At 43.8% G+C, this 140,714-nt stretch overlaps 11 protein-coding genes and 2 long non-coding RNA genes across 20 annotated transcripts; 8 read left to right on the top strand and 5 right to left on the bottom strand.

Annotated features, from left to right (window-relative positions):
• Positions 1–8,356: 8,356 nt before the first annotated feature.
• Positions 8,357–14,041, top strand: chrng (cholinergic receptor, nicotinic, gamma). Its single transcript, XM_076097339.1, has 13 exons — positions 8,357–8,371; positions 9,355–9,436; positions 10,177–10,313; positions 10,395–10,439; positions 10,522–10,646; positions 10,772–10,927; positions 12,098–12,195; positions 12,305–12,505; positions 12,780–12,894; positions 12,998–13,112; positions 13,242–13,503; positions 13,592–13,725; positions 13,820–14,041. Exons 1-13 carry the CDS (start codon positions 8,357–8,359, stop codon positions 14,039–14,041), a joined length of 1,707 nt encoding a protein of 568 aa, XP_075953454.1.
• A 2,863-nt stretch (positions 14,042–16,904) lies between these two features.
• LOC142956041 (phospholipid scramblase family member 5) lies at positions 16,905–20,174 on the top strand. The gene is made up of 7 exons (XM_076097338.1): positions 16,905–17,253; positions 17,354–17,431; positions 17,560–17,752; positions 19,282–19,393; positions 19,489–19,588; positions 19,863–19,921; positions 20,148–20,174. The coding sequence occupies exons 1-7, from the start codon at positions 16,905–16,907 to the stop codon at positions 20,172–20,174; spliced, it is 918 nt and encodes a 305-aa protein (XP_075953453.1).
• Positions 20,175–20,345: 171 nt separating this feature from the next.
• eif4e2 (eukaryotic translation initiation factor 4E family member 2) lies at positions 20,346–24,344 on the bottom strand. 5 transcript variants are annotated; one of them, XM_076097971.1, is made up of 8 exons: positions 24,200–24,344; positions 23,360–23,462; positions 23,126–23,281; positions 22,702–22,806; positions 22,463–22,615; positions 22,225–22,365; positions 21,589–21,664; positions 20,346–21,488 (listed from the first exon to the last, which is right to left on the bottom strand). In XM_076097971.1, the coding sequence occupies exons 1-7, from the start codon at positions 24,217–24,219 to the stop codon at positions 21,629–21,631; spliced, it is 714 nt and encodes a 237-aa protein (XP_075954086.1). In that variant the 5' UTR covers positions 24,220–24,344; the 3' UTR covers positions 20,346–21,488; positions 21,589–21,628. The 5 variants fall into 5 exon arrangements, with proteins under 5 accessions (XP_075954086.1, XP_075954085.1, XP_075954088.1 ...); XM_076097970.1 differs by having other exon boundaries at positions 22,229–22,365; XM_076097973.1 differs by having other exon boundaries at positions 22,229–22,365; positions 23,126–23,260.
• Positions 24,345–24,480: 136 nt separating this feature from the next.
• capn10 (calpain 10) lies at positions 24,481–31,738 on the bottom strand. Its single transcript, XM_076098508.1, has 13 exons — positions 31,473–31,738; positions 30,666–30,920; positions 30,117–30,248; positions 29,764–29,960; positions 29,428–29,654; positions 29,203–29,344; positions 28,714–28,880; positions 28,362–28,618; positions 28,085–28,287; positions 26,606–26,861; positions 26,079–26,272; positions 25,932–25,977; positions 24,481–25,560 (listed from the first exon to the last, which is right to left on the bottom strand). Exons 2-13 carry the CDS (start codon positions 30,807–30,809, stop codon positions 25,531–25,533), a joined length of 1,995 nt encoding a protein of 664 aa, XP_075954623.1. The 5' UTR covers positions 30,810–30,920; positions 31,473–31,738; the 3' UTR covers positions 24,481–25,530.
• Positions 31,739–35,660: 3,922 nt separating this feature from the next.
• Positions 35,661–36,832, top strand: ccl20a.3 (chemokine (C-C motif) ligand 20a, duplicate 3). Its single transcript, XM_076098475.1, has 4 exons — positions 35,661–35,855; positions 36,004–36,112; positions 36,219–36,293; positions 36,409–36,832. Exons 1-4 carry the CDS (start codon positions 35,780–35,782, stop codon positions 36,455–36,457), a joined length of 309 nt encoding a protein of 102 aa, XP_075954590.1. The 5' UTR covers positions 35,661–35,779; the 3' UTR covers positions 36,458–36,832.
• Positions 36,833–55,866: 19,034 nt separating this feature from the next.
• Positions 55,867–57,727, bottom strand: LOC142956453 (uncharacterized). The gene is made up of 3 exons (XR_012956024.1): positions 57,279–57,727; positions 56,732–56,771; positions 55,867–56,168 (listed from the first exon to the last, which is right to left on the bottom strand). It is a non-coding gene; the product is annotated as an uncharacterized LOC142956453 (long non-coding RNA).
• Positions 57,728–57,987: 260 nt separating this feature from the next.
• ticam1 (TIR domain containing adaptor molecule 1) lies at positions 57,988–61,847 on the top strand. Of its 2 annotated transcripts, XM_076098386.1 has the most exons (3): positions 57,988–58,243; positions 58,375–60,183; positions 60,586–61,847. In XM_076098386.1, exons 2-3 carry the CDS (start codon positions 58,524–58,526, stop codon positions 60,612–60,614), a joined length of 1,689 nt encoding a protein of 562 aa, XP_075954501.1. In that variant the 5' UTR covers positions 57,988–58,243; positions 58,375–58,523; the 3' UTR covers positions 60,615–61,847. The 2 variants fall into 2 exon arrangements, with proteins under 2 accessions (XP_075954501.1, XP_075954500.1); XM_076098385.1 differs by lacking the exon at positions 60,586–61,847 and having other exon boundaries at positions 58,375–60,508.
• Positions 61,848–62,173: 326 nt separating this feature from the next.
• Positions 62,174–90,779, top strand: camsap2b (calmodulin regulated spectrin-associated protein family, member 2b). 2 transcript variants are annotated; one of them, XM_076098101.1, is made up of 22 exons: positions 62,174–62,823; positions 67,362–67,621; positions 73,015–73,194; positions 74,172–74,258; positions 77,972–78,113; positions 79,277–79,416; positions 81,037–81,127; positions 81,277–81,381; positions 81,846–81,915; positions 82,009–82,290; positions 82,879–83,602; positions 83,719–83,865; positions 83,942–84,173; positions 84,418–84,601; positions 84,688–85,411; positions 86,294–86,430; positions 86,563–86,777; positions 86,861–86,960; positions 87,610–87,669; positions 88,379–88,494; positions 88,583–88,701; positions 88,790–90,779. In XM_076098101.1, exons 1-22 carry the CDS (start codon positions 62,685–62,687, stop codon positions 89,087–89,089), a joined length of 4,554 nt encoding a protein of 1,517 aa, XP_075954216.1. In that variant the 5' UTR covers positions 62,174–62,684; the 3' UTR covers positions 89,090–90,779. The 2 variants fall into 2 exon arrangements, with proteins under 2 accessions (XP_075954216.1, XP_075954217.1); XM_076098102.1 differs by lacking the exon at positions 87,610–87,669.
• On the bottom strand, positions 63,735–65,792 carry LOC142956487 (uncharacterized). Its single transcript, XR_012956030.1, has 2 exons — positions 65,601–65,792; positions 63,735–64,302 (listed from the first exon to the last, which is right to left on the bottom strand). It is a non-coding gene; the product is annotated as an uncharacterized LOC142956487 (long non-coding RNA).
• Positions 90,780–92,241: 1,462 nt separating the features above from the next.
• On the top strand, positions 92,242–103,607 carry wdr47a (WD repeat domain 47a). Its single transcript, XM_076097878.1, has 17 exons — positions 92,242–92,396; positions 93,692–93,861; positions 94,299–94,382; positions 94,491–94,575; positions 95,712–95,843; positions 95,935–96,111; positions 96,191–96,702; positions 96,811–96,928; positions 98,082–98,266; positions 99,137–99,376; positions 99,469–99,532; positions 99,912–100,069; positions 100,407–100,576; positions 100,677–100,847; positions 100,957–101,088; positions 101,228–101,446; positions 102,007–103,607. Exons 2-17 carry the CDS (start codon positions 93,704–93,706, stop codon positions 102,147–102,149), a joined length of 2,748 nt encoding a protein of 915 aa, XP_075953993.1. The 5' UTR covers positions 92,242–92,396; positions 93,692–93,703; the 3' UTR covers positions 102,150–103,607.
• gpsm2 (G protein signaling modulator 2) lies at positions 103,248–112,629 on the bottom strand. Of its 2 annotated transcripts, XM_076097879.1 has the most exons (16): positions 112,405–112,629; positions 111,544–111,582; positions 109,789–110,155; positions 107,530–107,751; positions 107,310–107,445; positions 107,074–107,213; positions 106,840–106,963; positions 106,564–106,679; positions 106,054–106,209; positions 105,853–105,961; positions 105,579–105,708; positions 105,417–105,493; positions 105,132–105,311; positions 104,823–104,982; positions 104,510–104,700; positions 103,248–104,379 (listed from the first exon to the last, which is right to left on the bottom strand). In XM_076097879.1, exons 3-16 carry the CDS (start codon positions 109,851–109,853, stop codon positions 104,209–104,211), a joined length of 1,977 nt encoding a protein of 658 aa, XP_075953994.1. In that variant the 5' UTR covers positions 109,854–110,155; positions 111,544–111,582; positions 112,405–112,629; the 3' UTR covers positions 103,248–104,208. The 2 variants fall into 2 exon arrangements, with proteins under 2 accessions (XP_075953994.1, XP_075953996.1); XM_076097881.1 differs by lacking the exon at positions 109,789–110,155.
• A 316-nt stretch (positions 112,630–112,945) lies between these two features.
• Positions 112,946–123,241, top strand: aknad1 (AKNA domain containing 1). Its single transcript, XM_076098093.1, has 22 exons — positions 112,946–113,223; positions 114,011–114,232; positions 114,696–115,906; positions 116,052–116,126; positions 116,213–116,324; positions 116,870–117,018; positions 117,098–117,157; positions 117,309–117,442; positions 117,543–117,735; positions 118,581–118,762; positions 119,038–119,196; positions 119,523–119,682; positions 119,830–119,924; positions 120,055–120,260; positions 120,358–120,472; positions 121,011–121,193; positions 121,391–121,485; positions 121,637–121,774; positions 121,895–121,993; positions 122,351–122,462; positions 122,566–122,734; positions 122,879–123,241. The coding sequence occupies exons 2-22, from the start codon at positions 114,028–114,030 to the stop codon at positions 123,074–123,076; spliced, it is 4,050 nt and encodes a 1,349-aa protein (XP_075954208.1). The 5' UTR covers positions 112,946–113,223; positions 114,011–114,027; the 3' UTR covers positions 123,077–123,241.
• Positions 123,242–125,992: 2,751 nt separating this feature from the next.
• On the top strand, positions 125,993–133,059 carry fndc7a (fibronectin type III domain containing 7a). Its single transcript, XM_076097337.1, has 13 exons — positions 125,993–126,028; positions 126,544–126,562; positions 126,825–127,082; positions 127,878–128,138; positions 128,695–128,952; positions 129,027–129,278; positions 129,422–129,676; positions 130,435–130,692; positions 131,254–131,511; positions 131,932–132,186; positions 132,387–132,650; positions 132,760–132,789; positions 133,028–133,059. The coding sequence occupies exons 1-13, from the start codon at positions 125,993–125,995 to the stop codon at positions 133,057–133,059; spliced, it is 2,436 nt and encodes an 811-aa protein (XP_075953452.1).
• The last annotated feature ends 7,655 nt before the right edge of the window (positions 133,060–140,714 follow it).

Here is a 140,714-nt window from a genome sequence, read left to right as displayed (position 1 = left end):
CACAAACATAAAAATGTATGTGGGGAAATTGACAGGGTTTAAGTTACATTTAGCATTATTAAAACAGTGGGTGGTCATCATACTTTACACATTCACTGTGAAATTTTTTACATAGGTTGATGTATATCATGTAATATTATTGTTTGAGCTGTAAAAGGCTGACAAGCTACAGTAACTACACACTTTAATACTTTTTTAGATGTAATGATTTAGACAAATCAGCTCATGTGTTCTCTGGCATTTTCACTTTTCTATAGATACAATATAAATGTGTGTTATCTAATCAGAAGGACGTGACCATATCTTCCTGATTAAATAAACATTTTGCCTGAAAGTGTCAGTTTGACTTATGTTTCAGCAGGTCCAGTGACAAGACACGACCAAAACGTTGACAATAAATGCAAGACGTTAAAACAAAGGAATGCTAATTTGTTCAATGAATGATTTTTTTGGGGGGACTTTAAAAATACATCATGTTCTTGAGGCCTTTTTTTTTTTTTTACTCTATCTTTATGTAACAAAAGCAGAGTTCAGCAGAGAAAGACAAAAGTGATGTGAACTGACAATATTTTAATGGGGGGGATAAAAGACTGTAAGTGATCAATGGAGGCGGCGGCCAAGTGATGCCCGGGGGACGGCTTTGATGTGGGCATCCTCAGAGGGACGCCGAGGGACAATGCCCTCTTTGAGGGGCATGCAGAATGGCAGACACTTCCCTCTCTCTCTCACACTCTGTTACTCAACCTCCCTCCATCTCCCGCTCACTCCGCTCACGCTGCGACTCCTGGTTCAGACGCCCGTGGACGCCTCTCTCGCTCTATATTCCTCTACCGCAGCGTCACATCAGCCCATATCCTTATCTGCATAACTTTCTCCCTCTTCCTCTCACATTCATTAATTAGCATAACACCCCCTTTCCTGCCGCCCAGCCAATCACTGCGCCTTCCCCTTCCCCCCCCCCCTCCCTATCTGCAGCTCTCTTTCCCTCCCTCTGTCTCTTTTCATAGAATCAAACCTCTTTGTAATGTCCAGCCTTGGCAAGTTGCACCCGATTTGCTGTCACAGTCTTAATGAATTCATCTGTTTGTGTATTGGCCATGGGAGCATTTCTCCCTCCTCCCTCTCTCTCTCGTTCCCTATCCTCTCCCCCCTCCCTCTTACTGGTGTTCCCCTGGGGACTCTATATATACCAGAGACCACTCCAGGCACCTATTGTTCCTCTAAGTAAACTTACAGACAGATGCCCTGCACCACAGTGTGGGAGAGAGCCCAACGAGTCAGGAGGAGGGAGACAGTTCAGCATTGCAGAGAGCAACCAGGCAACAAGGACCTGGAAACGCTGCAGGCTAAAGCATCACCTCTGCATCCTCTTCAGCCGCTCCGCGTGTCTCCTGCCTGTTTGCTTGTTGTCACTGTGGCGTTGAGGTCTGATGCTCTGACACCATGCTGCTGCTGATATCACTGCTGCTTATGGGACTCGACTGCTTGCTGGGAGCCCCGACAGGTCGAGAGGTCTACAGGATGCCCCAGAGCGCACTTAAAGGTAATTGTACTAAACTTGTGCACTGTCTCTCAAGTATGGCACTAATATACAGTATGTTAAGAGTAGTGACAACAGCCGTGACTTTAGGTTAAAATGTGATTACTGCATTTAAAGCACGAGTGTTGCGGATATCCTCAGTGGTGGAGCCAACTAATTAGAAATGAATATATATACATGAATAAAGTACTTCACTATGTCTTAAAGACAATTCTTTATCTTTTTCATTCAATGCACCATAGTGAGTCCTCAAACACTGGAGATGCTGTGATGCTTCAAAAGCATTAATATCTCTCTAGGATATCTGGTGACCGTTAAGATAGCCCAATAGTAATAGCTTAAACATGAGTGTCATACACAATGTCGGGTGCAAGTTGATACTTTTTGGCAAAACAGCTGACACATGTACAAAGAAGAATGAAACAAATGTACAAATGTTGTTGTTTTTGCTATGGGCATACTTTGTTATTTGATTTGGAGGATTGCTAATATTGTTGGATACATGCAGTATGCTTTAGTGTGTTACTGATGTGTCTCGCCTTAAAAGAAGTAATACAACACATTTCATCAGACTGTGCATTTCTGCACTCGTCCTGTGTTTTTACATTCAGCCTACATTTGTGTCATTTTTGCACATTCTCGGGCAGGCTGGTCAGACACCCACTGCAGAGAAACTTAAATCCTGCAATAAAGCACCGTAGCAAGTAACCTCTGGCTGTCTCTGGTTAAAGTTCTGAATGCAGCACAACCTTCATACAAACGGCTGGTGATGGCAATGTGTGTTTGGAGTGTTTAGAACAAGGGACTCTGGGTCCCAGCCACCCCAGGGCTGCCTGCCCATGCCCCTTGGGCCTGTCCCTGCCCGCCCGCCCGCCTCTGCCAGCTCAGCCCTGGCCTTCTAATTAAGTCTTCAATCAGCATTGTTGTTGTTAGTGGCCTATCCTGTGATGTGGTGCGGCACAGAGGGGGGGCTGCAGGGTCGGCGGCCCGATTGATCTGTGTCTGCAGAAGCCTCACCAGTGTGCTGAGCGTGAGCTAGCTTCCCTAACGCGTTGCCAATGAGCTCAAAGAGCAGCATGAGAAAAAGGGGGCTACTCACACACATACCAGAAAGCTGCACCACTTTATACTAACGCTCACATACACACATAATGTTCCCACAGCAAACAACAGTCTTCCATCCTAACGACTTAGATGTCCTTCCTATTTTGTCAGAATTCAGTAAATGTACATGCATTCATCAAAAATCTAACACCCTAAAATATATGGTATCAGAACATTATGCCCGGGAGCCCGACCAGGCCGCTACTGTCCATTTTAATTTCATACAGATTTGAATAAGAATTCCTTAAGTTTGTTCATAAAGCAGTTGTTACCATACATATACTGACAAGGATAGTTATAATGGAGGCAATATCACAAACTTTGCCATTGTACTGCCAGTTCTTGTCACAAATTGGCCAACACATGCATGATGCAATATATCTGCCTGACCAAAATATTGCTGTGGCTCCTGTCTGTGTTTCCTTCTCACTCTCTCACCATACCGCCTCTTCTTCTTCTTCTTCCCTAGCTTGTCTCACATTTTTGTTCTCTCTTTTCTCTGTCATCCCGTCCTCTCCTGCAGCTCTGTCTGATCGTGGCACTGTGGTTCTGGAGGCGGCCATGGCTAGTGCCCTGTCCTCTCTCGAGCGCGCATCATCTGAGAGAAGTCGGGCTGAAGCAGGCTGCCGGGGTTGTGTTCCCTGTTTGTTTCAGGACTGTGGACAGCTGTCCGGGTCCTGTTGTAAGTACTACTCTTCTTGCCCTTTTTCATTCTTGAGCATCTCGAGTCATGTCCTGTATTACCAATGAATGCTTTCTTAGTACGTCCATAACTCCCCCTCTCTCCAAACAGCGTCTCCTGCCAATGCCTTATCAGAGCCCAGCTGTGATGTCATCAGTAAGGCCCAGAAGCTTCAAGATGAAGCTGAGCGGAGTTGGGCTCTGAGTCAGGCCTGTGCATACTATCAGCATCGCTGCCCGTCTGGAGAACTGGACAAAGAGAGCTGCATACGGATCATGGGTGAGAGTTGCAGCGCCCGTGTCCTCCAGTGCAGCCTGCTTAACACAATGCAGAACCTGGAACCTGCTACACAGACGCATGCACAGGGTGAGGGTGATACACGTGTTCACAAAAAAAGTATTCATGCATTCATACAGATTACGTCTGTCACTGAAGAGGAGTGAGGCTCATTTGCTAAACTCCAAGCATTCAATGTTGATTTTGCTGCAGTTTCTGACCCTCAGCGTGTCTCTGTCCCAGCAGCAGTGTGCGGTCAGAGGTCGTCCACGGTGCAAAACATCACGCAGCCTCGCTCGCGGATCGTGGGCGGCTCTCCTGCGCCTCTAGGTAGCTGGCCCTGGCTGGTCAACCTCCAGCTAGACGGTGGCCTGATGTGTGGAGGGGTCCTGGTGGACAGCTCCTGGGTGGTCACTGCTGCTCATTGTTTTGCTGGGTGAGTGTGCATCACTGCTTTTCTGCAACTATGATAAGATCTTTGATTTGTTGAGATTATTCGGTTTTTTTCCCACTCTCCCTCACTTTCTCTGATTGTTCTGACCTCTGTAGCAGCCGAAGTGAGAGCTACTGGACGGCCGTGGTGGGGGAGTTTGACATCACGAAGACTGACCCCGATGAGCAGGTTCTCAAAGTGAATCGCATCATCCCTCATCCTAAGGTAACAATCCAAAGTGCAGGATACAGTATATATATAGTAGGATTGTAATAGGCATAATATAATATTATCTCTCCCATCACACCTCATTGGTCAAACAATCAAACAACCAGCTCAGTCTGTCATTCTTCAACTCAATCTATCAAACTTTCTCCTTCTCCTACAGTTCAATCCAAAGACATTTAACAACGACATAGCCCTGGTGGAGCTGACATCCCCCGTGGTCTTGTCCAGCCGTGTCACTCCGGTGTGTCTCCCCTCTGGCATGGAGCCCCCTACTGGCAGTCCATGTCTGGTGGCAGGCTGGGGCTCCCTCTATGAGGGTGAGTGGGAGATAATTGGCATGGATTTTCACTTCAGAGCTATATATAGCTTAGTTTTCTGTGAGCAAAGCTTAAATGCTTTCTTTTTGAGAGGACATGTACCGTCGATGAAGACTGCAAGTCAGCAAATTTGTCTGAATATTCATGTAGTCAACATGGTGCATTTCTGTGTGTATTTTTCTCGACAGACGGCCCATCCGCCAACGTGGTGATGGAGGCCAAGGTGCCCCTGCTGCCACAGAGCACCTGTAAGAGTACCCTCGGCAAAGAACTTGTCACCAACACAATGCTGTGTGCCGGCTATCTCTCCGGAGGCATCGACTCCTGTCAGGTGGGCAGAACAACATTTTTCTGTTAATGCACATTTTTTTCAGATCTCTTGAGTCTGATTTGGTAATTCAGTTACTGAATTCTCTGTAAAGTTTTGAGCCATTTCTGTTTTGAAATGTTTAAGCAACAGCCAAACCATTTCCCGTTAACATAGCATAAATATGCTTTTTTTTAACTTTTGGGCGACTTTCTGTCATCTGTAGGGAGATTCTGGAGGCCCCTTGATCTACCAGGACCGAATTTCAGGTCGGTTCCAGCTCCACGGCATTACCTCGTGGGGAGACGGCTGCGGGGAGAAGGGCAAGCCTGGAGTCTACACACGGGTGTCTGCTTTCTCTGACTGGATTCAAGCTGAGATACAGAGTGAGTTTCAAGCAACAATAAAACACCACGGAAACTCAAATATTCTGACTCACTACATACCTCAAAATATTGAAATACTCCCTACAATACTACAATCTATGCTTGTATCTTTTTAGAGTCGTTTGGAAGCAGGGAGCCAACGTGTTCGGAGCTTCTGAAGACAACAGAAATGACAGCGGAGGAACAGAGGTCGGAGTTCAGCTCGCTCTGTCGCTTCTACACCCTGACCTGCCCCCCTGGTCAGTCTGCCAGCACTTGCAACCGAATGGCCGAAGACAAGTGCCTCACCCGCTTTAAGAAATGTCGTGAGTACTCTTGTTACAAAGCTCAGCCTGATGGATGTAGGACGAAAAACATGAATATACTCATTATCATTTATGTATTCATGTTGCTTTGAGGCTATAGGTGTCTGATCAGCTTCTCCCTCTCCGCCATTCAGAGTTGCGTTCGTTCCTACAAACACTGCTGGACTTGCTCCAGAGGGCCGAGGACTACATACGGGACAAAGTGGACTTGACCTTCTTCACCCAGACTCTGCCTCAGCTGGTGGAGCACATCTACAGCACAGCTTTCACTCACACCAGAGAGAGGAGGGACCTGGGCCTGAGCCATGGTCTCACACAGATTAAAGGTACGGGATTGACAACTTGTTATTCCATCTTGTCTTACAGATAACAGATAACGCAATTATTACATTTTCTCTGTCTTTCTCTGGTGCAGTGGTAAATTGTGTTGCCGGTCACTATTCTAACACACGTTTGTTACTTGCAGAACAGCTAGGTGGAGCTGTGGTACCAACAGAGCAGGGTCCTTCTCCAGTTCCCCCAGCCTTATTCAGAGAGGTGGGACCCTCAGTGGATGACTGGGAGAAGTACTTGAGAGGCATGGCTGAGGACCTGGACAAACAACACACTGACATGTCCACAGACACGTCCACCACACCAACAACACAGGAGAGCAAGCTTTTCCTACAGGTAGATTTCTAAAATATCCAAAGGTGCAGGACTTCTGGCTTTGAAAGGCAATCTTTGAATTGTAGAATGCCAGTGATTGAATATGTAGACATCGCAATTAAACATAACAATAATTTAATTGTGGATTTATTTTGATGTTACTTAGAAACTTAATAGCCAAATGTATTTTTTACATGTCATCTCCAGACACAGGACTCCTCAATACATCAGCTGGAGGGAGAATTTCAATCTGTTATCTCAGCTCTGCGCTCCAAATTGGACTCCAGATCTGCTCCTCCCAGCCTGCACTTGGACACGGCTTACCTCCAGGAGGATTCTTCCAACACTCACCCTTTAACTACTTCTTCCACTGGAGCACCTGTCCACACCGGCCCCTCCTCCTCCCAGGAATTGCAGGAGCCTTGGTCACTTCTAACTGCCCTGATGCATGAATTTCAGAAATCAAGCACACAGGATGAGATTGTGACAGAAGATGCGTCACAAAGTGAAACCTCGTCCGATAGAAACGCTTCTCCTGATGAAAAATGGAGCACAACGTCGGAGGATTTTACTTTTGTTGAGAATGAAGAAAGAACAGAATTAAAATCCTCAACATCTGTCGTTCAGCCGGTCACTGAGGGTCCTCACGCAGAGACGACCGCTGACCCCAGACAAGCTGGAAAGACTTTAAGTCCACACAGAAAATACAGGAGCCTTCTTCGCAAGAGGCAGATACCTGGGGCCAGTGGGAAAAGTAGGTACAACACGTAGTTCAGACAAAACTTTCATTAAAACACCATCACAATGTATTCCATGTAATGTTTTTTATGGCTAGATGTTTCTCAAATGAAATGCTTTTGTTTGTTCCTGTAGTTTGTCCTGGAGTGAGAGAGTCCTCGCAGCAAGTTAGCCAAGTCAGAGACTCCTACAGCTGGGTCTTAAGCATCCCAAGCAAGAACCTACACATGAACTTCCAAGAGGTAAATTATGAATTTAGATGGAGAAGTTAAGAGCAGTTCATATTTCTTTTCTTTGTCTCTCTTTGCTTCATTTGGGTTTCTTTCTTTGTTCAGGTGTTAGTTGATCTGAGCTCCAAAAATGATCGAGGACTTTATCAGGCACGAGTCAGAGCAGTAGTGGGAGGACGACCTTTAACCTTCTACAGTCTTGTGGGCCTAGAGAATGAGTCGTTCTACCGCAGCGCGCCAAGGATCATCGCTTTGGGACTGGAGGCACTCAAGACTTAACTTTATCTCAACAAAAACAAGCAAGACGACATGAAACACAAAAGACAGACTCAAATGAGAGATGACGGCACAAAGACTTTCAAAAAGACGTGTTTGCACCAGAAAAGCCTCGTCGTGGGACAGAGAGAGACGCACGTGCAACGCACAGTCACTCAAACTTTACTTTTTCATCTCCTGAGAAAAGCATTTTTTTGTTTCCCCTGTCGGACCACCTGACTTTGGCTCTAAATGAAAACACAACCATGAATGTATCAATCAAACTATCGCCACCCATCATGCCACAGGATTTTTTTATGGGGTTGGAGACGCAGCCTTGTCTAACTTATGAATCTGTATAAAATGATAAGTTATTCGTTTTGTCTTTTGCAAAGGTTGAGCCTCTTGTGAAGCACACAGACTGTATATATTATTCTTATTCTTACCATATTTATTTGTATAGAGAAAAGCATTTGTATTTTTGTAAAAAAAACAAAAACTATATATAAATAAAATTGTTATTAATACTATGGCTTTTTGTGTTGAGTGTTGGGGTGATCTGTAGTTATGTAATTCCAAATTCAACTTCAGATATGAGATATTAAAATTAACGGACAGTAATGCTGCTAATCCGAGAGTATTTTGCTGCTGGTAAAGCAGTTCTGCTGACACCCAAACATATTCTCTCGAGACAGGTGTCAATGCCGATCGGTTTACTTTTGTGACCCCATATTGACCTCAGTCCTCCGACCCTTTGAGGGTAAGCTTTCCCATCAACACAACAGCTGCTGTGCTGTGGTGACCAGTACTTCCCACATCCTCCCCGTCTTCACGCCTTATTTCCAGGATGGAAAATTGTAACAGGACACATATCTATGCTGAGCTTTAGAGTCTCGTGTTGTCTGTAATGAGTCCGAGCATTGTGAGTGAAGACAACTGTTGCTCGAGGAAGTGACACTCTCGGCTTGTAGACAAGCCTCGTCATTGCTGTGTGTTGACTTTTGTCCTCCTCGCTGTGGTTGCCAAGTCTTGGCCACTGTTTGAGCATGGTGATGATATGACCCCCCCCCCCCCCCCCCCCAGAACAAACAAAGCAACTTCACAACTAATCTGTGCTAGTTTTCTGCCCAGTCCAAATGCTAAAAGAGGGATATACAGGGATATGAGTGGAACAGCTGAGTAAACATTCACACATACTTCTGCTGCAACACTCTTGCCTCTGGCTGGTGTGTTTATGTGTATGTGGGCAGTGTGCCAAATCATGGCAGGAACGAGTATTTTTGTGACGCACACACACACACACACACAGCGGGTGTGCTGTAAATGGACAAGACTTATCACCTGTTCTCTGGTCCACTGTGCAGCTTCTTTTCTTTTTTACTTTCTGGCTTGCAGACAGGCACAGTGTTGCTGCTGTCTCCCTCTCTCTTTATTGTCTAATCTTTTGGTCTGTGATCTTTTTATTGTAGAGAACACATTTAACCATGGCTGCTGGTGGAAAAAAATAGTTTTTTATAGATCGCTAAATTTGCCCTCACAGAATCCACAAGTTATTTTACTTTGTTCATGAGGACAACAGCCGGGTGCACCGAACAGAGCCAAGATACAGAGTGCGATTTGATGGTGCATGTCATGTTATCAGTGTGTGTGGGTGTTGTGACAGCTGGCTATGCAGTACTAGAAATAAACTCTTGGATTCAATCCTAACAATCATCAACTCCCCACCAAATCCCAACCATTCCTCTAAACCTCAACCCATCCCATCTGCCTAAGCCCAGACTTTTGCTGGGAAACACGTACACACACACACACACACACACACACACACACAGTCTAAGTGCCAGCAACTCCATCAAGTAGCGTCCATGTGTATCAGATTAGTGATCATAGCTTTGTCTCGGACAGCGCAGCACAGACACACTAATGGATTCTGGACCTCCGCTCGCTCCGTCACTCCTCCTGAGGGTGTTCATGATTTCTGCCACAGGTAGGCTATTCAACCCGCCGCCACATATGTGAGAAATGATACAGTATCTTGTTAGTCTCTAGGGATTAGAATTGTCATTACAAAGCTTGCCGTTCACCAAACGGTGACAGGTTCAGTAGGGAATGGCTGATGAAACAACAAGGATCTACTTTTGTGATAAAAATGCTTTGTTACTGAATCGTAGTGCATTATTTGACAGGGCATGTATAAAAAGTTGCAAAAATCGGACTTAATGTGTAGTGCTGCACCATACCAACACTGTGTTAATTGTTAATCTATAAAATAGAGTAATAAAGTAGGCTTCCTTCCAATTACACAAAGACATTTGTTTTAATGTTATTTTACTAAATTGAATTACACAGAAAGAATGAATGGAAGAAAGAAATGTTTCTTTATTTCTGTCATGATGCGTTTGTATTCTAACTAAGTTTCTACTGGAAAGTAAGATGGGACCATTATATAAAAAGGGTCATCTACTCATGAAGATTGAAGATGAGAGAAAATATAATTTTAACATGGTACTCCAGTAATTTCGTGCTGCACTTACAGGCAGATCAAAAAGAATTGGTCAGAAGTGAAGTAGCAGAAGCTGAGATATCCTGACTTTAAGTCTAATCATGGGCTGAAAAATATTGAACTTAATATGTAAAATTGATGGAAGTGCTCCTTTAAATTAGTCCCTTATCACTTGTTTTAGTCTCTCATATTTTCTCGCCCTGCCCTGTGTGGTTCGTCTGCAGCATCAGCAATCAACCTTGAAGGGGAACTTTTCAAGGATTTGATGAAAGGCTACAACAAGAACGTCCGGCCCATGGACAACAGTGGTGACGTCACTCGGGTCGACATCAAGATGACGCTCACCAACCTCATCTCTCTGGTGAGTTCAGTGTTTTTGAACACTGCCAGTGGCTGCTCGGGCCTGATGGTTCACGTCACTTACCAAACTGTCTCTCCTTAGAATGAAAAGGAGGAGGCTCTGACCACAAGCGTCTGGATAGAAATGGTAACCGTACACACATCTCCACTGCTGGATGTTTTCTTGCTGCTTTGCATTGATGTGAAACCCTCAGTATTTCTGTATGTAGCAATGGTGCGACTACAGGCTCAGATGGGACCAACCGCCCAGGTCGGCTCTGTATGGGAACATCACCTCTCAGCTGCGGGTCCCCTCCAAGAGCATCTGGCTGCCCGACGTCATACTGGAGAACAAGTGCGTGCAACAACTGTCACATTTTCACATAGTAAATGTTGGTATTATGTTCTGTATACTTACAATAAATACAGTATATACAATGTAGAAGAAATGTGTCTGTGTGTATTTCCCTCTGTTAACAGCGTGGATGGACAATTTGAGGTGGCACTTTACTGCAATGCACTGGTGTCTCCTAACGGTTGTGTGTACTGGCTGCCTCCTGCCATCTACCGCAGTGCTTGTGCCATCACTGTCAACTACTTTCCCTTTGACTGGCAGAACTGCACCATGGTCTTCCGGTGAGTAGAGACGAGATCTGTAGGGATTTGATGACTGGCCAGTGAGCAATACACGTAAATTTATGTACAAATAAAAAGCTAGATCCCTCTATAAGAAGTTAAAACGCCTCAGATTCACCATGCATCTCTCAAACGGGTTGTCTTGTCACTCACAGATCAATCAATCAATCAATGTGCAGTCACTTAGACAGATTTCAGATGAGATGTTGTTGATCCTTTAAGGGGAATTCACGTGTTACAGCAGCACATACAGGCTGATAGGTAGGGTTAAGGAAAAAGATAAAGAACTCTGAATTAGATTGTAAAATGAGAATTATATAATACATTTATAATTAATTATATTGCATTATACAGCAATAATACAATACTATGACATATATATATAATAGAAATCAAAGAGAATATATAATATAATAACATTAGAGAGCAATATTAACTATATAATGGTAATTGTATTGTTATATAGTGATATTTAATATGTCGAAAATAGTGTTAAAGATATGTTACTACTCCAATAGTAATATATAAAACTGGTAACATACAGTATAATGGAGGACAAGGTGCAGGTGTATTATAGTAAAATGCTTGTTACAGATATAATTTCTAAAGAATTTATTTTCCTTATTTTAGAAATAAATATCCTCACATGTTCACAGAGCACTGAGAACACAGAGGGCCTGTCCCCAATGGTTTCTAGGAATTTGGGGATTTTAACAACTTGTGGAGGACATTTTACCCGCATAAACTAATTACACATAGTTGAGTTTAAAAGTTAATTCAAGCCATTTAAAAAAAAAAAAAAAACATTTTAAAATTTGACAGTTTAGGTAAAACATTAAATTTGATTTGGTAGAAGGATCTAGTATAGAGATGGCTTTGAAATTAAATTCAGACCATTGTGTGAGGTCAAATTTAGAGAAAATGTAATTTAAGACAAATAAGTAAATTAGTTAAATTAAATAGATTAATCAAATCAGGGGAAACAAAAGTAAAATTTCTAATTGGGTAGGGTGGCACTGTGGAAATATGGGACTCTCCCGTTCACTTGTGTCTAAACCAGGAACAATGATTCCTTCATTCGTGGTCCCTTTTCACCGTGCTGTCTTGTAAAATGGATCGATGGCTGTGTTTGTTGTGGTAACAGACCGTATGTCTCCTCCCTGTGTTCAGCTCTCAGACTTACAGTGCCAACGAGATCAAACTGGTTCTCAAAGAGGAGGAGAACCACACATTGGAATGGGTGGATATTGACCCGCAGGCTTTTACAGGTATAGCCACATTTGAATGATAGATTTTGAACATCTATTGAAAATAAAACTAAGCACTACCATTATCTAATGTGTAGCAAAATGTCCTTCTGCAATCTAATTTTGTTAGAAAATGGAGAGTGGGCCATCAAACACAGGCCGGCTAAGAAGGTGATCAACACTCGGTACACTAAGGACGAGCTGGAACACCAGGAGGTGGTCTTCTTCCTCATCATCCAGAGAAAGCCCCTCTTCTACGTCATCAACATCATCGCTCCCTGTGTGCTCTTTTCCTCCCTCGGCCTTCTTGTCTACTTCTTACCTGCCAAAGGTCTTTTTCCTCTCCATGTGTATCTAAACCTAACCTTAGGTAGTCCGACCTCTGTCACGTTAACCTCCTTACTCCACAGTGAACCACTCTTGGTCTTGGCTTAATTTGACATGCAGCAGAGTTTTCTATGAGTGAAGCACACCTTTTAACGCCCGTGGCCCAATTTGGCATCTTGGCTGGTGTGATCCCTTCGCAAGATGGTCTGTAGTTAATATCAGTTTTCATCAACACAAAACCTCACCACTCTTTCTGAATATTGGTTTGAGTTTTACAGCGGGTGGTCAGAAGTGCACCATGTCTATTGCCACTCTTCTGGGCCAGACTGTGTTCCTCTTCCTTATCGCCAAGAAGGTTCCAGAGACTTCGAGGGCGGTGCCTCTTATTGGAAAGTAAGTTTGTGTGATCGCTTTCAGATTTCGGTTCAGAGTTTCGGTCGAACTACAGCTGATCTGAAGAGAGAAAAAGATGTGATTTGTGAACCTTTGACTGCAGGTATTTGATGTTTGTGATGTCAGTGACCACCATGGTGGTGATGAACTGTGTGATAGTCCTCAACGTTTCCCTGAGAACCCCAAACACTCACATAATGACAGATAAAGTCCGAAAGGTGAGACTGCGGCCAGACCAAACCCTTTTATTTCCATTAAGAAGCTACTGAATGAACATACCGTGTGCCGTGAAGTAAACACGGGTTTATTTGCCACTGGATTACCCTCTGACCCTGCGACCTCCTCAGATCCTCCTAAACATCCTGCCTCGGCTGCTGAGGATGCAGATGCGACCCTGGACACCAAACGGGGACACCACAGACAATAGAAATGGAGAAACTCTGGCTCCAGACAGGAACGGTGTGTTCCTGGTCCCCTGCCGACGCCGCAGCTCCATGACCCTCATTACCAAGGCAGAGGAATATGCAACGAAAACAGCCCGGTCTGAACTCATGTTTGCCAGACTCAAAGAAAGAAACGGACTAATTAAATCAGTATTAGAGAAGCTAAGTAGGTATTTCAACGAGTTTCCATGTTAAAGTATACATGAAAGTTTGTGTTCCCCTCGTCATGACTTACTGGTGTGTTTTGTACACAGATGATGGGCTGGAGGGGGGTACAGCTGAGCAGCTCAGTGCCAGCCTGGTGAAGGCCTCTCCACAGCTAAAGCAGTGCGTGTCCTCTTGCAAACACATAGCTGAGACTGCAAGGCAACAGAACAACTTCCAGAATGTAAGATCTACATGTTTATATCTGCTTATCTTCTCAGGTTTCAACATCAAATCAACATCAGTTATAATCTCCAATTTTTTCTTCCAACCCCAAGGAAAATGAAGAGTGGTTCCTGGTCGCCAGAGTGATCGACAGGGTCTGCTTTATTGTCATGGTGTCTGTGTTTTTTATCGGCACGATTGGGATCTTCCTGATGGGCCATTTCAACCAGCCTCCATCCTCACCTTTCCTTGGGGACCCCAAGACGTATCTCCCTCCAATAAACAATCTCACTGATCTAATTGAGAATGGGATCGAATCAAACGTCTTTGGGTGAATCAGGAGAAAGTCTCCAGATTTGATGCCTTTAATCGAAGTGGAAATCTGACGGTGTCCATCAGTGGTCTCCTCAATGAAGAAGATGTGGGATATGATGACTATCACAAAGGTTAAGACAAACAATCTTGTTCATGGTGATAAATATAAATTTAAAAAGAGCATGTTTTTTTTGCTCTTCCTGTTATCAGCTCAGTGTTTGATGGAAGTTTACTTTTGCCAAATAAATGCTTTTATCAATAAAAGTACAACTGTAATGTTGTGATTGCTCAATCTCAGACATTTCATAATCAAGTGACACCTTCTTTGAGGCACATAGAGAGCACTGACACCCCCAGGCTTCCCCCGAAACACAGTCACCCCCCCCCCACCTCTGGAAGCAGGATTTCAATTACATGGCTGAGTGGTGCCTTTCTAACCCAACAAAAGACAGATCCGGCTGGTTGGGATGGAAACATGGTCAGGGGGTGAGACAGAGCCAGCGGACAGGAGACACACACACATACACACGCTCACAAAGCCAAACATTAATACGTGAATATTCACACAAACACACAGAGGTGGTAAGGAGGTTTGTGCTTCACCCCTCCTGATCATGACGACTCATGGACGTTTGCCTGGTCTCTACCCTGTCACTCTTAGATTGTCAGAGTCAGTCGGTACCAGGAGGTTGACTACAGATGGTAAGTAAGAGACTTCTTATGCTCAATTGTGCTATTTCACGTCATTGCATTCCTTAACCTTGAGATAATAAGGCTGTAGAAGATGTTGGGCACCTGTTGTACTCTTCACTGCCTATATGCAGGACACGAGGTGGGGCTTCATTATGGTACTTTGTTGTGGAGGATAATGCGCAGTGTTGCATGCAGCTGCGGAAACAAACTGTGCGTGATGTGAATAAAAAGGAGGCTCAGGCTGGCTGCTGTGATGAAATCACTTTAAGGCGAGAAAGTTGATATTGGTGCCAGACAACTTTCTAAACCTGCTGTCCTGCTCTAAGGAACATTGTGTCCTTGCAAAGAGTTAATTACATTTTTTTTTTAACTGTAAGCCTTCATTTAAAAAGAAACATAAGAGTCCACGAGATGAATGTAAGGGGTCTTGAGATATTTCTGGATTTTCTTCTTCAAAACAATATTCTGCTACACAAAATTATACTATTTTTCCCTCTAAACTTTGCTGAATTTCTATACTTTAAGTGAACCTTGCACAAAAAATGTTGTTTCACTGTTTGCAACTGCGACAGGGAGTGGACATCGCTTTGTATCTAACACACAAAACAGGTTGGGAACTATTGATCATACCAGTAGCTCTCAAATTATAGTTGTAACTTAGCTTAAAACTTAAGATAATTGTTATATTTTAACATTACTTTCACCCATCGCCACAATATTTAGCAAAACACCTCCTAAAACTTGTTAACTCCTCCCTCACACTATACTGTACATGTTAATTCCACAGCTGATGTGTGGGGGCTGATTAAATCCAAAAATGTAAAATTTAGGAAATACACATTACTGGACTGGAAGTTCTTAAACCAGAGCGCCCCGGGGACAGCTGCACACATCGCATTGAACACCAGATGAGGACATGTTAAACATAATAAAAAATATTCATCCTTCATACCTACATGTAGGTATGAAGGATGAATATTTTGAGCTATTTAAAGAGATATTATGAGCTTTTAGCCAAGTTTCTTCCCGTTATGCATAACGGGAAGAAACTTGGCTAAAAGCTCATCATAATCATTTTTACCGAAACAAAATACAATTGCAACACCTAGCATCTAAATCAATAAACAGCAAAAACATGCTAATGGTGCATGCACGCATAGTGGTGCTAGCGATTTGGCTGCTTCATGTCTTAACTTTGCTGTTTTGTGTTTAAGAGTAGTGTTCGAGGGCACATCATCACTGCTAATGGCTACTCCAATTTCCGGTTGGCGGTATTCATTTACAAGTCATGAAGAAGCGACAACATTCTTCCTTCTAGCATCATACAGACTATCCGCAGCCTGCCTTGTGAAAACACGATCTATATCTCCATCTGGTGGATGAATAGTGGTACTGCGCTCATCATTAAGGCACTGGCTTTCAATGCAGGCCAAATAGACCAACCGGCTATAGTTATCTTAGAATGGGAATATACACTTTTTTATTTTGTTGTGTTGTGGTGCGTGTACAGGTTTGTCAGGCTGAAATTAAATACTTCATTGATGCTGTGTTCCATCATCATTTACTTATACCCAGTTACATATATACATACCAATCTCGGAATCCATCGGATATCAATCCTCTGGGGGCAAGGGCCAAGACAGTGCACTGCTCATTGTTTACAGTCTGATAAGCAACTTGAGACACAAGACTGGAGTTGGAGTTCAATTTCGACTGGCTTATTTCACAAATAGCCAACCAAGATTCTATTTCGGCCACTGCCTTCTGCTTCGTTTGCTCTCCACACAGACTATTTACCTGCTTTCAACCAAAGCCTGCTCGAACATTATTGGTCCATGGTACTCTGACTACAAACGGAAACCAAAGCGCTTCCGATGTTTCTTTCCGATTCAAATAGATCTTGTAGTTGCAGAGATACACTTAATTCATTTTGGGCATATAATTAATTAGAGTTAGTTAGTTATAAATGAGAACAAATACTGTCAATTTACAATACATTTTCCTGTAACTGAAAACATCCTGGTGAATTGTGTCGCACCATTCTGGAACCTAAATAATTACATCCAAACATAAACGAGTGACATCTGACCTTGGTCTCATACACACCTGTGGCACAAGATGACTGTTTGTCTGACTGTTTGTCATAATTATGTCATTGCTGAGTTCCACATATATTTTCAGTTTTACACCATGTCAGTAGTGACCAATCAGCCTCTTCCCTTTGGACAACTGGAGCGAGAGAAGCACATCCAGATGATCTTCAGAGCTTTCCACAACAGCTGTGGGCCTTCATGCGAGTGCCACACTCAGTCACTTGGACCAAAAAAACAGCAAAATCCTCATGATTGGGAATCTGATGAGCAACTGCCGGGTCTGGCTCCTGAGAGGAAGATGGAGAACGGCTACACACAGCCACCAGGTGAAGTGAGCAGTCCAGGAGCGGAGGAGCAGTGCCATAGAGGTGCAGCAGGATCCCCCTTTATGTCTGCGCTGGAAACAGTCAGTCAAATACATATCACTGCCAGACCAGAGCTGCAAGGCGAGTATGAGGGATTACGTTTGTGTATTTGTGCGTAAAAGGGAACTCTTGCAGTGCAGAGATTTGTTTGTTTTAAAAGACTGATGCTTCGTCATTGTAGGTCCACAGTGTGTTCCTCAGAGGATCTACAGCATCACCACAGGAAGCAGCAGGTCACAGTTACTTGTGGCTGTGGAAGGTACTGGTCGCTGTTCAGCTACGTGTCCTATCTGAGAACATTCACATCCATCTTTCATAAAGAGAGAGTGAGTTATAGTGTTTTTTCAATGTATTCTCAGTCTCTCCTTGATCTCTTCCTCTTGTCAGAGAGTTCCTGTGTTTGCCTCCAGTGTTGCGGTCCTGCTCGGGCCTGTTCCTTGCAGGGCTTTGACTGTCAGGGTCAGCAGGTTTTTTATTTTGAAAGGCCCCTCAGGGTGGACGCCTGCTGCCTCGGCTGCTGCCTGATGGAGATGAGAGCCTACACGCCTCAAAAACATCTAATTGGCACTGTATGTCAGAGGTAGGATGGTCTCATCTCCGTTTTTATTGCCCTTGTAGCTTGAACAGTGGTGAAAAGTAAACAAGTACTGCTGATCAAGTACACTACTTAAATACATGTATAGTAGGCCTATTTTATTCAATGCAACTTTAGACGTCCACATTCTACGTAAACTTATTTTACAATCAACAAAAAACACTTTCAAAGCAGACAACGTGGTATAGGCACACGTGTGCTCTACTGTCACATCAGGGATCCACGGTCTCAAACAGCAGGAAGTCCTCAAACACCTCACTGAAGTGTCATCAGTGAATGCAGAAGTCAGGAAGCACATGTTAGCATTTAGCATGTTAGCCTGACCCAGCGTGCCCCCACTGTAGGCAGCCTGTAGCGCTCTGGCCAGGTGGTGCATCAAGAAAGATGCAACCATGCCGAGGTAAACTGCTGATTGCAGCCACGCCCCATATGTGATCTTAATTGGATTATGCTTGAATGCCATCACTGTTGACTCCTGAACGCAGAGCTCTGCCCTCTTGTGGCTGCAGAAACACCTGCAGCTTCTTCTCTGCTGCTGCTGCTGCTGATTCGTCTCCTTTCTTCTGCTCATTCTCACGCAGTTTATCAGGACTTTTTATGTGACTTGTGTTTTTACTTTTTAAAGGATGTGACTTGAAATATAGTGCAACACTTGTGATAAATAGTATGCTACTCATGTAAAAGTATAATTACTCAAAGAAAAGTACTCAAATTACTCTGTTAAAAAATAGTGTTGCCGTTACATTTTTTATGTAATCTCAGTTTTTTTTGTCATTTAGGTGAATTAACCCTTTGACCCCACCATCAGAATACAAGCAATCTTGATACTTCACATTCTCAGACTGAACAGCTTGTCATGTGAGCCTTTTTCCATGTCACTCCCAGCCTCTGGCCACCCTGAACCACTGTAGATGCCCTGGCCCGTCTGTAAATAGCCGTGAGAGCTTTTACTGTTCCACTCAAGCCGGGGTGTAGTCTAAACCTGGGAGACTTAATGCACAAATCAGCTGCTTGCACAGAGACACATCTACAGAGCTGCCCTGTGCTGGGAAGGAATGCGGCATCCTCCCTCATGGGAGTGTTGGCTGATGGGAGAAATGGAAACAAGTCTCTTGTAGTCAAACCAAAATACTTCCGTCTTCATTTGGCCTAAATCTGACTCTGGGGTTAGCTGTGCCTTTGTGTGTCAAAATTAGAGTTTTCAAGAAGCAGCACTCGATGAACTTGCCCCCAATTAAGACTAATCTGGTAGAGGTTTCGGTGACCAGATACCTACTTTATAAATATTCTCTCAGCTGTGCTTGAATAAAGCATGCCCCAGTTTGAAACCTTGTGGAACCAAGCAAACAATGGTTTTTGGTGCTTCAGAATCATGACAGCTGAAAATGTGATCAACCAAGCATCAAGGCTGGGCTGTGCCAGTGTGTGAAGTACTGGCCAGTGCATCTCCCAGGTTGCCTATTGCATGATTACGTAAGGAGATGTTTTTGTGTGATGGCCGACTGTGTTTGCAGGTGGAGCATGTTCACCCCTCTCCTGGAGGTGCGTGGGTCAGAAGGAGAATCGGCCATCAGAATCCAGGGCTCCTGCTGTCCATGCCGCTGCTTCTCCAACCAGCAATTCCAGGTAGAAACATTTAAGCAACGCAAAATAATGCAATAATAATGTGTTTCTACAAGTGTGTTTCAATCAGTATTTCTGCCTTTTTGTTCATACACTAGATTGTCTCCAACATTGGTGAGAAAATGGGCACAATATGGAAGAAATGGCCCGGCTTCAATGTGGAACACAACATGGACCATGAACATTTTGGGTTGGAGGGTGAGAATGATTTTATAATTCCTCATGAAGTGGTCCCAAAACTACTCCCGACATGTCCAAAGATCAAAACAAAACAGAGTTGAATTGGATGTAATTAACAATGATGAGAACATGACATTTGACTTTTGACTTAGCTTTCTCATTCATTTCTTTGAAATGAAAAGTAGCATGTGAACATTGAGGGTTTCTCAAATCCTCTGTAATCATGACACCGCATGGTTTGGAACCACCGTCGTAACGCATTGTAAATATAATTTTAATGTCACTTTTTTAGTGCCACTCAATATGGAATCACATACTAAACTGCTGCTGCTGGCGGCCACGTTCTTGTTGGTAAGTATGTGAATTATTATCACTCTCGCTCCTGTGTTTTGTTGTGTTAAAATAGGCCAAAAGAGACAGCAGAGGTATAAATAGTGAAACTAAAGATGGCTAATCCCATTTAGCTGCTTCAGTTTCAGGGTTGTGGTGTTGTGTGTGTGTGCTTCTGTCATCGTTTACTGGATTACTTAATGTCTGCTGTGAAAAAGGGGCTACATAATTCATGTTTTCTCTACAGAATTATATGTTCTTTGAAATGAGCTGATCAATCGAGGGTAAACCGGACATCGGTGAAAGTGGTCTACAAAAATGAGGCGCACCCGCCGAGTCAGTGAATGGTACAAGAAACTGCATCGTTGAATTGTATTTGTAAGACAACCATTGAAATGTTCGGTCACAACTTCCAATTTATGAAATAAAATGACATGAAACCAGCTTTAGCAGCAGATGCATATTTGACATTTATTGCTATAATCCATCAGGTGTAGATCCAACAGTGTCTCTTCACTGCCGACACACACCTGCACCCATCATCGCACCACCAAACACGGGCAGCATTACAGTTTTTCAACAAACTATAGGCGCTGTCTTGACATGATTCCAAAAAAATGCTCTCAAGGAATTGATAGAAACTGTAACAGACCCTGACCGTGGGCCCAGTCTCGTTTCTTTTTTTAATACAAAATGGCAAAAGGAGTGACGGTCAGTGTTTCAGGACTCCTACACACATTTGCTGAGGACATTAAAGCAGAGCCCATCCCCTGGATTCTTTCAAGGCGGGATGAAGACAAAACAGACAGAAGGGGAAACTGGTTCAGGGTCAGGCTCGAGGCCAGGCACAGTGATTTAGGCAGCTTGGCAGTCCATTCTTAAGATGCCAGTTATACAAACTTCTGCCCAACACAGGATGGGCCTCATCCTCTGGGATTCGACTTCCAGGTCAAAGATGGAGAATCATTGCGGATCCAGTAAAGTGATCTTTGAAGTGGACTGTATTTACAAACATATCGTACACAATAACAGTTAGCATTCTAGTTCGAAATGACCAGAGAAATTGTAGTTAAAATACAGCACTGTAATAAAATAACATCTACCTGCCACCATGTTTGAGTCCTAATGAAACAGATTAACAGAGATTAATTTGAAACAGCAGGAGGTGTGATGTTATGTTAAGCAATAAAATCAGATATAGTACTGTAACAGATTGGTTTTGTTGTATTTTGTCAAGTACACTTTGTCAACAGCTAGTAACCAGATCAGCAAACACCAGTCACATGGCCTCCCTCTGGTGGCAAGTTGACAGATGTTACATCTTGCATTAAAAAAAATAAAATGAAATTGGAGGCTTTGTTCTTCTCTGGTTGATTAAAAATAACGCTCATTTCTCTCTTCGGCTTGGTTCGGTGTCCCGTGACAGGCTTCTCTGTTCATTTCCAATTTGACGCAAAGAAGGAATGGTGGTGTTCTCGCCTCTGTTCCTGACTTTTGCTCCGTCTTCATGTTACACAGCGCCAATTTCACGTAGAAATATCCTTCCCCGGACTCGTCATCCTCCAGCACATCACATATACATACACACCTACGCACCACGAACAGAGACAAACAACATTAGCAAGAGACAAAGTACATAAGAGACTATTTATTTCCCTCCGAACCACCAATGTGGTAACAGCTCTTACTCTTGCAGAGGTGGTCTGTGTGAGAGGCTAAAGTCCACCACTAGGATTCACCAGTCCATGGAAGTCTTCCCATGCTCTGCCAACAAAGGATGCAGCACATCATCATTCAAAATAAACAAACCGTTTGGATATTTAGGTCTTTTCAAAAAGAGAATCACAACTATAATCCCGACACTAATGAATTTAGATCAAAAGCACGTGAAACATGTTGACGTTACAGACAAGGTTGTATTTTACTTGATAGTCTTTTCATAACATACAACAACAAATAATAGAAAAACTGATTTATTGGTTATATTGTTGACATTTTAACTTAAATGTACAATTTACAAAATGTCAGAAAACTGTAAACAAAATCATCAGTTTCCAGAGCCCAACCAATAGTTTTCAACCAATAGCCTGAAACCAAAAAAATATTTAAATTAGAAGCAGCGAATCTTCACATTTAAAACAGCTGGAACAAACAAAAACAAGAAATCACCACAATCTTCTGTCTTTGTGAGAAACATTAGCTCTGTTTTATATCATTGAAGCAACACTAATGCATTATAGCAAGTCAGTAAGAGTGTAATCTGTGAGTATGTATACATCTATGTGAGAGAGAGAGAGAGAAAATAATTGAACGATGAGACATACATACTTGATGCTGTCATTGTGAGTCTTGTACTCCATGATGGTGTTGGGGGGCAGGTTGAGGACTCTGCGCAGGGTGTCTCTGATACGGGCGGTGGTCGCCTGGTCGCCAGCGGTCTTGTTCCAAATGGAGATGATGTCCTCCTGGAGAAAAGAAGCAGAGAAGGCATGTCTGAGGAAACCGAAGTAGGCAGCGTGCGTGACTCGGTACAAACAGGCGCGTGTCCGATTGTGGGTTTACCTGGAAGCGTACCGACACCACGGCCCCGCAGATCTCCTCTCCGACCATGAACTGCTCCCCGAGCATGGCCAGGATCAGGTTCTCCCAGCAACGAGATGCCAGGCCTTTCCTCAGACGGATAATCCACTTCCCACCCATCTTATTGGCATCATCCTAAAAGCAAGAGGCAGGGTTTCAAAGAGGGCTTTGCATGTATAAAACCAAATAGATACGATTCATTACAAGATCGCAGTACTCACCTCCCACATAGGTTTAATACCCTCCTTGAAGAGGTGGAAGTCACTGTGGCCTGTCAGATCACCGGGCCGGATCATGTGACTATAGAAACGCCAGAACTGCTCCACCTTGGGAAGGACGAAACAATGTTTGTGTCAGAATGAGTCAGTCAGGATAAACTACATTTTCATTGCAGACTAAATGCAACAGCACCACCCATGTAAGAAGGCCTTACCAGAAACAACTGGGTATTCAATATAAGTGGAAACATTTCTGTATTCACAATGAAAATACATTTTAGGGACAATTGCAAGTGACAAATAATTGTTTTTAAAGATATTTTCAGAGCCAAACTTTTGCTATTGAGGTTTTTTTATTCAGAGGGTCTCCCGTGTAGTTCGCACACCGGTATGCCCCATCTAAAAGAAGTCACGTGGAGGGACTTACCGAGGCGAAGATGCCAATCTGTTTAATGTTCTGCTCGTAGCTCTGAGTACTGGCTGGTCTCCCTGGGGTGCGTCTGGAGTACCAGAAGGTGTAGTTGTATTGAAGAGGGTGCTCTCCTGCCCCTGGCACCACCATCTGCAGAACGTCAGAAAGTGACTGAGACACACAATTAACCTTAAAGCTCCAAAAACACACACACACACACCAGTCATTCTCTAATAGCTTTAATAATACCTTTTTCTTGATGTTCTGGTCCTCGTCTTCAGTTTTTTCCTTCTCACCGTCTTTCGGTGAGCCTTGGTCCTGGTCGTGGTCTCCACTGTCGTCATCTTTCAGACTGGAATTGATGAGCAGCAAAAACAAAAATGTTTGTGTCATGCACCGACTTCTTTTAAGAATGACTTACAACTCTGTTGGCAAGTAATTAGGTACAACGTTACCTGGCTTAATACAATGCTGTCTAAAGCAACAGAAAGACAGGTCAGTTTCTGGTGTTAACAAGTTTGTGGTGCTGTTTGTGTGTTGTGTTTTAGTCAAAGGTATTTATGATATTCAGTGTGCCCTCATTAGTATAACAATGGGAAACACTTTTACCGTTTGTGATGCACACGTACACACCTGTACTTAATCTACTCTGCTCGTGAATATCCTACGACACACGGTTAGCTGTCAGCCCGTACTTTAGGGCCATGGGAGTCGAGTTTGAACCGAGACTGCGCGCACGTCTCACCGCCTCTCGACAACTGCCACACCGAGGATTCAGGGCCTGTCCGCCTTCCGCAATGCTAAGCTACAGCTAACAACAGAGCACATCCCCATTTATACAATACTATGTACTCTTTGTTGTTACTTCCCTTCGTTTTAAACGCACTTGTGTGTGTGTGGACCTCGCTCTCGTGGGGGTTTATAAGCCTAACGTAGCACAGAGCATGCAGGACCACGCAATTAAAGCTGACACACCTCTCTTTTAACACGCAGCAGCTTTCATTAAGCGTTATTCTCCCACGTAAATGTATAGTCGCGACGGGGGCCCACTCTCTGGCAGATATCCCACGGAAACTTTTGATTACTCACGCGTCAAATTTGTTGTTCATTATTTTCTAGGTAGGAAGCCTTTCGGAGTCCGACCACAGTCTCCTGAATTCCGCAGGAACAGCAGCGAGCAGAGCAGACTCACGTGCACGCGCACGCAGTGTATTAGTCGTTGTGATAAACGTGGGGGTGACACATAGCTTTTCCTCAGTTTTTTGACCTAATTAATTCATTTATACGCACTGGAAATCCAAATATACACAAATATAAAGCCAAAATCACATCAGATAATATGGGAAATATAAGCACCAACTTATCTTTTAACATTTTATTCATCATGTCTAACTCCCAACCATAATAAATACACATCACTGTACCACTCTAATCAGTTAATTATAGCTTAGTAAAAGTCTCTGTTAACACTGGGTCTAATGAATCATCAGAAAACCCTGTGACTTCGACACAGACATGGCTACGGGCAGGCAGACACACCAACACACATACGCAGCCTCGACACAACAAGGGCCGGCGGCCTCTTTTCATGAAGCGGCCTCCTCTGATGTGCCGCATCCCTCGTTTCATCACTTCCATCCATCCGCTTGTCATCTGTTCTTGCGGCAACTTCAAACCATGGCTCTGTTCAGGTCCAGGCAGAGCTGTGGACCGAGTCTGGGGGGACAAAAAGGGAGCTGGAGGGGGGGAGGGTGAGGATGGAGTCAGGAACAAAGTGGACTTCTTTGGGTCCAGCCTGGTGAGCATGTTTGGGAATGAGGACTGAAAAAGAAACTGTCTGTGTCTTGAGACAAACCATAGAGGCTAGGTAAGAAGTAGAGCGTTTGGGGGTGAGGGACGGGAGGATGGCTCTGGCATGGTATGGCACGTTATGGTGTGGTGTGGTTTGGTTGGCTCTGCTGTCAGAGACCAACCCCTCGCCCCTTGCCCCCTGTGCCTCTGTGAGGACCTTCATGAGAGGACCCTTTGTTCCAGGCCGGCAGGCGTACCAGTGAGTGAATGAGCAAGAGCAGCGGCGGCCCTCTTCAATTGCGGCTGTTTGTTTACACCACCAAGTCCCGTCATACTTCATTAGCAGCCCAGCCCACCGACAACCTCTGATGTCCTAATCGCCGATGAGTGTGTGGCTGCCCATCAGCCCTGAGCCTCAGCGGTTCAGAATAAAGAGGTTTCCAGGATTCCCACTAAATCAGCCTGCCTGCCTTCTCAGCCACTAGTGGTACAAATAAATACACATACATGCACACACACACACACAGCCTCCGTGGTGAGGGTGGATGGGAGAACTGGTTCTTTCATCGTGGGCCAAGAGGCACCGGGAGGTGAGCCGACGTCAGTGGAGCAGCAACAGTCCCAGAGAACTAGCTTTGCATCACAGAGATGTGAGAGATCTGCCGCCCAGAAAGAGACAAAAGCAAGACAGAGCGATTATTCAGTGCTGCCATCCTCTGAGCACAATCACAGACTTTAAAATGTGGCTTTAAAAAGGTAGCATTCAGCTATAGATTGATTGAATGTTTTTGATTAATGGTTTGAATTTGGTGTCTATTAAATGTGCAGCATCCTTTACTATCTATGTGTCTATCTGTCATTGGGTGACTGATGAAGATTCTGCTTTATTGTAGAGTATATAGGTTGTGTTTTTACAGAGCCTGTAAATCACAATAATGAAGCATTTGGTGAAATAAAGAAGACCCATCAGCTAGTGTTGTCTTTCCCACATTTAGTGCTGCACAATAATAAGTTACTTCAATGAACTGACCTCCTGAATGGCTCTTCCCAGTCTCTCCTGGCTCTTCACCACCTTCCTGAAAGAGACCATTATTATTTCTGACAACAACAACAACAATATTATAAGCTACTGCTATTAGCTGTGTAATCCCGTTCTAATGACAAGAAGAGAGCCCACCTGTGTATTCTGCGAGCCAGGCTGAGGGTGAAGTTTGCCGAGCAGTCGGGCTGATAGGTGGACGGCACGATGGTGTAGTCTCCGGGAGAAAGACAGCAGGCCAGACTCACATCCTGGGTGTAGCAGTGAGGGACACAACTGGCTGCCGGATCCTCGTCCCTTGGTAACGTCTGCTCAGACTCCCCTTCTGGAAACTGGATGCACAGTGATGATCAAATGCTGTATAATTACATCCATTCGCTATTTTATTTTAACATATAGTGTATTAAGAATATTTTTTATATTTCATATGTTTTTCTTTACAGCAGATAATAATTATAATAATACAGATATCTTAAAAGTCTGTTTATAATCTATTTATAATTGTGTCAGAACTACAAGTGCACATGATTTGCTGATCTAACCCTGGCACTTTCACATTGATGTTTATTTAAACGTTGATGAACGGCTGAGGTTGAATGTTCACAGAGGTGAATGGCCCCGTACTTCTAAATGACGCTGGTACTCTCCCTGAATGTTTCACTGACCTTGTATATGTGAAAGCCAATAGGGTGGAGATCCGTGTCAGGGCGGCTCTGGTGCAGGTTAATCCTGATATTAACTCCTGACGTCACTGCTGACTCGTCGCACACTGTAAAAGGGAAGCAGGGGTTCTGCCAGTGAGACAGGAAATTCCTGCTTCCTCCGGCTGTCCTTCCCTCTGCCCACGAGCCCCGGAAGTAACTGCTCTCCCACTCTCCATCTGTTGTCAATGGCAGTGTAGGTGCTGGGCTTTTCAGGGCACTGAGGAGGACACCAACATTGTCATGTCAGGAAAACTTCCATTGAATCACAGCACTTCACGTGGCAAAACACGGAAGTAGGAAATAAAAATTAACCAGCAGATGTCACTGTTTACTTGCTGTCATTCATTTGTAAGGGACATCATGACCACAGAAAGTCTGTCTGTGTCATTTGATTTTATCAACAACTGTTCGTCCGATGGAGTTCATACTCGGCGGGTGTTTTGCCGAGGACCCAAGAAAGTACAAGTGTCAAGTGTGAGCTCTTGAGATCTACGGGACAAATGCAGTAGAAGTGCATTATGTACACACTGCGTGGTGTAACGAGAGGGGACCCCCGAAAAGCATTCTGGGTATAACTCATTCAAGAATCGCTGAAGTAAGACAGACCTTAGAGACTAGAGATCTACCTACAGTGTGGGATGTTTGTATGAGCGGTTACAGGAGGCCTGTATTCTGAACAGTCACGTGTTGAACAGGCAGTGCACTAGTGAAGCATAAATCATGATCTCAAATTAATAAATCGTGCACACAAATATGAAGAACACATTTAACAATGGTGTTGATAACATGCGTAAGGGCGCTACATGATATTCAAAGCATCAGTAAAGCATCAAACAACTATTTGCAATTTAAAGATATAGTAATGATGCAATAATAATGATGTTAATAATAATAATAATAATAATGTAATCCGAGCTTCTCTGTGTTTTGTTTACATGGCTGAGCGTGCCTTTTAACCCATGTAAGTGCACGAGAGCGTGAGCCATTGGCTCGCTCCTGTCCAATAGATGTGCTCTGAATTCTGTATCGAGTACATTTAAGGGATGTTAAAGATAACACAACACCACGAATGGAAGCAGATATTGTGTTATTTTTTACAGCCATTAAAAATGCGTGAATTGTAACCTATTGTTTCACAATTTCTGTTCAGTTCCGTTCATTTGTGCATCCAATTTGACTGATTTGAGATATTGAATTAATAATTTTTGCAAACCAATTAGTCCCCCCCCCTCTATGACACCCTTTGGGCTCCAAAGAAACAACGTTACACATATCTCTAAAAGTACCGTAACTTTTTAAAGATGTAAATACAGTAAATCTCTATGATCTGTAAGTTCAAACGTTATTATGAAAAACAAACAACCTGGATGCGCTGCATGTTTCCCCATAATGTTTCCATAGATAAGACGAGCTTGTTGCCTTTCTCCAACTGGTCCTTACCTGAGGGACGTGGAAGAGGAGGAAAAGGCCCTGATGAGGAAGCGGGCCTCAGCTCCTGGCTGGTAGGTGCTGGGGATCAGCAGGTAGTGTCCAGGCTCCAGCTGCTCACGGAGGACCACCTCTCTCTCGTAGGCATGGCAGCGAGTAGAAGCACAGGGAGGTTTGTTCAACATCCGGCTGAGATTAAAACGCCTCTTCTCCACCTATTGACAGAAACATGTGAGTGACACGATGTAAAGACACAAACATTTACTTTTCTAGAAGTGATAGCACAGACCTTCCACATGTGTAGAGCAATAGCCTGGTAGTACTGGTGTGTTGTGTTGTTGCTATCCTCGAGTGCCGTTTGTGCGCATTGCTCTGTGTGTCTCTGTTTTCTATGCTGTAGCAGGGACACCAGCACCTCGCCTCTCTCACACACTTTGAGCCAGAACTTTGGGTTGCTGCCGTAGCTGCTGCTGTTTCGGCTGCCCCCGGCCGAGTGCCCTTTCTTCCACCGGCCCGCCAGCTGATGGTTGTGTGTCAGCAGATTTCCTGTCGGAGAGAGGAGCGTTGCGAGGTTTTAAAAAAGGGCAGACGAGGAGGTCAAAGTCAGTTTAAAACAGTCTTGAGCGGATTAAGGGAATCACCAGTATAGATGCTCTTTAGGTGCCCCTCGTCACTGATGGGGTAGCCCACTGTGACATCATCAAACTGGGACAGAAATTCGGTCCCATCCAACCAGAACTCGCCCTCCGCAACCCTGGCTTGTAGGTCCAACGCAGAAACGGGGTCGACAGAACTCCAACCCAAACCACTGCAGACAAAGAGGAAGACCGAGTGACTGCAGACTGGGGCTGAATCTAAATGGCAGACTTGTGGATTTTAAAAGGTGCGTACATGTGAGTAACTAAATCATGTCCGCAAGGTGCTTTAGTGCATCTTCTCTGGACTTTCTACAGACTTTCAGAGTGCTGAGCCTGAGTGCAGACTTCAGACTTGATCAGATAAACCATTCATATATCATCATTCAATAACACTGAGATATAATTACATTGTCAACACATAGGTCATACACAAGGCAATGACTATGGTGTGAAGGCTCAGCTCTTAATCTTAACTATGACACACATGCCTACCTCCCTATCCAGGCCCCTCCCCAGCAGCATCTTCCCCAGGGGTTTCTGATCCTGAGCAGCAGTACTTTGCTCCCTGACACCATCTGGACATCCAACCACTCCATCACAGTCATCGCGTGGTACTGACCGAGCTCACTGGCACCTGCAACAGTCATCGAGGTCATCAGGCGATGTGACACAGGATCAACATCGCTTCTATCTGCAAGAAAACAACTTCTTTCTGACCTCCTGGGCTGCTGTGAGTGGAGCAGCTAACCGCACACTCGTCTTTCACTGGAAACAGAAGGTTCAGGTCCAGGATTCTCCCCGTGACCTGGTCGCTGTCTTGTTCTGGTCTCTGCTGCTCCTCCTCTGCCTCTCCCAAGCTCCAGCGTTCAGCCAGGCCCCCGGTACAATCCACCAGGGCCTCGGACACCTGCCCTGCCCACAGTCGCTCATATGAGCCATGAAGCCTGAAGAGGAAGGAAGGGAAAACTTCACTAAACACGTAGTTGGTTCATAGTGTTGTTCAAAGTAGGTTTAAACTGAGAGATAAGATGGGAAATTCCACGCATTACTTACTTGGCGTAGGCTTTCTCCAACAGGGCAACCCAAAAGGCAGTGGGGGAGTGGCAGCGTGAGAAGCAGAGAGTGGAATTGATACAGGGCAGGCGGTCGTCGATGGTCACTTCTGTCCAGTGTCCCTGCTGCCAAAAACAAAAGTGGAAGGAGCCCCTGTACCTGCTGTCGTCCCACTGGGGCTGCTCTGGAGGCAACACCTGCAGAGTCACAGATCAACACAGCAGTATAGGACACACAGCAGACAACATGCTCATGACCTACACAGTCAATGCAACCGAGTCTAATCACTGGGCCAGAGCCGTAGATCATTAACATCTATTGAAGTCTAAATGACAATACAGTTGTTGCTCTACCTTGTTCAGTAGCTGTTTATTCTTGAGCAGGAAGGTGCAGGCACAGAGAAACCAGCAGTCTCCTAATAAGCCTTGTTTTGCATGACCCAGGCTGATGTTGTCAGGGAAGAGAGCTGGCGACTGGCAGATCTCCTGGAGGTGTAAAAGAAGACAGAAATTGAGAAAAACACACTTAAAGAAGACTTGCAATAACTCTGGCATTTGGGGAGTTGAAAAAAAAAAACGAGGTGCAGAAATGAGTTAACAGAAGATGTCAACATGAAGGTCAGGGCCTCATAAATATTGGTTGTCACCCAATCAGTTTCTTCGGGTTGCAAGATGATAAACAATTAAATAAAAAACACACTATGTCTTTTACTACATACATTTGCTTTTTGTAACCTGTAAGCACTCTTTCATAACCCAATCAACCACCTGATGAGGGGAATCCTTCTGTTGTTGAACAGATCAACCTGTGACAGGGTGATGCAACATTCAATCTCTGACAAAAGAAAACGCACGAGGAATACACGACGGCATTTCCCACTTCCTCTTAGCACTGGGTCTGACCTGCGGGCGTCTCCAGGTGATCTCACCCTGCAGCCGGGCGATGGGCGTGGAGCTGTCAGAGAACAGGGAGGCGTCGTCTGAGGGGAAGTCCTGGTCCTCAAACAGAGCCTCGCCTCCACACTCTGCTCCACCTGCTTCTTTCATGGCTCCGGCTTCTTTTTCAACCTGGATGGAACCTGCTGGATCCGTGGGTGAACCTCAGCCAGCTGTGACCATCCTCACGGCCTCTTTGTACACTTCACACATGCATTACACCTAAAAACAAAGTTACATTAAATATGAATGAGATGTTGTTTATTTGTGGTTTGGTGCAAAGATCACCAGCAGAAAGATGCAACCTGCTGTAGATGTAGGTAGTTTAACTCTATTTATCTGTGACCATAAAGTGACTGTTTTGTGTGTGTGTGTGTGTGTGTGTGTGTGTGTGTGTGTGTGTGTGTGTGTCTTTATTTTCTTCTTTTTGTTTGGGAATACTTCAACAAGTGTGTTATGTTTATTTTATTTACGACAGAAACAAATCAAACAATATCAGTTCACCTTCCCTCATAATCCATTAATATGTGTATAATAAAATGTTACAGTGAATATATATTGTAACAACATTGTATGCATGTAGTTTTAGGGGGAAACATACTTTGGTTATTCGCCTAGCTTAAGTGATAAAAGACAAATATTAACTGTTATCCAGAACCGTAATAACAGTGATATAAAAAAAAAAGCTGTATGAATATGTCTCCAAACCAAACTGTAATATTGCAGGTAATTGCAGGTAATTGTGTGGAGCACCTCTGTGTTTCTGTTTCTCACCTTTCTCCTCTTCGAAGCATTCGTTCTTCATCACAACACAGCAGCTAACCGTTAGCTCCAGCTAGCTTAACCTGCACACATGTAGTAGCGTCGTATCTCCGTATCGCTCCATCTTATCGTGGTTTCACAGCCACAACCACGATTACATCGAGTTATATTTCTCCCAAAAGCATGAGAGATGTCATTATGATCAACAGTTATACATACAAACCAGGCGCGTGATTCTTGCTGAGTATAAATACACGTAAAAGTCTCTTCCGCCTGGACCTCCAGCAGTTCATTCATAAAGTGAATCCTTCCCGTGCAGCTGAACACGCCCGCCACCTACTGTCGGTATCGGGAATTACACACGGTCGACTGCCGTTTGTACGGATGAAAATATATTATTATTATCAGGTACATCTGGCTAAAACTAATGCAGCCTAATTATATTTTGTATATATAGATATATATATCATATTATAATATAACAACCCTGCAATAAATCCTACCTTAATAATGATTATATTGTAAAAATTCCATGGTGATGTTGGAGGATGTAGTTTGTGATGCTGTTGTGAATTGCATTGCGTTATACTAAGGGACGCTTCCAATATGTTGTCCTCCTGTTGTTTTTATTATCAGTGAGTGTAGACTAAATATGTGAAATACAGTAAATGCAGCAATTAAACACAGTTTTAAGAAGCGAACCTCCATGAAGTTGGGGTTTATTGCAGGGTTGTTGTCGTAGACTGCAATATAGTTAAGTGGCAACTGAGGATATGTAAACTCAAGCACTGTCCTTAGTATTACTGCCAATTTTACTTCCCTGTTTTCTCCCCATCTTTCTTTCTTTCTTTCATGTCTTTCTTGTGTTTTCCCTTTTTCTATCAGTGTATTCACTCCTTCCATTATTTCTTCTTCTCTTTTGTCATTCTTTCCTGCCTTTCCTCCTTCAGCCGATCAAAAAGGGCTTTTACTTTGGATCCTTGAGTACTCCTAATGCTTCTTCATTTCAGCAAAGAAATAAAATTGTTCTCTGGCCATACAGATGGTTTTTCATCATCTCTATTTAAAACATCAGATTCAGGTACTTGGATAGATGAACACAGAAAAAGAGAATGCACAAATATAGTTTTTATTGGCTTTAAAGTAGTACGAAAACATATTAACTGACTTTGAAACAATACATTTAATTCTTCTTGCATATCTTTGTGTCTTTTAGCTGATTTGCTCAGGTGATCCCCACGAGTTAAAATGCTGTTCAATGTTTTCTAGTTGGAGAGACAAAAAGGAAAACATCACATTGAGTCACATTCACAGATTGTTGCATCTTGACTCAAGAAATTTGTTGAACACCGAGATGAACTTACTCTGGTACAGACTTCATGGCCTCTTTCACCCATTCTCTTTCAGGATCAGCGCAGAGAAGTCTGTTTTTCAAAGTCTTGAAACTGTATTAAGACAACAGAAGAAGTTAAGGCATTACAATGGCAGAGCCAACATCTCTGTTTGTTATAGTAGTGTGTGTTTCTTCTGAAGCACTGGTTCATCTTTCTTACATTATTGCCTTGATGTTGCAGTGATCTGTGACCTTCTGGATTTTGTAGCATTTCAGAAATTTCACAGGGATTGAATTTTCTTGGTACTGTCTGCAGCAAATGGGACCTTTAAAGAAAGATATTGCAAACATTTCAGCATAAAATAGGCAAAGTTACAGATTAAAAGAGACACTTTAATGTGAAAACAGTGCATAATCTATAGAAATACAGGCAACAACTGGTAATTTCCTAAATAAACAAGTGAAATGTATCATGTGCAGTGAATAGTTGCTGAAGTCACTTACTGCTGTCACTCAGCACCACCAGCAGCACCAGTATAAGAGAGACGCACACAGTAAGCTTCGCCATCCTCACGCAGCTCTTCTTCAGCAGGATGTCGGTTTTCTGATCTGGATTCTCAGACAGAATGAGCTGATAGCGTTAGTCTCAGTAAAGTTTAAATACTCAAATGCCAAAGGTAATGTCCCACCACAGAGCAAGAAAGTACTGCTGGAAATACCGATGCTGCAATGTATCTGGGTCAAGTGGGAAGAGTGGGCATTGTGTACTTTTCACCACAATAGTGGTAAAAAAAAAAACTTTTCTCTGGGTCACTAGAGAACAATTAAGAGATGAAGTATACTGTACATGTAAAACACTTTCTGTTTTTTAAAGATACCTGCATGTTGTTATGTTGACGATTAATATTACAAAAAAGGTTGTACAGAACAATAAATGGTGTTCATTCCTTTGAATGTAAACACTATTAAATCAGTTCCTTTCAAATTGCATTATTTTACAACTTTATTTAAGAAGCACACGTGGAATGTAACTATGTACTCATTCACTCAAGTACTGTACTCAAATATCCCTACAAATTTGAGGTATTTGTACTTGTTTACCCTCAATCTTATGCTACTTTAATCTTCTCCGCTATTTTGCAGATTCAAATGTCACACAATACAGGTGATCATTTTATACGATATGACATATTTTCACAGTTAAAACTGACGCGGTTCATTTTGACTATAACAATAACATGACTCTGTCAGGAGCGGTTCTGCGTACTTTTGCTCTTGATGTTTTTACTGTATATGCTGATGATACTTTTAGAATAGTTTTACTTCATTAAACAGTTTGAACAGAGTATTAGAATAAAGTATTTTTATGTTGGTATTGCCAAGTGCAATATCTATATACTTCTTACAGAACTGTTAACATGGTAGGCTCATTGAGATCGGTATCTATTGCTCAAGAGAGAACTGAGAACCAGAATTATGCAACGTACAATAGCAAAGTTTGACAGGAACCTCAAACCCCTACCTCACTGCACGACATCCTGTTGACCTTTTTTTCCGCACACAAACAACATGATGAGGCAGCATATAGAAAATACATCGTTTGCAATTATGACCGTAATTTTCATTGTATTTATTGTCCTCACATCAAATGACCATTTATAGCGATTTTTATAAGGTGTCAGTTAATATAATATACTCCTGGTTAATATAACACGTCGCCATCGCTCATACTAATTTGTAAACGTTGAGATGATGCAGATATGATTACCAAGTGAATGTAGTGACAAGCAAGTCAGAGTCAAATCAAACACACGTATGACAAAAGGTCCAAACATACGAGAAAATATCTTCTCTTTCATCAAAACACTGTTGTTTATTTTTCAGTGCAAAACATTCATTTAAGGACACGATTACATACAGTCTATGAGAAAGAAAAAGACATCTTGACACATCTGTACATGTGTACATATGTACATGTGAGTAATACGTGTAAGCTCTGTCTCACTGCTAAAGTACATCAGAGACAATACTACAGTTGAGTTTTAATGCTGTAGGAAATTAGTGCATTTCAATCATGGTGTGGTTTTGCTGGAAAGTTTGTGATGCACAATTATACAGCTATTAAGTTAAGTGTTGCATGACCTATTTCACTTTTTCCATTTGATGCATGCTTCTTGAGTACGAAGTGTTCCTCTGACCTAGAAAAGAACCTCGGTACAACCTCAAAGCAACCTACTTATGGAGGTCTACATCTAGGCGGTGCACAACGAGGTCTCCAGTGGAACTTCATCTCTTCATCCTCTCTACATTTTAGATCTCCGATTGTTTTCTTTGATCAAATAATATTCTACCTTAAATAGTACGTGCACTAAGAGAGGAGCCACACCTGCGTAACTTCCCATGTTGAACTGGCTCTGTATAGAACTCTTTGTTATATCAAGGTGTGGTGATTACACCTAACGCATGTATAATCAGATGTTCGATTATTTATATATTCACATTTGGTCGGCTCAACATGCGAGTGATATTAATTCATTCATATTGACGGTAAAATCCCGAAAACACTGAATGTTCATATTAGTTGTTTTTTATTTCTTCCGCTGCAACTTTACCTTTAAACACCGTAAAATGTTCAACAACATAACATTCTACTACTTGGGAATTTTTCCAAATTGATGTGATCTGTTTGATAATATCCACACAAATAATCATCACATCACTATCTTATTCACAATGTGTGTGTGTGCGTGTGATGTATTCCTCCCCACATCTTCCCCTATTTTCTTTCATTAGGGAAAGTGAGGGGGGGTTTTCTATGATGGTGTAATACTTGATGTGTGTAGAGCTCAACTGATCTCAGCGGAAGTTCCCTGCTCCTCTGAATAATATAAAAGGAGGCAGTAATCAATAGCTCAGTCACCACCAGCTCTCTAACAACTAGACAACAGCTCAGCTCAGAGTCACTGCTGCCAACACAGAGAAAGACATGGCGTCAATCAAAGCTACAGTGGCGGTGCTCACACTCCTCTCCGCTTGTCTGCTGATAACAAATGCATCTGCAGGTATGTTCTGTGTTTCCACCGTCTCTTTTTTTTTCATTGTTTTTACTCATTGGTTTATTATCTGATTCCATACTCAGATATCTGGCCATAGACAGAAAAAGTTCTCTTTCTTTTCCCGTATCTAATCATCTTTTTCCTTGTTTCACAGGGCATTACGGATGTTGTCGAAGTTACATGACAGCCAAAATACCATTTTTTAAGGTCAAGGGGTACTCGGTCCAGACCATCAAGGAAACATGTCAAATCAATGCCATCATGTGAGTATCTCCTACTTCTCAACCAGAACATAAATAACACAAGACATAGCACCAATGTTCATTAAAAGTGTACTCATGTTCATTTTGTTTTTTACCTTTTATATAGTTTCCACACAAAGAGGGGTAAAGCGTGCGTGAATCCTGCTCTCAACTGGGTGATGCAGTACATCAACCGTTTGGGGTAAGATCTTTAGCAAAGAAATTGTGCAATAGAGCAAAGACAGCTTAATTCTGCTGTGAAATGTATTTACACAAGAGAATGGCTGAAATTATAACTTGTTCAATTGTCATTGCAGAAATGAAGCCAAAATGGTTCACATCAAGACGGCAAAAGCGCAGAACTAGAGTTGTTCTGCTTTTTGAAGATGGATGGTGGAGCCAAAGCTGTTTACCTGCCTGTTATCCAGTAACCAATGATGTTCCACAGTTTATCATTCAGTGAACTCCGGGTTGAAGCTAACAAAACTGCTGATAATAATAAAAAAAAGTATTTTAATACAGGCATCAGCTCAGTTGTAAGAGCATTGTATAATATTATTTTAACATTTTCATATTGTTTGCTATTGTAAAATGTTGTATTTGCACATGTTTTTTTTTATATAAAATCATTAAAGTTGAAAAAAAAAAAAAAAAAAGTTGTGACAGGTCTCTTAATGGAAACACTACCCTGTGTATGTATTCTTGAAACTTTACACCGAACTGAAATGAACACAGGTGCACTCTTGCCTCATTTCTTTTGTCTTAACTTCCTTGTTTATTTTGTCGCTGTGAAAAATTCCAGCTCTGGAGATTTTGTGTCCTGTAATGGCAAATAGTTGAACACGCAGTGGAAAACATGTGACATCAGCATGAGGAAGTAGTGAGAGCTGTTTATTTGAAGCACGAAGCAGAACAGGTATTAATTAAACGCTGACATCAGCTGTAAGGAAGTGAAATGCTCCTGGTGTTTCATTATAGGTCTGTTGTGATTTTCTGCAGGGACTACTGTTGTAAACATAGTAGTGCATATATATAAATGTATATACATATACATACACACATATATATATATACCTACATACATATATATACACATTCACATACACAGTATATGTATAAATTGTTTTTTTAAATCAAAGAAGTAGAAAAGACATCGTAAATCCAGTTAAAATCATAAAACAGAATAGGTTATACTGTGAAAATGAATGACCTGTAAACTTTTTCATGTAACTTCCAAAGTACAGAGTCAAAGATCAGCGTGTGCATGAAGTTATGTAATAAACTCTTTGAACACTAGGTGGCGGTAGTATCACTTCAAAGAAGAAGTCGTGTAAAATGATAAAAAATGAAATTTCTCAGCAACACTTTTATCAAGTTTAGCTGTTTCAGTGCTATTTGTCAGTAAACACAGTTCATCCCACAGCACGACGATGTTCAGTGCTGCATCAATCAATGATGTCGACTTTTAGCCGCATCCCCGCTCTCTTTCTTTCCTCTCTTTCAACATCTTAACACTTGCACATTTTGGGAGGGTTTCAAGTCTTTGAAATGTGACTTTTTGTGTATTTAAACTGCTAAAAGATATATATAATTCTGTCATGGATGTGCTTCGTGTCCGATCATTGGCCATCAGCTGTTGGCGTAGGAGTTGGCAACACCAACAAAGCCGAACAAATGAGAGTTTTCTCCTGTCGCATGAATCCATCCCAAATGACAGTCTGGAGCCACGCTCGCAGCCACCATTACATCACCTCCACTGTTCTGCACCAGCGTGCAGAGTGCTTTTCTATGAATAATACAGAGAGACTGGGGAGAGAGGGAGAGGGACATGGACATGGGTTACTAAATGACAGCGGGAGTACATCCTGTCAGATGGAAAGATGGGAGTCAGAAGCACATTCTGGAGGGAAACGCCACCGAATATGAGTTATACGTGGAATCCCCACCGTAAATAATCACATCAGACACTAACGCATGGATTCTGATTCAGCTTTATTGAATTAATCAGTCACACTTTCCCAAACACATTCCTACACGACTGTGTGTTTACATAACGTGAATTACTGATAAAGGACACAGTGTGGCAGAGTTGTTACAGATGGGTACAGTGGGAAATGGCAGCAGCATGGCCGCTCCCCGACATCTGGAGGAGGACAAGGTTATAGACCTGTGTTTTCCCATGAGGGAGCAGGCTGCTTTGGTATAGAAAGAAAATAACATATTGCACTCTGAGATCAGCAGACAGGTCTTCTATCATGGCATATGTGCACACACACACACACACACACACACACACACACACACAGGCAGGAAACCAGACAGTCTCTCATGAAGCTCAAACAAAGATAATGAGACATCCTCAGTCAGAGCGGTGAAAACAATCTTGCTTTTCAAATTGCTTGTATACCGGCACATTTGCAGCAACAACAGGGAGAATATTGGAATAAATATACTAAAAACGAGATAATAATTTTACTGGTGCTGTAATTTTTCCACCTTTTTTGCTTCCCCTTTGTCCTCCCTCTCTCTTTGTCACTCGCTCATTCTTGCCGGCACAGTTAACAGAGTTAACCGAGCTCTGTATATAATTAGACAAACAAAAAAGAGAGGGATGAAACATCTGAAGGAGAAGAGACTCCAAATGATTACACATTCACTCCGCTTCCTTCCCCCTTGCTGCACACATAACCACCAATTAGAGGAGAGGAGGATGAGGACATGCAAGCCGCCAGGAGTCTATTTGTGTCTCTATCTATCTCTATCGCGCGCGCTCTCTCTCTCTTTCACCCCCCGAAGACCATCCAGCGCTGGGGAGGGAGAAGGAGAGGAGAAAATAGAAGCGAAAAACAAGAAGTATATAAATAAATAAAAATCTGTGTTTCACATCCGGTCGGCTGATTGGCTGAGATGCGAGTCAGGCAGATCTGGGCCACAGTTGCACTCATTGTTCAGCGAGCTTTTCTACACAGTCCAACCCAGCGACAGCAATGAATGTTGATTGTGACCTTTGGTCTTTGGGTACAGCGGAAACAGAGTGTCACTTTTGTGTGTGTGTCTTCTTCTCTAGATTCTGCATGCGCCCACATGCCCTTTTGTTCATTTCTTTTTGCTCATTCCCGACGTCGTCAGAGGCAAGCCTCGGGGCACAGTCAACGGTCGATGGTTTTTATGTGATCCATACCAAAACTCACCGACAGCGTTGAATGTTCACCGAGGCAAGCAGGACTGTGACCGTGAGCCGAGCTGACAAGACGAGGCAGGGCGTAGCGGGGGGGAGAACAGACAAGTCAGACAGGCAGGGGACAGGGACAGAGCCGAGGACGTGATTCAAACCCCAGAGGCCAGGTCGCACAGCAGAGGGATGTAATGCAACAGGACAACGACAGAATGAGTCCACTGTCCACAGGGCAAACGTGGTTCTGGTTATGTTATACATGATCATGCGTGTTTAAGCTGGAACATAAACTGAGAGGATGTGCTGTACTGCATCACCACCACCTCATTAATCGCAGGTCCTTCTTTCATCTTCACTTCAAAATTGTCCGGAACAGCATCTGAAACACAGATGAAGAGGAAGATGCTAGCACTGATGTTGCACGGCATTTTTTTTTTGTCTCTAAAAAAATTGCAGATACAGCAGCTACATAAAAGTTTTGGTTTTCTTTTGCTCAGGTTTTCAGATATCCGTCTCTGCGATTTCTGCTGTTACCCCATAAAAGAGGTGAAGGTAACAGCATTGAGAAAACATTTCTTAGGATTCAAACAGAAACAAAGTCCCAGCCACTCTAAATAATCAACAGTTTTCATAGGGCCTTATAAAAGTAATGTTTCAATGCAATAAACTACACAGATGAAATTCAAATCACCTTCATTGTTTTGGGGTGATCAAGAAAAATGAAACCAAAAATATTTGCGTTCATATATAACACCAGGCTTAAGTTTTTGAAATTCGAGTGACCCGACGCTTTCATCAGATACAGTTCACAAAGAAATAAATATAAATGTTTTTAATAAACAGAATAAATAGACGCTGCACTCCCCCCCCCCCCCCCCCTCTCTCTATGGTTTGACATTGCTCAGAACAACATGAGAGAAATATCTTTGAGCCGGCCACGGTTCTTATAGACATCTAGTCCGGAGAACAATGCTGCAATGTCCCACTGTGCAGCCAAGCTTTTCAGACCCCAGCCATCGCCCGACCACAGGCTGAGAGCTCCCATTGTCAGACGCTGGGCAGAGCCGGGGAACAGCTCCCCGACAGTGTCACCGCGCTCCTGCGCAGACCGGGGGGCTGACGTCAGGAGGGTAAACGCTGATCTACGGTCATTCATCGCACTGTTTCATCGGCTTAGTGCGCTGATGTCATTGAGCAGGCTAGACCTGCATCCATTACTCTGCTGAGCGAGGCAGACGTCAGGCTAGCATGATCACACGCACTGGTTACAATGAATGAGTAATGCATCGCGGTGTGGCAGCTATAATTCAGAAGGTCATGAAACAGACAGTTCGCTTTTTGTCTGCGTCTTTGAATTATCGCCTCCGCATTCTTTCACCGCGTGCTTTCCTTCATGAATACGTTAAAATCTACACATTTATTTGGATGAGCATAAAAAAAAAAAAATGTAGCCAAATAATAAATAGTGTGCCACTTAGTAAATTACATGAAACACAAGGTTTTCTGGAGCCTTTTCTGTTTTTTTCTAGTGTCTGAACTGCAGCCTGTGAACTAGAAGTCTCTGTTCTCTCACGGTGAAGCAGCTCAGATAAGAGACTAAATTCATAAGCCATATTACATCTCCCCTTCTCTATCACAGTCTCTCACACACACACACACACACACACACACGCGCACACGCCTCACCCCACAATGAGACCTAAAACGATAAATAGGCGGAGGGTCGAGGGAGAGAAGGGGGGGGCTTTGCCATGGCAACCCCAGTGTCAGCCAGCCATTTCTTCTTAATCCCCCCCCAATTCAATGTCGCGCCCTCTGACAGACCCCCTCTCTCTACAGCTGAATATTTCTTTTGTGTGAAGAGACTCAGTGTACGTGTGTGTATGTGTGTGCGGGAGGGTGGGATCACGGAGGGGGGGGGGGGGATTGGGGTTAGAGGAGGGGGGGGGGGGAGAGATCATAGCTAACCCAGCTTAAATATGGGGCCAAGCTGCAGGCCACAGAGTCTCAACATTACACCGGGGGTACTAACCAGAGATCAAATCACACAGACACTCACACACACACACACACACACATTTAAACACTATATTGATGGAGCGAGATCATCTTTTGAAATGGCGGATAATTACATCATATGGCAAACAGCCGGGCCTTTCGTCTCTCTGAGCCCATCATCAACAAACTCTGCACTTTATCTTTTTTCCTGCGATGAAACTCTCGCCGTCTCCTGCTCTTGCGTGAGCAGGCCGCTCGACATTACCGAGAAAATCGTTTTTTTTTTTTTTTGGAAGAGTGGGAGGGGAGAGGCGTCAGCTGCTTGACAAAATTAAAAGGCCTCCGTTTGTTCCCGACAATAAACGTCCCCATCTTTGGAGCTCCTCCACAGCTGCAGCCAGATAGGCTTTCATTTCTAAGTGCGGACTAATAGAGAGCGATGTCTCCTTCCTCGACGGTAAGCCGATTTAGTGTGCAGGATATAAAATTCAGGGAGCTTTATAGTCATCTTTCTGTGATGCCTCTCCTCCAAGAAAGAGGACAAAAGAATGTGACACATGGTGGATATTCAGTAATGGAGAAACTTAAGGATTTCATGAAGCCGTTTTAATGATGATGTGCCGTATATATATATATATATATATATATACCTGATGGAAATGATCTTCATGGAGTCACAAGCAGGAGGCACAATGTGAAAACCTGGAGGCAGAAGACAAAAGCAGACAAAGACAAAACGGTTAGGAGGCCATGTCTGATTTTTTACAGTGTACGGAAACAACGGAAGAAAGCTTTTCTGGGTATCTTGACGATCTATTATATAAATTCACAATTAATCTGATTTCAAGTAGTAAGTTTCCTAATCAACAGATAATTAATGTCCGGAAATCCCAAAACAAGCTTCCCCTCAAGGCTGAGCGATGGCAGCGGGTGAAGGAAGTGCCAGTGGTGCGTCTCTGGGGTGCGTCTCTGGGGTGGTCCCACATGGCCGTGGGCGAGACTTTAATGTAGCTGCATGTCCACTCCGGTGTATACTGTACATTCACCCGTAATGACTAACAGACCTGCAGTCTGCCTCTTTGGGGCCTCACACGCCACTCCATGCCTACACATGCATATGCTCCACTTTAATGGCAGCCATCAGACTTTATTTGAAGTGAGCTGTGGTGTTCAGAAAAAAAGAAGAAAAAAACTAAAACTGAACCAGGATTTTTCAAAAGGGAGTGCAAACACGACCCTGAGGACCTACAGTGCCCTCGGCCCCAATATTTGACCCTGATGAGTTCATTATATAAAGTGGCCATTTAAATCTATTCAAACTGTGGATAATTGCAGTTTGACTGCTTTGTGGTGGTTCTCTTTTTTCAAGCATTTACAGAGCTGGGCTTGCCCAACATCTGGCTGGGATATTACATACATACATGAGCTACAGACATAATTCTAAAAAAGTATATTGTGTAACTTGGCCAAAGAATCAAAAACTTGATTTGAAGGTCTGTGCCGCTTCTAGCAAATTGATTGTCTTCTCCTGTGTAGCAGAACTCGCACATTGTACATTTAAACTATCTCTACCTGAGCCAACGGGGACTTAACAAACATTATGAAAGCGTGAAAGTGCCCTGTGTCAACCTAGTCTATCAGAGAGTAAAGGGCACATTGTAACACAAGGTGCAGAGTCTGTTCTACAAGTGCCAGGACATGAACCAAAAACAAAAAGGCACAAAGTTAATGCCTTGGGACGGATTGGCAGGGTGGGATTGTTTGGTGACCCTTGACCTTTTTAACCCTGAGGAATGTTGTCGTGCTGGTGCGTGTATTGTTCCAGCCTCCCTAAGGAGCCCCAGCAGTGTATCGGATGAATGTGGGCGCTGAGGGCTTCTTGTTTCCACACACCCCCCCCCCCCAAAAAAACCCTCCTTTTTCGTCCCCTGATCCGTTCTCTTCTGCTCTTTATCCTCAGTCTTCAACAAACAAAAAGGTATCAACAGGTCTAAGAGTTAGCTGTTGTTGTCGGTCTAAAGTGCACATATATGCAGAGAGGCCACTAACACGGGTGCCAGGCTGACTCTCCTCGCTCACCTAAATGATGCAGTAACAACTTCTTTGCCCCTTCGCTCACCACTTTTTATTGGTCCACCGTCCAGGTCTAAGAGTATCTGAGTATCTTCAGACAGTCAGAGAGTCTGGCTCTAGAGGAAGTCACCGGTAGTAGATGGCGACTGACAGATGAGAGGGCCAGACAGACAATTACTGGCCAGGTATGTCCTTTATATCCACCTAGGGCTGGTCAGAGGAAATGGAGGAATTTATGATGTCATAAATAAGAGCCAGAAGAGAAGTGGCTGAGAACAGGTTGTCTCTAGAGCCATAAAAGACTCCTGCGGCTTCTTCTCCCTCCCCCTGACTACCTCCCGAGATGATAACACTAGACCGAGCGCCAGCGGGTTTGAGCAGCCAGAGATGTTTTTGTATAATTCAACTGATCCGTAACAATGTGGCAAAATATTGTTATCGACCGCGAGACAAAATGTGACATGGAATAATAAATCCTTGATAAAACTAGAGATGGAAAGTAACAACATAGTTTCACTCAAGTACCGTGCATGAATACATTTTTGCGGTACTAGCACTTTCATTTTAATATTTTCATTCTGTGGTACTTTATACATGACCGTGACAACATAAACTATCCACTAGTGAATGAATAAAGCAATAAATGCTAAATTGTGATATTGCCACTATTGCATAAGTAAACCATTTGAATACCATTATAATCAATAATTTAAATTCAAAAATGTCATTTAAATCATTAAAAGCTTTCTTTTGTGCTACTTTCCTTAATGTGTAACTCTTTAAACCACAACCAGAACAAACCGTAATACCGGAAACATCTTCAACAAGAGAGGCACCATCTGTCGCCCCAAACTAAGCAGGTGGAAGTAAGAGAAAGCCTAAAAAAAAACGGTTTATGCAGACATAAAGGATTCCTGTTCCTCTTTGCGCACACATCTATATGTTCAGACACAGCACTCTTCTTACTGCAAAAAAAGATAGACACACTCTCAGTGCCTGTTAAAAAAAAGGAAGAGAGAAGGTGGTTATTTGCTCTACAACCTCGCTAAGGAGGTTTCCCATTGTAAAAAGGAGTGGCTGCACAGCCCCGTTTCCTTTCATCCCTCTCCTTGAGGTGCGCAGCCTTTGTCTCACAGAGGACAGAACAACCAGCCTCCCGACCATGCTACACCGGACAAATACCTGGGAACTACCACTGGCCTGGTGGGAAAACAACAAGAGGAGGAGAGACAGAGGGGGGGGGGGGGGTGTACGGCAAATATGACCAACTAAAAAAAAAAAGGTCCTGTTAAATAAAACCTGTTATTAAATCTCAAAAGGAACGAGGACGAAGTTGAACTATGAACACCTGGTACCAAACTACACTTTAAAAATGATTTTAGACTTGTTGAAACTGAAGAAAAAAACATTTTAGAAGCTTATGACCACCTGTTTTTACTTTTCTTCCTCTTTCACCCTAAAAAGGTAGCAACTGTGTGTATGCAATTAAGGGCCGAGGTTGAAGGAAGGCAGGTCTGTTTTTTTTCTCCTTCCAATCTGCACTTTTATGCCGGCTCAGCAGAATGAAAGCAGTTCCTGTATACGAGGAACTGTATAGGGGTGAAGAGAGTTTAAGTCCTCCCCAAAACCCCGACCGCAGCCGGCTGACTGTAAAGCCTTAAGTTCCAGTCCACACGGACCGCCTCAGCAACCAGACCTCACTGTCACACCTCATAAAGCAGAGCTCAAGCAGCGGGGTTGTGTTTAAAGCCAGGGGGAAAGATAAGGCAAAATAAGGAGGAAAATAAGAATGCACCCATTCAAGAAACTGTAGAGAAAAGAGTGAAAAGCCCGTGACAAAAGCGCTTTAGCTGAAACTCTGATGGCATGTCTCCAGTGCGCCAAATAAGAAAATATACTTAGTGGACAAATTGCAGCAGGAAACATAAGAAAGTAAAAAAGCCATTGAGGGATTTTTAAGACCATAATCCTCTCTTCTTATTTCTACTTTTTGCTTCGCTGTCGAGAGGGAAGCGAGCACCCACAAGTTTATTTTCAAATAGTTCACAAAGAATGCCTGTCATTTCCTGGCGTTCCCCACTTCCATATGAAAGCCCCCCCGTTCCTTCAGGAACAATGGGAAAGATTCCAAAATTTCCATGGGGAGTTTCTTGCGCGGCGATAAAATAGAGAGCATGTTGTGACAGACTTGAGGCAGGCTGTTTCTCTCCAGCCGTGACAAGATCGGGACTAATGCAATGTTTTTGTCTTACATGTCGCGTATGATTAAAGCAAGCCACGCAACAGCTGTGACTTCGGATAAATGAGCTGACAGTGAAGTCTAATGGCGGACCTGAATCGGTCCTTGACAACTCACCAGGATATCTGTTATTTATCGTATGAAACATTTAGGTCTGCGCCTCTAGGTAAAAGGAGCTCATGAAGCATCAAACTGTTTGGACAAGTGTCGGACATTATTAAGCATAGAGGAGTGTTTAAAATCTAACATGTTTCCCTTACCTATTATTGTGTTTTCTTATCCAAAACCTTCCCTCTAACATCAATACACACACACACACACACACACACACACACACACGCCATAAGAGTTTCTTAATTAACCAAAAAAAAAAAAAGCTAAAATATCACATGCTCATGAACGTGCCAATATGCTCTTGAAAGCCACCTTGACCCGAGCCTTTGGCTAGACAAGAGGTCAGAGGTCATCCACTCAACTAGATGAGCAGAATGTTGAGATGCCCGAGGCTACATGACGGAGTGCGGAGGTCTCCACCACCTAACCTTTCCATTTACCCAACAATGCACCCGCACACCCAAGAGAAGCACAAACACACACATGTGGACACACAAGTTCATGCTGTTATGAACTCATTCACCACCCCTTGACTTCATTAACCTGTAATGCATAAACACAAAGTGTATGTGGTAAACAGCTGCTCTCAGATCTTCTGCTTTGGATCCACAGATGTACAATCAAGTCTGAGCTGGAACAAGTTAAAAAAATTTTTTTTTTTTTAAAAACAAACAACAATTCTGCACTTTTTATGTCTTCCAGATGCCTCAGAAATAAGAAATTAAAAAGTTTGCAGATTGTATTTTAATGATTGAAAGAAAGGGGGTGGGGGTGGGGGGGAGCATTTGTGTGTTGAATGTTTTATGGCAGCGGGGGAAGAAAACTGGGTGTCTGCTGGGAGTCATGTGATGGTTGAAGAAGCGAGATGGGACTCCCTGTTGTTAACGACACAACGTCTTCGCCGACTGACAAAAAACAACAGGAACATTATTTTACTCATTTGAATTGCTCGATGAATGCTGTCCAGAAGGAGCCGGGGAGTAATGGAGGAACAGGGGTCTGTGGTCGAGAGTCGCTCCACTCTGCAGGTTGATTCTCGACATAATTGCAGGATGCAGCTGATGAAGCTGATCACACGTGACGATGCTCCATTCACACAACGCGCACCGACAACTCTCTGAGAGCAACTCCAAACTGAATTAAAGCCCCACATGACAGATACGCACTCGGACACTCGCTGCTCTTTGCTGGGAGGGAGCAAAGGGACAAAGTGAATTATGTGTAACTCAGCCCTGAGAGGGACGGAAGTGAGGCTATCACAGCACATCAGCACCTATAGTACTGTTCAGCCATTGTGCATTTCTCCATTGACACGACAGATTCCCCCCTTGTACAAGAAATTTAAGTACAAGCAGTTAAATGTCAGTATTCGGTAAATATTGTTTTTTCAATAAAAAGCCATGCATTTTTCATTAAAGCACGCTGTGTACAATACATAGCCAGTAAAATGTAGTGCTGCACTAAGCGTCGAGACCTACTGTATCCAAACGGCAGAAGAATTTATGGAGACTGCCTCATTAACCTTAAGGCATATTAGTGCTTGGCACAGCATGCTGAGAGACTGAGCACGGCAGCTTCTAAAGCCTCCTTAAAGAAAGATGGTCTCAGCTGCTTTAAATTACCTGCAGAGTCAAACAGCCCAGTGGCCAATTAGACCCAAAAGTGTGGAACGCTCGTGATGAGGTGTGTTTATCTGGTCAGTGCATCCACTCAACTGTGCCCATCCTGAAAATGGCAGTCTGGCTGTTTTTTTTGCCATGTGCTGGAGGCCCAAATTCCGGGAGGGAAGTCAGATGCGCACACAATGTTTCCGAGAATTCAGGATGCGCAAAGCCACGCTTGCGGTCTACTTGCACTATTCCAACGTCTCTCCGCGTTTGGCACACAAAACAGTCGTGCACGCATTATGTTGCACCGCGCCTTTTGCACGAAAACATGACACATTTTCAGTGCGTATTTCTTTTTTCTGGCTACGTTACGCACCGATCACATCATGAGTCACGGGCTGAGGCGAGAGACGGGGTGGCGGCTGGGAATGAGCGGTGTCTGCTTTCTGCTCTTCAGGTGTCTCGCTCGGATTGTTTTGGGGGCCAGGAGGGCTGCCGTAACGTCGACACAATGACAGATGGTCCACACAAAAGCCGGCGCGCATTGTTCAGCTGAAAAATAATAGCCACCATCTATCAGTGTTCGCCGACTTTCAGGCCCAATAGGAACAGCAGATCTGTCTGGTGAGTGAAATGAATCAAAGTTATATTGTTTGGGAGGCTCCCACCGGGATTCCTTTGGGCTGCACCGGCTGTTTAAACATATCGGTCAAACTTTCCAAGCAGCGGAAACAGCGTTTGGGATCTGTACATCGTGTACCATCGATGCGTCTTGAGGAGCGTTACAAAAGTTCAAGTGTGCAGGAAAAAAAAAGGGGGGGCTGCACAGACCAATCGGTAATCACGGGGGTTTTTTTCTCTCGAGTCACACGGATGCGTTATGAAAATGAGCGATGAAAGACACGTTTTTCTGTCCGCTGGCATGTTTCACTTGCGCTCGTTTTTGGAGACGTGAAGCCGCTTCATTAGTAGCCCACGGAGCGCCAAACCCCAGACCCGTCACATGTTATCACGCTTTCACATTCCTTCAGCAGACTACACATCATTTCTTCTGACAATAATTTTTTCTTTTTTTAGGACGCATAATTTCTCACAACTACGGCATATATATATATATATATATATATATATATATATATATATATATATATATATATATATATATATGTCCGCTACACACTCCGCTGGATTTAACAAAAACAACGCGTCTCTATGTTTAGGTTATAGTTTATGCATTTTACATGACGGCATACTCACAACATTTCCCTTCACCCGCTGCTTGTAAAACAACAGGATGCACGGTCCCGTCGAGCTGGACTGATGAGGATTTCTTCAAGTGTGCCACAGTGGATATTTTCACTCTCATCACTTCCGTCCGAGACCAACTCGCCACCGACTGAGCGCCTGCTCCTCTGATCCACATATTACGTCTGTTTGAGAGGCAGGAGGGAGGGCATCCGGTTTACAGGGATCACCGGGAGGACCGGGATTGGCTCAGAGGAGATAGCTTGATAAAATGCGCGCCTGCCATTGGACGGAGGGGCACGCGTGGGGTGGGGGTAGGGGGGGCGCTGTCGTGTATTATTCGGCATATGCAGACAATGCCCTGTCTGAGAAATGTCAGATTTCATTGGTGGATTTATCCACCACCGTTTATGGCTTCTAATAATCTCCTCGTGGACTAACAGGCAAACTGGAGCACTTATTTTAACCCAAGAGTGTTTGTGGTAGCTATATTCATGTTTTTAATGACCTCAGATTTCTTAATATCGGCTCTGGGATCACTGTTACGAACCCATAATGGCAATTTCACATAGCGGAAAAAATGATATATTACATAATAAGATTTACACCATTACAGCAGTGTACTTCTCTTTTTAGCTGTTCTTTCTATGTTTGTCCTGTTTTAAGATTAGAATTAAATATGCTGGACTAACCAGACGGAAGGGAACAACTATAAATAAATCAAACAATAATTTTTTTGCAGCATCAAACCTCAAGAAAAAGGCTGGCTGTGTGTGCATGTGACTTTCTCAATGTGTGTGTGTGTGTGAGTGTGTTTCTGCTGTATGTAGGCTAGGAGACAGCTGGAACTGCAGAATTTTCCACACAGGAGTAGGGGAGGAAATGGTGCATGGATAATTCTCTCTTCAGATCCTCTGGTACTCGCTCCGAGAGTACTCAGCTGAATCAATACTGCTCAAAGCTTTCTCGTGTTCCCTCTCTCACATCAGTGCTACTGGAGGGAGGCAGAGGGCCAGTCCATGTTAGGCGTTTTCTAGAGATGATTATTTGAATTTTTAAAAATGCCACCACTCCGTCTGGAGAAGGGATATTTACTGTACGATGCTAAATCACCCTTGACCCACAGGCCTCATGCGCACACACACACACACACACACAGATTCACATCCATAATACAGACGGCGGGTTATTAACCTGCATACTGAGCCAGTTTGTGAGCAGACAGAGAAATCCTAATAACCACAGCGGGGGCTCTTCTCTGACCGGTAGCCATGGTGATTGAACACATTTCTCCACACAGCAAGAAAGGCGGTGAGTCTGTGCTGCACCACGCAGGCCTTTATTAGGCCCAGACCCTTGGACTGGAAGGAAGGAAGCACCAAGTGGAGGATCATACCCATTTCATTGTGACTCTACAATTTTTTTACGACGGTCAAGAGGCTGTCCGCCACAAATTAGCTCTTTTTTGGAAGACGCTTCGCTCTTGTCTCCGTTAAACCGATAAAATAGCACGCTCAAATCTCAACAAAGCAGCACGTCATCTGATTATTGTGCTGATCTGAAGGCTAATTTGCATAACTGGTGGGAATGATGCTCTCAGAAGTAAAGCACCTAGATTTATTCAGTATTCAGTCTAATTTCAAACATCCCAACGAGAATAACAGCTGTGGTTTAATTTCCTTTAAGTTTCTAATCTCTCTTTCCTCTTAATTTAGCTTCAGCTTCAATCACAGCTGTTTCACAAATCTAACTGGAGTTTATGCTTGTGACCGCCATTATGTGAAACCCTTATAATTCCACATTCTGCTAAATTCATACTTGATTTTTAGCTGAAGGGTCATATGGTTCTCCACGGGTTTTAAGATTTTGGCACCACTTTCTGATAGGGAGCCTTACAACAGATCTATAAATTGTAGTTTTATTTCAGTTATAAGCAAAGTAAAGTAACCACAATCATTTGTTAATTACTAACATTTGTAACTGCATTATTACCAAGAAGAAAGGACAAACACTAGTCAAAGGGAATTTTCACAACCTGTCAATACAAAAGTTGTTTATATTGCAGCTTATATCTGGTCTATAAAGGATTATTAAAAAATGCTATCAACCAAAACAATACTGTTGAAAGAGTAATAACATAAAAATGAAACATCGCATTCATTCCTCACCCTTCCCAAATGTTATTTATTGTCAACAAACTTTATGTCGTGTTGTGATATTACGGAGCCAGGCTGCTGACTTCATGACTCCTCTCTACTTGTGCTAGAAACACTATGTTTAGGCATGTTGCAGATCAAGATTTCAAGAGTTTTACCTCAAAATTCATGCATGAAGTAAATTAAGTGTACCACACCATGTTGGAGTTTTCCCACTTTTGTTCCCATTTCGCTTGCTTTCAGTCATTTCGATATCTTTCGAGCAACAAAGTCCCTTTCACACACTCACACACACTGCAAGCCTGAACTTAACTAGACGGATGTTGGACCGGACATTAAACGGACTGCCAGCTCCTTACTACAAAGTCTATGTAATGTCCGATCGAGCCCATGTGTGAACTCATTGTCTGGAGAACTCACAGCGAGTGAGTGGGCGTGTTAAAGGCGTTTGCATGCGACTGGCGCAAAACCAGAAGAACATCCAAGGGTGAAGAAGAGGGGTCATTTACACAAAGACAGCAATGAAAGTGTCTAAGAGACTACGAGATTCAGGGACTTCTGTTTGTTAGGGCCGGCATTTAGTCGTCAAATCCAAGAAACGGCCATAGGTCGGTTGAACAAATAACGAACCGGCTATGTGACCTCTGTGTTTCTTGCGTAATGTCCGGCCTCCTGCACGCTCTAACCAGGCGCCGCAAAACGTAGTATTTCCAGTAGCTGGGGACGCGTTGGTCGTAGGTCAAGAGTTGGCTACCATCATGTAATTGCCACTTGTGGCCAAATCTTCTCTAAATAAATCTAATAAACTGCTTAGTCTAGGTCTGCTTAGCATAAGGTCCATGTGCAGCTATGCCTTTGTATGATGTGCATATTTACTCTTCTGTCATGTGTGTGTGTGTGATCCAGAGACAAGTCGACGCTGGACTCAACACTAATGGAAAGTGTCCGATATGCTACTGCTGGTCACTATGACCACATATTAAGCTGGGGCTTAAAACCATGGCTGTTCCACACTGTGCGTAGTAAGAGGGACATCTCCAACTGCTTCAGTAATGAGCTGTCTAACATGCTGTCATCCTCTACAGATGGAGCACATACTGTACAGTAGGCCACATTGACACGACTCCAGAGATGTTATGGTAAATATGAAGCTAAAACCAGTTAGCTTAGCTGGTGCTAAGTTTTTTGCTACATTAGGACAGAGCTGTTTCCCTGTTTCCAGCTTTTATGCTACGCTAAGCTAACCGGCTGCTGGCTGTAACTTCACATTATCAATATTCACAAACACATTTTCAAAAATGTCAAACCAATCCCTCAAAGTTTCAGCAGTTAAACCGTACACATGAGTTACATTTATCGACAAGCTAAGCGCACATGCCCACCATACAGGGCTATATAGTGCTATGGGTAATTTGGGAATCCAAATATCAACTGTTTTACAAAAGATAACAGGGGATATAAGGAATAGCAATCAACACCAATCGCTTTTTTTGCCTCCAAACGCAAGTAGCTATAAAAACTGGATCATCATTAGACACACACAGGTTTTGTTTACTTGATGGGTCAGAACATTTTCATATAGCCGTTGTCTGGTAACTGTTCTCATGCAGCTAATTGCGAAACCACGGCGTGAGCACCTTATCTCACATCATCAACAGTGTGGCACAGTCCCCGGCAACCCCCGGACCACCTCCACCAACCCCGCGTGCAACTCTGCCATCATGGATGCCTCCTGTTGGGTCTCATTCTTGCTCGCCGCCAGGAGCAAATTCTCTGTCTCAATTAATCACTGAGTTTCTAATGGAATGCTTCCCTTCAGGATGAGGCCCATCACAGAGGGGGCTGCAGTCAGTGCTGTCGGTGAAGCTGCTCTGATTGCCTGAATACATTCCCAGCTTTGGAGTCACTGCAGATGTCTGCTAATTGTGGTGATTATGGGGAACGGAGGGGGGTAGGAATATGTAATGAATTTCCCATTGCTTTCATGCCTCACATCCTTTGGTTATGTGCATCTGCTATACAAGCGGAGCATCCGCAGGGTTTGGAGATGGACAAAAGTGACATGGGGGATTGGGCACAGGCTTTTGGACGGGCAGCTATTCTAACGGCAAGTGCTGCCAGATTGGGTCCATTTATTCTTTTAGTTCTGTTCATTTCTGATACAATGCTGGTTTTAATTCCTCTCCTCTTCTGCACCACGCTCTTCCGAATTCTGTCACTTCTTTTCTCCTCTGCTTTGCAAATCTATGAACGGGTGGACGACTTAAAAAACCTCATCAACCTTTCTCACTGGTCAAAACGATATACAATTTACAAAGTCAAATCAAGACAATTTAATCTGTATAGCCCAGATTCACAGAAATACGAAACAAGAAAGCAAACAAATGTGGGTTGATGAGTGAAAAAAGGTTTAAAATAAAATACTGCACACGGTACACACCAAAATTATGAAAGATCTGTCTCCTTGCCTTAATAAGCACACCATTTTTCCCACCGATGTTCTCCTATCTCCTATGAGTAGGTCATCTCTTCTTGAAGATGTAGAAGCCAACATTTTGTAATGGCCTTTTTACTTAATGCCGGCAAGATCTTTAAGAGGTAGGTGTCATCTTTACTTACGTAATATTTTGTGTAAAAATGTCAATTTGGGTTTTTCGGCAGGTTCGGTCTGCTACTATGGAGCCAGGCTAGCTGTTTTCCCCTGTTTCCAGTCTTTATGCTAAGCTATGCTAACCAGCTGCAAGCTGTAGTCTTATATTTAACATGCAGATAGTGGTAACCATCTTATCAGCAAGAAAACGAATAAGCGTATTTCCAAACAATGTCAAATTATTAATTTCAAGGAAATTAGATTACAAATATACATTATGTAAATATTAAACATAATACCTTGGAGAATATCAGGCCGAATGTAAACTGGAGTGAAGACTATGGACCAGGAAAAATGTTGAGGCACTTCCAGGTGCCACTAAGCATTTATTCTAACTGTATCCTTGACAAAGCACTGCAGCCTCAGACTCCAAAGGCAGAAATAAACAATACGTTGAATTCGTTACAGTCAGAAGCTGTTATTGTGTTATTTTTACATTTTCTACAGGAGAAATAAAACTGGTGGTTGTGGGTATTTAAAAGCCAAATGTAAATTGCTTGTGCAGCTTAACAACCTATTAGACTCAGAGGATTATACACGCAACCTGGATTTCTGCACATTCTTCTCTTTAGGGTTATCATGCCACTCTTGGACATGCTACTCTGGACGTTGAGCTGGAACAAATCATATTCATACATTTAGCATATTAATGAGGCTAAATATCAGACATTCTCTGTTGCAAATGCAAACATGCCAGATTTATTGTGGATGTTCTTTTGCGAGGCAAGAGTTGGCTAATTCCTCTGGGGCGAGTGCCCTTCCTGTCACACTGATCAAAGACTTTCTCTTGATATGAGCATAAACTGCTCCATGCCCCATCACCGTCAATGTCTGTGCATGCGTGTGCGCTTCTGTGTGTGTGTGTGTTTGTAGGGGTGCATGTCTGTGTCTGTGTGTGTGTGTGTGTGAGGTGGGGGTGTCGTGTGTGTGCATATCCATCCCCCATCACCAGAGGCTGTATTATGCATTGTTGTTGGCATGGCCTACATGCTCACCCAAGCATGGTCCAGTGTGGTACAGTACACACGTCTTCCCATCCCCACCGCATTCCCCTGTCGTGTCCGCAGGCCCGCTTCATTTACCTTTGCTCCTGAATTAATGCTAGTTAACTGTCACATAAACTCAGATCTGTTGGCCCGCTTTGTCAACAACATAAACTAGCCTCAGTGTGTGATCGCAGGCATTATTTTTGGCTTTAATACACAGCACACGCATGGGCTGAGTTTGCCTCAATGTATGTGGGCCATACCTAAAGCTGCAACCATCCGTAACGTAATCTGAACAAAGCGCGCTGTTGCGTGAGACTTTAAAGCTATATGCTGCTTTGTATTTTCTCAGCAAAACTGCAGAGAATGCGGGGAAAATGCGAAACTTCTCTGCCGAGTGCAGTCGTGGCTGTAGTGCAGGTGTTTCATTCAGTGGTTCAGTAGAGGCCAGACCGCGAGTGCACGTGGACGCTCGATTGAATGAGTGCATGGCCTTGTATCTGTGTGTCTTCACATGTACATGTGTGTGGAGCGTATATTTGCCTGCCAGAAGCGAGTGTGTTAAATTCTCTAAGCATGTGTGACGAATCAAGTGGCTGGGAAAAGAGCAGCGCCCTTCATGGCCTCTCTCGGCCTCTCACAAACTGAATTCTAAAGAGGCTATCGATCTGTCAAGGTCTCAATTCAAATTTTGCTCTGCGCCTATCTCCCTATCATATCTATATGGCTTTGTATCATCCTCTTTGCATCTTCCGCCGTGTCTGTCTTTGTATCTGCTTCTTTATTTAATAGTTATCACGCAGAATGTGGGAGACAGATAAAAAAAAAGGAGAGAGCATCCCCCACTGATATACGTCTTTCATCCTAATCCGTAGGTCTCTGTCCAAGAAAGGGCCTCCTTTTCACTTGTGTGCCCTAAAGCCTCTTATACGTGACCCCTCTGTCTCTCCCTCAGGGCTCTCTCCCACGGCCAGAAACCACACACACAAACGCACAGACACCCACATCTGTGCATTCTAGTTCATGGTAATAAGCCACGTGAAGCTGCACGTGTTTGAGTTGAAAAAACGTAATGTTTCAACTTCTAAAACAAGCTGAGGTCAGAATGCATTTGCGCCAAACACCATTACGGAAGCTGTCCAAAGTCACGATTTGCCGAACCGACAGAGAACTCTTACTATATGTTTTGCTTCGAGGTGAAGGCAAATTTACCGCCAGGCTGACTAACACAGCTGCTGGGAGAGCGTGTTCCTTGTTAGAAGAACTGACCTCAATAAAGACGGACGTTTGGCAGTCCGTTATGTAACTAACTGAGGATGATCCTGAGGCTGTGTGAATGTGTGTGTTGTTGTTGTTTTTTTCGCGAGTGCTTTCATGTTAGGGACCGTACGAAAGTTACTGGAGTGGGGAAGAATCTGTATCTTATGCTCCACTTTTTTGAAAAATAAGTATTATTTTGCACCCTTTCTTTAACTTCAAAAACTGCCACACCCTTCTGCCCAATAACTAAAAAAAAACAATACAGAACCGCATTGAGTCAGTACAACTTCTTTAATTGTGTACCCCAATTAAAACTTCCAATTTATTTATACATCAAGCTATAATGCTTTTAACCCCACACCAGATTTCAGATATAAAGAATAAATGTCAGTTAGATCAGATGATGTTGTAATTTATGTATAACTTAAGTTGTATGTCTGATTGTCCGTCGTACATAGGGATGGGTTCTGGCTCCAGGTTGGTAAAATCCGTGGTTAACGAATCCCTTATCAAATCTTTCCTCCACAATCTCTCTTAGACGGTCTCTTTTGTCTCTTTCTGACACCACAGGCATCTGCAAAAACACATGCACATGTTAACTCAACAAAGGGTTGTTAACAACACTGACTGCCTGAATATGGCACACCGCTCTAACTTAAACGTGTGGACACACTTCGCCAAAGTCAACAAAACAACTGTTAAATGCAATATTTTCTGGAGGGCACGCACAACAACAGGGGGGCCGACTAAAATATTGTGCTGAAATATTCATCTACAGTCCTCCAAGTAAGAGCGTGTTGCATTTTTGATAACCTGAGAATGACAAGTGGCAGTGTTACACCATATTCTGTCACCCATCTGATCCGGGGCAACGACTATTTCACGTTAACGTTAAGTGCATCGTGCATGCAGAAAGATCTGCGATATATCTCGTCAATATTTGGTGAATGGTAAAGTAGAATTAATATTATTTCAACTGCGTTCTTTTTGTATTCGCTTCTATGTCTTCTGCAGATGTAGCACAGCCCCCCAGCGAGGAACAACCGCTGTTTTCCCTTGCAGCAAAAGGAAACATGAGTCAGGAGGGTTTGTGAATGTCACATAGCAGTGACAAAATAAGTGGGGAAAGCTGCTCACCCTTTCAGTGCGGGAGAATCTCTGTGGTTTAGGTATGATACTGAGGGAAATAAAAAAACGCAGATGTATTCATATCCCACCAAACAAACAGTCCCAAACCCCAATAACTATACACCCCTTGTTATAGTTATATAAAAATGCCATTACTACCGTCCTTTCAGTCAAACCCTTTTCAGACCTCCCCCACCCACTTGTCCTCTAATGATTTCCACACAGTCCCTTAGTTGGGGTTATGTTTAAAAAAAGAAAGCTACGGTCTTGGTGGTATATAGCTCAACTGAATGGTGATGTTTTATCCTGTATATGCACTACATACATACCAATGTCATAATACACATAGAAACCACACTTCCTATAGAGTTACTGTAATCCCTCAGAAGTGGTCACACAGTAAACATTTCACACTGCACTCAGCGGTAAGAACAGAGAGGCTCTCTGTCTGCACTGTAGTGAGGGATTTGATGCTGGCTTGCACTCTGCATGGCGTGACCCCACCCCTGGTAAATACAGGGTTGGAGGTTTCCTCTGTGGATAAAAATACACTTGCCTCTCTGCAGAGAGGGGGGAAGAAAAGCCAGAATTCCTCTCTCTTCTGCGCCCATTGTGCACGAGGAGCCAGAGTAACTTCCGCATTCATCACAAGTGTTGAATGGCGATGTTGAAAGCAATCCGATTACACAGAGGTGAGTGAGTGTCACGAAGTGCATGTTATAGAAGTGAGCAGCAATTCTGGTGAATGCTTACATTGTGTAAAGCGTCTGTTAAGGATGATGCAACTTATTTGGTAATTTGGAGAACTATCTGTGCGGTCCAATTCCCATACTACCAAACAATCTGGTATGCCAGAAGAAGATTTAGTATGCCCCAATACATAGGATGTCACATTCAGTATGCCAAAAATACCGGGATGTCGTACTGCATCCGGTCACAATCTGCAGGACACATGCCAGCATGCTTTTGTGGCTATTCTGACCCACAATCCTCTGCAGAGCGGATATACGAGCAAGGGGGTCAAAGTTCAAGGTATCAAGTTGCGACAAAGTTGCGAATACTACAAAGTAGTAGTACAAAGTATTATTCTCAACTGAATACATACTGCATGCAACAGTACGTACTTTGTAAGGGCATCTGAAGTACGTAGTCAAAGTAAAAGAAAAGGGGATTTGGAAGGCAGAGTATGATTTTCCTTCTTCCTGCTTTTGTCTTTTGTCCTTCACGGGCTCCCTTACTTCACAACCTGTGACATCATCAGCCTGTTGTGAAAAAGTTTCAAGCTAGCAGAGGTCTTCGACAGCCACTGATAAACTTGATCCCAAAAGTTTGACAAGACTCACCAGAGGTGTTCTGTGGTCAACCTCCAATATGCACTGCGAGCTTCCTGTTCAGAGAGAAGAGATTTCTACTTGTCGAACCTGAACTGGAAAAGATACTTTGAGTGACTTCCTTGTTTGAGCTGGCAAACACACAAACTCAACTCATTGTTATGGCTCCTTGGACTCAGGTGACACGCAGGTGAGTTATGTCATCCGGTTTATGATAGTTGTTTTAGTGTCAGTTTGATCTTGGTGGATCAAGTTTGTAATTTGGGCTACTTATACAAACAAATGTACTACCTTTATTAATTTATTTGGATCTCTTTACAGAAAGAAGAAAGCCCATAAAAGTTCTGCACCTCTCTGCTCAACAACTCAAGTTTTTTGAAGAAATAAGGAAGAAAATGGCGGAAAATCAGGTGTGATCCCGTCCGCTTCTCTTACAGGCTGAGGGTTGAGTAGCAGGTTAAACTGAAAAAATGAGTCACGGGGGACAAGAAGATCAGGGGACGGGACTGAAAGACGTCTTCGACATACTAGTCAAAGCACCTCCGCTGCAGCTGCTGAGCTTGACATTCCAGCTGGGCGAGTCTCCTGAGGAGAATATCGTACACGCCTTATGTCTGATTATTCTCCAGAAAGAGGCGCGTGCCCTGGACAAACTCCAGAGGCTGAAGAACAACCACCTCGCTACCCAGCTAGTTGAAAAGTGGCAGATGAGTGAAGGCAAATTAGAGGATTTTGCTGTTCGTTGTGGACATTTTCAAGAGCTTGCAGGAGAATCTCTGGTCCTGTTGGCTCGTATTTTCAAGGTTTTGTCAGAACGGAGGCTGTGTGATCCATATCTGAGAAATCTGGCGTACAAGAGAGCCCTTTCCAGTGACGATCAAAAAACAAGCAGTTGTGAGAAACTGGAGCACGGTCACCTGACAGAGGAAGCTAAAGTCGTCTGTGGGCCTCAGTTCGCAGAGTGGGTGTGCTCCTCGAACGATCTCAAGTCAGGGCCTTACCGTGATCCTCTCAGCAGCCTGGACGAAGGTAACGCAACGTTAAGAGCTACCCTGCCTCAGGATCAGTCAGAGAGAGCTCACAGTCTGCCCAGCCCACTGCAGGTGACCTCTTCGATGCCGTCGTACCCTACTCATCTAGAGATAAGTATAGCTCCGACAGCCTCGTTTCAAGATGACAGAGTAGCTCCAGAAACATCCGATGAATCCAAACTAAAAACCGAACCCGCCCTCGTTGTCAGCGAATGTGAAGCAAAAAATGCACTTAGCCAATCCCTCGCATCTCAGCCTCGGCCCAGTCAACCTCCTCTGTCTGGTGCAAAGCAACACTCAAAGATGGATGAAGCATTAGCTGCAGAGGGCAGTAAGTCGGACAGTCTTATCGCTCAGAATAAGACTCTAAACCAAACCACCAGACCGACCTTTGCACTACCTACTGCGACAAACATTGTTCTATCCAAGATGCCCGCTCCATATGAAATGCAAGACAGTAAAGATGTCGAAGAGGAGGAAGAGGCGATATTTTATTCATTTGTTATCTTGCATGCACCGGAGGATGACGATGTGGCCGAGAGCATGAGGGAAAGAGTGAAAGAGGTCATTGGTAGTGATGGTGCAACTTTTTCTGGGGACTTTGCCATCCCCGGAAAGAGCACCCTGAGGTGTGTAGAGGATGCTATCGACAACTCGGCCTTCACTCTCCTGCTGTTCACCCGCAACTTCAACACTCGCATGCTGGAGGTGGAGACGGACTCGGCCCTCATCAACTCCATAAACAAGAGACACAAGTACAACACAGTTATCCCTCTTCTGCCACGGGAGAACTGCATGCACAGAGATAGCCTCCCTTTGGTTTTGCAAACAATAAATCCACTCGAGGAGAACAGGAGCTTCGATAGGAAAATAAAAAAGTTATTCTGTCGAGCGACGATTGAAAAGCAGAGGAAAATCTGGAACGCAGAGCAGTTGGTGAAGAGGGAGATAGAGCGACAGCAGAGACTGAAGAATTTAAACCAGTCCCAACAGCAGCTCATCAAAGAGTGTGCAACAGCACATTTGCTAGAAGAAGAGATGATTTCATTGGCTAGAAAACTTCATCTCGGCCCCTTTGTGCCACCTGAACAAGACAACGGTGAGGGCAGGGTTCACCGGCAACAACAACAGAATATTCACATTGAAAATGCTAATTACATAATAATTGGTAATGAGTCTCACATGACTGTGGGTGGAGGTGCAGACAAAGATGATTCAGTGGAGGAGCAATAACCTTAAAGATGGGGGGGAAAATACTGTGGAGTCAAATTATTTGTAGACAAATGAGAGGAATAGTCATGTTTATTGTCTGAACACTAAAATGTCAGAGCTGTAACTACCGCGGAGTATTGACACGCGCAGATTGTTTCATTGTATTTAAACCTGTTGGTGAAAGGAAATTCAATAAAATGTTCAAAAGATCAGTTCAGTGGCGTTTTAATGAAAGAGGACGCCGTAAAGAGAGTCTATTGAGCAGAACAATGCTTCTGATTTTCAACAGACGACTGCCATCTACTGACCAATATGTGATGTGTACTTCCTGATCTCTTCTGCTGTATGAGCCCACTGTGGACACTAGGGAGCGATGTTGTTACACACGCCTCACTGCGCCTCATCGGCCTTCACAGGACCTACAAAGCCAGCGTCGCCCAACAACACTGCTGGTCTGGTATCTGAGAGCTAAAAGAGATCAAATGAAATCTTGATTTTGCACATCATTATTTCAAGTGTTCGTGTGTGTGTGTGTGTGTGACTCAAATCATTGTGTTGAGGTGTAAAATTAATTTAAAGATTTTACTGATTGGCTAATGTTCAGGTGAAAGAGGGCCTAACCAGAACCCGCATCCTGAGATTCTCAGGCTTTAAATAGTTCCGACTGAAAACGATTAACACTTAATTTGACTTTTTTGTTCATCTTTTCTTCTTGTACCTCCAAGTATTTTGTTCGTTTTTGCAAATATTTGTGCTGAGGTAGTTTGTTCCCCGTGTTGTGTTTTCTGATGCACTTTGTAACCTTGTTGTTGAAGGTGCGTTATAACTACATTTGTATTCTAATTCTGACTGCACTTTCTACACTGTACTAAAATAAAATGTACTTGGTTAAAAAAAAAAAAAAGACGAGTAACCAGCTAACATCATTTTAGGGATTAAGTGTATTTCAATGTTCTTAATCGTTTAGGTGAAGCCAGGATTGACTGTCACAAAAAACAAGGTGACACCCACAGGAGCATCCTATCGCTCAGACTTCAGACGGGCTAGTATCCTAGTGTGTGTGTGTGTGTGTGAGACTCAATTCAGCCTAAACTCAGTCATATAGGTGCAGGACTATTTCAGCATGTGCACATTCCCCTGTGCTGCCATGCCTTTATCATTTTGTCTCCAGCCCAAAAGAGTCTCACACCACTGATGACTTCTTTAAATAAGAACATGATCTGATCTGCTGCATGTGTAACCCATACCAAGACTCTAAATATTGTAAAAATGTAAAGAGCACTGTAATGAAGAAAACACTAATTTGTGTAGTTCATGAAACTTTGACAGTTTGGAGACACAAGAGTTAAAAGTAGTGAAGTGTGTGGATGGTGAAAATGTCTAAAGTCTTACAAATACTCAGGCTACCAGAATAGTGCTGTGTGCTTAAAATCAACATTTCTTTCCCTTTCTTGACATCTTTTAACTGAATTATTGTACAATAATAAGTAATAATGATCACCTTAGGGTCACACTTCTTATCAGAATATCATAAATAGAAAACCATTTTCAATGATTTCAATAAAATACGTTTCTTCACGACTCTCCTTCATAAATATACAGCTATTATGATTGTCTGTACATCTGCCAATATAGTTCCAGGTTTATAGACCTACACATATCATTTCTGTCTTTCCTCATTTCTCCTTTGAAAGATAATTAGGGATTCAGTCCGAATCCATTGAGCCAGTGAACTTGGTCCGTGCTACTTTATGATGACTCCTGTCAGGACTGAATAGACTGGGGTGGGTGGATCGCGCGTGCGCAGTGCGCTCTATCCTCCTATCGGTGCCGCAGGAAAAGCGCAGAGAAGACGCCGCGGAGGAGATAGCCGGAGAGAGGAAAACAGTTAGAAAAGAGACGAACAACATGTACACAAACGGACTATTCGGTTAATGCGTGATACGGGCCCCCGGGTGGCGTCGGACGACAGCTCTCCTCCTCTGCCGCACAGCTGCGCCGTTATGTCGGACAACCCGAGGAGAATAATGTCAGGGAAGGGAGGAGATCTTCAGAAATCCTGCCGCTGAACTGCGCTGTGCTGTCAGGGTCTAAGGATACCACTGGAACATTAAAAAAAGAACGGATGAAGGTGCTCGTGTAAGCGAGGAGCGCCCTGTGTTATCCAACATCGTCGTGCTCTCCAACAACCAGGCCACGCGCAAAGTTTTTTTTTTTTTTTTTCCCCACATTTATTTGTCAGGAGAAGGGGAAATTTCTCTGCATTGAATTCCTTTGGACGGGATGTCATCCGCAGCCAGGAGGAGTTCCTCTGGCTGACTGATCGTCCGGCTGCTGTGTAGTAACGAGAGAGAGAGAGAGAGAGAGAGAGAGAGAGAGAGAGAGAAGATGGGAGATGCGGCAGACGACAGCGGGATGAGACGGACCTTCATCGTCCCTGCCATCAAGAGCTTCGATCACTACGACTTCACCAGGGCCAAGATCTCGTGCAGCCTGACGTGGCTGGTGGCCAAGGCTTTCGGCTCGGGTAGGTGACGCCTCTCAGTCGTTTATCATCAAACATTGTTAAGATAATCCTCCAACACGTGTGTAGGGACCGTAGACAGATGTCGTGTTGGACCAAAGGGGACTATTTTGTCAACAGCAGCCTTTAATGAGACTGAAATGTTTCCTCTCTTTCTAGTCTATAAAATAGCAGCAATTGAATACGAATTGGTCTCCAAAACCAGCATAATAGTCCTATTTATCCTTTAAGTGAGTGACATCAAAATAAATAGTATTCAAGGTTAATGCATTTCTGTATTTATTTTTGTAACAGTCTCTACCTGGAGTTCATGAGTCAATGAGCTGCATCACTGCTCATCATGTCACAGTGTCATTGATCCAACCTGTTGCTTGCCTGATGGTAATTCTTCCCCACTGCAGAAGTGAGGCTCAGCCTGTTATGCAACACTCTGGCTACAGATCTGTACCGCCAGCCTTCACTGTTGATCAACAGATGCGTGGACTCCACGTCTGTGTTGTAACTTGAGCGATGTCAGAAAAACTCAATGCATTTGGATTCAATCCATGCGTTCGCAAACACAACACGATGCGCGTGAACATTCACTCACACCCACAAAAACAATCTGAAAAAGTGCAAATGCATTTGTGATTCTATCCAGACAGTAAACACGTCGGTCTCTTGTACTCTGGTTGTTTATAAGTCTAATTATAAAACCAAACTCCCTTCTACTGGTTTACATGCAACCAAACCAAATGTTCTAAAATATCTGACCAAAATGTTAGTTAATGCTCATCCCACTTTGCCCAACGGAATGTCTTGAAATTGCTTGTTTTGTCCAACCAACAGTCCAAAACCTAAAGATATTCAGTTTACTATCACATTAGTCGGGGGGAAAGCAGCAAAGTAGCCGTAAACAGGGAGTGTTTGACACATTTGGTTGAAAAATGACTGAAACATTTATCTTTTGCTCTATAAAATGTCAGAATACAGAGAATAATGCCCGTCACACTTTCCCAAAGAGACGTCTTGAAATGTCTTGTTTTGTCCGACCAGAGGTCCAAAAACCAACAGATATTCAGTTATCATATAAAACCAAGAAAAAATGCAAAATCTTCTCAATGGCGAAGCTGGACTGGAGAAGTTGCCAGTTAAGTTTCTGTCGATGAGGTAATTGAATAATTGACTAATTCATTATTTTCTAAGCACAGTATCATAGCTTCACATAACAGCTTACAGTGCACTGCTGTGTTGTGCTCGTCTTCACAGTAATGCCGGTGATGTTTTCACGCGTGTCAGTAATTACTCCTCATACGTGACTACATGTATCCGAGCTCTGGCCCGTCTGCTGTTCCTCACTGTGGTCTGGCGGCCTCCCCTTTAAAAACACAGAGTACTTCCAGCCTGCTCTCAGCCCCGAGGTTTACTCCAGCTCCTAACGAATGCCTCCATGTACAGCACTCGGCGCCTCAGAGTGGTCCGCCGCCGCACAGACAGACAAACCTAGAAAGAGACGGATCAAAAGAGAGACCTCTGAATCACACCTCATTGATCCAACAGTGGGCTCCAAATAGCTGCATGTGAGTCACTCTCAGAGAGCATGGCATGTTGGGGAGAGACACACAAGGTGACATCAGCAGGTCTTGGTTCAACACGACCTGCCGCCCTGCACCTGCCACAGTTTGTCGGCAAACTGTGGCCCACTTCACAAGCAGGCCTCAGAGCCTCGCGTGGCCTAGTTTGGACGGATGGTTTGAATCTGGTGGCGCTCGGATGTAAAAACAAACTTTCTCATCAGCTTAAAGTTTGGACTGAAGGTTCAGAGAGGTGGATTTGTGTAAGCACGGTTGTGCTGACCATGCAGTAGGAAGCAAGGGAGTCAAATATGCATATGGCACTTTTTAAAACAAAGTGATTGACAGTAAGAAGAAGAAGGGAAGCGACAGAGAGGACCATTTATAAAAACAAGCACAATGCAGTGTACGAACCCCAAAGTTAAAACTCAAAAGAAAGACAAAGACAACAAATGGCTTTTAAGATGCTTTGTACAGATGTGCACTGATAGTACTGAGACACAACACATGTGTGCATGTGGAGGTTTGTGTGTATTAACTGTCAGAGGACAGTTTTACTGTCTCCACACTGATGTGTCTCCATGTTGGCCTCAACAAGGGTTTTAACAGCAGGGCCTAAGAGCTAGTCTTCAAGGGTTGTTAAAGAACCCCACCAGACATGTTTTAAGACCCATAAAACTATCTGCCTTTAATCTTTACTCGTCTCTTTAACCACAACAAGATCAATTAACTTGCTCAACATTGTTAGAATCACATCTACTCCCTCTCTCTTATTATACAATCCACAATCTCTGAACACGCAGGTCGAAAGTTTAACTGTGGGACACAAGATGCCTCCTTCTTCACTGAATAGCCTGCTCTCAGCGTGTGTGTGCTGGCTTTGTGCTTCAGCAGATCTAGGTTTAAACTCTGCACATGCATCAGTCTTCACAGGGAAGCTCAAACATCCAAGTTAAGTAACACTAAGCACAACACACGTTTGAGTAAATCAACGTTACTGGTCAATATCTGGCATTTGTTTACCTCGACACTGGTCCAATGTAACTGCACTCAACAGCGACATGAGGTTGTAATTTGAATATTTATCCAAATCTGAAGGTGAGTGTTCACCAAAGGGTAATATATCACATTATCAGCTGCAGCACAGACACCACAGTGATTCTGACTGGACTCAGCTGTATCACTCAGATCTCAGCAGTGATGTAACCAGCGGTCACCAACACTGACCTTTTATTCAGCTCATTCAGAAGAGCCCGCTGGCTGGAAATGCAATTCTTCAACTCCATCAGTACCTCTTACAATAAAGAACAACAAGCACGTAGAAGAGCCAGGAGAATATTCTGTCCAGCTGCGGGGGAATGAACACCTCTAAAGCTGTGCGGGACTGATCGATGAGATCAGATGGTGACGTGAATGAAAACATGCATACTTTAAGGAACTTTAAGGCTTTGATCAGCAAACAGCTGTGCAGTGATTCTCATGACTTTTGCTGTGTTACATATGTTGCGCTGCTTCTAGTAATAATAGTCTAATCCCTGTAAAAAAAAGAAATGAATCAGAAATCATTACCTGTTGGCGATCCCTAGCTGAATATGTTTTTAGTTTCAGTTAGCCAGCAGAGATAAACACTGCTGACCGTGACGTTGTTGCGTGCTGAGCTGTGATCTCGGGGGTCTCCAGGGGGGCAGTCTTCTCCGTGCCTGGACTTCCTGTGGCAGCTACTTCCTGTCTGTTTCCTCTTTGATGGCCAACACAAAGGAGAGGGTTTCTACTTGACGAGGCAGATTTTTATGAACTCTAGAAAAGCCTGCTCTCCGTGCTGTTGTAGCTTTATGAACATTCTGACAAAAGTAGCATCAATGCAATAGTTGTGACTAGCTTGTTATAAAGTAGCTGTTGATGTGGGTGAACATCGGCCTGTTGCTTTAAATATCTCGGCCTGGGAGAGCTGCACTAACCACAGCCACTGGAAGACTGCAGATGTTTGATCACAAGTTTAATGGGTTTTGAGCTTTAAATGTTACATTTTTATCATGTCGTTATGTTGAGCTCTTTTGTCTCGGCATTTTTGTTACCTCGAAGTGATCGACGAGCAGAAAGCTGTACCTTTGCGATAGATTCCTTTTACGTCTTTTGTTTCCTTCGGTGTGATTCAGAGGCAGACAGAGAGGAAATGACCCCACACACCAGGAACACACACTCACACTGGAACATGCAGACACACACACACACACACACACACACACACACACACACACACACACACACATTCCTTTACTTGCCTGACACACATGGGATATAGGTGCATAGATAGAGTATGTTATGCAATGACAAACTGATGGCTAGTATTGTATAACTCTGAGTCACAACATGTGGTTTACATCAACACAGTTTGGTGAAGAAGGAAGGAAAGAGTGAGTTAGCCCTGGAAGTGTAGCTGTGTGTGTTCAGCTATTTTCCCTGAAATCAGATTTACTGTATGAGGTAACTCGATTAGAAGGTGCTCCATGCTTTGTAACATACACGTCCACCTACACACGCACATACTCACGACCCACACACCCACACACACTGTTGCTTTGTGCTCACAAGATGTCCCGTGTGGATCTTCAGTCAGATAAGCACCAACGAATATACACCCTTAAAATGGCCTCATTCCAGGCTTTTGTTTTTGTGAAAATATACTTTTCACTCATGATGTTCTTGAGGTTTTGTGGTGTACACCATCCTTTCTGTGTGTGTGTGTGTGTGTGTGTGTGTGTGTGTGTGTGATTATACTGTTGCAGCTTTGAGCTGGTTATGGCTCTGAGTTACAATGTATGTAGCCATAGTAACAAAAAAGACAGTAAAATATAGAAAACAATAGCGGCAAAGCTTTTATTATCGTCTCTGTCGACGGTGGTGTCTCAGGAGGACGGGAGAAGCATCATATTGATCAAAATGATATCTCACCCATGTGTCCTCTCTCTTTCTCTGTGTCTTTTCCAGACGCAGTACCAGAGGAGCTGGTGGAGCCTTTATACCGGGACCAGTACAACCAGGAGCACCTGAAGCCTCCGGTGGCCTGCCTGCTCCAGTCCGCGGAGCTCTACTGCCGGGCGGGAAGCCTGATCCTCCGCAGCGATGCTGTCAAACCGTTACTGGGACACAACGCTGTCATCCAGGCCCTGGCGCAGAAAGGCCTGTACGTCACGGACCAGGACCGACTGGTCACTGAGAGAGACCTGACCGGCACGCCTATACACATGGTGAGTGGAGATGCACCAGGACATCACTGAACACATCCTGGTATTTATGCTGCTTTCACAGTTGAGTCTGTAACTCGTGGTTCTTTCTGTATACATCCTTTTGATCACTGGCTTTAGAGCTCCGTCTGTTCACTTGCAAATTCACACGTATGCTCACAGACACACACACACACACACACACACACACACACACAAACACGTGAGTGTATACGCATATAAACCAGGGCTACAACTAATAATCTCAATTTCATTAATCGTCTATAAAATGTCAGAAACTAGCTAAAGATGGCCATCAGGATGATCAGATGTAACTGTGTGCTTTGCTGTGTCTTCCCCCTCATGGGGAGTAAGTCAGTTATACGATAGTGTGTGTTTGAGTGCACGGCTCCATGTGTCCAACTGTTAGACCGTCCTCCAAGGTCTGTCCTGTTGAGAGCAAAACAACCGTTAATGACGGGTTTCCTATAGCAACCCATTACTCATTAGAGGCTCCGGGCCATCATGCCTTATGTATTCTAGTAGTATGCTGTCGATACTGTGTGGAGAACATAATAAGGCTGCAACGTACAATTATCTTCATCATTGACTGATCTTAATATGAAAATGCTTGATTAATGGAGATTAGACAGATTTGTCTATAGAATATGAGAAAATAGAGACAAAACCCAAAGATATTCAGTTTACGCTTACATTAAACAGAGACGAGCAGAAAGTCCTCTCACCAGAGAGGCTGGAACAAACTCATTTGGGGAATCGTTGCCTGAGAAAATGATCATCGAGCCGTCGATAATTCCTTGTTGATGGACTAATGAATTGATGAGCTCATTGTTGAAGCTCTAGAACACAATTCTGCTGATTCGATTGTGTCGTTGATTGGTGGTGTTTTAGACTGTAGCAGCAGATCCAGACACACTGCTAGCACACGCATGGCTGGAGACCGGCACTTCTGCTGACGCCAAAAGGTGTCTGCATTGCAGTGTACCCTCTCTCTTCTCTCCTCCCTCCCTCTCCTGCTCTCCCACTCTCTCTCTGTCTGTCTGTCCTACTGTTTCTTTCCTCAACTCTTTGATTTCCTCTGTAGTAGAGGAACTGCCTGTGTGCGCACCTTTTCTCCATCTCTTGTCACGCTCTTTTCTTTTTTAATCCTTTCCTTCCCGCTACCTCCGTCTCATCCTAACTCTTATCTGTGTGGATTAAAATGAGACCGGGACTTTGTTATCTCCTGAATATTTAATCGAAGCTTAATCATAGTTCACCGAGTGCCCACAAATGTTTCTCGGTCTCGGGCTGTAGCCGGTGTTTTATTCGCCCTCTGCTTGTGCTTTCCCTTTTTACGGCTCCAGAGAATAATTCAAAGTCACAAGTCGAGGGCATTTCTATGTTTACGGCCGCTTGTGCTCCATCGCTCATTGATCGAGGATGTTGTGAAGGTGGGAATGATGGGCGGCGATTACATGCAGCGCGTAATGATCCCGTGATCTTTCTCCACTATAAAAGGGCATTTATACATCGCTCTCTTTGTCTGGGTGATTCAGTGTGCATGCAGGTGATTTAGCGTGCAGTTTAAGTGACAGTGTTAAGTAGAAAAATAAAGCCTATTGACTCCCTGTGATTACTGCCCTTCGCTTGTGTAACAGGCATTAATCTGTCCATCCTTATTGTTGCTCTGTGCCCTTCGTACTTCGTTAGACTGCCTCTGCAAAGTACAGGAACTGCCTGTGTGTGTGTATTTGCGGACTCAGCAGGATAATTTCAGTCAGGCTGAAGTCGAGGCTTTTCATTTTGGGTTATGGTATATCTGCGGAGAAAATGATGACCTCATGGTTTTCCAAATACTGTGCAACAGAAGAATAACTCATGTCAGGGAGGAGGAGGAGGAGCGTGGCAGTCTGTCAGAGGGCGAATGGATATAGAGAGAGAAGGAGGGAACAGGAGGAAGATGGAATTTAGGGGGCTACCATTTGGCTGCGATCCAGGAGGAAGCAGGAAAGCAGAGCAAGAGAAGAGAGGAAAGGTGGCTGTGGAAGTCTGCAAGAGGACGAATGGGAAGGGGGGAGAAAGGGGGAAGAGCTGTGGAGAGGAGGGAAGGAAAGATGGAGGAGGGAAGAGTAAGGTATTGCCTTTTTGGCGCGTGGGAGGACATGTGTGTGCCAGAGAACGAATGGAAAAGGCCCACTGTTAATATGGCCATCTGGAAAGAGGAGAGAGGAGGGGACAAAGAGGAGGTGACGGGAGAGGAGAAGAACAGAGTACATGGAGAGCAGGGAGGGTTGAGGAGAGGAAAGGAGGAAGACGTGATGTGCACCACTGCAGCACTGTGGAGGGTGGGGTCTCACAGTGAGTCAAAGCATGTCTGGTGCACAAATGAGAGCCCCCACACACACACACACACACAATACACACACACCTCCAAACAGACCTCCAGCAGTGTGCACAAGACCTGTGTGTCCTTGTCTCGCTTTACTTCCATGTTTCTCTGCGACTCCTCTCCTGCCTCGCCCACGCCGCCCTCTAAGTGTTAAAGCATTAAGATGAGAAAGTGACGGAGCTGTAGGGGTAATTACATTTTCCTGCAGAGGGGCGTGTACCCTCGACTAAAAGCCTCCTTCCGAATAGTGCTGAGGGATTTGGAGGATTTTATGGACGTGTGTGTGTGTGTGAGGGAGATGGCGACAGCGGTCATTATTTTTAGTGGCAGTTTGGACAAACGGTACACACTAACATCTCAACAGAGCCAGACATGGAGCTGTAAAGTTGTACAATAAAACCACTTTCTCAGAACGTACCTGCGTTGAACGGACCCTTGTGATGTTTGTGGAGAAAGAGGTTACTTTGATTATCTGTTTGCTCAGCTGTATTGTGCTTTCCTATAGACGCCTTTGATCAAGGGCACACACACACACACACTAACGCAGCCATACAACAGTAGTGATGAATACTGATGCTCCTGTTCGAGGGTGTGCATGTGTGAGCATTGCAGCTCTTTACAGCTCTTTATGACCAGCATCTGCCATTTCCACAGCCTTATAAGGTGCGTCTGTCACCCTGAGTGGTTTAGACTTGCTTCTGTGCACACACGCACACGCACACACAGACGCACACCCCAAAGGTCTTTGTGAAGGGATAATGGACAGCACATGGCTTTTAAATCCATGAGGTAGTGTCAACAGTATAGTGTTTTTTGTCTTTGGATAGTCTGTAGATATGTAAGCAGTGGCTCCATGTACTGCCTGTCTGTCTGTCTGTCCTCTTCTCTGTCTCTCGTGCAAACACCCATATGTACATACACACACTCGCATACATACACACACACATGCATGTTAGATCTGAATACAATGTTCTATTAAAGACAGTGACACAGTCAAACCTACACAACACGGTCTTACACACACACGTAGATGCAGCATCAACGTTTCAGTCCTCCGACCATTTAGATAATAATCATATAAGTAATAATAATGGGAGCAATAACACATTTTATATTGTATGAAAATGATTGGGACTGAATGTCATGTTTCACTTTTAAAAAGTGTTATTAAAGGACTGGTCTCACATTTTGGGAGTTGGTTTAGAAGGTTGATGCCTCATGTCTGTGTTTTAATTACTGAGCTAGCTTAGCTTAGCTTATCAGACAAATGTAAACAACAAGTCTGACTCTATCCAAAGTTTAAAAATCTGGCTCCTTAAAAAGCTACTAGTTGTGGTTCTACACGCTGTAACTATTATACAGTACTTCTATTATACTACTCTAAAAGACCCTCACCTGCTCTCCCAAACATGTAGTCATACAGTCCCTTATAAAATGTACAAAACACACTGTAAAATGATGGTGAAACTTCTACATCCCACTATAAAAGGCATACAAAATTGTGATCCATATTTTGTGCTTTAATGCAAATGATAATTTACAGAAATCCCAATGAAACATGAATTAACAAAATGACTTGTCAGTACCATTTAAATTCATGTGGCTTCTTCGCCCAATGCTCTGAACGCACACATGTGCACGCACCTTCACAAGCTGCTTAACAACATTTAAGATTATGGGGGGGGGGGGCTTATGCAAATTAGTTCAGAAAAGCTTCAATCACAGAAAAAACTTTTCATGAAAATCATGTTTTTTTGGATCTTCAGCTGCAGCCTAAGCTGCTTGGGCTGTCTCTCCCTCTGCCTGTCTCTCCCTCTGCCTGTCTCCCTGCCTGTCTCTCCCTCTGTCTGTCTCCCTGCCTGTCTCTCCCTCTGTCTGTCTCCCTGCCTGTCTCCCTGTCAGTCCAGCTGTCAGTCAGACCGGCTCTTGTACCTCTGGATGAGAATGTGCGCAATGTTAAACATCTGGCCATATCCTGAAGATGCAGGAATTCAAAACAGTGTCTGCAGACTGTTTCATAGTTCAATATCAGGCTGCAATCCAAACAATCCTTTTTACCCATTTAATACACTACAGCTGTAGCGTTCGGTATTACATTCTGCATGTCCAGCAGCATTACATGTCTCCAAACAACTGTCCAGCGTACAATAAGATTGCACCCTCTCTATTTCAGACACACAGGTCTCTCAGCAGTTATTTCCATGAGGAGTTTGTTTTTAACAGCCATATTACTTCGGCACACGCTGTCTGTTTAGACTGTCAGTCGCTGGGCACCAGCGCCGAGTCGTAGCGCTGGATCAGTTGTTGGTTTCTTGGGGAAACACTCGGTCACACTGGCTGTTACAAGAGGCTCCGTGGTTATGAATAGAGAGGCCTGTGCTTGACGGTACAGGCTGCGGTGGGACGAGGTCGCACTGCTTATTTCAAGTCACCTGGATTACGGAGCGCCTGACTTTAGGTTGTTTGTTCAGTTAGGTTGCACACGTGTACACACAGAGTACGCGTAAGTGCTTTTGAGCTGACCTGGTGGGGTGACAGGAAAGGGAAGGGGAGGTCTGCTGGTCTGACCGGCCTGGAATGGGATTAGAAAGGCCAGCAGAAGGTCAAGCTCTGTGCGCTGTAGGTGTTGATGGCTGGTAAAAAAAACACATTATGCAACGTGTGCACTTAAAAAGTAGTGCTACATGTACAGACTTTTAGGAGTGTGTTTCAGAGGGGTTGGACAGAAGCTTCTATTCTCTCAAGATACACTTCATAGGATCCCATTTAGACGACATCTCAGCTGGTGTCCACAATACTGCTTCAGTAGACATCACATGATAACTGTTGAGTGTTGAAGCATGATAGATTTACTGTGGGTTCATTGTCGGTTTGTTGAATTAGAAAACGTCTGCAGTCAATATGATCCACAAAGAAGCACAACATGGACATATAAAGTCAGGCCTTTTAATTGTCAGTTTGATGTTTTTGGAAAAGAAGTGGTAGAGTGAAATGTAATCCTTACGTCGCTCTTATGTTTCTACAGAGTTCCCATCTGGCGCTCATTGACACCCTGATGATGGCGTATACTGTGGAGATGGTGAGCGTGGAGAGAGTGATGACCTGCATCAACAGGTGCTCCTCCGCTGAACCCTCACACGGTGACGGACACATCCAGGAGCTGCCTTATGACACCGAGGATGCAATCGCCACTTGGATCAACAAGGTACGCACACAAAACCACAAAGACTCCTCATTTCGGAGGATACCAACTGTACACATCTTCGTTTCACTCCGGATATAGCAGACACAAGAGGTGCTGGAAACTGTGTCAGCGCTCAATCCCTCCATCGCTGGTTCAAAATCTCACTGCAAGAGAGCCTGATGGAGAACTGGCACCAATCACATATAATCATGCCAGAGAAACTATCAAGAGATAACCGACTCAGTCTGACCTCCTCTGGTCTGCTCGAGCAGGATTGGGAGAGTAAAGCTTTCAGAGGGCAGTAGTTAAGTCTCTGATTTAATGTTCTTCATCCTACGGTCACTTCAAGTTGCTTTCTCTGATCTTGCAGGAGACTTTAAGGCAATTTTGACACAGTTGTCTTGAAATATGATGTTGACCTATTTAAAATTAAAATAATGAAACAAGCCCCAGCAAGGCATGATTTAGTCAATTAAATGTACAATGGTCGCTGACATTCTTTGCTGAAGAAGCTCATGTGCTTGATTCTCCCTTTTGCAGTCCAGCGACGGGAAGGTACACATGCAGGATTCATTTGCAGACACGCACATTAAAAACCACATGGTTGTGATTGGCTGATGCGACCCGGTGCATCCTCAAGCCAAAATGTTACATCACTGTTTGTACAGAACCTTTGAAGACGGAAAAGCAGTAATCATTATTTCTGACTCTTTTAAGAAAAAAAAAATATTATTAGAGTCATCTTTAAAGTTCTCTCTCAGTGTGTTTGAGTTGGGAGTCAGCTGTGTGCTGTATATCAGGTTACAGTGATATTTAGCATCAGGGGCTAATGGGCTGAGGTGGTGGTGAAACATGTTTCTTTGATGTGTGAATCCTCTTGTGCTCATGTTCAAGTTCATCCTCTTCCCATCACAGACTCACCATTCAGTCAGCAAAATACTTGTCTGATATTTGTCCTCTACCTGTCTGTCTGTCTGCCTGCCTGTCTCTCTCTCCAGGTGAATGAACACCTGAGGGACATCCTTGTTGAAGAGCAAAAGCTGAGAGAGGACTCCCTCCAGGAGTCAAACTCAACAACACACAAAGTAAGAACAAACACTAAAGCCGGACTAGCAGTGTCCCCCTATTTCCAGTCTTTGGGCTAAACTAAACTAATCCGGTGGCTCCGGCTTTGCACTTCACGCTCAGAGAAGATCAATATTCCCATTTAACTCTTCACGAATATTTCCTAAAATATTCCTTTTAAGAACAGCAAGAAAAGCAGAAACAGGACTTTTTTGATTAGCTTTTGTTTTGAGATGCATTTTCTGCTTCTCCACATAAGGCCCACGCAGACACACATGATATGTACGCACACATACAGCACAGAGCTCTGTACATCAGAGGAACAGATGAGCTCAGTCTCCGACCAGCTGCAGAGACATGTTGGCAAGGGTCGCAAAACACTGCTGTTAGAGAGAAAGAAATGTGAAACACACACAGAGAGAGAGAGAGAGAGAGAGAGAGAGAGAGAGAGACGTGAGGAGGGAAAATCAGAGAGAGGGGAAGGGGAGGGAGAAATGACACCAGGGTGGGAGACATGGAGAGAGACACTCGGGGACGTTGTCAGCTGTAGCTAAAGAGTCAGCGACAGACAGAGACAGTGTTGTCATCCTGCAGGACTCGTAGTTATGTAAGGTCCATGTGACACAACGAGTCGGTCTGCTGGGACAAACACACTGCCGTCAGCTCCCGTCCTCTTCCACTCACTTCACTCAGGTCATGACCCTCGCCTAGGGTCGGTACTTTAAATCAGAGACAAGAGGGTGAACAACGGTTCAAAAATGGAAAAATAAGTATTATGTGTACATGCACACAGGCAAAAAATAGAACTAGAGCAAATAGGAAACGAGAAAGTAAACTTCCTGCAATTCAGTACCAAATCAAAGAGGTAAACACTGATTGAAACTCTGATTCGGCTGAATGTGTCGACCTGGGTGGTTTCAGAGATAGCTTCAGCTAACTGGCGTGCTAACCGTCCACAGCCATGCTAGCTGCTCTGTGACGCAGGGGTGCTTTGAGCTAAATGCTAATGCTAGCACGGCCACATGTTCACAGTGACATGCTGATGTTATATGTTAGTATGCTAACATTTTCTAAATGAGCACTAAACACAAAGTATAGCTGAGGCTGAATGTCATCTATTTGGTCCTAAACTACAGTTGACCTGATGATGGCGCTGGGTGAAAAATCAGGCAAAAAGATTTACATAAACATCTGTACCTCATGGCAGGCCCTCAACTGGTTGTCGAGACATTTCCCTCAAAACCATGAACGTTAAGTCAATCACCAAAGTCAGTAGGATTCATCCTCTGGGCACCATGAATGTCGGTACAAAATGTCATGGCAATCCATCCGATAGTTGAAAATATAGTTGTAGTAGTAGATATTATAGTCTGGACTGACCGACATTACCGTCCATAAAGCCACACTGCAAGGCATGGCTGACATACACACCCGTTACCATAGATTGAACTGTTTGCATACAACAAGTTGTAAAATGGTCACATGGTGAGTGTGTCTCTGTTCCGTCAAATGGAGAAAAATGATTTTCTTATCAAAGAGCTGCAGGATGTCACGAGCAGCTAAATCTCTTATCTGCTGTGGAACTTTCTTGGCACATCCCCCCCCCCCCACCGTCTTGTTTTGGTGCCGTATTGTGAGAGTGATCACTGCCTTAGTGCGATTGCTCTGTAAGCTGATAATACACATGGTCTATGTGACCCATCCCACACCGACTCACATAGACACACTCGGGCAACAAGGAACAAAGGAAAGGAAAGAAGGAGGTCTCTTTAAGAGTGCGAGGACTACGCTGTACACTCGGTGACAGTCAGCTGCTTTCCTACTGCTCGCTCCATCACACAGCTCCCTCTCTGCATTATCAGCTTCAACAGAAGAAGACTATTCACTGAGTGGGACGTACTTAGAGGAGATCATATATGCCTTTACAAACACACACACACTAATGGATGAGCACAAGACACTTCTCAGTCTGGTCTGGTCTATTCTGGGATAGTGTGAAGAATCTTTAACTGTGGTCTTATGACTAAGTGCTCAGTGTGTGTGTGTGTGTGTGTGTGTGTGTGGATACAGTGTGAATGTAAGCTTGTAGCTTTGACAACTGATCTGAGTTGAATCTTAGCTTCGTATTAACCTGTTAGCTTTTAGCTCAAAGCTCCGCTGGGCCTCTCTCATGATGGAATATTTGTGACCCTTGGGGAAAATTGTCCTATTTTATAATTAGATATGGTCCATTAAGTGTCTGTCTCTTAAAAAATAACGAGTATTATCAGGAGAACAATTTAACCAAAAGTCAAATATTTCCATGTGTGCAGTTATAATACCATTAGCCTTAGAAATAGTTCAGCTAATGGACTCCCTGAAGACAAAAAGGCTGTTTGTTAGGTGAGACTGAATTCCACTGAGCACCTTTTTATGGCAGATTGTAGAGGCTGGGAGGGGAGAAGAAATGTTATATGTAAGAAGTTATTGACAAGATGATTACATTTAGAGGACTGTGCAGAGGTGTCGCATGCACATCGGAGTTCATACTCTCATGCAGTCTCAGCTGTAAGTAGCCAAACGTGTTCTGCTGTCGGCCTAACGCCTCTCCCACTCTCTTCTGTTGTTGTCCAATCATCATCCACCATCAAGTCTCCTAGCAAATGGTACTGGAGATTAGTACCTGTAAGTCCATCCGTTCTGAAGAACTCCTGTTCATCAACCGCCACCATCTACCTCCTCTCTGTCTAACCCAAAACCAGGACACACCCCTTCATTCACATTGTAATTGCATGTGGCCCTGAGCCCCATCATGCATTGGTCACATACCTCCCAACTCAACCCTCGTCTCCACATTCATAGGAATCTCATCGAATGATATAGTAACTATTTTAAACTTGCATCACCCAGGTCAGAAACTATATTTAGCATGAACACCAGGAATAAGACAATGTATCTTTTGTATACAAACTAATGCTGATGCCCCGGTATTGTTAGCTACACATTTTCTTGTTTCTGATCTGGCATGTCTGTTGCCGGTGTTGTGCATTGAAAACAGTGTTATTTTCTTCGGTTGTATGTCTTTAAATCGGCTTAAATCAGTTTTTACAAACCAAATGTAAAGAAGGACAACATTTAGTTCCTCTGAGCTCAATGCACAAACGGAGAGGCTGTCAGACCGTGAGAGCTGCTGGGATTAAAACTTCCATCATATCTCTTGTAAAATGCCACTGTTGTGTGTTTATGGGCAAACTGGGAGTACCGATGCCCTGTAGACACATGCAGTGGTATCGTCTCTGTGGTTTTTACAGGCCTAGAGAGACAGAAACAGAAAAGGATGGATGCGCTACTAACACAAATTATTATTAACCTTTAAATCACACGCCCCCGTGAGACGTGTCGTGCTGAAAGCAATTCATCTGTTACATGCATTCTGCTCCTTTTCTCCTTCTAGAGAACTAACTGCTCCTCACACGCAATCACAGGGAGCACATTAGTGCTGACGTGTTTTACATTTAAGACGATGTAATTCTATTGTATCTGCATGAGGAATTTAATATGCATTATTTGAGCCTGAAGCCCACCCTATGCTTTAACTTAACACCTACGTTATTGAGTCGTGTGTGTGTGCACTGGTGCATGCAGTTAAAAGTGTTCATGCAGATATTGCACCAACAATAAGAAAGCCAACTGTTCATATCCACACCCCCGATGACACGTATGTGGTGTCTTTGTGCTGTTGCCATGGTTTCAGGCTCGCTACAGGAGGGACCCTGTCCAGCAGAGGAGCGCTCCGTCGCTCCCCCTGGTGGAGAACCTGCTGAAGGACAACACGGACGGCTGCGCTCTGACCACCCTGCTGCATTTTTACTGCCCACAGGCCGTCAGACTGGAAGGTGGGACCAACCCCTCGATCTGTAACCGCACCCACTTGATCTCACCAGCCACACCCTCTCTTACTGTGATTACACTAAAAGACTGAAGTCAGCTCACTTATACATTAGAAATAGCATTGAATGAGCTGACCACAATGACTCTGAGGCTCAACTTGACAGCACAAAGGAGGCTTTTCTCTGCTCTCGCTGCTCTAACTACAGACAAACATTTGAATGAAGGGCTTCAAACAAAGAGCATAATTATTATCAACTTTCCCTTGTTTTGTGAGGGCTTTTTGCCTTTTGAATAAATAAGAAATGAAGTCAGTTCAATAAAAACAAATAATAGCGTAGTAGCCTTTTACAGGAAATGTTTTCAGTGGGCTAAACTAATCTTTATCTCGAAGAACAACATAATCAAGAGATTAAGGACCCTGTTTGGACTTTCTGTGGTCACATTTAATGATATAAATGCAGGATATTGTTCAGGATGTTGACCTAGAAAGACACTGTGAGGCAGAGAGGTTTCAGGACAGACATGGAGAACAAAGACGTGTTTCCTCTCAACTTCGCTGCGCCCTCATTTCTAAAAATGCCCCGAGTTGGGCTGTGATTGGTCACGAGGGTTATGTGACGGGGATCCGTTAGAGGAGTAGCTGGCTGCTATTTCAAAGATAAACAACTCTCGTGTCGGTTCTCTGAGACTCTCGGGATTGAATATAGCTCACGGGGCGCTCGTACACATGTGGACCAGATGTGGAAGCCAGGGTAATTTAGGTCTTCTTGCTGGCAGATTGATTTACTGTAAGAATAATAAAGAAGTATAGTAAAGTGCAGAATGACATAATTCCAGAGAAACCAGCTGCTGTAATGTTTGGTTGTCCTTCCCGGGTCTTTTCCCTCTTGTCAGATATTATACACATGCATGGGCCATCCTTACAGTAACGTCAGGGGATCAACATCCTGATGATTCATCCAGTACGAGTTTGAAGAAGTGTGTCACGAACTGTTTCAAGGATTTTGAGTTATTCAAATCAGCTTCTGCATATGGTGCAAATACTAGTGGGAAAAGTAGGTTCATTCTGTCCTCATCCAAAAAAGAAACTATGCCTTATCTTTTGCTTGTCTTCCTGCCTGGCTATCACCCCTCCCTTGTGTGTCTGACCCCTCCCCTGGCGGAGCAGATATTTGCCTCAAGGAGACCATGTCTTTGGCCGACAGTCTGTACAACCTTCAGCTGGTGCAGGAGTTCTGCAGGAACAACCTCAACCACTGCTGCCACTTCAGCCTGGAGGACATGCTCTATGCACACGCATCTATAAAGGTAAGGAGTATATTCAAATATTGAAAAACAAAGAAATGTATGTGGATGCTGTGGAAAGTGTTATTTTTACCCTGTGGATTCAGTTAAAGAAAGAAAAGTGTTTCGGGGAATAGGGAGATTTAGGGCGGCATTAAAATAGGCAAAAATGAGTCAGGCAAGGAAAAGTTGAATAATGAATGTGTGTGAGCAGGCTTGGTTCTCTAAGGGGCTGTCAGTGTGTGTGTGTGTGTGTGTGCGCGTGTGTGTGTGTGTGTGCACGTGTGTTAGCAGGGACATAAAGATCATTTTGCAACAGTGAGTATTGCTTTGCTGCCATATTAAATGAATATGACAGCCTGTGTGCTCCAGAGTGTCGTTGCTTTTCTAGTACAAGCGCTGGAAGCCAAATACACCCCAGCCCCCTCTGTCAGAGAGAGGACAGATTCTGCTCAGAGGAGATTCACAGTCCTGACCCGTCTCTGCCTGCCTCCCTTGTCTCCCCCCCCCACCTCCACATCCTCTGTTTCTATCTTTCAGTAAAATCTGTGAACTTCAAAGATAACAACAACAACAGCTGATTCACTCTGTCCTCAGGCTACAATCTCCCCATTTTACACACATTTGTTTCTAAATAATAAAATACTTACTGTACAACTTTAAAAGCCTCTCTTAGAAGCCGTGTGGGTAAATAGTATGCAGGGAGCGTGGGGTGGAAACATTCAGATTCAAGTCACGGTCCAAGCTGACTGGGACTTTCCATTCTTCAAAACAACACAGCAGACGGTTTTTACACTTGTGCACTTTTTGCTCTCTAATTCTCCCTTCCTTTCTCAGTCACTATATTGTTTATGGTGACTGTGCATTGAGTGTATTGTGCTAGAATTGTACAAGTAGGCAAAGGAGGGGAGGAGAGGGAGAGAATGGTCATGAAGCCCAGTCAAAGAGACGGGCACGCTGCCCATTCCCCATAGCCTGCCCACTAAATCCTGTGTGTGTGTGTGTGTGCATGTCCATTCATTTCATATATTATACAAACAGACATGTTGCGTTTGCCATTAAGCAGTATTATCTGGCGTATCTAAAATGGAAATCAAGTTTTTAGGAATTTACATCTTTTTACGTCTATTCTTGCTCGAAAGTAAATGAACTGATCTGTGCGCGTTAACTAAGAGGTTTCCTACAGACGAAATCATCCATATAAGCCCCCAGAGCCTCTCTCTTTATAACATGAATGCATTCATCATTGATTTAAGTTACTCACTCGCTGCTTTGTGCATCCGTCGGTGCACATGTGACATATTTAAACTGAACTCCAGATGGTGTTTTTGGCAGTTTTCAAGAGGCGTAGGGCTTTGACAATAAAGCACCCAGACGATGAAACATGTAATAGTATTCAACCACACACACCTGAGCCCATCACCTAGCAACAGTTTGCAGGCTGTGACCTCACTGATCTGTCAAAATGCTGTACGATATTGCGATTGTAGCTCAACCAACATCTTTACAGAGACACAGGGAGAAGAAGCTGTGACTGCAAAGAGACACATGTCATGTTAATGATATAAATAAATGATTTCATATGTGACTGCAATATTTACCACAAAGGTGTGTGTGTGTGTGTATGTGTGTGTGGTTTTGCAGAGTAACTACCTGGTGTTTATGGCTGAGCTTTTCTGGTGGTTTGAAGTGGTTAAACCCTCATTTGTACAGCCCAGAGTCTTTGATCCAAACGGTACAGTACAAGTTCACAATAACATCCGCATGCTATTGCTAACTGCGATGATGATGATGATGATGATATGCATGCTAAAGGGTTACATTATTAATTATCCTGAGGTTGCAGTTGAATGTTGAGTATCTGTCATATGTTTCCCTCTGCAGCCTGTGAGCCTGTATCGTCCTGTAGAAATATGGCTCCTGTTTCCAGTCCAATCACACAGAGCTATGCAGACACACCTGACAGCCCTGAGAATGCCCCGTCACAGGGTAAACTATTTGTTATCAGCTGGGGATGTGAATAAATCTCTCTTTAGTGATCATGCGTCCAGATTTGTCACAATGCGAGTGAGTATTGTTTCATGTTCCTCGTTTGTAAATACAACAGGAGCATCGGTATTCTTATTAACAAAGCTTTAACAGTATTTCCTCTACTTTCTTGAATTTGCCCATACATAGTTATGTGGTGCTTTTAAAAAATATGACATAATCAGTACTATTAGCAGTTACCTGGGCCATGAATACAGAACAGTGGAAGAATGTGAGGATGTGAAACCAGAGGCCCTCTAGTGGCTGATTTACATACATGCAGTCAGTCGCTCCAGTATCACGTATGCTATATTTGAGCCCTGTACAAATTTGAAACTAAAGCAGATCACCGCAGCATGTGTCGTTAACTGTTGAAATAAGTGATTTAATACATGCAGTAAGAAGCTACTCTGTGTCTGTGACAGGTATAATGAAGAGGTCTACCTCCATGTCCTACGTGGAGGGCTGTGTTGGGACATGGCCCAAAGAAAAACGGTCGGTACCTGAACTCCACAGTGGCCCTACTAGAGCAGACGTGAAGTGGTCTGATGTTTCCTTATTGAACTAACACTACATGTCCTCCCTCAGCTCCTCCTGTCGGGGCATCTCCTTTGAGATTCCTCTGGACGGAGACCCGACAGTGCCGCCCTGTGAAGCTCCCTCCCTCGGTGGTATGGCCCGCTCTGTCAGCAGTGACGGTCTTGGATTCAAAGTTCACTATGCATCTCGAGGGGTCATGAAGCGCCACCTCTCCCTCATGCCCGTCAGTGTAAACGGCCAGAGCAGACACATATCTGAGGAGGACGATGAGTTCACCTCCCACAAACCCCTCGGGAGGACCAACACCTTCTCAGTCAAGAACCAAAGCAGGTACAGCAGAGGGGTGGTTTTTAAATACTAAACCTCTATCCTCTACATCGCCACATTATCATTTAAAGAGACAGTTTTGTTGTTTTTTGGGTGGACATTCCGCAATTTTTCATACACGAGATAAATGAATGGATGGATTTTATGACACTGTTTCAGAGAGTAAGAGTAGTCTAAGAAAATGTATGTGATGTGCCCAGTGGGAAAATAAAGACTTTGAATTTGCATATGTGGGTGGAGGTTTAGTGTATTATTTAGCCTTTACTTATAGTTATAGCCACGTTAGTGCCTGCAGCAGCAAGTGCAGTGCCTGTTTACAGTCATTTGCTTTTTCAACGGTTCAACGTGCATATAATCTTTATAGATAAACACAAGATTATTCGCTTTGAGACCCCACAAATGATCTAAGTTGTTCTTAAATCCATGTGTTACCTCAGGGCTCTGCTACTAACGTTAGAGGTAAAAATATGTTCAAACTACAAAGAGATGTAAAGATGAGAAGGACATCCAGCAGATGAGATCGTAAATATCCCCTAAAGCTAACCCTTACTTTAAGCAATCATCGGTTAATTTACCCAAATCTGTCTCTAGGTACTCCAATGGGCTCCCAGAGAGCCACCACAGCCCCAACAATCACCATGGCAACCGCAGTAGCCACATCAGCCCATCAAGTCCTCCAAGCATCGAGGAGGCCCTGAAGATTATCCACGACACTGAACAGCCCCACGCTAGCCTGGGCGTGGGGGACGGAGACAATGGCTTCTTTCTCCACGGTGCGGACCCTTCAGACCCTTCAGACCCTTCAGGGGCCCACGGTCTAGGAGACGACCTGGGTTCAGCTAAGGCTCAGCTGAACGACCACGACCCCAACTCTGTGTCCACAGATGAAGTTGACACAGGCATCCATGTGGGGACAGAGGACATCCAGAGCTTGGATGAGGACTCCTCCTCCCTGAAAGACTATTCAGACATAGACCCAGACTGTGAGGCCATGACCCGGTCGTGTCCTCTGCCTGACCAGCCGGAGGAGAAGAGCAGAGAAGGAGGACGGAAAGGAGTCAGTGATGCTAACCACGAGGGTGAGAGGGGAGACGGGGGCGACAGGGGCAGCCCCTGTCCCAGTTCAGCGCCCACAATCCCCAGATCCCACACAGTCAGCCCCGCCTCGTCCTCTGGAGGAGGCATGGTCCGGATGACGAGCTTTGCAGAGCAGAAGTTCAGGAAGCTGGAGGGAAGGAGTAGTGGAGGAACCACACCGGAGAGTTCAGATCTCAATGTGCCATATACACACCTGCCAAAAAGCATTTCTTCTCAGGTTTGTGTCCTATTGTGTGTCACTCATTCCCTCTCTCGCAGAGGCAGAAATACAGTTTGGAGTGAAGTTAGTCGGTATAGAATTAATGTCAATGATCTTTGCATTTTTTTTTCTAGATGTCTACACCTCCTTTGCCAATCACATCTCCCTCTCCAGTAACGCCCTCCCCCAGAGACCCCTCCCACCTGATAGCCACAGAGATGATTCAGCTGAGGATGAAGCTGGAGGAGAAACGGAGAGCCATTGAAGCCCAAAAGAAGAAGGTAAAAAGATCAGGACAAAGACAGACAGCCAAGTAGTATAGCTAGAAATGTTCACACTGTGTCGCTCTCGTCACAGGTGGAAGCAGCTTTCACCCGCCATCGTCAGAGGATGGGCAGAACAGCCTTTCTAAATGTGGTGAGAAGAAAAGGAATCACTGCCCCCCTCAGCCCCAGCTCGGGCGCATCAGAAGCACCTTCTCCAGAGTCCCTCACGGCCTCGAAGGAAACCAACCAGGGCAGCATGGAGCGGGCGGAGAGATGCAAGCCAGACGGAGCAGCTCCTAAATCCCCCTGTGAGGATGCTGGAGGTGAGTGTTGCTTACAGATTGCTTATAAGAACTCGATAGTTCACGTCCAGAAGAAGTAGAAATGTATGCTAAAAATCACATTTCGTATCATAAAGTCCTGTGGTGGGTCAGTTTGCTTTCAGACCACAAACGAACTGCAACAGAGTCAGCTTGGGAGAACTTCCTTATCAGGCAGTCTCGATCTGGTTGTTCAGTCAAATTGGTAAATGACTGACCTGTGCATGCAATGTGGTGGGTGATACAGGCGCATCTCCGGGAGAAATCGACCTCACAGAATACACTCGCTCCATTGAGAGGCTGAACACGTCGTTGGGCTTCCTGCAGACAGAGATGCAGCGTTTGGCCCAGCAGCAGGAGACGATCATGTCCATGAGAGAGCAACAGCAACAATCCTGGGTCATTCCTCCTCCTGCTCCATCTCCGCACAGGTATCACTTAATGTCAAAGAAAAAGATAGAAAAAGATATTTTGTTTGTGAACACATACAGGACCGTGTGCGTTCTCTTCCACACAGGCAGCTCCGTGAGTTGCGTAGCAGCAGTGTAACGGGCCGGGGATCAGGACGAGGCTCGGTTGGGTCTTTGTCTCCCATCCTTTCTTCTTCCGGCTCTCCCCGCACTCCCAACCGTTCCCCTGCTGGCATCAAGCGCCGTCCGGCCTCCTTCCATGCCAGGACACCCAGGACTCCACGACCAAATGATCTGAAGGTCACACCTTTCAGTCGAATGCTCAACACCCAGACCTCAGTGGACAGCATACCCAGACTAAGACGTTTCACCCCCAGCCAAAACCAGGATAGCCCGTTTGCGTACCTGGGCCACGACGAGGGGCCTCTGGAAAGCAGGAACGAAGAGACCAAGGACAACAAAGAAAACACTAAGGACAAAGAAGACGTAGTGGTAAAGAAGAGTGCTGGCACTCCTCAGCTGTCTACTGAAGAAGCAGCCAAAGAGAAGGAAGACGAGCGACAGGAGGAAAGAAAGGGCGAAGTCAAGCAAACACAGTCGTCAGAGGTGTTGTGTCAACCGGTGTCTGAGATCCAAGGGCCCACAGGCAGCCGGGTCAAGGGAGACCCCCAGGACAGAAGACACCTGGTGGAGGTGACTCTGTCTGGGCTGAAACCTCCAGAAGGACGACCCCACAGCAAGGAGACGACGGGAGACGGTGAAGGAGATGGAGAGGCAGGAGGAGACACGTATGGAAAAGACCAAAAGATGTGCTGTGGATTCTTCTTCAAGGTGAGTTGGAGCTACAGAATTGTTTTTATCTTAGTAATGTCTTAAGAAAATCCATGAAATAGCTTTTGTGTGAAATAGAGTAAACATGTTTAAAGGCTTTGAATACAAGACTCCATTGCAACTCAAGACCAAGACAGGCTTTTCAATATTTTTGGACTGATGTTCCCATGATGATCACCAGTTTATCTTTTCTTCCAGTCAAAAGACGTGCTAAAAGACGTGCTAACGTTAGCAAAATACGTGCTAATGTTAGCTAATGACGTGCTAACGTTAGCAAAATACGTGCTAAAAGACGTGCTAACGTTAGCAAAAGACGTGCTAAAAGACGTGCTAACATTAGCAAAAGACGTGCTAACACGTCTTTTGCTAACGTTAGCACGTCTTTTAGCAGACATTTTTGACAAGTCAAAATGTCTGCTGTGAAAAAGTGCTATTCAACTGAAGTTTAACTCCTCGGTTTATCCCCCTGGTGGGCCCTTTCATCCAGTTTTGGAACCACTGCAGTAAAACTATTATATTGACTGATATACACTGTATTATTAACTTCTCGTTAATAATACAGTGTATACAGCCTTATCGTACAATGCCCATGAGCCTGTTGAGCTGTTTAAAGAATATAGAGAGGCAACTTTAAGCCAACTGTCAGAGCTTTGTTGACTGAAGGTAATTAACACTTATAGCACATTAAATACCAAAAATACCAACATGATTCTAATGATTACACACTAAGGGGTTATTTGTCATAATAACTCAATACACTGTGTAATAATTAATCTGCTGAGTTAACAGGACTGCCAGCTTTTCATGAAGGTATTAAAGATGCAGTGGAAATATCTCTACGTACAATCTATTTTGTGTGTTCCCCACCCGTTTAAACACCAGGATGATGTGAAAGGGGAGGAGGACATGGCAGCAAAGAAAGCAGCTCTGCTGGAGAAGAGGCTTCGGAGGGAGAAGGAGACTCAGGTGAAGAAGCAACAGCAGGAGCTGGACCAGGAGCAGAAGAAGGAGTCTGCACGGTCTGTTTTACTTTGACTCTTTTTGCCAACGCTAACACTGTCCCCGTGTCTGTAGCATCAACACATCAGTGTGTCTTTTGAACTTGAGTGTGCAGTCACACAATAAATCTGTACCTCTGTCTCCTGCTCCAGGTTGAAAGCCGAGGAGGAGCTGCAGAAGAAGGATAATGAGAAGGCGAGGAGGGAATACATCAAGCACGAGTTTTTGAGGAGGAACCAGCTCAAGCTGGAGGAGAACATGGACGAGGTCATCAAGCCCCGATCTGGAAGCCTGAAGAAGAAGCCGCGGCCCAAGTCCATCCACAGGGACGTCATGGAGTCGCCTACGCCCCCTGTGAGAGCCACAGGTGAGCAACATACAAACCGTATGCACAAACACACACTTCTGGCTGCATTTCTGAGCCGTGCTTGAGCGTTCCTTGTGTTGCAGGGGTGCGCCCTCGAGGATTCTCAGTGTCGAGTGTTTCTTTGGCGTCTCTCAATCTGGCTGACCACGACAGAGACCACCCAAATAACAGGAAGAACAACAGGTAAGAACCCACTCTGTGCCTGTAGCGTGGATTTTAGACTCTCTTACCTTGCTCTTGATTTACAAAACACAGATGTAAGAAGCACAAATACTCTGTCTGCACCATGCATTTGTCAATAAAACCCAAAGAACTACGCCTCTGTTTTAGGGGGAAACATAATATAAAGAAATGTTACAATTGTAACGTAATAATTTACTAACAACCAAGATGACACAGTTGAAGCTGTCCGGCCATTTTCATCAATCTTGTCTTTAAGCTCCTTTCAACAGCATTTTATTCTTGTATAGTAGAAGAAGAAGTATCGATCTCATAGTATCACACGAGTCATGTATGTTTATAATATCTGTTTAACTACAACAAGTAGTTCAGAATTACTTATTTTATTTTTACCTTTTGTAATATTGCAGTCGGTTTGTGCAGTTCACCGTCCCTCAGTTTATTACCACCACAATTAAAACTTCACGACCCCATATTTCATTTGTGACACCCAGATATCATATACTCTGCCGTGGCTTTAATGTCACGGGTGTTTTGTGATGTTTAAGTTATCTTTTCTTAATTGTTAAGTCTTGACTTTTATGAGGCTTACACTCTTGATTCTCTTGTATCCCTCTCTCATTTCTCCCTCTATTTTGCATGCGTCCCTCAGAGGCAATAAACTAGCCCATATCCCGTTCTTTCTAAGCTCTCCCAAAGAAAGAAAGGGAAGGTTAGTAATGCTCCGAAAAAAGTGATTCAACAGACAAAGTGTACCGGATGTGGCTCCATGTAGAATTAGCTCCATGTGACTCAAGCCTGCTTTTCATCGGACGTTCTTTCAACACAGACTCACATAAAAAGTAGACGAATGTGTCAACAGTGAAATCATTTGACAAATTACATTACTGCCGTTGTTTTGCTTCTGCATCGACGTACATATGGGACCTGTGTGGCTGAGATGTTTTCGCCTCGGTTCTCCTGCTCTGTATCCTCTTCCGCTCTTTCGCAGTATTGTTCTCCGGCTGCTGTTTGCTCTCTTCTCTTCTGTTGGCTGCTCTGCCTTTCACCGCTGTGTTTACTGTTTCCTCCACAAGTACCTGATCTCATGCCTCACAGAAACCATAAAGACAGCACTGAGACTTTACTTTGCTTGGATGAACAGGCCTCTCTGTGTCTCGCTGCACAGCTGGGTCGGTTCAGTGTGATGTAATGCAGGGTTTGAGAATTGTGTCACAACGTCTGACCTTGTTTTACCACATCTCTCTCTGTGTGTGTGTGTGTTGTGTGTGTGTTTAATAACTGTGTGTGTGCATGGCTGTTTGTGCAATCTGTCGGCGTACGCTTCCATACATGCTTATGTGCATCAACCTTTTCGTGTTTGTTGTGGGTTTTTGTCATGTCCGCGTGTCATTTGTCGGTCTGTATGTGATCGTCTCCAGGCCGGACTCTGCAGAAGGTTTTTCTTCTTGTCCTTCGACTGATGGTCGCAACGGAGAGAAGGATTGGGAAAACGACTCCACCACCTCATCCACTCCCTCCAACAATGAGTACACAGGTAGAAGACATACCTGCAATTATTACATAGTTTGTCGAGATTTACACAGAGATTTTTGCAATCTCATGCGCGGGCTTTCTTCCCACAGGACCTAAACTATACAAGGAGCCGAGTGCCAAGTCCAACAAGTACATCATCCAGAATGCCCTGGCTCACTGCTGCCTGGCTGGCAAGGTCAACGAAGGCCAGAAGAACAAGATACTTGATGTATGTGTGTTGCAAATACGTGTGTCTGTGCTTTTCTGCATGAAATATGCTGCACTAAACGATGACTTTTCTCTTTGGTTTTGTGCAGGAAATCGAGAAATCCGAAGCCAATAACTTCCTTCTGCTGTTCCGTGACGCCGGATGCCAGTTCAGGTCCGTGTACGCCTACTGCCCGGAGACAGAGGAGATCACCAAACTGGCCGGCATCGGGCCGAAGAGCATCACGATCAAGATGATCGAGGGCCTGTATAAGTACAACTCGGACAGAAAGCAGTTCAGCCTGATCCCGGCCAAAACCATGTCCGCCAGTGTGGACGCCATCACCATCGCCAGCCATCTGTGGCAAACCAAGAAGCAGGCCACGCCCAAAAAACTGCACACTAAGTAGCACCAGACGGCCGGGCAAGATTTGGACACGCTTCTCTGGAACGAGCACAGGATAATTTGTGTGTTAGTTTTACATTTTCATTAAAAGGACACATGGTCTCACTGTAATATTTCACAACTGGAATGTAGAACACAAGTGGGCCTCACAGACATTGTTGTTACAGAGTTGACTGTTACGCTCTGGACTAATTAAACGGGACACAAGTGTTTACTTGTCAGCATGTGTATCAATGTTCTCACGTGCCAAAAAAAAGGAGAAGAAAACAAAAGGCGGACCAATGCCTTACCTAGTTGAACCACTGAAGCACTGAATGTCACGCCTCACAAAGAGGCACTTTGGTTTCTATAAGTTGATCATGTGTGGCCTTATGCTTGTTTTGTGTCATTTGGATGCGCTGTGAGTGTCGGTGTGCGTTTGTCAGCACCTGTTAAAAAAAAGACTGTTGTGATAAAGGAGAGTTTGTGTGCACTCGCAGGTCTGGGATCAGATTACGCCCCCCTCAGGCAGGTTGTTGCAAGGGTGGCCTGTCTGATCCGTGATCAGGTAGAGGCAGCATTTTTTTATGAGAATTTTGCCGCTACACAGGCACGTTTTTTTAGTTCTTGCTTTTCTTTCCTTTTTTTTTTTTTTTTTACATGTGACTGAAAAATGTATAAACAGTTCAAATTTGTGTATGTGTGTGTGTATAGTGAAGTGCCATGAAGAGTGAGGAAAGTACCTCAGCTGGCGATTGCAATTACTTTCCAAAAGTGTGGAATGATGAGAGTATTGAGCATATGGAGCGCCATGAAACAATTCTGGAAAGCACCTGCTATAGACTCTTAATTTATTTCATTTTGATAATGCTTTGAAGATATTCTGAAAGGCGTCTTAGATTTTATTCAGAGAAACATAATATACTGTACGTATATATAAGTGAAGTTTGTATATGATGGCAGATCCATCCACCATGAGCGAGTCCGCTTGTAGCTTTTATAATTTATCACATATGTGTATCAGTATGTTGTCCTTTGGGGCCTTTAATTATGCTACAAATGCAAAAAGTGTGATCACTCAACAGTATCACTGGTAAGACGATCATCAGTAGTAGAATATAGACGGAAGTCCCACCCTGTGTCATCAGTCTGTGCAGTTTAAGAGTAATTGGAATAATCACCATCGACCATGTTGCAGTTGGAACTAACAAATACTTAAAAAGCCACTTTAATGTGGATGTTGTCTTAACTGTTAGAGCTTGTTTACCCTCAAAGTAGATTGTAAATACATGAATTCACCCACGATGCTTCCCCAAGACCCTGCCCACTGTCGTCAGGACCGTCATGCTTGTTACTTTACTTTTACATTACTTTTTATCACATGTTCCTTCCGCATGTGTTGGCACTGTACATATATATTTTGGCATATAGAAGTATTTTTTGTAATGACATTGACCTGTTGGAGGTGTGTACTAATGAAGCAGTACAGCCGTTGAAGGAAGTGTGTTGAAAGCAAAGGCAAGGTATATGAAATCTTAGTGAGGTTTTATTGAGGTATTGTATGAAATCCATTAAGCATACTGAGAAAACCATTGTATTCTTTCCAACTCTGAATTCATTTTCTGTTCAATTTACTAAATATGCTCAACTGTTCATGGGTTCATGTTGTTTTTCTATTACTTTGAGCTTTATTAAAATGCCAGCTATCAACAGTATTCATGTTTCACATCCCTGTCTTGATTGATTTAGGTGGAATATTAGCCTCATTGAAACTGACATAATATCCTTCTACCACCACAAGAGCTAAGTAAATAACATAGGTAAGTGTCATCATTACTGTGCCTTGTAGGCTGCACACACACAGACCATCAGAGCGACTCAGACACTTGTAGTGTAGCTGGTTATCTTTGTGCAGACTACTGAAGCCTGCTGTGGCAAGACACTGAATACCATAGACCTAAGGCAGTTAAATATAACATAAAATATTATTCAAAAAATCTGCACATGTTCCCTCATATCCTCATATTGATCTTATTGATGGATAATCAGCTGGGCCCATGTATCAGCCAATATTAGCTCATTGCAGATATATTGGTATCTATGTCGGCTGATAATTAACAGAAAATAGAAGACAGAAATGCCAAAGACATGTTTGAGGTAATTTAGAAAGTGTTTCCAGTACATTGTTTGAATTGGAGAAAGCTGTTTATTCCTTTGTTAGGGATAATAAAACAAAATGTCCTCTCACACATCTTGGAGACAATTGTCTAATAAATTAATCAAATGGAATCTTATAAAAATAAAGTTGTATGCAAAAATATCACTATAAATTCCTATATAGCATTTAGACCTATAAACAATTCACATTTGGTTTTGCGTGGATTGTGGGAATTATGTATTTAATTATGAATCCGACCAGTGTTGGATAGAGACTTGATGGGATAGATAGAGGTTCACTGAGGGGCCACAGAGGGTCCGTGTTAATGAAGACAGGACACTGCAGGCATACAGAGGACTAACAGCTTCCACACATGTCTTTCATTGGTTTGGAAGTAAAAGTACTGCTCTTAAAATCTTAAAGTACTGGAATTAAAATATACCTTAAGTATTGTTAATGCAGAATGGCTCATGTCAGAATAATATCTATAATATCATTGTGTAAGGATTACTAATGTTAAGATGGGGCTAATGTCAGCTACTTTATACACTACTCTGTAGCTTAATCCATAATGATACATCATAATGTACATTTGTATTTACAGTGGAGTGAAAGTACCTCAAAAGTTTACGTATGTACAGTACTTGAGTTAATGCATTTAGTTCCATTCCACTAAAGGTAGGCTACATAGAGGTGAAGTGAAATCAATTGAACAGATGAAAAGGGCCCCATTTCAACCTCTGTGGACGCCACCGTTTATAACTATTCATAAAAAATGTTCTGACATGACATCTGACAAGTTTCATCTCACTTTATTCATCTTGACGTATTTGATTTGTTGCTACCATGTTGAGCTCTTGCTGCAGATGTGAAGTTTGAGTGTGCGTGTGTGTGTGTGTGTGTGTGTGCGTGTGTGTGCGCGCGCGCGCGTGTAGTATGGATGGAGGCGGCGCTCCTGCAGACAGCAGCAGGCAGGGCTGGGCAGCACCGGAGCGGCAGAGACAGATCCAGCAGGGAGGGGACGCAGTCAGAAGAGGCGGAGGAACAGACAGGACAACAGACAGGACAAACACCGCTGACAACACCGAGCAGCACCTCGTGACAGCGTCTGTCCACAGCGAAAGGAAACACCCGGGGAACTGTTTTTTTCATCCCATGTATCTTTAGACACAAGGTGAGCATTACACGCAGCGCTGTTCGTGTTGTTCCAGAGGAAGCTGTCAGTGCGCACCCCGCCCGCCCAACCATTGGAGGATGCCTCTCTCTCCCCTTCGGCCTGGCTAGCTACTCAGTCTCCCCTCCTACCAACCGAAATTAGTCCGCTTTTTGTATGAGCTCCAACGGTAACTAGCTATTTGTTGGTTTTGCTGTAATCCGGAAGCTATGCAAAGCTAACAAGTAGCCTAAGCTCCTTATGCTGTTTGACTTGAGGCTTAGTGCCAGTGTTATTAGCCTCCTCTAATGCTAGCTTAGCAGGACTGCAGTGCTCGTGTGTGTGTGTGTGTGTTTGATTACTTCGCAGCTGGGAAAAATAGATATTTCTGTGTTTTGTAGCAGTTGTTGATCGATAGATGGCCATGATGCACGAGAGGCTATACTCACTGTCATGGCAATAATATAAGAGATATTTCTCTGCTCCGTTAAGACATGTGGAGGAGAGTGCATCCTTTCAGGCTAAGTTGGAGACAGAAGTCGCTGTTTTTATCTCAGCCTCTGTACGAGCTTATGTGTTCATCAGAGTCTTATGTGGAATGTAGATCACGATCATCTGACGAGGGAAAGCTGGACTCCTCGTGTCATATGTCAGATGTTTGATGGGGGATAGATAAATCAAAGGCTGAAGAGCATCAAAATACCTCCTAAGCAGAGGCTCAGTCCATCTGGATAACACCACCTGATTTACTCGATTAGGTGGAGCCTGAAGATCAAGTCAGCACGCAAACAAGAGCTTGTTGCAAATCACAACAGACTGCACTGCTGTCACCTTGTACACCTTTGATCTACCAATATTTACCCCTAATGTGTGACTGCATTTTGGATTTACGCATTGTGAGCTTCATGCATGTTGGATGAAATTTGACCGTGGACTAAGATGGAAATCTGTACATTTGGGTTCATACAGGAGAAGTAGGCTAGTGTGAGATGTGTGCATTCATTTCAGATGCGTACAGTTCTACACATGCATGTTTACGAGCTTTCCAGTCGAGCCACTGATGATCTCTATGCTTGTACTTTTATGCATTTCAGATGCTTCCTCCAATAGAAACTTGCTACTAGTGCTGGGCAATATGGCTGAAATCATCACAATATCAATCGGGATATTTTCTGATATTGATGTATTCTACATGTTGCACATATTTACAAAATCACTTTTATTCAAGACTTGGGACCAAACCTTAAGATGTAAGAACTGATTTTGTTAGTTTTCGTGTGTGTGTGTGTGTGTGTGTGTGTGTTCGTCATTGTCAGCCCGTCGTCACCATGACAGCGGAGGAAACCATAAATGTGAAGGAGGTGGAGATCATCAAGGCGATCCTGGACTTTCTAAACTCCAGGAAGTTGCACATCAGCATGCTGGCTCTGGAGAAGGAGAGCGGCGTCATCAACGGGCTCTACTCAGACGACATGCTCTTCCTCAGGTAGGTGAACTTAACGGCAATAACCACAACGTGCAGTCTGGGTCTGCTGCTGCTCTCAGGTTGCGCCTCAAAAAATGGAAAACAGGCAACTGTTCCAGTCGTGAGTTTAGTTACTCTGGTAGTATCCTCTACATCGGGGATATTGTAACACTGCACCGCTGCTGTGGATGTGAGTGCTCCCTTGAAAGTCAGCCAATAGTGTGTTGACTGCAGTTCTACTCGGTGTTAAAATACATTTTGGTATTTTACCTTCTATTGCGTCAATAGCTTGTCATGTTAAACCTTTATCAAGAAAATACCACAACAAATAGGACGTCAGAGATTCTGGAAATCCCTCGCTCTTCAGTTATACATTATAGAAACACATTGATATGATATTTTTGGGACATTTAAAATGTGTTGCCTGTGTTTTTAAAAATGAACTGTCTCTGTTTCAGGCAACTGGTGCTCGATGGCCAGTGGGATGAGGTCTTGCAGTTCATTCAGCCTTTGGAGTGCATGGATAAGTTTGACAGGAAAAGGTCCGTATGTACAGGTTCATGTATCCTGTGTTGATGCCTACAGCAGCAGAGTCGGAGGCAAACCGCAGCAACGCTTCTCTAATGTCTGTGTGACTGTCATGTCCTCAGGTTTCGTTACATCGTCCTCAAGCAGAAGTTTCTGGAGGCTCTGTGTGTGAACAACGCCATGTCAGCAGAAGATGAGCCACAGCATGTAAGTCATTAAACTTAGAGAAACGTGCTACTAACTAACTAACTAACTATCGGTATTCGTTAATGTTCTCTAAGCCTCCCGTGTGACGACACAGACTGTCACTGGTTTTTCATGGCAGTAAACAACAAGCATCAATCTTAAAAGACAAGAAGAGAAGCAGGCAGGTTTTTTTTAATACATGTAGTTTGAAACTCGAATTGTGCAAGTCATCTAAATCTGTGTGTGTGTGTGTGTGTGTGTGTGTGTGTGTGTGTGTGTGTGTGTGTGTGTGTGTGTGTGTGTGTGTGTGTGTGTGTGTGTGTGTGTGTGTGTGTGTGTGTGTGTGTGTGTGTGTGTGTGTGTGTGTGTGTGTGTGTGTGTGTGTGCGCGCGCGCGCATCAACAGCGGCTGCATTTGCATTCAAGGAGCATTGTGGCCATGGGCCTCAGTGCAGTCAAGGACTTATCTGGATTAAGCTGTTTATGTGCACCTCTGATACTGCGCAATCGACTGTCCATGTTAACAAGCCGTTTTACATAATATGTCTGTTCACCTGTGATGTCCCACCCACCCACAGATGATTTGGTCGAAAAGGCAAAAGAAAGTGCGGCCTTCTGCTGCCCCCTTCCTTTTTGTCTGAGCTGTACATTGCATTTCTCACAGGGGGACAGATGGATGCCCCAATAGCAACAATAATAGTAAGCAATGGAAGCTAATGTGCTTTTTCCACACATGCTGAGACTCTTTATATTCAGAACTCATTCTTTCTGTTCTCCTCTTACTCTGTGGGCCTACTGTCACGTGACATGGCAGAGCTGCAGCTTGTGACACTCTGGCCTATTAACTGGATTAGGTCAGACGTCTTTGGACATCTGTGGAAATCATTGCATTAGTGTGCATTAGTGTGCAGAGGGGTGTGTATTAGTTGTTGTCATGTCGATTGTGTGTTGGCAATGACTTTTCCGGGTGGTGCAAGTCAAAAGTCATCCCTTTGTGGTGTCTTGTACGCGATATCCTTGAAGCTGGTCTCTTGTTTTGTTTCCTCAGCCTCGTAACATTCTCCGGTGTGCTGCCGGAGATAAAGCTGCTGTTGAGAGAGAAACTTCTAATCAGTTAACTGTAACAATTTCAAATTGATTTCATGTTTTTCTTTTTAGTTGGAGTTCACCATGCAGGAAGCAGTCAAGTGTCTCCACGCCCTGGAGGAGTTCTGTCCCACCAAAGATGACTACAGCAAACTGTGTCTGCTCCTCACACTGCCTCGCCTCACACACCACGCTGAGTTCAAGGCAAGATACATGAATGATGATCCAAGCAAACATTTCAGCAGTATGAAATGCATGGATGTTGACTTCTTATTTCCCTGCTGGTGTCCTGCAGGAGTGGAACCCGAGCACGGCCAGGGTGCAGTGTTTTGATGAGGCCTGCAACATGGTAGCGGACTTCATCCCTGCAGACAGGAAGCTGAGCGAGGCTGGATTCAAGGCCAGCAGGGATCGACTCTTCCAGCTGCTCCTTAAGGGAGTCCTCTACGAGTGCTGTGTGGAGTACTGCCAGGTTCGGACACACTAAAATCCAAACAGAAATACCAGTTTCCAGATTAATTTACATTTGCTGGGTTTTATTTTGTGCGCAGAGCAAGGCGACCGGTGAGGAGATCCCAGAGGGCGAGGTCCTCCTGGGTGTTGACATGCTCTGCGGTAACGGCTGCGACGACCTGGACCTGTCTCTGCTCTCCTGGATGCAGAACCTCTCCCACACCGTCTTCTCCTGCGCCTTCGAGCAGAAGCAACTCAACATCCACGTGGACCGCTTGGTCAAGCCCACAAAGACCGGCTACTCCGACCTCCTCACCCCGCTCATCAGCAAACTGTCTCCGTACCCGTCCTCCCCGCTGCGCCGCCCCCAGTCCGCTGACACCTACATGTCGCGCTCCCTGAACCCGGCGCTGGACGGGCTGTCGTTCGGCCTGTCTGGCCAAGACAAGAGAGCGGGTGGCGGGGAGATAGCGCCAGGCAAAGGGGTCTCTCCCATGTCCCACTCCTTCGCCAACTTTCACTACCCCGGAGCAGGAGGACAGAGCCTGAGCAGGAGCCTCATGATGGAGAGCTCTGACTGCCACAGCATCTTTGAGGAATCCCCTGAAACGTAAGAGTTTGGACGGGACCAAGTTTTTTTTCCTGTGTCTGGTTTTATGCAACACCTTTGTCAGATGTCTGAGATAATCTGTTCCTGTTTTGGGTTTTCTCTGTGAAGGTCTAGGACAGACACGCCTGAGGATAAGATGATGAGTTCGGGTGGAGCTCAGAACCTGCGTCCTGCCCCAGCTCCGGGCGAGGACGCTCCGTCACCTGGCTCCGGAGACAGGAATGAGGTAAACATTGGCTTTGCTTTTTAACCCGTTCGACCTGTTGTGTGTTTCATATCTGCCTGCATTGTTTTCTGTCCTTGGTGGGTGTTGCCTTCACTGAAGGTCTATATATAGATATATATACATATTTGCATATTTGAATGTCTGTGTACAGACACATGGATGTTAGTTATTGTAGTCTGTTGTAGTTCTTCACAATTCATACTCCTTTCGTCACAACCCAGATTTGAACACACAGACATGATACACATATTTTTAAAATTCAGTGTGACTTACACTTTCAAAAAGTCCAAAACAAATAACAGGAGTCCATAAAGCCCCTTACACATCTTAAAAGAAATCTCCTTATGACTCCAGATCTCCTGAGAATAAGAAGCCCAGGTTGATCTGGTTCTAGGTCAGTAGGGACATGTGGCTCAGGAACCCAGGAGCTTTACCAAAAAAAGAGTCATTACAGCCCTCATGTTGCCTCAAAACATAGTATCCCCTTCTGTGTGTCTCATGCTCTCTATTCTGGTGCCGTTGTGCAGCTCAGTGTGACGTGTTAGTGCTTTGTACTGCCTTCCCCGTCACCCTAGAGACACATAGAGGCCAGAAGCAGACTTTGGGGGGGGACTTTCGTAGTCGCACTCCTCCTACCCTCTCTTTCTTTGTTCTCCTCTCTGCCCTCCGTCCCTTTTTCGAGAGCGGGCACAGTGCCAGTGTCTCTCCCCTCCCCGAACCAACAGTTCCCATCAGATTGTCAGGACAGGAAGCAGAGGACAGAGAGGGGAAGTGTCCTGTCCTCAGCTCTCAGTCTCGCCCTCCTTCCTCCTCTAATACCTGGACTGACAGCAGAAGTGGGCGGAGCAGGGCTCCTCTGGCCACAATGCTGCCTTTGATTAGTGTTAATAGGAGTTGGCAGTGACTTTCTTCAGAAGTTAACATGTTTCACTGTGTGGTATGGGTGTGTGAATAGTATGCTTTATATGCGCTAAATTGTTTCCACGTATCCTTGTTCATTTGTACATACCTGTGTTCATATTTTCCATTTCAGTTTTTTCTTCTCCAGAGTGACTTTATCTGCTCTCTAGAGTGAATTGCCCAACAACAGATTCAATGCATAAATTGATATAACCAAACAACAGGGTTTAATGACATCATGTTCAATCCTCAGCTTCGTGACTCAACAGAGAAGTACGAGGAGTACTATCGGCAACGCCTCCGTGTGCAGCAGCACCTGGAGCAGAAGCAGCAGCAGAGGCAACTGTACCAGCAGATGCTGCTGGAGGGAGGGGTCCAGCAGGAGCCCCCCCCGCCCAGCGACATGCAGCACAGCCTCACAGAGAAGTTCCTCAACAGGTACAGACACGGCGAGAGAGATGCCTGTCAGGCAGGTGGTGTGCGTCCATAACGTAGAGAGACACCTGTCAAGTCAGAGGGCAAACTTCCTGAAAGCAGTTTGCCATTCTGGTGCAGCTTGTCTGAATTCACTTGCTAAACAGCGTATCGCTTTTAATAACTTCATACGATAGAGGAGCAGCTGTCGGACAAGGAGAAGTAGAAGTGTTAAGGCCCTGACAACATGAGCCCCATGTGGCTTTTTTCCTAGCATGACACACACCTCTCTCCCCCCCCCCCCCAAAGAAACCCGCCTCCTGTCCACATTGCACCATCTGTGGGGATGAGCGACATCACATCACGGGGGACTATCGCACCATGTGCATTAGTTATACACAATATGAGACCCAGACTCCACTCTTGAACATGTACCATGGCAACTTAAGCATGCTTCCAAAAACCCCCACAAGAGTATATTTAGCTATGAATCTGTGACAAAAAATGACGATTGGAAATGTGTTAATTTTTGCTCTGTCAGCAGGACAAGGGCCCTTTGATTTGTCCCCTGAGAGTTCCGCCTGTCCTCCCTTTCCCCAACCTCTCCCCGTCTCTGTACCCTCTGCATTATTCACAAGGGAAGCTGTGCATAATTACACCATTACTCCAGTTTTCTTTTGTCCTCTGCCCCTTTGTATCGTAAACTAGATTTAACTGAGTCAACTCAGTCAGCGTACTGACAGCCTGTTATGTGAAAGGTGAAAAACCTTTCTCCTTTTCCAAACGGTAAGCACAAGATAACTCGGATGACATGACGGAGGGGGGGAAAGGGACAGGCTGAAAGACTTTGTGGAGCTCATGAATGTGTGTGTGCCTGTGTGTTGGTCTCCTCAGGTCCATCCAGAAGCTGGAGGAGCTCAATGTGGGGATGGAGGATCTAGGCGAGGAGGTGAAGTCTCTGGCCCAGCAGTGTAACGGCAACGGGAACACGGCCACCTCTGAGGACAATAACAACCCTCCATCTGTGACACCGGAGCAGACCCGAGGGGGAGGGGTGCTCAGCAGCACCCCGCAACGCACCGTGGGGGAGCACCCGGTTCAGCCTCCAAATGAGTCCCCTGTCGTCTCCCAGAGGTACTGTGGGTTTGATTCCTTTTGGGTTTCTTATACCGGAGTTTGTTGCAGGGTTGAATTTGATGATTGCTGTATTTATGTTTTTTTTGCAGTGAGCAGAAACAGAAAGGAAGTCAACCATGTGACTCTCCAGGCTCCTTATCCCGAAGTAAAGAGGTATGTATGCACACGAGTAACACTCAAACAGTTCTGTCAGACCTGCTCTAAATAATTTATTACTCAACAAGCATGTCATCGTCTGCGCTGAACAATGAACCTGAAATGAATCACACACTCATTTTCTCTCACGTTAGCAGTTATTGCTGCCACAGAACAATTGCTTCTATTTTAAAGTTGAGCACGTTCCCTCTTGTTTGTGTCACAGAACAAGACGATACGGTGTCATGCTCATTTGGCGTTTGACTACGCAGATTATAACATGATTATATCACGATCTCAGGCCAGCATCGTAACATTGTGGATGTCGTAGGGTAGAGGAGATCAAAATAGATCACGCCGCTAATTACACGTAATCTGTGTGTTCGTGTGTTTCCAGGGCGACAAGCCTAAAAGCCTGTTTGTGGCAGTGCACACTTTAGAAGATACTCAAGCCATTCGAGCCGTCGCCTTTCACCCGTCTGGATCGCTCTACGCTGTTGGATCCAACTCCAAAACTCTACGTGTCTGTGCTTATCCAGAAACATTAGACACGAGGTAAGGCCAATTAAAGAATTATAGAAGTGATTGATGTTATGATGCATCCCATTCTTTTAGGATTCCAACCAAAGTTACCATGATGTCATTTTGTGATCCATGGTACCCTACAGCCAAAGCATTGTAGAATGTAGATGATACTGATTTTAAGGGCTTTTAATGGTCACCTGATAAGGAAGACTAACTGGAACATTTTTACTTTACAAGCTCTTTAGACTCTCAGAAAAAGTCATAATGGTTTTCTCAATCCTGAAAATCACCAGTATATAGTAGCACATTGTGTGAATGTTAACCAGTTTACTCATCGTTTCTTCTTCTTCACTCTTCCTCTCCTCAGTGGTTCAAGTCCAATAAAGCAGCCCGTGGTCCGCTTCAAGAGGAACAAACACCACAAAGGGTCCATCTACTGCGCGGCCTGGAGCCACTGTGGGCAGCTGCTGGCTACCGGCTCCAATGACAAATATGTCAAAGTCCTACCTTTCAGTGCAGAGACATGCAACGCCACAGGTACAGCCAGTGGGACACTCCCGTGATTTTAAACTGGAGCATGGCTTCTGTTATCCTCATTTTCGCTTGTGTCTCTCTCTCTCTCTCTCTGCGCCCCTAGGCCCCGACTTGGAGTTCAGCATGCATGACGGCACCATCAGAGACCTGGCCTTCATGGAGGGTCCAGAAAGCGGAGGGGCCATCCTGATCAGCGCCGGAGCTGGAGACTGTAACATCTACACCACCGACTGTCAGAGAGGACAGGGTCTGCACGCCCTCAGCGGACACACGGGTACACTGTGACTGTCTCATCCATCCAAAACCCCATGGAGGTCCAAAACAGGAAGTGGAGATGAAGGAGAGCTATAGATTGCCACTGACAAGTATGTGTTGCTGTTTAGGTCACATCCTGTCTCTGTATACGTGGGGGGGCTGGATGATTGCCTCCGGCTCTCAAGACAAGACGGTGCGTTTCTGGGACATCAGGGTGCCCAGCTGTGTCCGAGTAGTGGGAGCTGCTTTCCATGGCTCAGGTATCACGTGTGTGTGTGTGAAGAGTTTGACACTAGAAGGAGCTCTGCTTTCACAATATGAGACACTTCTACTGGTTCATGTCTTGTTTTTTTTACAGCTACACCCCCTTTTTAAAAAAAATTTTATTTTATTGCGCAGGCAGTCCTGTTGCCACAGTAGCAGTCGATCCTAGTGGCCGTCTCCTAGCAACAGGACAGGAAGACAGCGCGTGCATGCTGTATGACATCAGAGGAGGACGAACCGTCCAGGTGTACCGGCCGCACTCCAGCGACGTGCGATCCATCCGCTTCTCCCCCGGAGCACATTACCTGCTCACTGGCTCCTACGACAAAAAGGTCATCGTCAGCAACCTCCAAGGTGCGTCTCCTCTGCTCACAGAGTTATCAGGGAGTAAGGATACATCGAGGACTGCTTTCATTCTAATGAGATATATTAATGTTAATTAGTGAGCTCTGAGGACGGAGCCAGGCTACCTGTCCCCCAGTCTATACTAAGCTGCAGCCACATATTTACTGTAAAGACGTGAGAATGATATCAATCTTCTCACCCAGTTGCCTGCAAGAGAAATGAATAAGCAGGCAGCTACAGTGGATTGGCACATGAAGTTATCTCCCTGCACTGTACATTCAGTTGCTTGTTATTAGGTGCACCAACCTGCTTGATGTGTAGTTAAACTGTATCGAGATCCCCGAGGTTTCATCAGACTCTACTGAGAGTATTTGTTCCCCAGCTTGTAATGTCTACAACAAGAAAAACAAAGTGATCATAATACTTGTACAGGGTTTTAATACTTCTTTTCTTTTAAAACTTAACCTCTTACAGGGAAAAACTGCTTTTAACCGAATCATTTCTGCGTCATGGTGCGTCACGATTTTAAATCCGCCCGTCTGAGCTCCATTTCCTGTCTCTGTTGCTAGGTGACCTGACCAAGCCGCTGCCTCAGACCGTGGTGGGAGAGCACGGCGACAAGGTGATTCAATGTCGATGGCACACACAAGACCTGTCCTTCCTCTCGTCCTCCGCTGACCGCACTGTCACACTCTGGACGCACAACCCATAACATACACACACACACACACACACACACACACACACACACATGCACAGACAACCAGTTATAATCTAAAACACACACATTCCCCCTAAACCCTCCTCCTGCACCATCAACACCGTCGCACTCTTTCCACACACTTGACACTTACAGCTTGAAAAGCACACACATAGATCGACACACAAACGGGTGAATGGGCCTTTCACTGCTGTCTGTAGGAAACCAAAATGGATACTAACCTGTGACACATCAGAAGCACACATGCTGCATGTTCTCCCTCTTTCTTTCTTTACGTCACTCACATTTCACATCGTCACCTCGAGGGGTTAAACGGCAGGATCTTTCCTTTTCTTTCCTCACCATCACTTCGCCTCCACCTCCACTCGTTATACAGTTGCTGCACGTCCTTTTCACTGAGGAGTTGTTGAGATTAGACAGGACAGAGTGCTTTGTTCATGATGGTGCCTTCCTTGAGTTCTCAGTTTCCATACGAAAAATGTAAAAGCAAACCAAACAAACTAGATAATATGGTCGTTTTTCAAGATCAAATTTTGTTAAGTCATCTTGAGATGTCCTACATTCCTTCGTCTTTTGCGTATCATTGTCTTACAGCTGGTGTTATGCTGCTATCGTTTTGGGGAAAACAAGTTTAATTTATAGTGTGCAATGTCATTTTTTCTCAGTGTGTCAGTAGTGGGCTTTTCCTATCAGGAGGCTGATTCTGTAGAAGCCGTATTACCAGCTGTTGCTTCCCCGTGGGATGTGCTGATGTCTAATGTTTAACAGTATCCACTGCATTGCTACAACTCAAAAAAGTGTAAATTAGCTTGTGCAGTTGTTTTGAATTAGAATTATTTTTTGCGCTGAAGCTGTTACAGTGTCTCGCGGTGGCTTGCTTGCAATGGAAGGTTGTTATTATGTCGGCGTCAAAGGGAAACGCAAAGTGTAATTTGTGCTCGAGTGCCCTTGCATTCGGTTGAGGAGTCTTCAGTGTTCACAAGCTTTGGTTTGTCTCCTGCTGTAACACGATGACAACGGTAGGTGGCAGTCTCTGCCCGCAGCGAGGGTCTAACCAATACGCACAAAGAAATCTGAATGGACGCAACGGGTGTTTCCATATTTATTTAGAACCAGTATTTGGGGCATATGCATTGTGTTCTTTTCTTGTATTTTACATGCGCACTTTTCCTTTGAACATTTTCTTCTAATATTGATTTACTTACAAAGATGCATATTTTATGTTAATGTATAGTATATATATTGTTTTAACAAATAAGGCCAAACTAATACGTACATAGATGTATTTATTCCAGTTGTGTTTATGTATGTACAGCTACTATGTTTTTGAAATGCTAGTGGCTCTTGTATTAAGCCTTTCTAATTCTTGTTTTTAAAAGTGACTTAAATTAATTCAAGCTAACTCGAGTCTGACTGCTGGTACGTTCAATAAAGTGTCTTTTACACAAACTGGATCTTTTCTGTTTCGTTCACATCGAACATTTTAAAAAGTCAAAGCAAGACGAAACATTTAGTACAAAGAGCATAAGGTCCGTACACACACACACGGGTTAGATTCATTCTTTTATCAAATAGTTTGCTCAAAATACCATTTCCCCAGCCTGACCTTAATAACCCCCCCCCTCGCATATAAACAACATACATGGAAAGAGTGCTGTACCGCTGTGTCCACACTGACTCAGACACCACTGTGAGTGAAACCACATTACTTCATAGTGGTGGGACGGCAAAATCATAACAATCATTAAAAACAAAGTACAATAAATACAGACATAACGGCAGTGGTGTATTGAAAAATACACACAGGGTGAAATGAGTACAGAAGGATAAAAAAACACTTTTGTCCCCAATACTGCTGAGTTAATTTGAGATTTCTTTCATACCGTATACTACATATAATGCTGACAGTGCTTTGTTTTGTCCAAAAGGACACGTGTAAAGATACACAAGGCTTTCTTGTGAGTGACCACCTCTCGCTGTCCATCCACACCTCCCATGAGATGAAAACAAAGAAAACCCGGCTATCCCTTTTTTTTTTTTAGTGCTTTGTTCAGTTGGAGCCGGGCCTGGCTGGAGCTGCTGGCGGCAGGGTGACGCGCTGCTCGTCCATCCGTTTGGCCTGAGAGCGCATGATGAGGCTGAAGAAGTCCTCGTCTGGTACGGTCGGCCCCCGCGCTGGTGGAGGGGGAGGGGCGCAGCGCTGGTCATCCAAGCGGGACCCCTGGTGGTCAAGAGGAAGGAAGAGAATTTCATGTTCCCTTTTAGAAAAACTTATTTTGTATTAAACGTACTGTATGCTTATCATCGTACAGGAGACGGTAGCGCCGTATATATTTGGTCATGTCGGGTACCTGGCACTTGACGAGCATGTTGAAGAAGTCGTCGTCAGGCTCGGCGTTGTCTGCGTTGGCCATCAGGTGGCTGAGCACGGCCCGGTTGCTGTTTTGGTTGAGCCTGAGGCCGGGCAGGCTCCCCCCCGCTGCTGAAGTATCCTCTAACCGCCGGCCTCGGGCGCCAGAGACGTTGGCAGACTCTGATGCAGCTACAGAGAGAGAATCGATGAAGAGCCAGAAGAGGAACACAGCAGGAGAAGTTTTATATCAGTGTGAAAAGTAAGACGCATTGTGAGGATTGGATGACTTGTGTATGAACACATGCACTCACATTTCCTGATGGCCCTGGGAGGCGACTCTGAACCGCTGCTTAGCGATAACCTGCTGCCCTTATCCTGTATTGAACAGCGCTGGTCATCCATACGGTTGCTCTGGAAACGGCTCAGTAGATCGAAGAAGCCCTCGTCTCCAAGCATGTCCGGACTGAGTCGCTGGTGAAGTACAAAAACCCCAACATGAGAAACGGCGTAACAGAACAGGCCTGGTCTGATGATAGCTGTAAGATACGAAATGAGGTCCGTGTGTGTGTGTGTGTGTGTGTGTGTGTGGTTATCAGCTGAATGCACGCTGCACTGTGTACCTTCTGGGGTCCCTGTGCAGCCGTCTGGCTGGTGTCCAGGGTGTTGCTGGTGTCCTGGAGAACCTTGCTGGAGCCTCCGGCCTTGTACTTCTTCCCGCGCAGACGGCTGACAAAGAAGAGCTTGGAGGAGCTCTTAACCAGGGAGGGTTTGGTCAGGAGGTCACTGTTCCACTTCTGACCCTTCAGCGCACGGGAATGGATCAGTTACCACAATGCAGAAGGAAATGAGGGGCGGAGCCACGATAGTAGACCGTGGACTTAGTGTGACAGGAGAGAAGTTCTTACGTTTATCTTGTCTGGAGTCAGTTTCATCAGCTCCAGCTTCTCCATGCTGTGTCTTCTGCTCATCCTGGGCCTCGCTCCTAAAACACACAAACAATTACAACAATATAAACACCAGCTTTACAAACTACACTGTTTAAAGAAGACGTATAACCTGTAACTGACCATGCAGGTTGTAGTCGATATCCTTATTCTCTGAGATAGTGGAGTTATTTGTGCTGTAACTGAGACCCAGAACCATCTGGAGATCAGATACATTCATACGTGCCGTCAGCTCCCCGCTCCTGTCTCCAGTCTAAAAAAAAACAAAACACACACACATAGAGAGGTTACTGAAGGATTTATTTTCCTGTTTTTGTAAAGTAAAACTGCTTAGAATATTGTTTCCACTGTAAAGGAGAAGGCAAGGACAGAAGAATGCTTTTTTTGTATTGTGTACCTCTTTGCAGATCTCCAGGTGTTTCTCAGCAAAGTGCATGGCTTGGTCATGGTTCCCCAGTGCAGTGTAAGCGTTGCCAAGACTCCAGCATGCACGGCCCTCCCCAATCCTGCATCAAAAGACACATTTAAACACATGTATAGGATCGCGGTTAAATGTAGGGAATTCTTCTTCTCCCATAGTGAATGTGTGTGTGTGTACCTGTCATTGAGGTCCTGGGCTATGATGAGGTGTTTCAGGTGGTAGTCTATGGCTCTCTCATAATCTTGCAGAAGTGTGTAGGTGTTGCCCAGACTGTAGCAGGCCTGGGCCTCCACAGCCCGATCCTTCAACTGCCTCGCCAGCTGCAGCGTCCTCCTGACAAACATGCAAACAAGCTGGTTCAAAACACAGCAGAGAGGAAGCAATATGTTCCTCTGGCTTCTTACATCTCAGGCTCACTTTCTCAGAAGACGTCCCCACAGTTCCCAAAGTCTGGGAACAACATATCATGTAATACACAAAGGGAAGATCCCCTCATTATTTCCGCAGTGAGCAGAGAGCCGTAAAACTAAAGCTATATTTATGCGTTGTGGTGTAACACTCTTAAAAGTGGTCTTTCAACGGAGATGATTTGTCACACCACACCCAACATATCTTAATATGTAGTGGAAGAGAGAAACGATGAAGTGCAGTGTTTGCTCAGTTATCAGTGAGCAGGCTGTGGCTTACTTGTAATGCTCAGCTGCCACTTCAAATTCCCCCAAAAAGATGAAGGCGTTCCCCAGGTTGCAGTAAGCCCGTCTCTCGGCCGAGCGGTCGCCAAACTCCTTGGCTATGAGCAAGCGCTGTTCAAAGATAGAAACACATTTTAGGATTCACTGTAACTCATTACAGAAGTAGGTTTTGACTGAGGAACAGTTATAAAGCTTTAATAATAGAGCGGTGTTGTACTTATGACTTTTTTATGACACTATAATGAAAGGGTCTTTTAGGGTTACACCAAACCTGTTCGTGAGAAGCTACCGCTTGGCGAAAGTTTCCCAGTAAGTAGTACGTGTTGCCCAGGTTGCCAAAAGTTCGACCCTGAGCAGCGCGATCCCCGAGCTCCTTCACTATCGCCAGGTTTGCCCTGAAAGAACACAAAAGCAACATAATTGGACCACTAGCAGAAAGGCGTTGTATCATAACAAATATCCCCTGCACATATTCACCAGCGCCACAAACTGTGCGGCCACTTACTCGTAGTACTCGGCTGCCTTCCTCAGCGCCGTCATGACCTCCTCTGGGAAGTCTCCGGGCTCAGCTCCACTCCAACAGATGCTTTTGCCTTTGGCGTGGTACACGTTCCCAAAGTTATACAGAGCTCGCGCCTGACCCACCTAACACACATCAAGGAAAACCATGTCAGAGCTGAAGGTAGATGCCCCCCCCCCCCCCCCCCAATACACCACAGTATCACTACTGGGCTGCCTCACCTTGTCATTAATGTCTCTGGCTATGTCCAAGTGCCTCTGACAGCACACCACAGCCTCGTCAAACCGCCCCAGCACCTTTAATGTGTTGCCCAGGTTCCCACTGGCTTTGCCTTCTCCAAGCAGGTCACCAACAGTCCTATTAATCACACATTATGTTAATAACAATAAATATGGTAATGATGAGTTAGCAGGGTTGCGGGGGTTCTTGTGCAGCTCCGACCTGGTCAGGGTGAGGTCATGCCGGTGGAACTCCAGGGACTTAGCGTAGTCGTGCAGGTGGAAGTAGGCATTGCCCAGCTGGCTGTAGATGGCGCTGAGCACCTGCAGGTCCTCTGTGCCCACCTGGATGGCAGCTTCAAAGAAGGAGACGCCCGCTCTGTAGTCGCCGACCTTACAGAGACGCTCACCCTCCAACGCCAGCTCCAGACAGGACACCTCCATCCTACAGCGGAACGAAGCAGAGTCAGTCTGTCAGGTGGCGAAAAACAACGATCTGGTCTGTTCTCTGCTGCTTGAACCGGCTTCTTACTGAGCAGACAGTGTTTAAAGCCCAATCATAAAATAATTTGCGGTGAGGTAGATCTTCTCCGACTGAAATCTACAGCCAGCTGACCGGACTCTGCTCGCAACCAGGGAACAAAGCGTTCAGCCTTTGCTTAGAAAGAAGGCGTTTAGCTACTTCCTTCCTTCCACCTATGGAGAACAATAGTTCAAACTGTTTGTTATGGTAGATCTCACATCCCCTTTGACATGCCTCAGAAAGTGAAGTGGGTTCCTTCTACAGTCAAATGACGCCAAGAGCAGGTAGAAATATTAAAGCGTACCGTTGGTTATCATTCCCCTGTTCATTAGCTTTTGAGTTGTGCCTTAAAAGATCCACAAAAGGTCGTGTAGGAAATCAATTTCATAATGTAGGATATAATGTTCAACATGCAATCAGAATAGTGTTTTCTGAGATCACTGACTAACCAAGCCTCGCAGTTACAAAGCAAAGCAAACATTGTCAGTCCGCAAACTTGTTTTTCAGGAAACTGCATTGTTGGGAAGAGCTCGGCTTCACACAAAGTCTATTTAGTTTGTTTATGTCAAGCTTTCCTCATGTACCCACCTGAGGTTTTGTCTGAAAGCTCTTCAAAACAGACCCAGAAACACTTACATAAAGTCACATTCTAGTGTGGATATCTTACATGAAGTTATAGTTTACTAAGTCTATGGTGTTCTGTTAAAATGACACAAAAACACCAAACAAAGGAGCTTGTTTCGTCATAGGTTAGAATAGGTGAACAAAGTCAAACATTATAAACACAATAGTCGGTAAAGCTCATGTAATCAGCAGTCTTAGGCCTTAAATTAAAAAAGGGGTTTTGTCTACAACCAAGTTGCCAACATACTTTTCCTGTACTGTAAATAAAGTGGCAAACAGTAGCCTACCTGCTTGCTTTGTGTGTCTTACAACAACAACAACAACAACAACAGCAGCAGCACATGGAACTGCTGAGAGGCATCTACCAAGGTTTCCACAACAACAACTTCCAGGCTGCAGCTCCTTCTCTTTGTGTGAAGCATGGAGAACGCAAACTCAACTCAATGTACAAGTCTGCACTAAAGAAACATCAAATTTGTTGCTGATTTAAGTCGAAGACAAAAGTAAAAACAGCAGCATTCCTTTCCTGTGACATCAAAACCATTTGCTATCATAGCATCACGCACTGGAAAACTTTTCAAGGGGATGTGTGTGATGGTGTCACAATATTAACTTCCAATGCATGGCAGCAAGGAAACTGCACCGTCAGCATATTGTTAGCTAATCCGCTTGTCTTTAAAGCTCTCTCTCTCTCTCTCTCTCCTGACCTGGTCACCTGAGATTACAGCTGCAGAGTCCGCACCCGACAGATTACGTGGGCTGGGTGCTAAATAGATTTATGAGACGTGTCGGGCACAAGCAGCCTCTGTGGTGAAGTTCAATGGAATCAAGTCATTAACAACAACCATCCCGACAGCAGTAAAACATATCCTCTATCCAAATAAAGTTGGACAAAGCAAGCAGTGATGAATTTTTCAGGGCTTGTTAAATATTGAAGACAAATGGAGCAAGTCACACCTGCTGCCGGAGCTCTTTCCCCGGGTATGTATGGACAGCTGGCTGATGGCTTTTTGGGAAACCCGCCTGCCTTTAAGTCAACAAACTGACAAAAGCACCGCGAGACAGTCCTCACGCTCTATAGTTGAACTAAGGTCTCAATTTTCAATTCCGTCACCATCACTTCATCAACAAGGAAACACCACATAAATAAATACCTCATTTATTGCCTGACGCCGACACATCAAGCATTAAAAGAATTACAAATATAAGGTGATTTGTCTTCTCTTCTTCCAACAATTCATTAATTTAGAGCCCCTTCTAAAACTAAGTAGGGAGAGCAAAATGTTTAAATGTTCTCTACTACCGTACCGCAGCTGAGAGAGGAAGTGTTCCTACCTGTAGCGGACATGAAAGGACTGCTCCTCATTCCCCATGCTAACCACTGAGCCACTGGGATCCATTGATGTGCATAATATGAGGGCAAATCCCAGTTTCGTTCCCGAAAAAAAAAAAAAAAAAAAGAGCCAAGAAGAAGAAAAAATCTTTGGTTAAAGGGAGTTAGGAAAAGAGGAGGTAAACCACACGAGGAGTCACGAAATGTGGCCAAAGTCTGTGACCGTCCGTCTGCCGAATGTTGACAGGGGAAGGTAACCCCACGAGTGTTTAGACAGAAGCTGCAGAGTCCTGAGCGGCAGTCCACACGGCTGCGTTCGTGCACTTGTGTGTTTTCGCGTCACTGCACCTCAATCTCACCAGCGGCCCTCTGTGAAGACAACACAAGGATGCTGAACGTGAAGCCTCATTCTGGCCACACGGTGCCATGGCAACACCCACCCAAACAGCAGCAAGCACAAGCGGGGCAGGCGGAGAGTGAGAGAGCGTGAATGGATGGGAGGGGGGGGGGGGGGGTCAAGACGGGCAAGCTGTCAATCAACAGACGGTGACTCAACTCATCCAGGCTTGAAGATGTGCGCGTTGTGCTCTAAAGGCGAGCAAGTTATGGACGCCACAGAATGCAATTTATGCAAGCAGACATGGCAGGAAAAGTGCAAATGCAAAGAAGAGGTAGTCGCTGGAAAGAAAGAGAAACCAGCAACCTGTTGCATGATTTATCAAGAAAAAGCTCACTAAATTAGAAGTGAAGCTCTGAGAGAAGCACAACAAGAACCTCTGCTGTGCGTAATGCTACTTCCACCAAAGGAAAGGACAGCGATAAGCAAGCTACATGGATAAGATAGAATGCACCAAGTAAAGACCAGGGTCAACCATTACCTCATTTTTCCATGAGATCATATTAGCCACACCCATTTGTCCCCCCAGATTTAACCCGTCAGCCCCTCCTGACACAGACAGAATGGGAGCAGACCACTTTGCAATTTGCAAACTGGGTCAATTCCCTATGCTAAATGACAGGGAAGGCAAACAAACAGTGTGTATGTTTGAAAACGTTTCAGAGACTGTTAAAGCACGTGGCACTGGCACATGAATGGCATTGCATGTTATAGATCGAGGAGACATTTTACAGTTTGGGGCCTGCAATTTGTTTGGAGTTCTTGTGTTTTAATCAACCCGTCCTGAACATAAAAAGAAAAGGGGATTAAAGCATCACCGTGCCCAGCCTAGACTTCCTGTCGCTACTTGAATGTGAACAGTAGTAACACAAGCTAAAGCCCACGGCTTTGGGAGTCTGTGCAGTGCATGTCCCTGCAAAGTATTATAATCACCAATTGATGTGTGCCAGTGCTGGTGCAGCCTTTTCCACCATTGTATGCCAACTGGGTGTGTTCAACAGAGACCTGCCCTGCTCACAAAGCTACAGTGAGCCCGAGCAAGTGTGTAACAGGAAGATGTGATCCGTGACTAAAAGGAACATCAAAGGAAACAAAAGGTTGTTTTTTTATTGACAGCTTCTCGGCAGGTAATCACTGACTCCTCGTGTCACAAATAGGACATGACTTCACCTGAAACACACGGCAGATGTGATCTACTTTCATTGTGCTCACGGCCCATTGATGCACTAAAATTACTGCTGCCACTGAGAGCAAAATCTAAATATGGAAACAGCACTCATGCATTACAGCATGAGCCAGCGAAAAGCCTGCATGAAAACAAAAAGAAAGAAACAAACTGCATAAGTACAGGGATACTGACCGGTAAGTCTTCCTCACAGGAACAGGAAATCTGGGAAGCCTGCAAGGAAAAGTGTTGTGACCATGAATAACCTTACACCTAAATATGCTGTTGTTGCGGTACTTGGTAAAGTGTGTGAACATTTTAGTATTATGGATACTATGATATAGATTGTATATAACATTAAACGTAAACTGAATACTTGGTGATTTAGTTCTCCGGGTGATATACACACACTCAGCTGCCGGTTTATTAGGTTCAAAAACCAGGTAAACCGAATAAACAACTCAATGAGGGAAGACCACATATGAGAAACACGTCCCACTATAACGATTCATTTCAACAGCACCTCAAACTACAGCCTCCTAGATGAGCATACATTTGAATCCACACCTTTCTGTTTCAACAACAACTTACTTTTAGCTAAGTGTACCTAATAAACTGACAACTGAGTGTACAAACATGCCATAAAGGTCTGGGTGATGTGAGTGTGTGTGTATGACTTTATAGCAGTGTATTACCATATAAATTAGTGCATGAAAGTGGACATAACAATGTAAGACAAGTACAGTTAAACCATGAGTTAAACCAATCATGATGTCAACTATTTTAACTATATTCATATAGGACGGTTTAAATACGACATCACGTGTTTGTGGTTCTTATCGACATTTCATATGAATGTAAATATTAAGGTTTTTAGCGTAACTCTTCAGTGAGGAAGCTAGAAAGAGAGCATTGTGAACACCATACGTTCGTGCCGGGTAAGAAGATTAACACCAGCTCGAAGCCACAATGTCAGGCATACATTCACCCCTCACTGGTTTCAGTATCGCATCCAGATAAAGACTAGCAAGTTAGCATGTTAGCAGCTAAACTTACGTTAGACGATCCAGTTCGAACAATGGTGACTTCTCCTCTTCTTCTGTTTACTTTCTCACAAGAATAAAAACACAAGGTCGGTTTACAAACACACACACAGACGTCTGGAAGTTAGGGACAAACTGTACATGCAACCTAAACGCTACATTATCCTTTTGGAAAACTTCGAGTTAACTTCTATGGGAATGAAGCAAAATCTTATGGATGTGCACTACCCCTGTGTGTTTTCGCCAAGTAGCTAATCAGGGGACGACATTCAAAGGTAGCCACGCCCCGAACGACAGTCATTGGACCAATGGATTCGAAAAAACATGACGTTTCATTATCTGGCTGTCAGTGCCAGACAAGCATAATTCGTTATGTTACATTTTAACACCCTTTTGCTTGCAAAGTCAGCACAAATGACTACTTGGCCGCTGTGTGTCGGTAAGTGAGGTGAAGTTGCAACACTCCCCTAACTCAAACCCTATGAAAGACTCTCAATAAATACTTAAAATACAGAGGTTGGTCGTTCAAAACTTATTTTGCTCGCTAACAAAAACTAGTTTCTTCAGTAGTTCTTTTGGTGGAGGTTACCCAGCAACTAGACTCCGCCTGTACGCTGGCAGCCCGGCTCCAGACGCTCAGCGCTGCCGTGCAGGCTACATTATTAATGATGCTACAGACACTAAACCTGTCCCAGAAACCATATGTCAAGAGAGAAAGACACAGAGATGGTGCAGCTAGATGCACGATGATGTCAGGATCAAGAGCAATGGCTGTGGAACGGATGATCTCAACACTAATGTCGCAGTGCAGGAGGACCGGTTCACAACTCCAGTAAGTTACCGCCCCAGCGTCACAATATGAGACTGAAAGTTTTGACTGTCAGCCTCTGCAGTGTAGTAGATGTTTCTTGTAATGCATGCCACTCTCACCAGTGATAGAAAGACCCAACTAAGTACATTTAACAAGTAGGCTACTGTACTTTAATACAGTTGTAAGATACTTTTACTTTACTTACTTGAGTATTCCTATTTTCTGCTACTTTAAACTTAAACTCCAATTCATATTGTACTCATTACTTCATTACATACATCTGACAGCTATAGTTACTGTATTCATAGATTATTACTATAGGCTACATATTGTTTTTTTTTTACATACAAAACAAATGTATTACCAAACAGAATATTAAAATGTGTCAAAATTGAACCACCTAACATAATACGAATAATGCCTTCTACCATCTACATTTTTAAATAATATATATTTTTGTATTGATATAACTCTGACAGGGGCCGTGTTAAAAGTAGAACTTTTACTTTTCATAGATGCTGACAACACTTTAAGATTTACAATGCAGGACTTTTAATTGTAATGGAATCATTTTATATTGTGTAATTGTTACTCTTAAAGTAAACCTTTTCCACTTTCACATACATACATACATACATACATCATCCACACAAACACCTTATACACTTGTGTCACGCAAACCTCTGACCACACAATGCATTGATTGTTAAATAAATGACAGCGCAGCACGTTTTTGATCCGATGTTGTCAGCTCACACGTGATGAACAGGTGCTCCATCCTGCTTTCTTACCCCTTGTCTTGCCACAGGTGAAGACAAAGCGTCCATGGAGGGAGAAGCGGAGGAATCAGACGGGGATGTCCAGCTAGAGGACAAGCCCACTGTGCTTTGGGAGAAGTACATTCAGCAGAGCATCTTTGTCGACCTAAGTGAGGATGAAAGTCTCCACCTCAGTGATTTGGAGAATTCTTTAGCCTTACGTCTGTCGCAGGCAGAGTCTGCTGCCTCCGAGGCAAGCATCCATCTCAGTGGTGAGTCCAGAAGTCACCGTCATGTTGAACTGGCTTGTTTTATCTGACCCGAACTATACATCACACTGAATAATTCTATGTAGTGCTATAACACATGGCCAGTTTGAATTTAAGAATAGGATGCAGTTCTTCTCACAGATTCATAACAGATCATGGGGATTGTAGTCTTGTTTATGAAATTAAATTGGTCAACGGTAACAGTGATGAGGGAAATCTATTGTATTCTTTGGAGCTTTCGTTAACATGCTTGAATGTTGAAATTATAAATTAGTTTTCTATTAGTCTATCTGAATGGCTTGTTAACTCAAGTGTTTCTGATCCAGGCAGCCCACAAAAAACGGACTATTGTCTTGTATTACAGTTTGAAGGTTGTTAGGCACTCCAGATACCCAAATGAGTTTTTCATGATAAGCCCCCTTTGCGTGATTCTATGCTGCCCTCTAATTTGGTATTTAATTTGCAGGGAGCACGGAGCTGTCAGCCTTGGACGTCACCTCGTCAGAGTCCAGTATTGTCATCAGCAGTCAGAGTGAGAACGTGGTAGAGAGCAAGACCAAGAGCAGCATATTGCATGTGTCCGCCCAAAGACCGAACACCATTCAAGATGAGCCGCCCTTAAAGCACGAGGACCCAGGACAAGATACTAGCGACGAGGATCAGGATGACCTACCTTTCGATGGTGACCTAGGAAGCCCCTACTTCAACCAAACAGCGAACCTTGAGGGCAATATGAGCTCTGATGGAAGCGGAACGGTTCGTGCAAGTCCTGATGTTACTGGTATGCTTGAATGCAAGACAAGAGATAGAGATGATATTGTTGAACGCTTGGTTTCTGCTGAGCGTTACGCCGAGAAACCAGCGACTTTGTCACAAGAGGATGCCAACACCAAACGGGACGATCTTTTCGATGCTCCCAAGCCGAGTGAGGTTGCCCCATCATGGCCTTGTCCTTCAGACATTGACCAGATATTGCTGCGACACTTCTCCCAGGAGGAGCTGCTGCGCCCTTTTAGGCCGATCGAGGCAGAGACCCTGCCAGAGGTGTCCCTATTGGAGAGCGTGGATGACACTGTTTTTAGCTGGGCTCCAACACACAACAGCACAACAATTAATAGCAACCACTCAGACAGCCCTGCTTGTAATTCTGAGATTAATCAGAGTTTCTGCTGTGACAGGACTGATGAGAGAAGTGCATCTGAAAAAAAATCAAGTTCAGAGGAAGAAGCAGAAAGGGAAATTGCTCCAGTCACCTCTGCTGCTTCTGACAGCATTGTATCCAGCTCTGCAAGGTTACATTCAGAACAGGGCAGTGAGGATACAAGTGCTGTAGACGTAGAGAAGCAGGAAAAGGCCGAAGAGGATGAACGGGTTCAGAGAGTCCCACTTGTGCGCACCAGGTCCTTCATTGACATGAAGTATGGTCAAGGCCAAGTCCATTACCCACTCCCTGACTTCTCCAAGATTGCCCCCAAGGTAAAAATCCCCAAAACTCCAAATGGACCAGCCAGACCTGTTCCTCAGAGCCCCACCACCATGCAGAGAGCCCAGTCCTCTCCAATGATGTTAGAGGTGATCAACAGAGTCCTGGAGGATTCCGTCCAGCCTTCAGTGAAGCCCTACATGTTCAAAGACGAGGACAAAGAGTCTGCTCCAGCACTGGTGCATCACCTGCAGGTAGAAAACATTCAGGGTGTACAGTGCACCTGTACCTGCAGCTTTTTGATTTCCTTTGCTTGTCAGTCCTCAAACAATAACATATATGAATGCTGCGTATAGTAGACAGGACTAACATTTGTCTCATTCCATATGTCTTCCTGAGGCTGAATATGATAAATTACTCACCAAATATGCTGAAGCAGAGAACCTTATAGATCAAATGAGAATAGGAACCAACGTAAGTAAAGAGTTAACTTAATCTCAGAGTAATTTCAGAGTTATGTCTTAAATGCAAGTTACAACTTTATGGCTCTCCTTTCGCAGGCTCAACCCTCCTCAGAACCGATGCTTTATTTAGCGTATGATGATCATCATCAGGGTAACTTAGCCGAGGGAAGCCATCTTGGATCCGTGGCTTCTCACCTACCCCCATCAGGTGCGTCTCTGTGTCCGACATCTGATATTATGACAGGTCAACGCTTTGCTTCACTACCTGCAAATTACGCAGTGAAGTGCAACTGGTTTCCATAGAGACAAATGGGGTCAGGTGACAACTATTCTAGTTAGACAGACATCTTTTCTTAGCTTTTGGAGCATGTTAATTAAGTGGAAAACAATGCCTGTAAACTGAACAACCAAACCACACGAAAATATTTCACCATTGATTTCTGCGTCTTTAAATCACAAGATCATCATTAACTGTATGCATCATGTGTAAGTTGTAATAATTTGCAAAGTAACAAATTCTTTGCATGTATACACTGAAAGTATACAATATTAGCTTACTTTCTTCAAATGCAATGAGGAAGAGACAGGAGAGAAAAAAAGAATTCTTTGATTCCTTTATTGATTATCTTTCCCAATTCCTTCGATGAGATAGAAATGTGGAAGTTCATCAAGCACTCATCATCAAGGACATATTGCTCATAGTTTGATGGCCTATGTTCGGTTTGTGTTACTCCAGTCTTGCTTTGTTTTCAGAAAACTTTGGCAAGAAACAAGAAACAACCCCCCAGAGCAACAATCAGGTGATGAACACAACATCCATCAGGCAGCCTGAGGAGGGTCCCAGCGATGGTGAAAGAATGACTGCAGAGCTGAAAGACATCATCAGCCAGTTCATGCAGAAGGTAAGTTTGAAGAAGTGCCGGGATATTAATATTCAACCCTTAAATGCACAAAAACATGTATGAACCTTCTTCTATTCAGGTGGAAGGATTTAAATTGAGTGTGAGCATCATGTCAGCGAGCACAGCAGAACAACAAATGGTAAGTATTGTTTACTTCCTATTTGTAGTTCTTTAAGAGATGCACTGAATATGGAAATAGAGGACATCACAATTTTGTGTTTTTGAGGTGCATTCTAATTTACATTGTGCACTTCTGCATGTCCACGAATGTAAAATATGTCCATTGTCAGATGTTGAGGAGCATAATGGAGGCTCAGGACCAGCTGCAAAGAGAGTACATCAGTAAGAAGGAACAGCACAGAGCTCTGGAGATGCAAAACTACATGGGCCTGTCCAGGAAAACAGGCATCTTTGACCCAAACAGGTTAAAGAGACCCCGCCATTTCACCAGTGTGAACGTGTCAGTATCATGTCAATGCTTTCATTCTTGCGTGTGCGTTTTGTGTATGTTAAACCGTGTGCAGGCTGGTGGAGGGAGACATATTCAGGATAGGGATGCACCTTGAGGACATAAAGGAGATGATAGACAAAAATGTGTGTGAGCAGATTTCTCCGCCCCATTCATCCTCCACTCCCACATCCATGAAAGAGATGCTGCTAATGACGCCCAGTCCTCTCTGCATGCCCACACCCTCACCTCCACCATGCTTGCATGAGGTAACCAACTCACAGACACACTTGCTGCCTCGTAGGTTGTGAACGCTGGAACCGTTCACAACCTACGTTCCTCTAAATCTTTGTTGTTCTTATCTCGCCTTTTTACATGGAATGTTCAGAGCTTGAGAGGAGGACCCAACAGTAAGAGTAGGATGAGGCTTGTTTTTCAAAATAAAGCCCCCAACTCTCACTGTGTGTTGACAGAAAACTAGGAATGGAACTAGTTTTTTTAAATTAAAAGCCCCAGAAGGTAAATGTATCATAACAGGAAATAATGCAATTGGTAATACAATTTTTAATGACATTCTTGAGAATTTAACCCTTTCCCACTTTTCAAACTAGTCCCTCTACCTCACCTTCTTCATCATATAACAGCAAGCAATGCAGTCTAGCGTCAGCTTTTCAACAATAAATTAAAATATTCCACATCTTTAATACATTATTGGTATTACTATTTTGTGACATTCATACGGATTATAACCATTCCCACTTTTCAAACTATTCCAACTACTTCACCTTCTTCTTACAAACTTTAGCCAGTAATTCAGTGTATTGTCAGCTTTTCAACAAACCTTGAAATTGTATTCCACATCTTTCATACATTAATGGTATTATTTAACTTTTAAAGCCAGCATAGGGTCAGCTTTGCAGCATCCAGCCTTTTCTAGTTGTATATATTCCAGCCTGTGTGCAGCCTGCTCTCTGCTGACGAGTAGAAGCCTATTTGTAGCATCCACAACCTGCACATTCAATTGTGATCAATTCTCTCCGGGAAGAAATGCTGAGCGTGTGTCTGTGCAAGATTACACTAACAGCAAATTATCTGTATGGGTCTCATGTGTCAGGAGCCAAGAGCAGGTTTTTCCACTGTGGGTTATAAGATGGAGACACAGAAAGAGGAAGAAAAAGAGGAGGAAGTCGAGGAGGCCAGTGGAGTCCATGGAGATGAGGGTTTCCAGCAACGCAGTGAACGTATAACAACTGACTCTTTGCTGAAAAATACTGGACACAGCTGCTGGCATTCAAGGTACTTGTAAAAAATATTTTAAAGTCCAACAATATTATAATAGCGTGAATGATGTAGTCAAACAGGCACTTTGATGAAATAATACACCACTGTTGTGCATGTATCACTGTCACTATTGTGTCTACCTATTGATGTTTTGAGTGGTGCTTGCACGTGTGTTTGTGCTCAGATAATAGGCACGCTCTCAGCCTTACCATGGGCAGATAGTGTTTCAGCTGCGGTGTTGGTGTTAGGTTCCACCGAGTGTCTCTGTGTTCTTCTCTGTCCTGCTACAGGAGCTCACTGGGCTCTCTGGAAGGACTGGAAATCCCGACAACGGAAGCTGAAGATGAGAGGAGCTCTGTCTCGTCAGAGGTGATAGATCACAGCAACATCTTAGCGTACTTGAGCAGAGGCAGCTCATCCGCAAGACAGAGGGAGTGGACACGCGACAGGTCAGTGATGTGATATTAAACTCTACCTGACAGTATAAAAGAGCTATGACTCTCTATTTGTGGTTTCTCTGTACTGCTTTGTTCTGAAATAATGCATGACTCGTAACCCGTCTTGTCACAGAGTAAATGACCTACGTTTGCATACTGTACAGCATGTATTGTTGTATTGTTAGCCTAGAAATAGGGAACAGCTACAGCACTCTCCAAAGAATAGTTAGCTTTACATGCAATGCTTTCCTTGTCATACTGTTCACCCTTCCCCAACTCCCCTCAACTCCACTCCACAGACTCTAAATATCTAAATATCTCACTTGTTGTTGCTGCAGGCGTAGCAGCCCGGATAGTGTCTTGAACGCAGTGGGGGAATGTGATCTGGGGGATCGTGTAAGTCTGGCTGTGGACGTCTCGTCGTCAGCTGATGCACCCAGAGACTCAGACAGCCACATTCTCTTAGAGCCTCCTCTCAACACCTCATCTGTGTCACAGGTCAGTCACAGATAGTTGGTTTGTTTGACAACTTTAGTCTGATGTTTGTTCTGCAACAGGTTTTCTTGGATGGTGTTTAGGTTACACTGGTGTAGAGGATGCATTGACTGCCATATTTTAACTGTTGTTGGGTCTTCTGGGGAGCAGAGGATTGTGAGTCCAGAGACCGACAGTGGATTTGGGAGCTCCTACTTGAATCAATCAGCCTCTGGACCGTTTCAACCAAATCTGCTCACAGAAAGGTACAAAGCTATAAACACAGCAACAATAACATACATAAGTAGTATTTAATAAAATTAGCTCCCGTTAATGCACAGTCACAATCTACATATCAATTTGACAATAACTCAAGTTTGATCCTCCCATCTACAGTGGGCCGTCCCAGAATGATGGTTTAAGTAGCTCAGACAGTGAAGGCTCCTGCTCCAACCTGCAGACAGCCATCCATTCAGCCTCACTCACTAGCCAGCGATGGGCCAGTCCCTACCCATCTGTCCGAACACAGTCCCCTGGTGCAGCAGCAGATGTGGAGCGGTGGGTGGAGAGCACCACGAAGGAGCCTTCAGTCAGGCTGCAGGGTGAGCTAATCTGCCCGCATTATGAAGTTCTCTTTTCGTCTCATCTTATCTGGTCCTTATTGCAATAATGAACACTTCCAAACCACTGACCACACAGGAGCTGAACGCAGCCTGCCTGCCCGGCTTCATCACCACATATCTGAACCCGTACTCAGCACTGCCATGGATACAGAAGAGAGAGGCAGCCCACTGTACTCCTGCTCATGTAATAGGTATGCTGAGGAGCTGCTGAGGAGTGTTGGTGGTTCACCGCTGCAACTGCTGAATATTAGAACTTTATGTTATGTTCGGTATTGAGTGAAACCCAAAACGCACCACACAGACTCTGCAAGCAGGTTAAAAGGTTTATTGCAAACTTGGTTTTTAGAATGGAGATAACGGCAGATAGGCTAGGCAGAGGTTGAGTGTTCTTGGGGCCGATCCAGTGGCTTGATTGGCAGTAAGAGAGTAAGCAGGTAGGCAGGAGACTGAGAATCCAGAGTCAGGCAGAGATTCATCTGAGCACAAGGAAACAAAGTTTAAACTCAAAAAACACCTCTAAGGCTTGAGAACATGGCTACCACAGTAGTAGACGTATCGATCGGGCCAAGACTGTGAGGAAAGCCAGGGTTGTTAAGCTGCAGCAGTTGATTAGATGATGAGACTCAGCTGCCAGAGCTCAGGAGAAGCCACACTCGCTTGCAGACACTGCCTATTTACACTGTGAACATCTGTACATCTGTGTGTGTGTGTTTTCATGTGTGTGTTCAGTGAGGCTATCCAGGCCTTGCAGTCAGAGGTATCCCGGCTGAAGAAGGACCTGGAGGAGGGCTTGGTCCAGCTGCCTCACCTATCACAGAAGATGGACTATCTCACCTCCGAATACAGACAGGATCGCCAGGAGCGCAAGTCGAAAACCAGACCGCGGACCCACCACAGATCAGACTGCAACAGGTGTGGAGCTGATCCTGCAGGCTGGTATAATGGCCATTGTTGGGGTGTATTGATGCAACATTTGGTTGATATTTACCTTTACTAATGAGATATACAGATGCTCAACATCAGATGAAGGTCCGAGGTAGTCCCGTCATGTTCTTACCATTTATTCATTATACAATCATTATTCTGACCCTTTTTATTCTAACGTCTAGTGTGTGGAAGCCATCGAGTAGCACACAGAATGTGAGCAATCTCAGTTCCAGTCAGGTGAGGATAGAGGACTGGATCTCTTCAGACATGGACCCCAGTAAGAGCAAAGGTTCCACCACAAAACACCAACAAGCAAATTACAGCAATACACTCCATGTCTCAAAGTGTGTCTCAACATCTGTATATGTGTGTTTGTGTGCGTATATTCCTTCCATCGTCTGCTATGGTTTTGATCATCCGCTCTTCAGGTACAGACAGCGGTGACACAGCTGGCGCTGAGATCATGTTGCAGTTCCACCATTCACCTGTAGAGAGCAGGAGAGGCAGTGTGCGCTCCGCACCGGAGTTTCAATATAAACTTCATGAGGCGCTGCAGTCCAACAGAGGTCAGAGCCACAGCTGGCTTGTACAGTTCAGTACATACCCCATTTGTTTCTGAATTTCTTATTATATATATCATTTATACAGGGATGTTATATCCAATATCGTGTGTTATGCTCCTTCAGGGTCAGAGGGAAATGACTTAGTGAAAACATCTGGTCTGACCAACTCCATTTTAAAAGGAGGAAAGGCTTCTGACAGCCACGCTAAGCAGAGACCACAAAGTAAGTGATTGTATCATCTAATGTTTATCACGTCAACATGTCGGTGTCATTGTGTTTAAAAGAAAACAAAGACTATTGTCCAATATATATATACTGTATATATATACATAAATATGATTTAAATTTTATTTTTCCATAATAGACAAATTGGTTTCAGAGCACATACTAGAAAAGCACAAAAGTAACCGTGTTCATAAAGGGCAGAGACAAAAAATTGTCATCAGAATCACCATCATCATCATCATCATCATAAATGTCCTTCCTTGTAACGTCAAAACAAAATCTAGGGATGTAAATAAGTGCAGTATTGTGTTGGTATACACACTGTAGTACTTCTCATGTTTCCCCGATCATCAGCTGTCATGGAGAGTTTTAACTCCAAAGAGAGATGGTCTCTCTTCACCTCTCCATCTCTTCAGAAGCCTCTTCTCCAGGTCAGCTACGGCTCCTCCAGCAGCCTGCCTGCAAGGTAAACGCGTGACACAAACACACCACTTACTAAAAGCAGACACACACAGTGTTATTAGATTGTATAGTTCTGTTCAAGTAGGAATATCTGTCCTCAAATCCAGCTATAAAGTGAGGGAGCCGCCTCTGCGGTCCATGTCCCATCACAGAAAGCGCTCCACCCAGTCAGACACGGCTCTCCTGCCCAGTAATGTGTACTTCCAGCGGACACCGTCTCCAGCATCAGTGCCCTCAAAGACTGGCAGCAGGACAGGCAGGCGCAGAGGGACCAAGGTGAGATGTGTTTCACCTCTTCACGTGGGTGTCTGCTGACTATTCTGACATTTTAAAAGATCCTCCCTGTATACAAGACGTGTGTCGTTGCTGTGAAATGTTTTCATGGTTAGCTCATTGGAAAGTTTGCGAACTGTTTTCTAGGAGTCGGAAATGAACAGGACTCTAGACCAGGCCATCGAGGTGGCCCGCAGCATGAAGAGGACCACCGACCGAATGGCCAAGAGACTGTCAGCTGACCTGGCTGAGGCTCATCCTCACAGGAGAGTGCACAGTGTGCAGCCACAAGGGGGCAGGAAACACCATTATAACAAGCAGAGTGCAGATCAGTTTACTCTGTAGTCATGGATCTGCCATTCACTGTGATACCTGATGCCTATGTAGAGTGTATCTTTGTGTAATAATACATTAAGAATCTCTTTATGTAAAGTTATTGCTTTTTACATGGTTGTTTATATTTATACATAGAAATCAAACTGCAAAAATAAAATTTGGATTTTATAACCTGTATAATATATAAGGTGTTAAAATAAACAAAATGCTGTCCATGTTTTTGTTGATGGACAGCATTTTGTTTATTTTGAATATCGTTACATTTTTATTTGATGCCCGCCTCATTCTTTGAAAAAATCATCCATCATCTCAATTTTATACTCAACCGCGTGTAAAATGTAACCAAAACAATACGTTATAGACACTATTATGGGAAAAAATTATATTCTGACACAATATTTTTGATAGGTGGAACACTGTGATCCCGTTGTGACCTCTAAGTGGGCAACACCAGTCCCAGTACACCAGTCAGTGCACTTGTGTCACCTAACCTTTTTGTTTTCCACCTGCTCACCAACTGTTAGCGATCCAATACACACAAGCAGCCACGGGGTGAATAGATAAAGTTAAATCATATTAAAAGTAGGTCAGATTTGTATTATTACATTTCAGGAAAATCCCTCTCTGCCTTTAGTTCCAATGAGTATCAACCTTTGTCCTTTTAGCTAATACGCTCTAATGCGCATCCCTGCTGGCCTGTGGGTGCTAGTGTCTCCTTACTGAGTATCTGTTGGAGGGCTTTGGTGCTGTCACAGCCTGCTGGTGCCACGCTGTGTTCAGTTTTGAGTTTCGCTGTTCTAAGGTGGGTATCAGGGAAGAAAATGTGTCTAAACAACATCTCTTCATACAGCTGTCTGTGTTCACTAACCTGTAGGCAGTCAACAGGGCGGACTAGTCGCAGTGAGGCAGGCATGACTCTTCAACCAGTGCAGTTCACCTCTCTCATTCAAACACAAATACAGAATCAGAGACCGGGCAGTTATTGAGACATACGCTGCAGACAGGATCCCAGTCTGCAGCTAAGCATTTCACTCCTCATGTTACATGTGTCATAACATTTTTAGTTTACACAGTTGTAGATTAATGCCATTACATAATACCTTCATCTTAAATGTCCATTTTAGTTGAAAAACCAACATGCTGTGCAGTATAATAGTAATGCTTATTACAAATTATCAGCAGCACTCCTTATGGAAAAAGTTAAATAAATATTAGACTTTGTGAAACCTTACTGTACATCAAATACACTTTATGTCCATTGCACCTCATATCAGTTGCAAAGGACTGTCAGTAGATAATAATCACACAAAAAAAGTGCTCAGGTGCGAAACAGGAGCATTTGTGCGCATGTGAAAGCTGCCTACCAAATTCTGATCTGCAGTGTCATCCCCCTATATGGGACAACGGCAACATTAAAACAACATGATTAGGAAAGAGCTCATTTATTCAAGACTTACAAAGCTCAAAGTTAACCTTTGAAAGGTGTTGCCAGGTTGGCAACCAGGCAACTGATGGCAACGGCCAAGAATTGGTTGCCAAGTTCTCAAAACCCTTACTTACTGTGGAGTCCTGAAAAGGTGCAGGAAAAAAGACACATGGAAAACTATTGGCATTTCACCTCTTTGTGATGATTAGGGGCGGCACAGTGGTACAGTGGGGGTTAAAAAAAGATTTTGGATTTTGTACTTGCCGTTAAATATCACTCAGTTAGTTGTGTCTGAAGGTTTCTGAATGGTCAGTGATTCAAATAGTCAACAATTATTTGTTACATTTACCTCATACTGACTCTGTACTCTGCACAACACAATTACACTGGGAAATCTGACACTGTTACTTTTTGTTCTCCGATTGGCCTTTATGCACAAAAGAGTTAATCTGGTCCTCTGGGATCGTCCCAGCACATCTTCATAATGCACATCTGACGCTGATACTAGGCCACTGGCGAAAAGAACAGCTATTACAACAACCTCGCCTCTTGCACACAGAACTGTACATCATAGAGTACAGTAAAGTACAGCATAGTATGAAGTTACCGAATGTATGCGTGTGGTTGCATAAGCCAGCTTCTCTCTATTAGTTTGTTTTGTTCGTCAGTGCTGAGCTGACAAATGACCTCAGTTGACTCAGAAACAGATGATGTATTTATATGAGAGAATACAAGTAAGTAAACTGTACATTCTGTCTAGGACACTAAGCAGCTGTCTTCACTTGCAAATGCTACACTTTATTAACACCCAACCAATACGTCATATCTATATTCATAGTACACAAAGTGTTGTTGATAGATTTGTGTCAACAAACGGAGAACACAATGATTAACTTCTCAGAACTTCTCTTCTGTCACAAGATACCAATGACGTGGAAACCAGTAGAGATCAAATTTTGTTTTGATTAAAAGTGAATCAGGCCGTATAATTTCCTTTCAGACACAGAAATAGGTCAACACTCGGTATCAAATGATCTTTTATCAAACAAGGTGTAGTGAAGTTTCTCAACTGGGATGTTAGGGGAGGGTTCTTCTGTGGGCGCAAAATATGTCAAGATGACAAGGAAGCAATCAATTTGCCCCATTTGTGACATGGTCGTAAAGGCAAAAAGTTTGCAACACAGTTGATTATTTTTAATCTACATCCTCATCTTGAAAAGATGAACGTTCTCCTCTCACTCCGATAGCACACCCAAACACCCCAGTGGGGGGAGGAGTTACAGCCTTTGGGCTCTTTGGTATTTGCTGAAACAATAAAGGACCTGTCGTTTCATCTGAGAGAGGGAGGGAGAGGGAACAAAAAAAAAAGTCAAATTTAAGCCTGAGCTGCTTCCCCTGAAGTCATTTTGAGAAACAGCATCACACATCTCGCCTCAAGGCAGTGGCTCAGCGCAAAAAATAAATAAAACGCTGAGGGCATGGGAGCAACAGAGCTTAAAATGCTGAAACTTTTGCTTTTACTCACCTTCACAGAGGTAAGAGATCATTTTCTCATATTGTACACTGCTTTTCTAAAATAATTTAACAAATTACAATTTGAACGTCCTCAGTGTAGGCAGTTGGCATGTTTCTCCTATCTTTGATACAGTGTTTACTTTATGCATCCAGATAAATAATAGTGGACGTTTGAAACATATGAACACAGGCTCTTTTGAGTGTCGGTGCTTTCAACAAGTGCGTGTGGCATGCCCGACCTTAGCTCAATAGACAAATTCATTCCGACCTGAAAGAAATACCTGCGCTGACCAGCTCTGAAATCTGTGTTGAGTGAAGGTAATGTGCAGCCTGCTGCCTCTCATGCGCCGAGAATATGATACAGGCATTAAATCCAGAGGCATAATTAGCCTCAGGATATAATGTGAAATACTACTAGCCTGCTACCCTTGGAATGATGTCCTTGTCTTGAAAATACTGTGTGTCCTGTCGTATATCATTATCATTTCCTTGTTTCATTCATTAACCTGCCATGTTTATTTTTTTTCCTTTTCAGATCTGTGCTGCTGAAAATGGTAAATGGTCTTCTTTTACATTTGCCTTACTTTATGATGATCCTAAACTCGAATAATAAACATTATCCATTATTTTAAATGCAAATTGCCTTGAAAAGTTCCCCCGAAACAAGATTCAGGTTCTATAAATAAAAATCAACTTCGGCACATTTTCTGAAACAACCCAAATATGCATATTTCATTAGCAACTGGCAGGTTTTCTACCCACAATATGAAAACGCCACCTGAACACCTGTTTGAACGTATCCCAACACTCCCCCAGGCATCACTCTGTCGGTGTTTGCGGCCACATCTAAGAGTATAACGGTGCAGTGGAGCCGCTACACTGGCGCCAGCTCCTACAGGATCACAGCAACACCCAAGAACTCCCCAGGAGGATCCGTCTTCGCTCAGTTCAGTGGCAACTCCGTGATGGGCTCAATCATCTCCCTGTCCCCGAACACGGTGTACACCATGCAGCTAGAAGCCATGGACAATGCTCTCAATGTCCTCAGCAGTGCAGAGACAGAGGAGACAACAGGTCAGTCACAAGAGCAAGGAGAGGAGAATGAGTCAGGTGGTTCAGATACGTTACTGTCCATAAAGACAGACTCCATGAATCGTACGTTTCTACAGTTGAGGAAGAAGTCCTTAGATTCTTTGCTTGACTAAAATAATACTACAAAGTAATTGGATTATTATTAGTGATGCATCAACATGGAAGCAGCATCTCCATCTCCTCTTTATATACTGTTTATCTAAAGCAATGCATCATTGTTTTAGAGTTTCAGTTATAATGATTATCAATAGTTTTCTCACGGGTAGTTGATTGTGAGAAAACTATTTATACTACTACTACTATTACTACTTTACTACTATCATTATAACTGAATATCTTTGAATATATATAACATATAATAGAATATATAATATATGAATTTGTCAGCTTTATGAAGCTGGATTTGACATTTGTCCCTACTCTTAGAAGGCTAATTAGCAATTAAACGTTTTGGTTGCAGCCCTAATTTATAAAGTCTTCTCATGTTTTGCATATAAAATCTAAAATGGTGGCCACAGCTTTCAAATTAATTTGGTGCAGTAAAAAGTACACCATCTTTCTTAAATGTGGTGGAGTAGAATTATGAAGTAGGGGCAGGACCTCAAGAAAAGTACAAATACTTCAAAATGTTCTTTAATAATTATAGTAATAAAGTGAATGTTCTTAGTTACATTTCACCACTGCATTTATAATACATCTTATGCATAAAAAAAAAGTATTGTTATCATAAATTAACTTCCTTTAAACTAAAAACTACTTCTATCATTTGTTCTCCAGCTCCTGAAATCCCCAGCATTGAACAGGCCTACTCAAAACACAGCGACAGCATCACCGTGGAGTTCACGGAGGTTTCAGGGGCAACCAGCTACATCCTCAGGGCAGAGTCAGAGACGGGCGATTTCTTCTCTGAGACCATGGTGAGCAGCTCCCCAGGCACCGTGGTGCAGCTCCAGCCCTACACGGACTACAAGCTGAGCGTCATGTCCGTCAACTCTGGGGGGAGGAGCCAGCCCTCGTACCCCATCGAGGCCAGGACAGGTACGGACGAACTGTCTCCTACAGAGTCCTTAAAGACACTTCATCCTGTGGCCAGGGCATTTTGAATAGTGATAGAAGATTGAAAAACTGATAATTTAACACGTTGTGATTTTCACTAACTATATGACGTTTTTCGCCCACTTTCACATGTCCAGACACTACACATTAGAAGCAGTTTACTAAAGATGGTAACCAGTGTATGAAGGGTGAAACGCAGCCTTTCTGTTGTTCCAGAAGGACAATAGTTTGTTATCTCACTCCGCCGGCCATTACAGCGTGTCATTTCACAGCCCATTGTCACAGAGTCTCTACTCTTTATAGCCAACGCAGGAGGGTGGAAACTGTATCCATGCTTTTGCAATATACTATTCTCATAATATGAAAAGTGAAACCATGAGAACGAGGTCGTCTCCCTTCCCATAAAGAGAACTGTAACATGATCGCAGAAATATTGTATCCATATCGCACCCAAATTGTCGGGAGAGTAGAAGTAAGAAATCTGTGTTTGTTATTTAATTTTTGTTTCTCATTTCCATCTACCTCAACCTGTCTATAGTGGTAATGGCGCCCAAGTTGAACACCACATCTCCTGACAACAGCACCATCCTCGCGACTTGGCGCCCGGTGAAGAACGCCGTCCTCTACATGCTCTGCATCATCCGGGAGGGCTCCAGCTCCCGCGTCAAACTGAACACCACTGACACCATGGTGAGCTTTGATGACCTCGAAGCAGGGACCACCTACTGCATCAAGGGCACGGCCTGGGACTCCGTGGGTCGAGCTGGAGACGACCTCACTGTCTGCCAGATCACACGTAAGCATGATAAGACGGAGAAGATGAATGTGGCAGGTGGTGTTACTCAACTCACTTACACTTTTCACTTACAGGTCCTCTAAGCCCAGATGTGACCTACGTCCATGTGACTCTGGGTCGGTCTCTTGGGCTCGCTGTGTACTGGGTGTTAGTGGAGGGAGCAGAGAACTACATGGCCACGACCACTAATGGCCAAAACTGTACTTCAATAGATAATAGTTGTTATATTGTACCTGTGGAGTGTGGCCAGAACCACTCAGTAGCCGTCGTAGCCAACAACAGTGCTGGCCCCAGCGACCCCTCGCAACCAACAGACTACATTACATGTGGGTATATCACACACGCAACCAGGCACATACAATACAACATACTTGTATGCATTTGGTATATCAGACACAAAATCCTCCATCTTTAAATTTGACATTTTGGGAAACATTTTTTTTTTTTATCTACCTGTTTCACTTGACAGATCCGTGTCCTCTGGAGAACATCTGGGTGGAGGAGCCTGTAGCAGGCAACTGCTCGGTGGTGTGGGATGACGTGCCACTGGTGGAGCACTACGTGGCTTTCATAAAGAGGGACGACGGGACCGAGAAGTCATGTAACACCACTGGAACCACGTGCCCATTTTCCTGCATGTGTGGCTACACCTACCTCACCACCGTCTTCCCCTACAACCAGGCCGGCTCCAGCCCTTACGCACAAGTCCGCAACTACACCACCAGTAGGACCAGAAGCACCCACATGTAGTACCACCACAAATACATGCTTTTGATATCAAGTCAAGGACCATACTAGTGGTTTTGTACTTTTCACAACCAACAATCTTCCAAAGTACGCCATTGCCTTATTTATTATCAGCATAATCTTCTCACATCATCATCATAGCTCATGACTGCAAGGCTTCTTGGCAGTTAACTCTAAAATCTCAAATGATGGAGATTCCCTGAATTCTCCACCATGGCACTGTCAGAAAAGAATAGCCCTATTCCATGATGGGAATGAGCAGATGTAAATCATACTATGGCTGCATTCCATTTAGGTGTGGCCCTTCTATCACAATATCACATCCCCAGCATTAAAGGAATACTTCTACTTGATATACACTTAAAACTTTGCTCTTCATATTTCCTTTTTTGATTATTTGTTCGCGGCATGGAGGCATGCAAGAAAAATAATGTTTTCTTCAAGAAGTAAAGGTCGTACAAAGTTTTTCCCTTTAAGCACACTGGCATGGGACATCCTGGGACATGGAGTAGTAGTTACACCTGCACCTTTTCTGATGTGAGAAGCCCATAACTGTACCCAACAAGATGCATAAAAAAAGATGAAGTTTCAAGTACATGCAAGTTGACATGAGGTGAAAACAATGGCTGCCTGGAAGGTGGAAAATAATTGTCAAATCATTAGTATGGTCTTTTGCACAGTGTTGAATAATATTCTCACCTGCTTTGGCATTTCTCTTCCCTGCCTCTACCACAGTTCCTTGTTGCCCACAGGACGTTATGATAAAGCTGGTTTCTACAGAGACGCTGGAGGTCATGTGGCCGCCGGTCAAAGGGGCCGAGCTCTACGAGACGACAGCGGCACAGACTAATGATGTCATCCACTGTAACGACACAGCACCGGTGTGCGCGCTGTCAGATTTGAGGTGCAACACAGCTTATTCTGTGACCGTCACACCTTGCAGCGAGTTACGAGGATGCAACCGCACATGCGCACCGCGCACACATGAGACAGGTATTAATGGGGCTATTTAGAGTGACATCTCACCCCATAAATACATAGGCTGCTAAACCTAAAACAGCTTAGACATAAAACATACTGCTATTTCAATATTTTGGAAAATGTTGCTTTCTTGTCAAGAATTAGATGAGAGGATTGGTACACCTTTCATGTCTACACAATACATATGAAGCTGCATCCAGCAGCCTGGTTAGCTTAGCGTAGCTTAGCACACAAACTGGAAACAGGTGGAAACAGCTAGCATGCCTCTGTCCAAATCTACCAGCACCTATGTGTTGCTTTTAAAAGAAGAAGAAAAAAACACATCAGATATAATTTGTCCATCAGTGAGCTTTAGAGGTGTTGGTATGTGTTTATCTCTGTTTCAAGTCATTGTGCTAAATAAAGCTAAGCTAACCAGCTGATGATGGTAGCTCCATATTTCTACTTACAGACATGAGAGTGGTATCAATCTTCTCATGTAACTCTTGGCAAGAAAGTGAATCATGCTATTTCCCATTTAAAGTCATTTCTCACTCTGCGGTATTAACGTGTGTGTTTTTGGTATGAAAACAGCTCCGTGCGCTCCAGAGATCCTGAATTTGACGCAGACCAACAACTCCACATTCACAGTCCTCTTCACTACCCCCAACAACCCCGAAACAAATTATACCGCCACAGCTGTCGGACGCTACGACACCCACACCTGCCAGTCAAGAAACAACTCCTGTCAGCTCACACAGCTGCCCTGCGGTTCAACCTATGAGGTCATGGCAGTGGCCATCACAACTGTGGGGAGAAGTCTACCTGGATTCAGTAAAACCTTGGAAACGGGTACGATAGTAGGATTGGTTATCGCTAGATCTGAATGTGAAGTCAAATCTACTTTATTTATGCAGCCCAAAACCACAAGTTTGTCTCACAGGGCCATGTGCCAAAGTCAAATCGGCTGTAAAACTTTTTGAATGTAACATTTATCCCTTTTTTACTATCCCAGCTGAACCATTTTTTGTCCGTTATAGTTATCCTACAAATAACACAAAACACTCCACTAGCAAAACATATGACAACATGAATTTGGCAGCCGTAATAATAGACTTCTCATAATAAGAATATGAGCTTAAATATGGTAATTTCAAACATTTGTATCTTGTATGAATGAATGGATGATAAAGTATCATGAAGCATCAGTCAAAAATATTCTCACTACATTCACTCACATGTCGAGTCTTGTTCTGTGATTCACTCCCAAAGGTCCTTGCTGCCCCACGTATGTGAATGTGACCCAGGTGACCCAGGCCATGACCAACATGACCTGGTCACCTGGCAGCGGAGCTCGCTCCTACATCACCACCCTCACGTCCTCACGCGGACACGCTAAGTGCCACACCCTGGACAACCACTGCCTGATGGGATGCATCACCTGCGGCACCAACTACAGCGTCAACCTGGAGGCCATCAGCAGCACAGGACACAAGTCAGAGTGCAAATATCGTGGATTCTCATCGAGTGAGGGCAAATACACACACACGCACACACACACACACACAGAAATGTGCACCTGTTTGAGAGTGTGAGGTGAGGGGTGAATGTTAAGGTTGGACATTTGCAAATGGTCAGTAGTAATAAAGTTTCTAGTAAAAACATCCAAAGCCACGTCACATGTCCTTGACATGAACATCACCACTTCTCAAAACTCATTCTTGTAGGTGCCTGTTGTCCAACGAGCGTCAAGCTCTATCGCAGGGCCAACAACTCCCTCAGGGTGTACTGGCGCTCCATGGGCGCTCTGACGCAGAACCACACAGTCGAGCTGAACGGGACGGCAGCCGACTACACGTGCATCGCAGCCGCCGGCAGCAAATACTGTGACATCCAGGAGGCGACGTGTGGGGACGTGTACACAGTAGTGGTGGCACCAGTGGGACAGAACGGGGTCAAAGTCAACTTCTGTCAACCCAGGATATACTCAGGTGAGTCATGGAGGGGATGTTTAGAGTGTGCAGCATTAGTTTTTATAATCTGTGTATGATTTAGTGGTTACGAGCTGCATTAATGTGTTCATCTTTGTTATATTCTCAGTTCTCTGCCCAGGAAGTAACGCTGGTATGGGTAAGTATCCTCTAAACTGTAAACTTCACGTTGTTTAATACACTTATTCGCATCTTGCAGAGGGTTTGATGAGAGGATTGTTAACACCTAGTCTGGAAAATGGTACGGATCTTCTCAGGTAACGCTCGGCAAGAAGTTGAATAAGTGCATTCACCAAAAACTGTTCTTTTAAACTCTAATTAAGAAGTTGTTTGAAAACTGCTACTGCACTGAAAACCTCATCTCTCTCCTTCTTCAGTGATCTCTAGCGGAAGACAAACTGTGGATTAACATGCGGTAAGTTTATTGGTACTCAACTCCTACCAGATAAGAAGGCGTTGTCTTCAGCCCACTTGGACTTGCATAACAACATGAGACAAACAACGTGCTTTCCTTGACATTACAGATGTGAAAGAAATTGATGAACGCTGCTTTTACAGGATGCTTCCATCGTTGCCGCTTCTTGAGCTTGAGGGGTATCTTGTGACAGCATCACAAGCATCCATAAATTCACTGTGTCTATAGAACTCTGGTACAACAATAGGCGTGTTTGAGTAGTGCATATAGCAGAAAGACAAGCACAGGTGAGGCTGATGTACCTCTGGGATACGTGTGTGTCTGTAAAGCATGGGAAGAAGAATGACACGAACATGACTCAGGTGAATGAATATGGAGAGCTGCTGCGGGAACGTGACACGGGCATCTTATTGTGTCTGCGATGATAGATAAGACGATGGATATTCAATAGCCCCTTGACTCAGTATGACAAGACTGTATTCTGCTTTTTGCAGATACAATTCCACAAAGAATTCTTTCTTATTGAGTGTGATGAATCAGTACTGCAGCTATGATGATATATTTGTATTTTTGCCAGCAAATCCAGGTTGATAACCCCTCTCTCTCTCTCATCTTTCTTGCCCTACAGCGAACCCCCCCCCCCCCCCCCCCACATGGACAGAAGACCAACGACAACTGTAAAGACCCAACGTACCCAAAATAAATCTCAGCCTCGTTTAGGAATACTTGTTTCGTTGTTACTGCTGTTTGCAAGAAAAGCTGTATAGAGTCTGACTGTTTCTGCTGAATAAATATGAGAAACAAAAATGAAACACTGAACTACTACAATACAATTTATAGAAGAGGGCTTTCAACTAAATAACTGTGGGCATGTAGCCAATGTTTTTGAAAAATATTCTCCATATTGCTACTTTTTATAATAGGCTGCATGTTATTTTATCTTCTGCTCTGCTGTGCCTCGTGTTTAATTAATGCAGTTGCCCTTTTCATAATGATGTAACCTCAACATGTAATGAAACTTTACAGTGAACCTCCTACATGGATGTATCTTGGCAAAAAGTCATTCAAAGACCAAATAAATTCAAAATAAGATCTTAGGACTCCTCAAGTAGAAGACCTCCACACGGCGGCCGTACGACATGTCGAAAGAAGAGGGTCGGTTGAAAGTGAGGCGGCAGGTATTCATCTCTTTAGCCTGAAGTCATGCATGGCACGTCCTGTGGATGATACGTCTGATCAGATTGCTGGAGATGGATTCAGTGTTACCTTCGCCATCATTGGGTTTGTTTTCTCGCTGCTGACAGACGACAACAATAAAGCACATCGCTTTTTGCATTACAACAACGTGTGCTGTCAATCATCTTGTGTGTGTTTTTCTTTAAGGAGTAGAGGATCAGGTGGTTGGATACATGAGCTACATTCAGTCCCAGAATAATAATAAAATAATAAAATAATCCAGAAAGAAAACCATCAGAGAAACTTCCTGAAATAGGTCGTACTGATTCAACAGACTTGCTATGACTTTCACTGACGTTAAAGGTTGTATAACTGACCCACGGGACTCTGCTTGAGCTTATTGCACATACAGTATATTGTACATTCCAGGGGTGGAGGATCAGGCTAGTAATGATGATAATGACCACTATATGCAAACGAGACAATCTTAACAGGCTGCTTATTGTTGACTTCTATAACATATCAGTGAGTGATTTGTTTTAAATCACATTCATAGTCTTAAAGTTCAGTTGCACACTATAATACAAACATAGAAATGAACAGAATGTGTCCAACCTCTCTTCTTTAACAGATGTGCTATTATGTGAGGTTCACTCTCAGAAGAACGAGGCAGAGCCGAATTTAACTTTTGGGAGTAGAAAAGCTTGTCATCTGGGCTTCCTAACGGCATTGCAGTAACCTGTCAATTTGGACCTCGAACATTTGCACCTTCAGCAGTGTTGCCAGGTCTGCATTTTTCCCACAGGCTACGTTTGAGACGCTGCCATGAATTTTTTTGTCTGCTGGTTGGGTAGACCTATTTTGAATGCAAATTACATGAATAATATGCCCCCCCCCCCCAAAAACAATTCAAACAAACTGACTCCAGATCAGCCTGTAGCCTGCTACGCACATGGTCATTGGACACGTCCCACGGCGACAAAATATGGGAAGAAATACAAAAGAAAACAGAATTTAAGACCATAAACGCATACAAAGTAAAAACAGCACATTCACGTTGTCCAGGCAGGAAGGAAGAGTGAGAAAGAAGAGAAAGCAAAAAGACAAAGTTGTCAATTAATGGGTCAACACGTTCACAGAGCTGTATCTTATTTAAGATAATATGCTGGATTTTAAGATTTTTTAAAGATATCTTTAGTTAAACTGCTTTTAATACTTGTAATACATTTGTGGTGTTACTTTTGGATATTACAATACATTTGCCAATGAATACAGTTGGAATCTAAAAGCAGCGCATGGCAGGAGCATATTTTGAATTCTGGTATTGGCTGTTAATTTTTTTGGTCTGGTTTTATTGGCCACAGGTTTTGTCACACAAACCTGGCAACCCTGACTTTCAGAAGTAAGGTTCTGTTATGTTCCACATGTGACCAAATGTAAATTGTTTAGTTGAGTTATGTAATCCTCAAATCGCTATTAAATAACATAAAAAGAGTAAGATAAGGGCTTTGTTAGCTATGCCAACTGAACTTATAGTATATTCTAAACATTGTTAAAATGATATACAGATCTGTTTAACGAATAGCTGTGGACTTATCGACCAAACCTTTTGTTTTATTCTAGCATTCAGTATATTTCCCACTAAAACAAGCGGTCGTAATTCCCAGAGGTAGACTTGTTTTATTACTGATCTTTTATTTGATTCTTCTTGGGGATTTTACAAGGGATTTTCTGAGTCTGTGATTTTTTTTTTACCACTGATCTTTTTATATTTATATATTTATAGTTTCAGCAAAACATAATTAGTTATAAATGTCACCTAGTATGCAATAATGCATAATGACAGAACATTTCCAAGAAAATTGATATCAATCCAGGAAGGATGCAGGAGGGGGACTTGGTTCCTCTTTTCAGTCACTCAGTATGTCGTACAAAGGAGATTATATAATTTTACAGCAGGCAAATCCTGTTCCATATACTGGGAAATCAGCTTTATAAAGAAATTTAGAGATTTAGAGAAAAATGACTTCTTATATCAAGTGTTACAAGTTGGTCTAATTACAGGAATAAAATATTCTGGGAACATGGAAGAAGGGCAGTTTTACCGTAAAGGGGTGGGGGATTGGAAGCGCCCCCTCCTCCGCCTATAACAGGAATCATACTTTATTTCTTTCTCATGATGACCGAGAGGCAACAGGTTCTACCTGTCCTCATTTAGGACGTCCTGATTGGCTCCCATTAAGTTGATCTACAGCACTCAGCCAGTAAAGACTTCAGTTGAGCTGCAGTGTGAAGAACCGACATATGGATGTAACGCACTGAGACCCTGACAATTACAATGGATAAGATGTGGATGCTATATTCATCAGTCATCCTTTTGTCTGTCATACAGGTAATACAACTTTTTTTTAAATTCAGTTTCTTATTTGATAAATTGTTTATTATATGTTGTAATTCTTATTAATATATTTTGTCTTTTTTAGACTCAACATGTTTTGGCAACAGGTGAGTGTTCTGCTGCTGCTACATGTGACAGGAGACACAATTCGTTTTTTGTCCATCACCGATATGGCTAGATGTATAAACATTAGCACAGTGAATCTTTACATCTATATGGTTCATCTTTACTTGTCTTTATTGGATATTGTATTTTCTTAACTGTGGCCTAAAAATATGCATCAAGAAATGGGGGTTTTGATCAAAACCGTCTCAGAATTTAATCAAAAATTAAAATCCACCATTCACGAAGGATATGGACCCTATTGTAAAATTACAGATATTAACAAAACTGACAAATTAAAGAAATAGCAAAGAAAGATTCTTCTGGCCCTCCAGGTGACGTGTATCTTGATCAGACAGTAGGAGGAACTCATTGGTCTTGATCGATTCCCCTTCAAAATACAGACACACTAAAGGCTTGAGGTGGATTAGATGGACTGAAGATTTGAATAATTAAAATTGATAGTAGCTGCTGACGACCACTAGAGGGCCTAAATATCATCATTTTTAATTACCGGTAATAACATGATGACAATTTATTTAAAAATGCTCCAGGGTGTGCTCAGAATTGCATATTCCATATAAGTCTGGCATTTTTCCTCTTGTAATAAAAAAAAACCCAATAAAAACTAAAACAAAAAATCTGACTAAATCCTCAATATTAATATTTTTTTACCATTTTAATCTCAAAAGATACTAAAATGATATTCCCAAACAGGAAAAATTCGTCCTTTCTCTTCTTTCAGGATGTGATATTGTGTCAGTGACGTCTCCTTCTGCATCAACACTGAACGTGAGATGGAACAGCTACGCTGGAGCTTCAGTTTACTTACTGGACTTCAGAGTTGTGAACTCCACCACTGTCGCCCCCGTGGTGGTGACGCAGACAGCACCCGGCACACAGAGGCTGATTCAGGGGTTAAGACCCGGAAGTGTCTATCAAGTCACACTGAAGGTCTTTGATTTTCCCAATATCTTGTGCACAGATGTTGAACTAGCCACAACAGGTAATGACACAATTTTTAAAAAGTTGCCAGTTAAATAAACAGAAGAATCCCTCTGTTGAACAATGTTGAATCCTTTATCTTACATTCCCACAGTGCCCGCCACATCTCAGATCACCTTTTCCAAAGCTATTTCCAGTACATCTGTAAGGTTTGAGTGGTCCAGCGCATCAGGAGCGGACAGCTATATATTGTTTGTGGAGGAGTTGTTTAGTTCTCCTGCAAAACGCTGCAACCAGACCTTCACGACTCTGGGAGGACAAGTGGACGGCCTAACTCCTGCTAGAACGTACAACTGTCACGTTTACTCATCAAACACTGCTGGAAGAGGTGCCAGAAGTCGCACGAGGACAATCACGATGCGTAAGTGCACATGAGATGCTGGTTTTGCTGATTAATGCAGAGTTAGAAGATTGATACTCAGAAAAACTACTTAACAGCAAGTTTTGTGTGAGCCAATCCTTTACACGTAAGGATATGTGAAAACATTAATGGGGATTTGCAAATACATTAGATTAACACCTGTATTTTTCTTGGAAGTGGTGCAGCCACCAACCGGTGTGACTCTGGTATCGACGGGAAGGAGCACAGCCCGAGTGACGTGGAACTCTGTCAGTAAAGTCCTGCTTTATCAAGTGGTCGTGAGCGACAACGACAACCCCAGCAACGCTCCGGTCATCAGAACCTCGTCAACCACATCCGTGGACATCAGTAATCTGGAGCCCTGCTCCAGCTACACAGTGGGAGTATCATCCGTCAATGTCTTCTTATTACCTGGGGAGGCCTCTGATGTTACATACACTACCTCTAGTGAGTATTTTAACAGTATACTTCATTTGTGAGTATAGATACACTCACTTTGTTGAGTTGATATTGACCTTACTTCCTCGATGTTTGGGGTCCGACAGACCCCCCCTACATTTGATGAAGGTGACAAAATATGTAAATGGCCATAACGTATTGTTAATACACACATTCCATGTGTTCTATGGGCTATGCATGAACAAATACATAATAATTATGTTGGCCTGAAGTCAATCACATAGTGATGCTACTTATGTTTGGGGTCAATGAGATGCCAGGGCCTCCAGGAGCCAAACAGAACATGAGGATTAAGCGGGAGAAGGATTCTGAACATCTGTCTCATCTGTTCACACATCTTTCTTCAGCCATTAACCCAGTGACGACCATCTCTGTGGACTACAGCTGCTCCAGCGGCATGGTGACAGTAACTTGGGATCTGGTATTCGGGGCCAACTTGTACAGGGCCACGGCCGTCGACAGCGCCGGCGCGTCCAGTAACTGTACATCGGCCTCCACCAGCTGCCAGATCACCGTGCTCAAATGTGGTGAGATGTACGTGGTCCGTGTGGCAGCCATCTCTGACGACTGTGAGAGCAATTCCAACACCACCTCCTTGTTCGAGACAGGTGAGCGGAGCTCCTGCTCATGAGGAAACATTGTCATTGTCTCCACCTCTCCCCAGACATCACCACCTGTCTGTATGTGTTTTTCCCACATGTACGTGCCCACCTTCTCATTTTACCTCCCACTGTCACACACACACTCACACCTCTGGAAAGCTCTTTATCACAAACCTTCCCCATAAGTCTGTCCTGTGGGAAGCTGTTTAGGTTCCTCCCATGGTGGTGTCCTCTGGTCTTTTCTCATGCTGAGCGATGAAACACATCCTCTCTTTAGTCACCAAGACCTGACATCCAACACCAGTCAGTCTAAAGCTCTAAACAGCCTATTGAAGTCAGGGAGTTATCTCAAAGGTCAGCTATAGCATCAGTCTGGAAAGTGAAAAGGTGGAGACACACATACACACATACAGACCCCCCAGGGAAATGATCTAATGTCCAGCACACACACAGTCAACACTCACACCTATTTACTCCAATGAAGTGGTGAGTGCTACAAAAGACTGGAGTCAAATCTCAGGATCTTTTTGAGGGCTTTCAAACAATAGAAGGTGAATTGTATGTGAGACTGCTGTAAATTCACTGACCAATATAAGCTCTGCTGCTCTCTGCATAACCGTTCTTCTTTTCCCCTAATTCAACAAGATTTGAAATGTATTCCACCCTTTTGTGTCCTCCATATTCATTGTGTTTTAATGTCTAATTCCATTCCCCCAGTCCCCTGTGCGCCGGCTAATCCTCACACCATTCACGATTGCTCCAGCAACGTGATCGTCTATAACTGGCAGCCCACCAACAACACCCTCTACTATGTGGCAACGTCTGTGGACAAAACTGGCAAGGTGACCGAGTGCAGGACGGAAGACAACACGTGTTACTTCACTAATACGGGCTGTGGTCAGTACTACACGTACACCGTGTACGGCGTCAGCGCTGATTGTAACACCGAAGTCAGCCAACCTGAGTTTGTCCGGACCTGTGAGTAGGACTTGATTTGTTTACATAGACAGCAAAAATAATGTCTTTGTTATTTTCTTAAATTGTCATAATTTTGGTAGTATTAAATATTTGTCTTATTGTCAACAAATCCCATGAAAAGACTTCGTTATTATCCAAAAAATATAAAAAATGAATTAATGAGCCACACCATCGCAGTGACATCCTTTATTATGATGAACATGGGCACTGTAGTTTATTTTAGTCCCACATACATGCCCTGCCTGCTAGATTTAATAGAGCACATAGTGTGTATTACTCCACAGCTGAAAATAGTCCCCAACTAATGCACTTTTCTTCCCGTGTAAAAAACGTTTGCCAAAAACTACAGTGCTCAGCTGTTTTGGGAATTTATTTAGCATTAAAACAGACATGATTGTTAAATATAATATAATCAAATGTAGTAAAAGTTTTGTGGAACAGGTAGTGCTGCTGTACACAAAATGTCTGATCTTTGACTGACTTGAATTTAACCTACTATTGATGACATACAATTATTAAACTTGATCTGCATAATCACTGTGCTATTTTAAATATATTAATAAAACGT

Source organism: Anarhichas minor, unplaced genomic scaffold, assembly GCF_050575085.1.
Source record: "Anarhichas minor isolate MPS153535 unplaced genomic scaffold, ASM5057508v1 ptg000024l, whole genome shotgun sequence".
In the NCBI taxonomy this organism is placed as follows: Eukaryota; Metazoa; Chordata; class Actinopteri; order Perciformes; family Anarhichadidae; genus Anarhichas; species Anarhichas minor.
This window is presented reverse-complemented; position numbering and strand designations above follow the sequence as displayed.

Coding starts and splice junctions, on each gene's coding strand:
- chrng (XM_076097339.1), top strand. Junction 9,437..10,176: donor GTTCATGATTTCTGCCACAG/GTAGGCTATTCA, acceptor GTTCGTCTGCAG/CATCAGCAATCAACCTTGAA. Junction 10,928..12,097: donor AACTGCACCATGGTCTTCCG/GTGAGTAGAGAC, acceptor CCCTGTGTTCAG/CTCTCAGACTTACAGTGCCA.
- LOC142956041 (XM_076097338.1), top strand. CDS start 16,905: ATGTCAGTAGTGACCAATCAGCCTCTTCCCTTTGGACAACTGGAGCGA. Junction 17,753..19,281: donor ATTGGCACTGTATGTCAGAG/GTAGGATGGTCT, acceptor CTGTGTTTGCAG/GTGGAGCATGTTCACCCCTC. Junction 19,922..20,147: donor TGGCGGCCACGTTCTTGTTG/GTAAGTATGTGA, acceptor TTTTCTCTACAG/AATTATATGTTCTTTGAAAT.
- eif4e2 (XM_076097970.1), bottom strand. CDS start 24,219: ATGAACAACAAATTTGACGC. Junction 22,807..23,125: donor AGATTGGCATCTTCGCCTCG/GTAAGTCCCTCC, acceptor GTCCTTCCCAAG/GTGGAGCAGTTCTGGCGTTT. Junction 22,366..22,462: donor TGGTGTCGGTACGCTTCCAG/GTAAACCCACAA, acceptor TCTTTTCTCCAG/GAGGACATCATCTCCATTTG.
- capn10 (XM_076098508.1), bottom strand. CDS start 30,809: ATGAAAGAAGCAGGTGGAGCAGAGTGTGGAGGCGAGGCTCTGTTTGAG. Junction 30,249..30,665: donor TCACCTGGAGACGCCCGCAG/GTCAGACCCAGT, acceptor TTACACCTCCAG/GAGATCTGCCAGTCGCCAGC. Junction 28,288..28,361: donor TTGCTCTACACATGTGGAAG/GTCTGTGCTATC, acceptor TTCTGTCAATAG/GTGGAGAAGAGGCGTTTTAA.
- ccl20a.3 (XM_076098475.1), top strand. CDS start 35,780: ATGGCGTCAATCAAAGCTACAGTGGCGGTGCTCACACTCCTCTCCGCT. Junction 35,856..36,003: donor GATAACAAATGCATCTGCAG/GTATGTTCTGTG, acceptor CTTGTTTCACAG/GGCATTACGGATGTTGTCGA. Junction 36,113..36,218: donor TGTCAAATCAATGCCATCAT/GTGAGTATCTCC, acceptor CCTTTTATATAG/TTTCCACACAAAGAGGGGTA.
- ticam1 (XM_076098385.1), top strand. CDS start 58,524: ATGAGTCACGGGGGACAAGAAGATCAGGGGACGGGACTGAAAGACGTC.
- camsap2b (XM_076098101.1), top strand. CDS start 62,685: ATGGGAGATGCGGCAGACGACAGCGGGATGAGACGGACCTTCATCGTC. Junction 82,291..82,878: donor TCAGTCAAGAACCAAAGCAG/GTACAGCAGAGG, acceptor ATCTGTCTCTAG/GTACTCCAATGGGCTCCCAG. Junction 88,495..88,582: donor CTCCAACAATGAGTACACAG/GTAGAAGACATA, acceptor TTCTTCCCACAG/GACCTAAACTATACAAGGAG.
- wdr47a (XM_076097878.1), top strand. CDS start 93,704: ATGACAGCGGAGGAAACCATAAATGTGAAGGAGGTGGAGATCATCAAG. Junction 100,070..100,406: donor CCAGAAACATTAGACACGAG/GTAAGGCCAATT, acceptor TCCTCTCCTCAG/TGGTTCAAGTCCAATAAAGC. Junction 101,447..102,006: donor CATCGTCAGCAACCTCCAAG/GTGCGTCTCCTC, acceptor CTCTGTTGCTAG/GTGACCTGACCAAGCCGCTG.
- gpsm2 (XM_076097879.1), bottom strand. CDS start 109,853: ATGGATCCCAGTGGCTCAGTGGTTAGCATGGGGAATGAGGAGCAGTCC. Junction 106,210..106,563: donor GTGGCAGCTGAGCATTACAA/GTAAGCCACAGC, acceptor CATGTTTGTCAG/GAGGACGCTGCAGCTGGCGA. Junction 104,983..105,131: donor CTGCACAGGGACCCCAGAAG/GTACACAGTGCA, acceptor GTACTTCACCAG/CGACTCAGTCCGGACATGCT.
- aknad1 (XM_076098093.1), top strand. CDS start 114,028: ATGGAGGGAGAAGCGGAGGAATCAGACGGGGATGTCCAGCTAGAGGAC. Junction 119,197..119,522: donor AGGGAGTGGACACGCGACAG/GTCAGTGATGTG, acceptor TTGTTGCTGCAG/GCGTAGCAGCCCGGATAGTG. Junction 121,994..122,350: donor CGCTAAGCAGAGACCACAAA/GTAAGTGATTGT, acceptor CCCGATCATCAG/CTGTCATGGAGAGTTTTAAC.
- fndc7a (XM_076097337.1), top strand. CDS start 125,993: ATGCTGAAACTTTTGCTTTTACTCACCTTCACAGAG. Junction 128,953..129,026: donor CACTGTCTGCCAGATCACAC/GTAAGCATGATA, acceptor TTTCACTTACAG/GTCCTCTAAGCCCAGATGTG. Junction 129,279..129,421: donor ACCAACAGACTACATTACAT/GTGGGTATATCA, acceptor TTCACTTGACAG/ATCCGTGTCCTCTGGAGAAC.